This window comes from Acipenser ruthenus, chromosome 13 (genome assembly GCF_902713425.1).
Source record: "Acipenser ruthenus chromosome 13, fAciRut3.2 maternal haplotype, whole genome shotgun sequence".
In the NCBI taxonomy this organism is placed as follows: domain Eukaryota; kingdom Metazoa; phylum Chordata; class Actinopteri; order Acipenseriformes; family Acipenseridae; genus Acipenser; species Acipenser ruthenus.
This window is the reverse complement of record NC_081201.1, coordinates 2,156,166-2,289,155: the sequence shown is the minus strand read 5'-3', so window position 1 is coordinate 2,289,155 and position 132,990 is coordinate 2,156,166. Positions and strand designations below refer to the sequence as shown.

The window sequence follows — 132,990 nt, the reverse complement described above, 5'->3', positions numbered from 1 at the left end:
AAACACACACTGTATTTAATTTAAATATCTCACAAGGAATTCTAAAGTTTAACATTTCAAATAATGTTACAATAATTCAGATTTCAATGAACAGTTTGTTTTAATTTTTAATGTATCCCTGGTATAAATGTAATACATGGTTTCATTGTAATTTGAAGAATCTGTTGATACGATAGACTATATTTTAAAATACAATACAATCTGTGATGCACTTTCTTCAAAATGCAATTGAATAACTGTTTAAGTAAATTTAGTATTTAATACCGCGTAATTAAAATAATTAGAGGGGTAAACACAATCTAGCAATCTACATTTTAACAGAATGTATACAATATTTAAATAAATGCATATCTTCCATTAAACTTGTAACCCTTTGAATGTATTTTTACTGGCATTTGGAAATCTAGAAAATACTGTAACAATATGCATATTTAAATAAATATTTTCTGTAAAACCAAATGTTTAAGAATTAAACATTAAGATTATGCAACAGATTTCTGACAATATATCTTACAAAAAATAAACACTACAATGTATGTTATATAAATACTTTTTTTTTTTTTGCGTATACGATTTATGTTTCATTCCTAAATAACGGAGTTCAGTTTACAGCCGCCTTATATAAGTAAAAAAAAAAATACTACAATAAGGCAACGCCGCTCTTTTTCTAATATATTTTTTTTCGCGTGTATCCTATATCATGAAATAAAATGTAAGTCCAGTCTTATCTACATTACAATCTTTGAACTCAAGTCTCTGCTGCCGGCAAACCCAGCGGAACGGCCGTGTTTCACAGTGAAGAGAAGGTACAGTTGACCATGGAATTGCAGCTCTTAGAAACGAGTTACATTTAAACAGAACGTCTTGCAAAACAATTCTGCACAAACCTGCCCCGCCACCAGCGTGTACAGTAGCCTATAGGTGAAGCTACTGAATTTTATTGAAAGAGAAAAGCAGGGGACATTGACCGCAAGTGGCATAGTGCCAGTTCAAGCCAACCAAGCAGACAGAACACGAGATACACCCACTGAGCCGAGTGCATGAAAAGAATATTAAGCACATTCCACAGGGGTTCATTAAAAAAAAAAGTAAACCATGCAACGCTGCATGTATTGTTTACATTTAGATGAATGTAAAAACATCCCCTCACTTTACAAATTTACAAAACTAATAATAAAGCAAACTTTTAAACGTTATTAATAAAAACATATACAGTGATGCCATTTTCTTGTTAGATTTAAAGCACTTCTAGCGAAATAAAAAAAAAGACTAAATCAAAACACGATGTACTAAAACGAAATGACAATGCACCTGGAAAAGTATAACATTTCGTCCACGCGCCATTTACCTTTCCATTTAAAACGCTGGGTTCATTTTACCAATGTTAAAACCAAATGTAAGTTCACTAATAAACAGAAAACAAATACCTAAAATGTATAATGTGCACTATGCTAAAGAAATAAAAACCGCGCTGTGTTATACCAATCCCCTTAAAAAGGAATGTTTAAGAGACAGATAATGAAAGTCAAACCGTGAGAGGAACATCCATTATAATTATAACACTGCATACATGTCGTCGAAACAACATGGTCTTTGAATACTGTGCCATTCAATACGGAGAGTTCCAAGAGGGGTTGCAGCAAACTCCGTGCGTTCCCTTCCCACTCTAGAGCTCATCATCTCGGCTGCTGTACCGCGCATCAGGGGCAGGTCGTGAGTGAAGTGCTAGTCTTCCTTAAACTGCAAAACGTTTTCTTTAAGCTATACAATGAATTAATAACACTACTATCACTACTATTAACAGCAAAATCACAACAACAACAATAATAATAATAATAATAATAATAATAATAATAATAATAATAATAATAATAATAATAATAATAATAAAACTGCTATTAAACAATAGGTTACATTTTTTTTAAAAAAATCCAATAATAACAGCAAACAAAGGTATTTCCTTAGGATTGCTTTTATTGCTGAAAATGCGGGTGGGGGTAACATCTGTACAAAACAAGGTACCCCTTTTGTAAATACATTGTAACATCTTAATTGCACATTTGCAAAAATATCGATGGGAAAATAAAATTACAAACACATTCACCGTGTATTGCATTTTCATTTTATTTTATTGCATGCAATCCCGACGATGAACATTTCCTTCGCTGTGCAAGTCTATTTATGTCCACGAATTGTGCACCACAGCGGGGGCTCGCGCGAAATAGCTTTACGAGTCAATAAATTATGAGAGGCAGTGAATCACATTCCAGAACAAAATAACCATTCTATACATCAATCGTAATGTATTTAATTTGTTACTATTCGAAAAAATACACCGCCTAGTGGGAACAACCTAAATAATAATAATAATAATAATAATAATAATAATAATAATAATAATAATAATAATAATACAATCAGGATAACCCATATTGAAAGGACAACAAACGCAAGATAAAACACTAAGACATTTCTGAAATATAAAACGCAACTAAAAATGACAAATCGCTATTCAGCAGCAAATACAGTTAAATTGTTAAAGTTAAATAAATACTGAAATACAATAGTGAAAGCCAGCCTTTGATATCGTGTAATTGTACACACAGTAGGCCAACAATACATTAAACATACACAGGTTTTTACATTGGCATGTAATAAACGTCTAGTATTTCGACTGCGCTATCAAAGAGTTTTCCGATATATTACATTCTGCACACACAAACGTTGGTATTTATTTCAAGCAACATAGGTTGTAAATTCAAAACAGCCTGCATGGTCTCCGCGATGACCTTGATGAATTAAATGCTTACCAAGTTCCCTACAGAAACCATTAGCGCACTCTGGAAAATAAATCAGTACCAGCAAATAAAAGGGATCAACACACACACACACACACACACACACACACACACACACACACACACACACACACACACCAATGAACAACAAACTGCAAGAATATAATGCCGTTTTCTGTCTTTGTTACAGCGATTCAAACGATTCTTCTTGCACCAAAAAGAATTCTAATAATAATAATAATAATAATAATAATAATAATAATAATAATAATAATAATAATAATAATAAAAAACAACATCTGTTTTCTCCAGGTCAAACACATTTCTGCTTGAAAAGCCAACGCGGCGAGCGGGGCTGGTTGAAATGCAATGCCTTTTTCCGGCTGTTCCAGCGGGGAGGATAAACTCCCTCTCAGTTTCCGCTGCTGTTCTGTAAACAGAGCTGCCCTCCCGCCTCTCATTCCATGCCTTGCAGGCCAGGGCAGATGGGAGGTACTCCTAAAAGGGAACGGACATGTTATTGTCAGGCGGCGACACAGAATTCTCCATTCTTCCAGTCGGAACTATAGGGTCTCCAAGACGCCTGTTTCCCCCAGCTAACACTGCTATAGGGAATTCTGCCAATGGACATGTGTGAAACACACAATAAAGAATTGCATTTTAGTAAAATAAATAAATAAATAAATGAATAAATAAATAATACAGTAACGAAAATGATTGTGGTAAACGTAAAGACCATTTCCATTTCAAACCTCAAGCACACTATCATTTATCATTTAAAATGTTGGCAATTTAAAGCATAAGAAAGTGCCCTAATTATGCAGCTTCATTTTGCTTTATTGCATATTTCAAGGAATAAGTCAAACCATTCATGTTTCTAGCAGTGTGGAGCAGTGGTTAGGGCTCTGGACTCTTGACTGGAGGGTCGTGGGTTCAATCCCAGGTGGGGTCCACTGCAGCTGTACCCTTGAGCAAGGTACTTTACCTAGATTGCTCCAGTAAAAAAAACCCAACTGTATAAATGGGTAATTGTATGTAAAAATAATGTGTAAAAAATAATGTAATTGTATGTAAAAAATAATGTGATATCTTGTAACAATTGTAAGTCACCCTGGATAAGGGTGTCTGCTAAGAAATGCATAATAATAATAATACTGAGCAATATTTAATTAATACAACTCACTAAATTACAAAAGAAACACTGCAGTGGATCCCAGGACAAATAATATTAGGATGGAAAGACATAAAGGTGTTTAATGGTCTTGTTTAGGGTATGCCTATTGCTAGCCATTTTCACTTAACCATCAGTGTTCACATCATGTTCTGTGACATTGAAAGCATCCTCCTGAAAAGTGTCTTGCCCATGACCACTTCCATCCACAAAACAATGCTTTTCTTTTTCTAAATAGCTGTCAGTTATTCTTCAAATGTAGCTTCGCTGCCTTACCACAGAGATTCTCAAACGTATTAAAAAAGTGTTTCTAGATCAGAAGGTCTGAGCTATCTGTTCTGTTCATTATGGCTACAGGGCAATGACTTTCCAGACTCAAGGAGACATGGAAATGGTAGGCTGGCAACATTTTTATGTGCACAGTTTACTATACAATAATCAGTGTGATGAAGTGCCTATCTTCATCTTAAATGAGCATGATTGTGTTGTAAGGTCACAGTCAGTCAATGATATTCACTTTTATCTAAACACAGAAGGATGTAATTACCACCTCCCTCCCACCAAGGACCAATGACAAGTATGCTTTCCGGAAGAGACCTGACTTTTGAAAGAATCAATGAAGTCGTTATAGAAACTCCTTCTGTTTGGAGATGGAGGGTTGAGTGAGAGAGGGGTAGAGAGGGTCAAACTTAAGAAAAAAAACTTTTTTTCATTAGTCTGGAATGGATTTTTAATGCCAGGGACAAACCAACAAGCCTTGATCTTTAAAGGGTTAAACACACTGATGTTTTTCCTAGTGTGTGTGTGTGCCATATGTAATTAGTTCTCTCTATTTTATTTTTAATGCATTATTATTATTATTATTATTATTATTATTATTATTATTATTATTATTATTATTATTATTATTATTACTGGGATGAACTTTATTCAGGTTTTGGAAATCGCAGCTGAAGGAGTCATTTGTGTTAACGGTTTGCAGCTAAGCAAATACAGTAAGTGACATTTGAAAAATGATGATAAAACAACAAGGGCCTTGTGAAAACATTTATATTGCATCCATCCCGGTAGTAGTTTATGATGCAGTTTATCTGATGAAAGCAAGACACACCAATAACCACCCCTTGCTTCAGACAGAACTGAGTTATATTCCAGTCTTCCTCTTCAAGGAAGATAAACCCTGAGCCCCAAAACCTATTCCTCCAGTCTCCAGTAGATGTGGGTACCATACAGGGAGAGTCATTCAAGTGTTATGTGACCATGACACTCGTCCAAATGCCTGTAACTGTTTTTTGGTTTCCCAATGTGTTCTATATTGCAACGCACCAAATTTCAGTACCCTGAGTCAACTTCTCTTTTGAATCTTTATTTAAAAAATGAAGACGATTATAGTAAAACCAAATGAACTATTAGTCCAGATTAACCCAGTGTTTCCCTTATATAAGGGCATTCATTTTCTGCTGCAGCCAAAACTATGGTCCATTTTCTTTACCCTTTTGAATTTCAGTGTAAAAACACATCATACAATAATTAAAGGAATTGTTTGTTGAAATGTATGCCCTTTCTGTCAGCTGTTTTGCCTCTAAAGATTTCATAAACATGGCTAATGACGGTTTTCATAACCTCTTGAGTGTTTTTGCAGTTACATTAATACCTGTTCTAATGTGACCATTTTTTTTTTCTGGCTATTGATTTAGAGGGGTGAAGTGTCAGTTTTGCTGACTACTGAAGACAAAAAACATTTCGTTAGTAAACATAGCATTTTTACTGGATGACATTTATGCTCGAAACTTGATTTCAGTAACGAAGATCTTATTTCTGTCTTGCTTTTCACTTTGATTAATAGTAGGAAAAACTCTTATTACACATATTACATTTTTTTTCTGTTACATTCTGCCTCGCACAGGGAAGCTCTGTTCAGATTTTGAGATTACTTCATGCACTGGAAATTAAATAATATTTATTGTCATATTTTCCTTTTTTTTTGTTCCACTCTGATCATATTCGTTATGATAGCAGTGATGCAATAGATTAATTTACATGACTGAGAATATTGTACTTGCTGGCCTTTTTGATCAACATTGAATTAGACGACTGGAATTCCATAACCCCTTTTCCATTTTGACTAAAAATAACTTACAATACAGATAAGGGCATCTGCTAAGAAATATATAAAAAATGATCCATTATTCCCATCTCAACACCTGCCTTATATAGCTGTATAGATCATTTAAATGACATTAGGTGGAGTGACTGATGTTTCTGTCTTTGTTTTGCCAAGTTTCGTTCCTCGGATTTCGTGTGAGCTATGAAGGATACTGAATAGCTATCTGCTTTTAAAATAATAGGCTATTGATGAATGGAGAAGGCCAGTCTCACTGCCTGAGAGATACAACATTGACCAATGAACAGGTTTTTTTTTTTTTTTTTTTTTTTAATTTCGTCGTTGCCAATCAGTTTTTTATTATTTTCTCCCCAATTTGAAATGCCCAATTATTTTTAGGTTCAGCTCACTGCTACCACCCCTGCGCTGACTCGGGAGGGGCGAAGATGAACACACGCTGTCCTCCGAAGTGTGTGCCGTCAGCCGCCCGCTTCTTTACACTCTGCAGACTCACCGTGCAGCCGCCTCAGAGCTACAGCGTCGGAGGACAACGCAGCTCTGGGCAGCTTACAGGCCAGACTACAGGGGTCGCTGGTGCGCGGTGAGCCGAGGACACCCTGGCCAACCTAGCCCTCCCTCCCCCCGGACGACGCTCAGCCAATTGAGCGCCGCCCCCTGGGAGCTCCCGTCCACGGTCGGCTGTAGAATAGCCTGGACTCGAACTGGCGACGTCCAGGCTATAGAGCGCATCCTGCACTCTAGCGAGTGCTTTTACTGGATGCGCCACTCGGGAGCCCCCCAATGACCAGGTTTATTGGTAAATAGTGACACAACAGCAAGACCCGGTCATAAATCCAAGCAGCAGTCAATCCGCCATCCTACAGATTTTCATAAGAAAGATACATTGGTAAACTGTAGGTTATTAATCCTTTATTTAATAGACTACAAAGACAAGACGAATTGGCCCTGATTGAAGCCCGACCCAATCAGAGGCTGCAACGATGCCTAATGAAACAAAATCCGTCAACCCCAACCTTTTTCTCAGATCAAACCTTGGGTATTTTGTATTGTTGGAGTAATGAAAAATATAGTACTTATATCGGTTCAATATGTTTGCTGGCAGGGCACAGGGCCTGTGAGTTATGTTGAGCTCAAATATAAGTGATCGAAAGGATGGTTTGCTCTGAGTTTATTTATTCTGGAGCTGAATTTGGAAATCACTCCTTAGCTAGGTGAACATGTGCTTTGGGATTTTAAACATTGTGGGATACTGGGAAACGATTCAGCACCATTTGACTTAATCATAATGGAACTGTATATACTAGTTCAATGATATAAACAGACCTTAATAATATAAAAGTTTACCATAGTAAATTGACACTAATTTTGTAGTTTTCCCATAGTTATTATAATATGCATTTACCATAGTATTCTCAAACCTCTGTGCTCCGAAGCGTGTGCTGTCAGCCGACCGCTTCTTTTCACTCTGCAGGTCTGCTATGCAGCCAACCCAGAGCTACAGCGTCGGAGGACAACGCAGCTTTGGGCAGCTTACAGGCAAGCCCGCAGGCGCCCAGCCAGACTACAGGGGTCACTGGTGCACGGTGAGCCGAGGACACCTGGCCAACCTAAGCCCTCCCCTCCCTGGGCGGCGCTCAGCCAGTTGTGCGCTGCCCCCGGGAGCTCCCATCCACGGTCGGCAGTAGAATAGCCTGGACTCGAACTGGCGACCTCAAGGCTATAGGGTGCATCCTGCACTCCACTCAGAGTGCCTTTACAGGATGCGCCACTCGGGAGCCCCCTCTAAGGTGAACTTTTATAAGTTCTGAAATGTCTGTAGATCTGAAATTTTAACATTTAGTGATTTATTGTGAACTTAATAAAAGGTTACACGTGAGGAACATCAAAGAAAAAGCCAGGAGAGCTGTGTTTAACTTGTAAAGTTCTCAGTGTCTGATCCTTGTCTTTTACAGTTGTGGCAGTGTGTCCATTTCCTAAGTGTGTGGGTCATAACTTTGAGGGTCTCCTGTACCTGGAAGTACAGCCGGACAGGATAACTCTGAGGAAGAAGGTAGAACGGGATTACTAGATCCAGGTCATCTAGAAAGCCAAACCTCTCAGGACCCTGACAGCACATGGTAACCTTTATCTTCAATTGATAAGATTCCATATGAAGTTATCTCTTAAGAAAATAAAATAATAAAATCCTATCTGGAATGCTTCCTGCCCACAAAGCTGCGGTTTAAAGATACAGGATGGAAAACGCAGCAGGTCACCTGACCTTTCCTGTTCACTTCCTGAACTCATCCGTTCTTTCAGAAGAGCTGTTTATGTTTTGTAACCATGACAGCTGCAAGGATTGTAAATGTGTACCAGACAGAATTTTTTTTATGACTCAAGAGGATCTCTGGCTGAAGATAAAATTAGAAGTAAATGCATTTTAAGAACCCAAACAAAAACCTTCAGGTAAATTAAAACAACAACAACAACAACAACAACAACAACAACAACAACAACAACAACAGCAAAAGAAAAGTTTTTATCGGTGAATTTCCAAAACTATGCCCTAATAACCTTTTTTGTATATACCACAGAATTATATGTCGGCATACATTTTATTCAATGACTTACAGAGTAAGATGCACACAGAAAGGGTCTACATCTGTAACACCGAATCTGGTCAAAATAGTTCAACTGCAATGTGGAATTGGTAAGTCCAAATATGAATAGGTTACCAAACTGGTTCTCACAGTGGTTACTCGCAAAGGGAATTGTTCAGGCCTGGAATGCAAAGCAGGTGTCAACATCAACCTTTCGGACAACATCAATCATTTGGCTAAAGACTTATCAACAGGAAACAGAATTACATAAATGAGTAATCGTAGCTCCAGATGGCTATTTGTTCAACAATACTTCTATGGTATTAAGGAGGAAATACAAGATATCACCAAGGATATGGAGTAATGCAAACCGTGCGTCACCCAAACAGACCACTGCAAGAACAAAAACAGAAATGACCTTATTACACTCAAGTGGATTTGTTTTAAACAAGGTCTGTTGCAGCCAGTATTTACAGGTTTCCAAGGGAACGCAGCCTTCCTGCTAATGAGTAAAAGGACTAGTAACAACAGGGTGACAAGGGTAACATCAGGAGCCTCAATCCCAATTCAGGGAACTTGAAGTTGTATAGGGTTAGGGTTTGAGGGTGGCTAGATCAGAAAAGCCTAAAGGATCAAACTAAGGGAAAAAGTTGTAGCTAACCAATTGCATGGACCAGAAAATCCTGTTATGAAAGGAGATGCAAAGATAAAGCCAGTCCGTTATATTTTGTCGCCAGATTAGGAGTATTACGCTGGAGATTACCATGTTTTAAAGCCATATTCTATCTTACGAATACAGTGCATGTTCAATTTATTTTTAACATGGCTATTATATACAGCAGGGTAAAGCAAGCATGGAAAAGTGTGGTAAAACATAGTAAACTGCAGTAAAAGTCCAAACAATAGTAAACTCTGAAATTACCATTTGTAAACATTTAGATGGGCTTTTAGCATGATAAAAGTTTTAATACAAATGTGGTTTCTAACCATTAGGCGTCCTAATTGGAAACCATTCCAGCCTGTTAGCAGGTCCAGAAGACGTGTGATTTGAGACATATCCTGAGGTCATGGATGGGGTGTTGGGATGGGTCTTGACACCAGAAATGGAAGGATATGTGGTTCTGATTACACACTGTAAAGCTTAGAAAAGCATCTGCCTGGTCTCTCGCTGTCACTGTTAGATCTTCCCCAGGCTGAACTGTGACCTTGTGGTCCTCCTTTGAAAGTGTCTGTGTTAAAGGACATCCTTTTCTAAAAGCAAAGGCTGGGGCTCAAGGCTTCAGACGAGGCAAAATCGAATCAGGAAAAGTCTTGCATACCCAAATCAAATTGTACTGGCTTGTATCAGTGAGAAATGTCTGGTCCAGTCTTTTGGCTTGTCTAACAACAAAATAGGTGGACAAATGCAAATAGTTGGAAAGTTTAATGGAAGTAAAATGATTGTGTTTTCCTGTACCAAACGCTCACACGGAGCTGAGAAGGTTCGTCCAGCTTCTCTGATACAGCTGCACTTCGTTTGCTGTGATAGTGCGTTGCTAATATGTCTCATTAGGTGAAAAGTGTGATTGCGTGATTCAATTATTTCCAGGGAAGGATCTCAGAAGCAGACTTCCAAAATAAGATGCTAATAATTAACCCAATGAAGTGTGTTCATAGGGCTATTTACTGATATTAAAACAGAGTTCTGTATCCTACAATTACTTTGTATGTGTACATATGTTTTCCTGGTCTCCTTATCTCTCCCATACTCAAAGAATCTGCCAAGCAGGGCTCATATTGGACTCCTCGAGCTACATATTATGTTTCAAGTCTATTTGACCCCTGCAGGGGTTTCCACTTAGCATGAATGTTACAGGTTAGAGTTTTCCTAACTTGGGGGTCATGAACACAGAAAATTATTCTCATTTTTGATATTTTCTTTGGACTGATTATGTACGCAAACAATATGTTTCTAGTGACAGATTAACAACATTATAATATATACAGTATATTAGGGGTGTGCTGATGCTCATACTTGTAATTGCCTTTAAGAAGCATTTATCGGCAGGTATTAAATAAATCCATTCGTTAATGTGAAACCTCAATTCCCTGACAGCGTCGTTTATTTTGTCAGTGTATGTGCATGTTGTTTGTCTTCTCTGCCATGTAAGCAGATTAAACCCTTTTTATCTGACACTGTGACGGAGGGCTGGGTGCAGAGGTTACACCACCCCAAGCACACATACATACCGCAGCTCATTTTGCATTTTTAAAATCTAATTTTCACATTCGCTGTTGCAGTTTATTTTTTTGCTGGGTAGACAGTAAAACAATAACAGCAAAGTCCCTTCTCAGCAGAAATTGGTTCAAAGTGCTGGTGTAATGCATATATCTCCAATACTAATAATCCTTTATTTGAATTGATCTCTCACAGGCCCTGTTCTGCCACACATTTATATACAATGAGTTTGCAGATATTCAGTAGGTTAAAGTAAGCGCTCAAGCTGTTATTCCACTTCCAAAGGCAATGCCCCTCCTAGAGCTCCTGTTGTGAAAGCGGGCAATATCTCAGATGCCATTCAGACATTCTTTCAGGAGCCTATATATATATATTAAAGGGGGTCTATTTCTTTATGCTTATAACCACTTTCATCTCCAGCATTACAAGCACAAAAAACAGTTTCATATTCTGCGATCGTGAGATCATGCATGACTCAAAAATGATGTCCCTTTAAATTGAATGGAAACATTTTGATTTAAAAGCCTTTCTCTTTCTCTCTCTCCCTTTCCTGTTATTTCAATTACAGAAATGGTTTAAAGTGATCCCCGGGGGCCTGGTGTAATCAGCTTTACAACACGGGCTGCGGTTTATAGAGATACAATGTCGGTTTTGTCGAAAACTTTAGCACAGCTGGAGCAGAATTACATTTTTTATAAGCTCTTTTGAAACAGGGGGCCAATTTTACCCTTTCAGAATTCAAAGTCATTCTTGCTTCTGAATGCCATATACCTTTTATGTGAGGAGGCACTAAAGTGAAGTAGCAGGTGATTTAAGATTTGTACTGAACTTTTTTATTTGCCCTCCACAAAAGGTCCATGCTTGAAATCCCAACAGAGATGGACACCCTACCCTCCTTGCCTTCAGTCTTATCAAGTTTGACAATCCTCTCCTGGCTACAGACTGAAACGCACTGTCATCTGCTTGAGCATCTCTACCGGGGAGGTGAGGGTTTAATTACACCGTCGTTTCTTTAATTCTCTGTAGACGTGATTCATCAAGAATAGCGAATCGAGAGGCTTCACCAGAGTGCTGCAGATGATCTCAATTCACATCTGAGGCAAATTACACAGAATATCTTGCTGGTGGGTCAAGCCTGTTTTCCTCTCCAGATACAAATTAAGCTAGTCTGTGAACATGACATCATGATGCAGTGCCTGGGTTATGTCATGCAAAAAGAATGCACAGCAGTGTTTTGTGACAAGGAAGTTACACATCGGTGTTGCAGAAAGAGTAAAATTCTAATCATTGTTTGCTTATTTTTGTAATTTTGTGTGTTTTTCATTGTTATTCTTTTCCTGTTTTCTTCAATTGTTTTTGTATTATTATTATTATTATTATTATTATTATTATTATTATTATTATTATTATTATTATTATTATGTATTGTTACTTTGTCATTTTTACTACTTCTTGATAGTGTACACTTCTTTCTGTTTTGACTGACATGCAAAGCTCTTTGAGATACTGTGGTATGAAAGGTGCTATATAAATAAAATAAATTGAAATTGAATATTAAAATAAACGTCTGAGCTTGCAGTGTTTTTAAAAATGTCCTCCGAAGCGTGTGCTATCAGCCGACTGCTTCTTTTAACTCTGCAGGCCCGCCATGCAACCACCTTGGAGCTACAGCGTCGGAGGACCACGCAACTCTGGATAGTTTACAGGCAGGCCCGCAGGTGCCCGGCCAGTCTACAGGGGTCGCTGGTGCGCGGTGAGCCGAGGACACCCTGGCTGACCTAGACCCTCCCCACCCAGGCGCTGCTAGGTCAATTGTGCGCCACCCCTGGGAACTTCCGTCCACGGTCGGCAGTGGAATAGCCTGGACCCGAACTAGTGACCTCCAGGTTATAGGGCGCATCCTGCACTCCATGTAGAGTGCCTTTACCGGATGCGCCACTCGGGAGCCCCCTCACAGTGGACTTTTTTTTCATTAAAATGAGGCTGCGGTCAGGCCTACTATGGGCTACTTCATCACTTGGTAACACTTTACATTAAGTGTCTCTAATTACTATGTATTTACACACTATTTACTTAGTTACAATGTACTAAATATATAAATCTTTTTGCATGTTATACGTAAGAACACAATTGTATCAGAAAATGGTTAAGGTTAGGATTAGGGAAAGGGTTATATCATGCAAAAAGATTTACATATTGAGTACTGTAATGCATAACAACATTGTAATTATGTGTAAGTACACATGTATTTACTAAGTAACTACTATTTAAATACACAGTAATTAGAGACACTTAATATAAAGTGTTATCCTTCACTTTTGATGTACGCCTACAGAATAGCGTGCTGCAGCTTTAAGAACCCAGCTGGAACTGCACACTGAGAAGTCACAATGCTTTGTATGGCGAGGGAGTCGGCTTTCAGGAAATTAAACTTGTTTCTGTGAATAATGAAACTGCGCTGAGAAGGATATTGCAGGAGCTGGTGAAAAGGTTAGGAAGACATTTCTTCTTTTTAATTAAGCGAGGAATGTCAAATGAGTTGCTACAGCAGGGTGAAGCCGAGTCAAACAGTCAGAAAATTCTGGTTTACATACAAGCTGTATAAATGAATTGTTTTTAACTCCTTCTTAATCTCCCTTTTGGAGCTACATTTGTAACTTAATATCTATTAATGTAATATTCACAGACAGTAAAACGGTTTGAAGAACCATCTGAAATGCCAAGTTTTGCTGAATCGTATGCTGGATTTGTCATGTGAGCTGCAGATTAATTGAGCACAACCAAAACTTTTAGATCTGCAAACTCTTTCATAAATGATGTTTCATAAATGATGTTTCCGAGCAGATACTGTGTCAGCTTTCCAATCATAGCAGCTTTTTTGCTCTGTGTGAGGAAAAGGTTTGATTGAAGTTTAATTCTGCAGTAAGACGTGCTGGTCTGACACAGCAGTCCACTGGGCTAATTCACATCAGATGAAAATTGCATTTAGATAGAGTTGAAATTAAACTAGCTAGAGGTGAACACAATCCTAGCTATGCAAGGCTGCAAATTAGGATTTTACACAGAAAGCAAAAATGCCATCAATTTTTAGTTATTTTTAAAGCTACACAAAAACATTATCTTATAAAACTCACCTTTCGTATACTGTGGTAAAAGTATAGGATATTGTTTAAAGCAGAGTAGAAAACCATGTTAAAAAAAACACGCTTAACCATGCATAGTATTAGCATTGGAAAACTGCGAAATTGCTGTGCAAAGGTCACCCTAATAAACGTTTATAATTACTATTGTAATACACAATTTAACATCGTGCTGTCAACTTGATAACTGAAGAGGTAATTAGTGAGCACATTTTTTAATTAAAAACATTGGTTATACTTCATTATATGCATCAGTGTGCAGTAGATGACTTTACTGTATGAAGTCCTAGACACCCCCCACCCCCCCCATGACTTTCCCACTTAGTTTCACATTCCACACCTCAAACCCATATAGGGAATTCCACCCTGTCTGAGCTAAGGCCAGTAGATAGTACAGAGAAGTTCAAAATAGTTCCCTCGTGTGTGTATGTGGGTAATTTTCTTTTGTTAAAAGATTCCAGGCACTAGGGTAACATTTTATTTCTAACCTGTCTATGTTTATATTACAGTAATTCCTGTTTAAGAAAATCTATATTTTAGTGGCTTTCTGGTACCTACAGATTTATGACTACACCACTGCCACATTTGTACCCCACCATGCAGTATTTGCTCCAAATTCCCTGTGTTCCTGGTAATGCTGTGGTCTGCTGATGGTTCTGCTGTTTAAGGTTTCTTCAGGGTAGGGAAGACACACAGTGATGAGCAGAACCTCCCTGGGGTGGTCTATTTCCAAGCATGGAGCTCTGGGGTTATTTCACAGACAGACGAGAAAGAACAAAAGTGAAAGTCAAGGAGTCGGCATGGTCTGGGTTTCCTTACACATCGCATTCTTGTGATTTGCAATGAAGACATCCCAATGACGTGAGTCTTCCGGCGAGGGGCGAGGGCAGCAGACCTCTTCTGTCAAGGTGTACTGTTGATGAAAACAGAGGAGAACAGAATGGAACCTTGCGGCCTACCTTGAAAACTTAAACCGGGAGCATTGTAACGATGGGCAGGCTGGAAATGAATCCAGACTGGAAGGCAATATAGAGAGTCCAGCCACAGATTGCAGACAGTATGGCAGTGAAATACTTCCAATCATACATAGCCTGTTTCGAAATGAATCCAGACTGGAAGGCATCATGGTTAATTACTAAATAAAAATGTTGGCCAGATTGCTAGAGTTTTGTTAATTACAGTGTATTTGAACATGTGGTTTTGTATTTACAATGTAATTACTGTACCCACATGTGCAATTACAGTGTGATTAGAGACACTTTTTTACCCTTCATAAGTTACTCAAACAAGGTTTTTTTTCTGTGAGAACTTAACCACTTTTATTCTACGAATAAGGAATAACAGGATAACTTAGCAAGAACATAAAAATGATAGTGCAGTAGACTATTATTACTATAGATCGCTAGATATGGTTACAGTGTCACCTCCTGTAGTGCAAACACACCTCATGATGAAAAATCCATATAATGAATATAGCATTTCTTTTCTTTTTAGTTTGGCTCCATGGTGAAAGTCATGTACTGTAGGAATAGATACTGCCAAAAATAGTCAGAAAACCCCTTCATCAGCCTTTCCAATGCAAACTACATCTTCACAACGAGTCCATTGTTCTGAGCCCGGATAATTATAGGGTGACAGTCATGTGAAGTAGGGGGTGATGATATCATCACTATATTTTAGGGGTGGGGGGTTCCTAGCCCTATGCTTCATGGACTTTGCATGCATGAAGCATCAAAGACGTTGTGGAGTTGGAACCCATTCCAGGGTCAAATTACAACCAACATTTATTTTTATATATATATATATATATATATATATATATATATATATATATATATATATATATATATAACTAAGCAGCTTCTTATCTATTGTTGGAAGCAGGTTTCGAAGCCTTTTGTAATATTATACTGTTCAGAAGTTTCTGGCTAGTCTACATAGAACATGTCTGGGCAGGCTGCAGGGTAAGTGCTTCTAAAAAGTAGCTTTTTAGGTAGAAACTTTTTAGAAGCACTAGTAGCAGAAACTTTTTAGAAGTAGGAAACTTGCACGGGAGCCTTTTTGATCCTCGATTCAACCAGATTTTGGGACTACAATGTTCATTTTCTTATAGGAAGGCACTATCCTTATAGGAACTATATATATATATATATATATATATATATATATATATATATATATATATATATATATATATTCACATTTAAAAAGTTTGTACATGTACATGTTTGAGGTGAATAGAGAGAAAGCGAGCGACACTGACAGTCTCAAACCTAGAGCGGACCGGATCTCCAGCCCCTCCAGGCAGTGGGATGTCTTCAGTGGTAATCTGGTATATATGAAAGCAGCCTGTGGTACATGAACATTGCCTTACATGTGGGTTTAGAATCCCTTTGTTGTGCTTGCCAAAACTCTTGGCACTGTGAGGTCACAGAAGCTGCTGTTCTTGCTAAGCGTATTTCCAGCTACATTTTGTTATCACACTGGTTGACAGCTTGCCGAGAAGGGTAATCAAGGGAAGATACAAAATGACCACTATGCACCGGTACCTTCAGTTAACACATGATACTAGAAAAGGAATGATACACCCTAATACCCGATCCATTCTACCAAAATCATTTTTCCAAACCGTGAATGAAGTTAATGGAAATCATGTCGTTTCATGCATTATTTAGGTAGCGTGGCTAGGGTATCAGAGACATGTTATGATCATCAGTGCCTAGCCTAGGGCTGGGCACAGTTTCCAGGTTCTAGAGCAGGGCTGGCTAAATCTGGCCCTTCCACTCCTGGTCTTTGTTCCAACCCTGTTCTAAATTGTTTGATTCAACCAACACCTCCATCCAGCTCTGAATTGTTGACGTAAGTACCAGGTAGAAGGAGCTCATGTGTGTGGGAGGCACTCCTTATTGAACTCCTGAAGCACTCCTGTTAAAGGTATTGCTGGTCCCTGCAGTTGATATGAGATAATGGCATGGCTGGCTTGGTTTCATCAACTCTAAAGCCTATGGCGCAATGATCCTCTGACTGTCAAGGCTTTTGCTCAGGAGGTCGTATTGAAAGCCATACAAGGGAATCCACTTAGTGCGATGGCATTTGCTCTTCCAGGCTTTAATAGCAGTAACAAGCTGTGGGTAGAAAGACACAGCTTGAGACTTTATTACTGATTGTTATCATGACTACCAGTTTACATCTGTAACCAGATCACTGTTCTGTGTTTATAGAGAGTGTGATTGTCTTCAGCTCATACACTGATAACTCAGCAGGCTTTCTATACCTTGTACAGTATTTGCAGATGTTCAGATAGCACTAATTTGAAACAACCAAATGAAAAAAAAAAATATTTCCACTTTTCCATGCATGTTATTGCCAGAGCCACTGGATGTAAACGTGGCCAGTCAATTCTAAAGTTTATTGGCCGAGTTTGCAAATCTACAGCCAACACTTTATCACTCTGGTCCAGGAAAAGAAGTCACACCTAAAACCGTCAATTTATCTTCGGAGTTTAGACCTAATTAAAATGTTTCATACAGCAGTCAATTTTCCAGAGGCCTTGAGGAGATTGAATTTGAATTCATCAAGGTATTTTAAAGCTTAGTATGTGATCATTTTAAAAACCAGGCAAAAAGCTGATGGCTTGAGAACATGAGCCATTTGGTCTAGTCAGTGTTCAGTTTGAGCCTACACATCAGTAACCAGTGCGAAATATTTTTCAAATCTGAACATCGCTGATTTTGAAACAGTTGAGGTAGTTGTTAGAAGACTGGAGTCATCAGCATTTCTATACCAAAGTCATTGTATTTATCTTGCTCTTATTGTATTATTACTTGTACTGTAACACTTGAAATGTATTTGCCTACGATTGTAAGTCAACCTGGATAAGGGTGTCTACTAAGAAATAAATAAATAAATAATAATAATAATAATATATACTGTACATGTTGGCTTTCTTTCAATGAGCAGAACAGATACTTATTTATAACCAGTGGGTAAATGAAGTGTTTAGTCAAGGCAACAGCAGACAGCGTTTCTAAAAGATGGGTATTTAGCAATTCTGAGGGGTACACTCAATACAACAGTCTTTGATTTTGCTGTTATACATCAGACGCTCAAGAGGGCAGGTAATGTAGACATGGTTCCAGTCAAGGGCTTATTGAATGTTAACTCAGTTTTTATTTTCTTTTAATTTCACTAATGCAAGGGTATGTTAGGAACAAGGCTGATGCTCACAAAACTGGTCAAGCCACAAACAGTCTAAAACAGTTTATTGGGAATCAAACTATATTTAATTATTTAAAATAAAGAGTGGGTGCAAAAGGTTTTGAGAACAGGCCCCTCTGGTCTCTGCAATCACATGACTTAATGGATCTTGGGGCCTTCCAATCTTAGCCGTCCTGTGCTCTGTCCCAGCTGACACACTGCAGAGCTGCATTTGCATAGCATCACCCTGGGGCCTTATTCTGCTCGTTTGGTCTCCTGCAGGAACTGTTTTCTTTCGACTTAATCAGCCAAAGAGCAGTCGGTTACATACACTGCAAAAAGAAAAGCTCAGACTGACTCCTTCGGTTTGCGGATGAAAACCATTCCAGGTATTTATTTTAAAAACACATCATTAGCAACTCCAGCCCCTGCGGGGGGAGGGGGGGGGGGGGCGGGGGGTGTCTGGTCTTTCGGTCTCAGAACACTTATGGTTTTATCTGTTTTGACTTCCCTATCTGAGCGATGGAATGTTTTCAGACAAATCGGAAGAATTTCAATCGGAAGAGCAACCTTGTCTCGTTCGATACCAGCAACTCTTGAAGAAAAGAAAAAACTTCTTTACCTAGCAAAATCGAGGAGCATTTCATTAATATCCAACTTTCTATTTCATAAAAATCAACTTTGAAAAAACATCATGCAATTCAAGATTGAAGACCTTGTGGATAGAGCCCTTAAACTAAGCATATCGATTTGGTTTTGAGCAGCATTGGAACATTTTAGCCTTCCTGAGTCATCTATGCAACTTGTTATTTTATTTTATGTGAAATTAGATTTAATCAAAAGGAGTTTAATATATTAATATATTATCCTGGTAATTGCTTTATAATTGTATCATCACCAGTGAAACCACTGTATTTAATTTTGATGTACATGTCTTTCATTGACGTGAACTTTCTTAATGTGGTGCCTTCAAAGAAACAAATTGCCTAACTACTTGAAAACAATGAGGCAGTTGCTGTCTTCCTCCTGGAATTACGCTTGTGGCATGACTCATGTTAAATGACTGTTATTAATCTACTGAATTATTGCTGCTTAAAAATGTAAATAGGTATAAGTGGAAACTTCAACATAGCAACGTGAGGAAACATATTTAATGAGTTAACCACAAGTAGCACTATAGTTCGCCCACAACTTTAAACACTCAATCATAATACACACAGTAACACACACACAAAGACTGCTCATTAAAAAGATTGTCTGCTAAGTTTCGGGTTAAATGCATAGACTAGTCTCTGAACGGCAGTTACAGAGTAGTGCAGTTAAATTGCTTGGGTACAATCATGAATTTGGGGAAAGTTCTTTTGAGAGCCACCCCTTCCTCCCCCCATATTGACCACTGAGCTGTTGGGAAAATGGTACACAGGCACAAACTGAGACAGCTGCTTTCAATTCCTCAAGCCCTCAGGTATTCACAAGGGATTCAACACAAAAGAGACTGAATGAATATTAGCGACCACCGCAGACCTTTTTATAATACTACCATCACATTCATTTCACTCGGGGATACAAGTGCGATGCAAGGACTTGTGGGGGCCAGCCCCTAACAATGATAACCAGTTATCTAGCTGTGCCTGTTTCTCCTCTCTCAATGCGTGTGGAAATAAAAACACAGGTAATGGTTATGCACAGCAGGCCTGCAAACTGCAGTATTGTGATAATAGGAGCCAGCATGCCAGTGTAGAAAGTACAGCCTTGCAATCGTAATCAGTGGTCCAGATAATCTGCATACCTGCCATTTTTATGCATTAAAAAATCCAAAATATGCATTCAATTTAAATTGAATGTGTAAAAATACTCATAGCGATTTTGCTGCACAGCCTGTCTGCCTCCCTTAAAACTTCAGCTTCCATTCACTAAGAACTACTCGTCTCAGAATACAATCACTTCAGTTACTAGGAAATTGCACACAAGAAAAAACAACCCAACAAACATTATCCAGTCTCTGGCTAGCCCTGTTGTCTTTGCAGCCAGTCACAGTAAGAATAAGAAAAAATTGAAGCTACACAGGTTGAATTGAAAACACCCCAGCAGTGTTGCCATGTTGGGCAGATTCACACCCAATTGGGCTTTTATTTTTTTATTGTGCGTGAAAAAATGGCTTTCGGTGAGTGCCTACATTTTGGGCATTTATGCAGGTATTATAAGTGGATATATTTTGAATGCTGTAGTTTTAAAGTATTACCAATATTTTTAAGCAAAATACTAATCTATATGATACACAACCTTTAGGGTTTACATCACTGTTGCTAAACATTGTAACAATAACACTCATCAATATCTATGGATAGGACAGACATTCCATTCTAGGTAGCATATTAATTTGAGCTACAAATGTAGCACTTTCTAAAAGGCACTGTCTGGTAACAGGTATTATTATTATTATTATTATTTATTTCTTAGCAGAAATGATTGATTGATTTGTATTTCAGATGAATGTTTAATTAAGCACATAAAACACAAAAAAAGTTAGAATTGCAAATAGTGTAGTTGCTATTTGTTACAATGGGGAACATCAGAGATCATTGTGATGTCTTATGCTCCTGATTGGGTGGGTTTTCAGGAAGAAGAGGGTGGATTTTTGTAAAAAATAGTTGGCCTCTGCACCCCAGTCCAGCTACAAATCCAACTGGAATCATTGTCAGATGCAACTGCTAAAAATAGGTGCCTATAATATTAAATAAACTGTTTTATAATTTATACTTATAGGTAGAGCCAGTCCAAATCTGTGGGAAAATATTCCAAAAATGTAGATATCTGCAGAGAATCCTACATGTTTAGTATTTGTAAATCAAGTAAACATAATCATATCAAACAATTTATGGGTGAAGTACTTCCGCTTTAATATATCAAGCATTTTTCTCAACAAAATCTTTTGAAAGATTTCTTATTGGGCCACATTTTCAAAGCCTTAACCCAAGTCTTTATAACTCCTGCTTTTTGAAGGAGGCAAAACATCTGTTAATTAAAAAAAAACTAGAAGCAAACACCCTTGTCTTGTTCAGGTCACTTTAGCAGTCTGTTTATGACAATTATAATGATGATGTAGCTTCAGAATATGGCAAACCTGTGGAAGGATGCAAATTCTGTGGGAGCCTGTGAATTCTGTGGTTTATGAGGAATTCCATTATCCACAGGTTTGGACTGTCTCTACTTATAGGTGAGGCAATGGGCTTGGATGGTAAATAGCCAGTTAAATAACAAAGAAATGCAAGTTTAATTAAGAGGTACAATCCAAAAGTGTGGTTTGTCATTAATGTTATCACAACCCATTTCTTCTTTTTTGACTCTCGCCTTTTCGAATGTCCTTTACATTTCTCTTGCTGGAGCAAAGAGAAGAAATCTTCCCTCTGAAATCTAAATTCAGCTCAGGTTCCTACCTTGACAGCTCGGAATGTTTTTGGTTCATTAAAACTCAAATGTTCCTTTCTGCACCACTAACTCTGACAAGAGCATAAAAAAACGAAGACAAAAAATAGAAAATACCAAAAGGGCAGAGTTTATTTAATCAATAAAGCAGTGGTGTGCAAAATTAATTTCATTTTTCTTTTTTTTTTTTTATTCCTAAAAAAAAAAACAATTATCGTTGAAATTAAACCATTTTTTCCAGATGTCAGATGCTTGTAAGAGGTACCCTTTGAAAACACTGCAGGACATACAGACATCAATATAAAACGCCTTTCACTTTTCAGGGCATGCCTTAGACATGCTGTCTGAAATAGGATCTCTTTCAAGAGGGATCTCTCAACCCCTACACAGCAGCACCAGCACAGTGACTCGAACTTAAGCATACTTAATCATAGGCACCATGTTAAATAAACTGAACTTTACTCCCAGTCAGAAGGCTGTGCCACTGGGCTGTTTCAATGAGTAACTGTAGCTGTTAGAGGAAACTTTGAAAAGCAGCTTGGGAACATTTTATACTGAATTTAATGAGCAGCCTTGGTAGAAAACTGCATAGCTTCTCAGCATCGCACCTCCTATCATACAACTAACGCATAGTCTAATTGCGCCTCTCGGTCTCGCAGGGTTTTGCTGTGCTGTACAGCACGCCACTGAATCACACAAACTGATCCCTGAAGTCCTGAATGGGTCAGCGTAAAGGAATGCTTGCTGTAGTCCTGCGTCTTCATTAAGCTGATGGAACGCTAAATCACTTTTTCAGGAACAGTGGTATATAACCTGCTTCCAGGAGACTGGGAAACACAGTTTGAGGCAACTTTGCTGTATCAAACCCCAAGCCTCCCCTGGTGTGCCATGCAGTGGCCTGACACCTAGTCTCCTGAAACCAAGTTCCCCTCAGTACTATAAACCCCCATCTTCCCTGGTGTGCAGCCCGACCCGAGAGGGAGCAGCGCACCCCTGCGACTCGTAAAACTCTTTCACTGAAGGGTAACCGACTGGAAGCGACGTCAGCAGTAGGGTTACGCTTTCAATAAAACAACGACAACAAGCCTGCCTTTTCACAGCCGCTGGTGCTAAAGCTAGCAGACAGGCTGGCTGTAAAAAATGTTTCTTAGGAAAATAATTGTGAGAAACCTGGGGAGAGGCAGAGGAGAGCGATGGTGAATTCACAGGCGGTCCGTCTCCGTAATATAGAAACCCCGTCCTATGAAAGAGCGATTAAATACGGTTACAATCCTGTGGTTACCGAGTTGGCACCATTCTGTGTACATCCATTAAAACTTTAAACTTTGTTTTTGATCATTTAGATTGCGAAAGGGAAAAAAATCAAAGGGAGCCATTTATAAGAGTCATAAAAGAGCTTTTAAATTGTATGCTTTTTTAACGAGAGGAAACCCTGTTACCCTTAACCTAGTTAGTTAGTTTTCTCCACGCAAAATACTTTTGGTAAAACAACATTTTTTTTTTTTTTTTTTTAAAGAATATAGCAATTTGTTTTAATGCAATATTTTGCCACCTGATGGGCCCAACCTCAGTGGTAATATTAATTTCGTTGATGGATTTAGCTGTTTGACAAATGCTGTGTTTACACTGTCACCTCGGACCTAAGCCGACTCAGGTCCAACTGACCGCGGAGATTCTCATCATTTTTCAGCGTTTACGCTGCAGTTGTGCCCTGAGTCGGCTTAGGTCCGAATGAACGCGCATGCCATCTAAATTACAATACGTGCTCGGTGACGTCAAAACGACCACTGACGGGACGACGAGTTTTCCCCTCACCAAACCACAAAGGCAGAAGAGGCGGTGGTATTACAAACAAACTATACAGTGACAATACAGTGTCGTGTTCATATTGCGGGGACTCATCTTAAAAACATATATACATATCTTGCAGTCTACGAGAAAAATGGTTATTCGTTTAGACAGTGTTTGACACAACATAGAGGTTCCTGACCCATTTGTTATGTGAAGGATTTCACCTTGAGTAAGATAAGTAAATTTGCTGTTTATTAGTGTAATAATAAAGACCCTTTTGTTTTCAAAAGAACTCTATTTTCTTCATCACCAATATTATCTCACATCTCACCTTGTGTGTGTGTGTGTGTGTGTGTGTGTGTGTGTGTGTGTGTGTGTGTGTGTGTGTGTATTTGTGTTTATATAATTGTATGCTGCACAAGTCCTTTATTTTTAGTTAAAATAGCCTAAGCAAACTGTACAATTGCAAATTGTATTTTTTTTTCAAATTAGCCTTGTTACAAATACTATTACTGCAAATGAATAATAATAATAATAATAATAATAATAATAATAATAATAATAATAATAATAATAATAATAATAATAATAATGTGTTATATAAGTACACTATCTAAATTGTTTGTAATTATTCAAAACATTTCTTTCCTTTTTTTAAAAAAATGAAATGACAGGGACCGCAAATTATTAAAACAATCTTTATTTAAAATTTAGAACATAAGATGTGAAACGCAATTGTCTAACAGATCAACTATAATCAAAAAGTGCAGAGAGGGGGTTGCACAGATCTTTCGCCAGACCTGCCGCTATTTCTGTGTGTATTTATTTTGTGTTTCCGCTTAGAGTGGACTCTAGATTTGAGTTTCGCCCCACAACGTATTTACAGATACTCCCAATATAAACAGTTAATAAATTCAAATATTCAGGACGCTTGTGGACAAAAAGTAATTTACCAATTAAAATATCTATTTGTAATGCTCTGTTTCTTTAAGAAATGGGTGTGTAGTATACCAACTGCACACTAACGATGTAGGTATTCGAATGTAATTGGGTATAAATCAAAAATAATCTTTGCAGAATCACTGGGTGGCAATCTCAGATTAAACATTTGCAGATTGCAGTTTCCATTTAATTCCCATATTCTGATCTAGATTCAACAACATCAAGCAAAAGACTCATCTGATGTATAATTAAGCCCTAACTGGAATAAATGTGCTTTGCTCTATACTGTGGTTTACAGGTCTGCGGCTCCACCTGGTGTCTGATTAGTTTAACTCCATATACAGTAAAGCAGCTGCCCATGCGCAAAGCTCTATTGACCCTTGACACAGACAGATAATAAGTACTGTCACTGAGGTGACAAGTAGGTCCTGTACCATTTGCACTCAGAATGACGCAGACTGTATGCAGACAGCATGTTTCTAAACCCCACAGTTTAAAAACGATTTAATAGTGGAAATGATGCAGGGGGCCGGTAGGGGGGTGAGCTGCTAAAAGCATTCACAAGTTCAAACCAGTTATAAACTGTGCGTGTTATCGCTGTCTTTAGCTGTTAAAACCGACATCATCCCAGTCTTGCTGGGAATATAAGGGGATTTACAGCATCGGCCAACCTTTGAACTACAGTAAAAATGATATTCTTAATAACCGACAGTTACATTCAGTTCTTGGTGACTGAATTTATTCAGCTGTTTCAGGGCCCAACGGGAGGAGGCGGCGGTACTGACTCCGACAGTCAGGCACTGGGCAGCTGTGCAAACTTTATAAAGGACTCTTATAGTTTTAAATCACTTGGGAAGCATTTTTCTGAGGTACTGTAAGGACGAGTATGTCTGCCTAGCAGCTGACGTTTTCAAAACACACATTATACTTTCACACTTAAAACAAATTAGAAGACAAAATTCAAAAAGCTGTTCCATCCAAAGAGATTATTTTAGAGCTACGAGTGGCAAGTTTGTCTAAGCTTTGAGCTTCACGTTTCAGGGTGACATTTACGTTTGATTTGCCTTTGTTGTTCAGAGACTTGCCATTCTGAATGTACAATAAGATGGGAACTTCGATGGTTAGGATAATAAAATAATTTGCATAATTGTTCAGTGTTTTACAGATAAATACAGGTGCAGAATGTCAGCTCTGACTCAGCACTGAGATATATGCTTTGTTAATATGCCCTGTGTTTACCATATCAAGCTGCCCATAAATATTGTAATTCTAATAATTCCCATTGCAAAGCATTTACACTGAGATCAGCGTGTCAGGATGGAACTAATTAATGACCTTCAGATACCTTCTGATTAGCAGTTGTTTATGGTTAGTTAACCAAACCATGCTGACAAAATGTACATCGCGGCTCCTGTATTAGCTTAGTGCCTGCAGAGTGACAAGGAAGCTTATTCCTTAACGCACCTGCCAGGGTACACCTTGAGCAAATGATGTGCGCTAACTCATGAATAAAAACACTTCTCTCTGCCAGCACACTTTTTCACCTTATTTTATATTGAGAATTGTGCCGTTTTCATCAGCGCGCCCTAGCTGCTAGCAAGCTCATATCCGGGTTGCATCTGGTTTTAAAGGGTTGTACCAACGTAAGCAAGAGCTCTTTAGTGTCAATAAATTAAATAAATAATTCACAGGGGACAAGAATTAAGTTTAAAACGCATTACTTCCGAAATTCTCCAGTGGCACTCCCTGTCCGCAACAGTAAACACGAATTATTAAAAAAAAAAAAAGCATGACAATACATAACACTTGACTATACATAGAACACCACACCACGCCCATATTGTTTTTTTTGCAGGAAAAGTTATTTATCCTGTGTGGTTCTGTTATTTTATTATTGAAGGTTTTAGTTCTCTGGTGGGCGTTTTTTATTGGTCATCTTTACAAAAACATTTCTCTAAAATAAAAAGGGACATGCACAGGTGGAGCCGTCAACTATGCAAATAAGCATAACTCGCCTCAAGCAATGGAAGTAAGCCAAAGAATGATTCAAATGAATAGGTAAGTGCAACAACAGTGTAGTATTACTGTCCATCGTTGTGTGAAACTGCAAAGCCGGTCTGATCACTGCAGTGCGTCAGTTTGTATTGAGGGGTTAGCATGGCACTGACAGGGCTCCGGAAGACCGTGAACTTCATGAACAGCATTGTTGGAGTCTCTGTGCTCACTCTTCCTTACTGCTTCAAACAGGTACGTCCAATGAAACCTTACAAAATGTGACATTTCCAAATCTAACATGAAATACTGTACTACTATTATGGTTTCCGGTAGACTTTTGCAGTATAATTTTGTAGTTTCGTTGATTACGTGATGTTAAATAATTCTAGGTGATGCAACATTTTTGGCCATAGCTGAATTATGTGTGTGTGTGTGTGTGTGTGTGTCTATATATATATATATATATATATATATATATATATATATATATATATATATATATATATATATATACTGAGCATCAAAATAAACTTATCACTTATATTTGGATAAAATTCACTAGATGTGATCAAAAAATGACAAACTCTGTTTTAGAGCAGGTGCAGTGACTTTTTATTGTGCTGATTAACAACTGACATCACAAAGATGCTGCAAAATGATCTGTCGATGTTGGGCAGGTGTTGTGACTCTTGGTCTCCCAGTTCGTGGCCTGTCATTGACAGAGTGTGACTGGTTATACCGTCTCACCAGGTTTGAAATTGCTGGCTGTGATCACCCAAGACAGTGAGCCACAGTACACTGCCCAGTTCCAGCCTCCAACATGCCGATTTCACAAAGGCGCTGCTCTCTTGACAGACGTGGCATATTGTTTTGGTTTTTTTTCTGTGATTTTCTTTATTGCTTTTATTCAGGCTTGCAATTCAACAGCTGAAATCACTCAAAATCCAGTGTCCAATCAACTGTCTCACTAATTAGTTGATTAAGTGCATATGCTTCAGTCATAATCACTCAAGCATGTCATGGTCAAGGATGAATGATGGAGCGATTAAAAAGAAACCAAAAACATTTTGCCAATGTCCATCATTTACATACCTTATATTTTTTCATGAAAATAAATGTGTTCTAATATTGACACGTTTCCTTTGATGCTGGGTATATTATTTTTGTTTCAGTGTGGTCTAGTTCTGGGGACCCTGCTGTTAATCTTTTGGTCATGGCTCACATATGAATCGAGTATGATGGTAGTGAACACTGCACTGAAAACCAGTAAGAAAACATACTGCGGACTGGGTAAGATTCTTATAGTCAAGTGATGCTACTGTGTCATAATGGGTTATCAAACAGGAGCCAGATTTAGCATACATACTGTGAATTTGAGCAATTATCATGTTAATATTGATTGAAACGCCAGTCCTCAGCACGGAAACAGATGAACAAATTCTGAAATAGCAGACTAGCTGATCAAGTCAAAGCACCCATGAGGGGTAAATCATAAAATTAACGATATTAGCGACAAAGTATTAGTCATGCTATCTAAAGTTAATCCCTGGTCTTAAAGGTATAGTATGTATAAGCCCCATGTTGAAAATATCAGTTCCATAGGTTCCTGTAAAATGGGCACAGAGGAATCTATGGAGGAAGGCAGTATCACTGAATACAATTTGCATGTAAAATGTAACATTGGTATGTAAAATCAGCAACACTGTCAGAATGAACTTAATGTGAGCTGGCTAGTCCGGTTAGTAGTTTGGTGTTTATTACTACAATTCAGCAGTGTGTATTTCCCTTACACCTGGGACCAGAATCACAACCACTCCATGGAAAAGTCCATTTTAATTTGCATGCACCACAACTAAAATATTTATAGCATCACACTTTCACTTGCACCATTCAATATTCATGGTTAACTTCGTGCCCCTGTATTGCACTATGTAATAAATTACATTAGTGATGTTTTTACAGCAATAGCTTCTTAAAGCGCCAGCGTCTCACAATTCTGTTCAATTCTACAAAATATTAGTCCTTTATTATTGTACTCCAGAAAAACACTACAATAATATTTAACTGACATTGAATTTGAGTTTGTCATATTTCAGGTAAAGAGTTCATAGAAATGTCTGTCTACTTCCCTGAGTTTAATACACAGAAGTAGGAAAGATGTTAAAGGGGTTCTGAAAAATATAGCGTTACCCGTCCCTACGTGTTGCTACAACTGTTTAAATAACGTACCTGTCATTTCTCTTTTCATTGTTAACATCCTGACAACTTTGTACACTCATAACTTTAAAGTCTGTTTCAAAGCTCTTTTCAAAATGTCCGCTCTAGTGCACTGATAGGATTATTGCCCACATTGTCAAACAGATGACACAGCAATAACGATCCATCATGTGGTACAGAACATGGTAATATTCTCAAAGAAGGAGGTTATCCTCCAATGTATTCTAGCAGACAAATCCATAGATTCCAGGAATGAAGATGGTCTGTATTGGCAGAACTGTATTGGACTTTCTAGAATATCAGATTGCTTGCAGTAAGAAATTACATTATTGATTTATGTCTTTTAGCTCAGCTGTCCTTTGGCAAAATTGGGAAATTAACATCTGAAATATGGTAAGAAAATCTCATGTGATTTATTATTCTAAATGAGGAATTCATACTAATTTCACTGGGGTCCTTGGCAGAGAGCATTCCAGCTTGATTTTCTTTTGTATAAAAAATCTATTTTTCAAACTGAGAAGCTTTTATTAGAGCTCATCTCTGTAAAATAATGAATCAGATTGAGACCATCGGCTTTTGAATAGATGTATACATGCGATTTAAGTTAAATGTTTTTTAAAGAATTGGTTGAAACAGAAGGCCTTATCATGAGACCACATGTGCCAGTAATAGCAATGTCTTTGCATGCAGAAGCAGCATGCTTATTCTCTGTAATGTCATGCATAAGGGTTACAAAGAGCACAGCTTAGAGAATGCAACAGTGTTGTCTTGTATGGTGTGCAGAATATTAGAAATGCGTTGTGCCATGTTTCTGGACACTTGGGAGCCTCTTCACTTAAAGTAATGACTAATAACAGCTTTGTTGGCAGGAAATGGGCCTGCACCAGTGAGAATAGACTGGGCTGAGACAACTAACTAACAGCTAAAGGCTCTGGGCCACTAAACAGCCGACCCTGTGACAATTCACGTGTCTCAGCTCCCTTACATTGCGAATGAATGAAGGGAATGGCAAACACGTGGTTTCAAAGCCAGCTGATTTTTCTGCTTAAAACTTACCAATGTGTAAAACACTAAGGTTTAGGTCATGTTGATGAGGTATCAGATTCCATTCCTGTTAGGACCTTGTTTTCCAACCTCCTAATTGAACACTTAAGTTCAATTAACCACTTTAAGATCTGGCTGGAACTAAGCCCTGGACTGATCAGTTTGATCATTGAGAACATTGGCACAAGGTCCTGAGCTGGAATGTCTCAAAAGAGACATTTTTTGTCTGCTGTACAATCTGTGTTTGTAGTATCCTTGGATTCATGATGGGGGTCTGCACTGCTTTCCATGTGGTGATGGGAGATCTGGCAGTTCACCTTTTACAAGGGTTAATCGGTGAGGAGGTAAGTCATGGCAAGGTTTAAATCCACATCATGATAATTGTGGGTCTACATGACTGTGAACAGGCGAATGTGAATGATTTCATCAGTTATCAGTAGTTGGAGCAAGTTTAGACTGTCTCTCATGGTCACTTTCAGAGTTCAGATTGGAACGGCACAGCATTCTGCATGCTAACAGGACACACAGACCCTTGTGCTAATAGGAGCCTGGGGAAATCAGCAGGCCAGCTTAATTAATGCCTGGAATATATTGCCTTGTAACAAACTGTATAAGGAATTATAAAATATAGATATCAGCAGTGTATATCATTTATGAGCCTGGGTAAAGCATGGCAAACTGCACAATGGCTGTGCAAATGTACCTACACTATTGTGGACACTGTCGAAATGCCACAGTAAAGACCTTTAGATAATATAGCATAGAAAACTGCTAAATATAAAACACTATTATGTGGAGGCTGTGTGGTCAGTGGTTAAAGAAAGAGGCTTGTAACCACGAGGTCCCTGGTTCAAATCCCACCTCAGCCACTGACTCATTGTGTGACCCTGAGCAAGTCACTTAACCTCCTTGTGCTCTGTCTTTCGGGTGAGACGTAATTGTAAGTGACTCTGCAGCTGATGCATAGTTCACACACCCTTGTCTCTGTAAGTCGCCTTGGATAAAGGCGTCTGCTAAATAAACAAATAATAATGTGCATTTCCTGTGGGTATTTTAATATGAAGCAGTACAATATTGATATACCCTGACGAATATGGAAAGCAGAATACTGTAAAATACAGAATGCATGTACTAAGCAAAATGAGTCACGGTAGTGAAGCACCAATTATACATTTGTATCTTTTGCTTTGTGTTATTTGAAAGGTCACCCAGAACCAGCGTGTGCTTCTTATTTTTGCCATCGGCTGGCTTGTTGTTCTTCCTCTCAGCCTGACACTAACCAGCGACTCAATCCTCTTGTCAACCACAGCAGTAGTCGGCTTTACTTGCTTCATGGTTGTGGTAAGTGATTCACCTCCCCTTGGATACCAATTGGGGAAAGAATTGTGGTCACGTCCTTAAAAGCGGCAGTGATTGTGCTAAAAGGTTTAGATTGATCCACCTGTCAACCGTTGTGCAGCAGCTACATTAGCATGATCTGAATTGAAGCACATCCATACAAGGAACTATGCAAAACGGTGGAACAAATGTACACTGAACTTTGATGGTTTGCTGCCACCTGTTGGAGAAAAGAGGTACTGCTGATGCAGTGAAGTTAGGTTCAGGAGCTCTTTCTCATGTATATCACTACATGCTACTTAAGTGGTGGGCTAACCCAAGCTTCATCATAAATAACTACTGGAGTGACCAGTTCACACAGAGATCCATGTTTCCCCTCCAGACTTTATTTCACTGCTGTCACAGACTGCTCTCCAGTGGTCAGGAGGTGCAGGTGAGATTCTGGATTTCGGATGGTTTGCTGGAGTGTCTGCCTATCTATGGAACTGCCTTCAGCTGCCACCCGTAAGTAATATTATTGCAGGTCGCTGGTTTGCCCTTCTGCAAAGGCAATGGATACAGCAATATCTGAATATATAGGGGTCTTTTAATACTCTGTCTGGAGCATTTGTAACGATAGCATTTCAAATATACCAACATGTATTGTGTGTCAGGCTTCAAACCCTGCCCTGATTTGGAGTGACTGCTCCAGTAGTAGCTGAATAGTTTACTTCTCACCCCTGCCTCTTGTATCACCTTCCTTCCAGACAGCTGTTGCCAGTGGTTTGTGTGAAAGGCCTTGACGTTTCAGAGCAGCACACAACGCATGCCATTAAGCATGCATTTGCTGCAACCTTAGTGTTTTACACATTGGTAAGTTTTCAGCAGAAAATAAATCTGTAATTTTAAAATACTGGGACAGAAAAAAAAAAAAAAAGATTTTTTAAAATACTAGGGGTGTGCTGATAATAAAATTGTCCCCAGACGAGAAAATTAGCTTCCAGACAGCTTTTAAAACAATGCAGAAGTTAATTGCCATTGATTGGTACTCAGTTGTAAAGGTGAGGGAAGGACAGCTTTTCTTGTTTTGAAATCAACACATTCATGAATGGATTTATTTAATACCTGCCGATAAATACTTCTTCAAGGCAATTAAGAGTATGAGTATCAGCACCCCCCTGTAAAACCTTTTTCTCTTTTCACTGCTCCCCTTGTGCATTACTGTGTATGTTTTTGTGTATTGAAGCGCGTGTTGTTATTTGCGCAGGTTGGATCATGTGGCTACGTGTGCTTTATGGATGCTGTGAAAGGTAACATTCTCTCTAACCTGCCCTCCAGTGCCATGATGGAGGGGGTGCATGTGGTGCTCTTGATCTCCGTGGTGATGAGCATTCCTTCGATAATCCAGCCCTGTCGTCAGGCCATCGGCACACTGCTCTTCGAGCAGCAGGTTAGTGGCATGCAAAGTGTTCAGGGCAGGCAGGCCCTAGAGACAAAACTGTAACCTGTCAGGTATGCAAAGTCCGCTTTGGTCAATTAAATATATTTTGGTATTAATGAGACTTCTCTGGACTGCTGTTAAAATATTTTTAACCAAATTCCTCTGGGCTTCAACAACATCAACAAAAAGTGTGCTAAAACAATACTAGAAGCTTAACATTCTGTCTCTTAATTGTTCTGTTTTGTTTGTTTTCTTAAATCATACAACGTAAAGTTCATAAATCTTTCAGAATTGCAGAATCTACAGCGTTTAATTAATGGAAACAGACTTTAAAAACGGTCTTTGAATAACTTAATTGTTGTGACTGGAGCACATTATTTCGTTATGAGAGTATTTTTTTGTATCGTAATGTTTTACATTATTTACAGACAGAGAGGCTCTCATGCATGGATATTTGTTAATGCCACAGCAAGCTTGTCGTAACAGTTAATAAGCAAACAAAAGCACCTTGTAAACGAAAGCGTCACCTTGTGCTTTTACTTCTCTGTCCAGGTAAACGGCACTTTCTCAGTTAAAGGAGACATGTCTCTCTGCCAGCACATTGCAACCACATCCATTCTGCTTTTCCTCACAATGACTGCGGGGATCCTGGTACAGGATGGTAGGTCCAGTTTCACTGATAAACCGCTACACTACACTATATGCCTTTCTGTTTGCTTAGTTAAAAATATGTTAACCCGTTTATATCATTTATTTTTCCTTGGAGGCTGCCAACCCCCTGCCAAGCACTCATGTTTATTGAAAGTACTGCCGTTTGCTTATTCTAGCCTCCCTTCATCTTCTTTGATCTATTTTTTAGTACAGGGGCTAAGATGCTTGCTTGGGTTCACGGCCAGTTACTGTTACTGTAGAACTCCGGTGAATATACTGCAGTGCTATGTAACTGCCAGCACACTACTTCTTTATCATTTCAACCCTCTGTATCTCAGCCAGATAGAGAGGTGTAAGAATGCATTGTTTTTGTATCTTCTGTAGTGGAGACCGTGCTAGGAGTTGTGGGCACCACCACTGGAGCGATTATCTGCTACATATTCCCATCTCTAATGCAGTCCAAACTGAGAAAAGGAACTGTCAGTGGAAAGGTAGATCATGCTGCAAGAATATATTTCTAATGTACATATTGCACTACCCATTGGTCATCCACTTTAATGATGATGACTCCTTGCTGGTGTCATTTTTTCCACGCTGTTACACTTTCCCCCTGTGCTTTGTATGTGAAAGCTACAAGCACAAACGGCAATTGATATTTCTTTTTTTCTTTTTCACGTTTAGATTGTCCTAACAGTTGGAATTAGTTTACTTATTACTCCAGTCTATGCCAACATTGCTCGAGTTAGCAAGGAAGGAATCAAACTTGAGCCTATGCGAAAAGTTCTATCACTGTTTGAGCTAAAAGGTATGAAAAAGCCTCTGCATTAACTGATAACTGAAAAAACCTTCAGCAGAACATCGAGACCTGCAGTTGCATTAGTATGATGGACAGGCCATTTGCATTTTGTTTTTACTGTTTGCCATGGAGATACTGTTTCTTAGTAATGGGATGATGAAATCTACCAAAAACAAGATGAATTCCTTTCTTATCAACAAGGCTGGCTAGCTGTGGTAATTGAGGTACAAGCCTACATACCCAGAGCATACAATAGTTAAATAAAATTGGATTTAATTCCAAGTGTGTTAGATCAGTATGATAATGTGTTCGTTCTACCAAATTTTAACTTTATTAATGTCAGGCATTTTTATTTTTAAAAAACAAATGTAGGTCTGAGATGTATTTATTTATTTCGGTCTACAGAGTATTTTTCATAATATTCATATTACACCTGCAAAAAGATTTGCACATTAAGTACATAGTAACTATGCATAATAACGTATGTGGAAGTACACATGTATTTACTTAGTAACTACTATGTAAATACACAGTAATTAGAGACACTTAATGTAAAATGTAAACAGTATAAATTTCATTCAAACAAAATGGTAGGTCGTTAATTAGCACCACCTAAGCTTTTCTGTTTGTTAAACATTTTATATACACTTCAGAATACAGATACTATTATAGGTACCTGTGGTCTTGCTTTAAAGCAGTTTCTGTACTCTGTCTCCTGCATAGACTTTCTGTAATCTGATTTGCTTGGTCCATTCTATTTCTGTTACTGTTGTGCTCCACTCACAGCAACAACCCAGCCAACCCTGTGGACTGAAAACACAGTGAGAATCCTAATGAACGAACAAACCCCCAATACTGCACTGAACGAAGAGAAAGGAACGGAGTACAGCACTTCAGACGCTGGTCTCCATGACGACACCCATCAGAAACGAACTCCGCAAAGGAACCAGAGCGAAATAAATGCAAGTTCTGAAAATACCTTAGGACCTTACCCAACCCCTCTGCGTTTTTTATTAAAAACTCCCAGAAACATGTCCAGCTTTACTTGAGAACGTTTTAATAATGACACAATGAAAGACCAAGTCAAGGCTGTACTGTGCTGTGTTTAATATAGATATCTCCAGCGATTTTGCAAGGTTTAAAGAGAACACCTTTGATGAACAAGAATGCTCTTTCTTCTGAAACGTTGACACTAATAAATAAAACATGTAAAATACAGTATGATTAACAGAAGCCGGCACTACATGATACACAAGGGCGGCTGTTCCCCCAGCCTGCAGCTGCACCAGTAATTCTGCACTAGGCTACAGTACCTCCCACGTTTCCATGGAAACAGTGCCTTCTCAGACCAAGCCTGCCTCTTGACTTATCAACTTATGTTGGTTTTATAACAGCAAAATTTGGGCTTTGGATAGTTTATAATAATAGCATTGCTTTGTAGAGAGAAAAAAGTACTACACTTTTTTTGTAGTAAAATAACCTACAATGCTATGGAAAGACAGACCTGCAGAGGTGTGTCTGTTGATTGAGTGATTACTCCTCATGTAGTTTCAGTTACCTTGAAACCAATAGCAGTCAACTCTTTCTTTCTAGTTTATATGTATTACGCATTGTTCCTCACTATCTTGTAAAGCACTTTGTGATGGTGGTCCACTATGAAAGGCGCTATATAAAATAAAGATTGATTATTATTATTATTATTATTACTATTAATGTACTGTGTTATTTTCTCAAAACTAAATGAACATGAGCATGGAACTGAATCTTACTATAGGACAATGTTATGTGGTCTACTGTACACAAAATTAAATACAATGATACAATAACTGCATTCAGAAATACAGCTAGGGTTGCAGGGTTTCTCTTCATATGGTAATACTGGAATTAAATTAAACCTTAAGGCTTGAGTTTCAAAGAATCGTACAGCATATGGAGAGGCTGTGTGGTCCAGTTTAAAGAAAAGGGCTTGTAACTAGGAGGTCCCCATTTCAAATCCCACCTCAGCCACTGACTCATTGTGTGACCCTGAGCAAGTCACTTAACCTCCTTGTGCTCCGTCTTTCGGGTGAGACCTATTTGTAAGTGACTCTGCAGCTGATGCAGAGTTCACACACCCTTGTCTCTGTAAGTCGCCTTGGATAAAGCTAAATAAACTAATAATAATAATATGAATAATGCACATTCTTCAGAAGAATACGTGTGTGTGTGTATTACTCTTAAATAGAGAGATTTAACAGAACAACACTCCAAAGACACAAGACATCGTTACAGATATTGCCTGTACAAGCAATGCAAAACCATTTAATTTTATTTAGCACAAAAAAAAGGCAGTACACACAGGATAATCTGCTGTTCAGCTGGAAACTGGCCTGTGAACACAAATCAAAACGAGCAGCCTCTTCTAAATAATGGTTCATTCTTTAACCAGGAATACATTCTAAAGTAAATATACTTTAGAATGTAACCTACAGGAAGGTATTTAGCAAACGCTGATGCTGCAGGTCTGTGTTTGCCCTGGAGCTCAAAGCCAGTACTAACCTAATCGACTGCCCGTCGCTCATTTGCCACTGCTGTTTTGCTACACAAGCCATTCAGCAAAACTCCACCTCAGTAAGTTAGTGTGTTTTATTTTTCCATGATATTGATTGAAAGTATAGTTTGGCACCACATGATACAGAAGGAAAATATTCAGGGTTGTATTTACATTTACAGTTCATCTGTCATGTGCAAGCCACAGGACAAAAAGAAAAGATTAAAAACTATAAAATATGTGGATTATATGAATTATTTAATAAATAACAAATGAAGCAGTTCCCAGCGTAACCGTTACTGCTTTACTGTAGAACTTCACCTATCTATAGGCTTATGTCATTCCCTAAGTAGTGTCCATGACTAGAATGCATGAATACAACTTGTTTTTACCGATAAAAGTGTACAGTATGTAGCACAAGAACGAGTTGTAAAGTATAGCAAAAGCATGTGCAATCACAGTGAGGTAGTGGGCATTGTTAAACCGCACAATAAAACAGAGTTTAATGCACAGTATAGGCAACGGATGCAAGCATGGTAAAGTGCAAATCTGTATTGGGGTGCAAGCAGAGAGGAAGGCATGAATCATCTTCAGGGCATGCTAAATTCTGGCCTGGGGGACCCTGAATGAATCCAGCTCTTTGATTAGTGTAATGGGTTACAGGAATGCCTTTGTCATGCACAGATTTATAAATCTCAGTCCAATCTCTCTGGAAAGAGCTCTAATGAGAGCAACACCCTATTTAACTCAAGGCTAGTCCCAGCTGTGCTCAATGTAATTGCACTAATTCTTTTAGAACGCAACATTTTATATAAATTGGTAAACCCTCTCCGTCACACTTCAATTTACTGTAATGAGCCTTGCAGAATGAATCTTTTTAACCTAGTACTGATGTTATTAAGGTTTGGAGAGTATTCAAAGCAGCTGAGTGGTATTAAAAAGACCTACAGCATCATGTCTCCTGATGTGGTACCACCAGATCTTTACTTTCCAGGGACGTTGAATTGCTGCTGGTTTCAAAATTTCTCATCCACTGCTGGCCGGCCTTGAAAGGCATGTGGCACAGCACTGTACAGTATCCAGTCTGAATAGTGCAGTAACTGGTAAAGGGCTGTCAGGAGAGTAATTCTACTTCGAAAAGTCAAAGCTATTGTACTGTTCACTGGCTAATACACCCGAGGCCACTTTCTGACTGATTGACTTAACAATGATTCACGGGTACCAGGAAACATGGGTGCTAGTCTGTTGTAAGTACCCAAACCCGACCTGGTCATTCATTTTTATCATCTTTAGTTTCAAATACGTTTCTTTCATAGTTTCAACAGTTTCTGATGCTAAAGAAAGCAAGGAAATGTATAACAAATGTGTGTCTGGTATTGTTTGTGTCTTTTGAATGCCCTTCATTTAGCTCTGTGTTTCATAACATGTCGCCAGTCCCAATTTTCCTTTTTATTATCCATATCTTCCCCTTGTAAACTGCCCGCAAAGAGAGTGTAAGCATTTTCATTATGTCTCAAATCGGGAAAACCACAATATTCAATTCACATTGGCGTAGGGATTTTTGAGGATTTACTTTTGCCCATTTGTTTTAATTCAGGAGGTTTGCTGCAGATTTGGAGTCTCCAGAAACAAAATGGTTGCTGGTGGTGCAAACAATTCATTTTCTATTTGTATGTGACTGTTAAACTTCTGTTGCTTATTCCTAGAGTACACAGCTAGCTTTCACGGTTCTTGAATTATCCACAAAAAATCTAAATAGCAAGGCAGCATGACGGAACATTGTAGTGGTAATGTCACTACGCACACACACTACACAAAGAGTGACTTCCTGGTTTCCAGGCAACATGAAATGGAGAATGACATCACCATGTACCACAGCGCACAACAACAAGGCCAGGCAATGGCAGCACAACAAAGCACGAGCAGAACTCAATTTTTTTTTTTTTTTTTTAAGTTTCCTTTGGTTTCAAACCAACCAAATGCCAGCTGGTCAGATTAGTTCTGAACCAACCTTCTGTGGGACTGAGTTGTGTTTAATATTATCTACACTAGCCTTTGTACTTCTCAGTCCTAGTAACACACTGCGGCCACCCTCAATGTTAATGTAATGGCTGATGTTATCAGGGGAGGGATGTTCTGCACACTCAGTATCCCGAGGTGAAAGAGCCATTGATGGTTTCAGTGTGGAAGCAGCTGCCATTCGCGGTGCTGGTGAGGCTGTAGGCAACATAGGCAACGGCAGATCCCAGCATCAGGCCAGTCATGTAGGAAACCGCCATGGTGTTGCCTGCAGAGCGAAAGAGATCAAAGGCGATAATAACAAGCGGACAGCTGCAGCTCCATTATGTGCCAATTTAATTGTATTTTGCATTCAATAAGCCGAGCGAACACAGTGCAGTGTTCACTGGAGAGAAAGACAATCCAGTAAAAATAAAAACAACCGTGCTTCACTTTGGCTGTTTATTGAATCAATTCATAAAGTCTTTTATTTTATTTTTTTTAAAAACTAAAAAGTCAATTTAATTGGGCCATGGGTGCACTAGATCTAGATCTTGATGTTATCTCCATTTGCTTTAGGTGTTTAATAAAAAGGATTTGCCCCTGGAGGTAAACACCAGCAGAAGTTAAAGGGAGCAGTATTTAGACCATCCATTGTTTAGATTATTAAAATAGAGCCCCTGTGTAGTGATCTTTGTGTACACTGTTTTTCCCCCGACTCTTTTTCTGTAGGTTAACTTAATTATTAATAGTACTATAAAAGAAACTTCTCATTGATTTTCCTGTCATGAGATTTTGTAACTCACTTGAACCTTTCTGTACACCTAAATGACATTGTATTTGATCTTATTGACTGATGAGTAATATCCATGATTAAATAACTAACTTTGAAATAGACTGAAAGTATAGTTTGGCACCACATGATACAGAAGGAAATATTCAGGGTTGTATTTACATTTACAGTTCATCTGTCATGTGCAAGCCACAGGACAAAAAGAAAAGATTAGGTCAGCTTGCATACATACAGCAACAGCCTCAACTCTAAGAACCCTGAATTCTGAACTCGGAACAGCAAGTCAATAAAAATAGTTATCTTTTAATGTGAAAGGTTTTACCAGAACTAGTCAACTGCTCCCACCAGTGGTGGAGGAATAATTATACACAAAGTAATGTTTAGTGACACTGCATTAAATCACTTATAACAGAAATGAAAAAAAGAAATTCAATGAATCGAGATTTCCTACCAAGGTACTGTAAGACCTACCTGCCAGCTCTCGCTGCTCTGGGCTGACCTTCCCAGCAGCCAGTATCATAGGCACACTCCCAAAATATCCGTTGCTGATGCCCATGAGGAGGGAGAAGATGCAGGGCCAGGCCGGGTGGCTGAGGGCTGGCTTCCCGTTGGGGTACACACACATGATGAAGAGGGGGATGAAGACCAATCGCACACAGGAGCACAGGAACAGGCGGGTCCCGTTCCAGTCGTAGGGCAAAGCTGCCAGGATCTGCAACCAGAGAAAAGGGGAGGTCAACGAGGAGAGCCGGAACAAGACCGCAAGGAGATTAGGGTTGAATTAATAGCGAAGGAACCAAACCCTGACGGCGTTCACTTGATTAAAATACACATCCTCCTTTAACTCTCACATACTTCTACAGAAACCAAATACGCTAAAGAAACTCAAGTGCCTGGTTAGAGATATGGGTTTCACAATTATTTAGATCATTATTCAGATGGAAATGGGGTTTTGCGCCCCATTGTTGGGACTGCATTGACTCCCAAACAGAGCTGACCTTGCCGACGAAGTCCGACATGTTGAAAATAGCCATGATCAGGATGGGCAGCCACTCCCCCAGAGAGTAGTTCCGGATCTCTGATTCAAGGCCAGGAAACAGGCAGAGTGTGATGAAGTAGGTCACACCTATGGAGAGCATGTAGGCCCAAATAACACGCGCCACAATGTAACGGTGCAGGACCATGTCTGAAAGAAAGAGGTCCAAGTTAATGGTAAGCATCAACGTCAAGTTTAAAGGTGGACAAGCTTCAGTTTTGTTTACTACTAATAAACAATGCATTTTAATTTACAGTTAGTAGCTAGTGTACATATTTACAAACATGTGTATATATAATATGCAACAGAAGTGCTGACGTCAGACAAGAATTGTGTATAATAGCCTGGAATCATCTACCTTATACAGCACATATGGCAATATCCATGTATCTCCCCTTAGACGTTGCTCTAGTTAACTGGAATTATCTTGCTAATGTTTCTATATATCTCTGCCATTATCTCAGAAACTGTTGCTGACACTAAAAATAATGGAACTACCCAACTGTGGTCTACTGTGGGCCCCCTAAGGCTTCAGATGTAGTTTCACTCACCCCTGAAACTAGGCCAGCTCCTCTTTATTTTCGGCTTGGGAACATCGAATCTCACGTACGAGCCGCTGCCGGACAGATCCGCCTCCTTTCCGACATCGGTGGAAGAGATTCCTACCGGACCGTTCTCCTTGGGAAAATGACAAAGTGGCTAAAGCTCTCGAATTCAGGCAAAAGATCCTGTTGGCTTTGCTTGCTTTCGTAGAATTGAAAGCGCAGTCGTATTGCTTTTATCTTTTTGTAAGATTCACACCATGCATGGGACAGCTCAAAGACAGATCTCTGAGATAGCTGGATTCTGGGGCCACCTTGCCAGAGCATGCTGGGCAAGTTCATATCACAGGACCTCAACTATATTGAGATCAGTCAATAGCGTAGTGGAGGTGTGTAAACCTAAGCAACAATAACAAATCTATGGTATCTAACACACACACACACACACACACACACACACACACACACACACACACACACACACACGGTCTACACATTAGAAATGCATTTATGAAGATTGCAAATATTGTGACATGTTTAAAACGGAATAATTGTGCTTTTAACTGAAGTTCAAATACAGATGGCACCTGTAGTGGTCACCAGGGAGCAATCTGACCTGAATCTCTCCACTGCAGCTGCTGGATTGTGCTTTTAATATTTCTTTTGGTTGGACCTCATTTCATGAAAGTTGCAGGCTTTTCTATCAACTTGAAAAAAAAAATCGAGAAGGACATCTGCAGAGCCAGCTAAGTGCCAAAGCTGCCTGGTGCACTGCTGCGATTGGGGATGCAGGACAGAAGAGAATAGATGCGCTCTGCACGAGTGATGGGAGATAAGGGAGAAAGGCGAGAAAAGCCTGCAGATAACCTCAGAGCCAAAGACACTATCGGAACTCCAGAACTCCTGGTCCATTAAGTAATCATTTTAGGGGAGCAGAATCTAACATCTAACAGTCTCCCTGCAGGGATACCTTCCTGAGTGATAAACGGTTACTTCTATGGGTTTTCATTTATTTTTTTCCAATGCATTGTCCCAGGATGGTTCATTGAGGTGCTGCATCACGTTTCCAATGTGCCCTTGTAAAGCACAAGGCACGTAAAATACATTTTAATACTAGCCAGTCAAAGCAAATATTTCAGACATAAATACACATGTTAAGGTTAATACTGATAAAATACAGTATATCCAGAATAAGTCCATCTCAAATCTGAGAAGCTGCATGCCCTTTCATATTTCGTAGTCAGCCTATAAGAATTTTACACCACAGAAAGAAAAAAACTTACAAATCTTACTTCCTCTGTAATGACGTCATGGTGGACTCGGTAGCCTGTCCCTGGGTCTGTGTGACCCCTGACCTCTGCGATCCCTTGTTTAGAACGACTGGTGTAGTAGTCCACAAAATGGGTCCTCCTCACCAGCAGGTGGAGTATGAAGCACAAGAGCTCCATAGCGATTGAGATGCAGAAGAAGGTCATGGTGTTTATCTTCTCATCGGAGATCAGCAGCTTAGTGAAGATGCGGCTTAGGGATATAATCACTCCTGCAGTGCCTGGGTCCAACAGTGAAGACAAAATCAGATTGGAGGTCAATGCATTGGGCTTTGTACTACAGACTGTGGCAGAAATATGCTATGAATCAACACACCTCAGATCACAAGAAAACATATAGGCATGATCATCTGATCCTTGCTTGATAATTGTTGGTTGAAAATATTGCATTATAATAAAAAACTATTTAATTGATGAATAAATGAAACAATTTGAATAGGACTGACATAGAAATGGATATGAGTCTAATAAATAGTAGAGATAGATAACTTTTACTAGGCCATTATGTTCTTCAAATCTCTTGCTTCTATATTTGTGGTATACCCATAACGTTTATAGCAACTATTTGAAATTTAAATATTATATCACCCTGAATATGATTCTGTACACATCTGCAGGAAGGCATCAGTACATGTCGTCACAAGCTATCAAACCTTGCAAGCATGTGTCTTGAACAGTAGGCTCCATTAGCAGCTTTTATAACACCTCATGAGTGTGAGCACCTGTTCTCTCCTATTACTATCACAGCCTGACGGAAACTTCAAACACGTTTTACCTTGGTTTCCAAAAAGCTCTTGCATTGAGACTAGGGCTTCGAGACTCTTTCACGTTATATTAACATGCATGTTTTCATTCTGTCTACATCAACTCCACTTTTTACACCTGCTTCTCCAAACCCCCTATTTCAAGGATGCTCCAGTCATGATATGCATGCTTTTCAGTTTTCTTGAACATGCACATCTAAGTAACTCTCTTGTTCTGTATGATTATCTGCACACTTGTTTCCATCTGAACCCATGTTTATAAAACAAGTATTGTACTCACTCTCACCAGTCATCACCCCTTGAGTGTAGCGCTTGGGCAGCATCCCTGTGTAGCCATAGAAACTGGACTGCTGAACTGCGAGGGTGGAATTCAGAGAAGACAGCATTGTAAACCTTTTGAAGGCACCTTTAGGACACAGAAATGTCCTGTTCAATTGAAAAGTAAATAAAATCTGAAACCTGGTTCTGTATATATATATTCAGAGCAGACACACTGAGATCTAACTTCTTGTTTCGTTCAGGAATGCCCTCTCCAGATATACTGGGAATGGAGAGGTGGAGAATTTCAACTTTGGTTTTGCTCAGACCAAGTCAAAGGAGGGGACACCAAACTGAGGCTCCCAATCCAACCTGCTTAGATACAGCTTCTATGCATTGTCTTGTGTCCATACCTGGGGCTACAGCATGTCTCCTTGGCTGTTTAAGCACCTTGCTAAGCACCTTGCAGTTCCTGCTTAAAATTGGTCAGAGGTTCTCAAACTTTGTATCAAAGTTAAACTGATAACAGTCTGCTGTCTTCAGGTATTTCTACAGCCATGTTTTACCTGTGCATCCAAAGGCCACCACCCCCACCGCCACCAAGTTAACTGCGTAGGCCTGCTTCAGCGTGAACTTCTCCAACCAAACGTCAAAGAAACTCACGAACAGGAGGGGTCCGAGGGCAAAGAGATAACCTGAAAGAAGGAGAGAGAACAGAAAGAACAAAAAATCGCGCCGTAAAGCAAGATGGTTGTTATATTTTGTTACCTGCCTTTTCTTCCTTTTTTCTTGGCACATACTTCTGATTTAATGCATAGCTCCTTCCCAGTAAGGTGATTCAGAATGCTGCTGTAACTGCAGCTTTTACCCAGACAGTGTAGGCTGCTTCACAGCTGTCAGTGATGTTCTGCCAAACTAGGCTTAATTACAATAAGCACTCATTTCACATTGAACAGCTTTCGCGAACTGGCTTTGGGGAAAAGAGCAGCTTTAACATTTCAGCTGTACAAAAGGGCACGTTTGATAAACTACTGCGCCGAGGATGAAAAAGGAAAGGGATCCAAGATAAAAGATTTCAGTGTCTCCCTCTGCCTCTCACGAAGCAGGCAAAGTAGGGGACTAATAAATATTCACTTGATGAAAGAGAATCACAAATCGTGCCACTAAAAGTCACTTGCATTCTTATTAAGCTTTCATTCTTAATTTCCCCGTCAGAGGGAGGCATCCTGTTTTTGCCGACGCACAATAATTCTTTAAGGAGTCGCTCGAACACCACATGCTTTTGTGTGAGAGGTTGTTGCTACCTCCTGCTCCAAGGTTAGTACATGCTTCATACAGTTAGGCAATTTTACAGATATGTCAGCACAGAAGAGAATTCAACATGAATGTTGCAACCTTTCAATACATCTTTGACAAGCCTTTTACTTCAACATGAAAACGTGGTTAGGCATTTCTAAATGATTTCATTGTGATTGAATGCGTCTGTCCTGTACCTGTCCCATGTTACACTGGTTACTCACCTACAGTTATTCTGGTGTGCAGGCTTAGCATCTCCACCAAGGCATTGTTCAGTATCACAGCCACCAGGGCCACCAGGATATAAGTGAGACTCATATCAAATACGATAGAAGTTCCTGCAAAAAGCAGTAATAATGTGTTTAATCTATACTGAAACTAGCCATACCAACTAGCATGCCTTCTCTGTTTCAATACTCCACCATATGTACTGTACTGTACATCAGGTGACAAAATAGTTTATGGTATGGTAGTATATATATATATATATAATTACAGTTCTTGATTTTGATAAGGCACCTTTCATGACAGTCATCCCAAAACACTCTAATAGATGAATAACAGCAAGAGAAAACAGGTGTACAATGCATGTATAAATAATGAATCAGCATGCAAGAGAATGAGACAAAGCTGCCTTTTATTCTAAACTCTGGGGCTGTTTACGATCAAAACAGGACAGGAGGAAACATTAGTCTGTGGGGTCTATTGCAGTACCTTCGAATTTATGATGCAAGTAGTCTACGTCAGTAATAAAGCTATTATATGGCAGCAGGAACCCCACTCCGGCGAGAAGCATTGCAAAGTAGATCCCATGGTACCGGTCTTCTGGCTCTGGGCCTTCAAAAGCTACAGAAAAATATATTGATTCAATAGTGTTTCAGCAAGAGCATGCTTCAGCAGTCATTTACAACGATGCACTAGTACACTTTAAAACATGGAGCAATGTAGGTAAAGTACCTTGCTCAAGGGTACAGCAGCAGTGTCCCCCACCTGGGATTGAACCCACGACCCTCCGGTCAAGATTCCAGAGCCCTAACCACTACTCCACACTGTGGAGAACTTTCGGGGGCTTTTGCTCTTTTTAAAGTGATGGTTTACTCCATTAGCAACACGCATTGGACGGGCCAGACAGATTCCTCTTGCAATGCATGGCTTAAAAAATAATAATAATAAAAATACAAGCTCAATATGGGAGAATCAAAGGGAAATCGCAAAACTGTGGTCACATAGCAACAACAACAACATTTGATTTTTGGTCTGAGAGACAGTCGCCCTGTGCTGGGCAGGTAAAACAAGGCCCTAGCTGTGTTACCGGGTTCAGTGAAGGTGAGGACCCCCTTGTCAGGGATGTCTTTGGCAATGCTGTCCTCCTCCTCCAGCTGGTAGCTCTCGAAGCTGAAACTCATCACCACGTTCTCATCTGGAGTCAAGGCAGGCGTGCCTCCCTTCCGTCTCTCAGCTCCCACAGAGCCCATCCTCGCACCCCACTGTCTCTCTACGACCGCTGTGCTCTGCAAACAGACAGCAGAGTGAGGGAGTGCTCGTCTGCATGAATGTTACTGCTACTCCATGCATGTTGCAAAGCCAGTGAAAGTGAGTTCTGACTGGCAGTATCTAAAATGCACTTTTCTGCACAAATCAATGTTGTGGCCTTGGAATGCAAATCCCTACTGTGATACCACTAGCATGGACGTCCATTGTCATGTTAAGCAGTGTGTTTGAATGGTACTGTGCAGATACTTGCAATACTGTGCAATGATAGGGTACACGACGCATGCTAAATTCAGAGTTGTCATTTCTGCGAGATGACCCTTTTAAACCCAGACCTTTCCGTGCATTCTTATTTCATAGTGCACAGGGACGGCATGCAATACAAACTGGGCAAGCTGCTTTAAACAGGGGAGGTAATAACATATTTTATTTCTGAGTGAAAAATATGGCAAGATTGTTGGCATGCAGCCACCTGCTGAAGGAGATGATGTATAACCACTGTTCTGAAATAATGTAGGACCTTCTATTAATAAAAAAGACAGATGTACAGCACAGTATTTGTAGCCTAATGCAGTTCCTGGACCCCTGACACCCCTTCATAGTAAGTAATGCTGGCTGTCCATCACACTTCAATCTCTGGAATAATTACTTGAGATTACAATACTGGACAAAATAATAGAACCGCTGAAATGAAACTGCTAATAGGGTGTACTGTAGGGCCACCATGGGTAACATGGACGTAATAAAAGTAGTATTCATATATTAATCATGTTTTCTACGTTTCTCTTGGGCTACTGCAATAAATTAAAAAAAAAGTGTATCGTGACTAACTCAGACAAGGCTTTTAGTTAATGAATAAAATGGAATTAATGTCTCATCAGTCATTTACCCTTTCATTTGAAGGTCATATTTTGGCAACACAGTTGGTACACTTCATTCCATTGCATTATACTGTAAATGTTTGTTTTTTTTACTTCCTAAATGCATTGGAAATTTATATAACAACATGTCAACACGTTCCAGAACAGAAATTCAGATTGCTAACGCCTGTTCATGGTCTCACGAAATAACGCCTTTTAAGCAGTTCCAAAAATCTGTTGCTGTTGACATTTTTCAAAAACCACCTTAGAACGACATACCTTTAAGACACTATACTAGATTTTGTGTGTGTGTGTGTGTGCGCGTCCGTGCGTGTGTGTGTGTGTGTTACTGCTAAAAATCGACATTCCTGTCAGTATTAAGTAATTAACTAACTCAACCAGCGGTGGTTGGATCTGTTTTAATTCTACATTCTGTTTGCTTTCTCGTTGTGAACACTAGGTGGCGTAAATCTGCTTACGGTAAGTTAAGAACAGTGTTTCTGCACTGCGAACACAACTATGCAATTTCGAGCTAATTACAATACAATAATGTTGAAAACAAAACTAATGGTAGAAACTGATAATCCACACTATACATTACACTATACACATGCAAGTTTGAGGGATAACGAGATGAATATACAACGAATCTTCTGATTTATTCCTATAATTAACTTGTTTTGCACCTACAGTTCTGTGCCCAATTATTATTCATTTTATAGCCCAAACATTTAAAATAAAACCTTGAAAGAAAAAAAAGGAGCTGTTAAAATACAAATAAACAAACAACCATAAAATATAAATTAATGCTCGGCGTGCAATGTTTGGCATTGCATTATTGAAAACGGAAACAAATACTGAAATCTATAGAAATCGCATTTACAAAACCCTAAACAGAAAACGGCATTGACCGCTTTCGTGTTTGCATAGCTGCATAGCGATTGTTCTTTTCCTGTGCACTTTTTTTAAAGCTCTGCTACAGTACACAGTACAGAACGGCTTTGGGTTCTGGAAGCTTTGTTGTGTCTGAAAACGCACAACAGGTTATCTCAGCTTACCTCCCTTTGTAGACCGCGTTATATCCCTGGGTTTGTTAAGATTTCATTCCCCTTAAAAGAAAATCGGTGTGTGTGTCAGATTTGCCATCTTTAAGGATGAGATCCATGCGGCAGAAAGGTCCTCGTTTGCTACGTTCCTTTCACTCGAGCTGCTGTTCATCAAGGTGGGAAAATCACACGAGAAGAGCTGTTCCGAGCTGCCTCTCTCTATCCCTCCCACTAGATAGAGCTTCCAGCTCGCTGTCTCTCTCAGACTGTCAAAGTCCCAGCCAGCACCCTGCCAGCGGCGGCTAATGGTACCCATACAGAAAGAAAGACAGTAAAACTGCATTTAGGATCATTTGACGTGGCCTACCCCAGTGTGCTTTCCACCATCATATTTATATAGATTTACATATATAATAGTTAGGTGGGGTGCTTGTGGCCCAACATTACTGCAAAACGAATAGAATCCATGACACATATTCTGTAATACGTTTGCAAGTCACTTTGAATCACAGTAAAACCAGGCCTGTCACTATAGCTGGTTGACAGTGGTGTGGCGGGTGTTTTTTCAGATGCTGTGTCTGATCAGGGGCTGTGTGCAATATCCAGCCATATCCAGCCTCCCCTGTGCTCTTCAACAGGTATTAGGATGCATTCAAAATTGTGGTGCAGTCTGTCTGTCTGCAGTGGATATAGGGACCATGGGTCCTGTGTTAAGTCCAGAGATATCGGTGCAGATATTGACTTACTTTGTATCAAATAAAAAGCTTGTATTTGAGCAATCATGTATGGATTTGTTTAATAAATAGCTTTGAAGAAGCCTTTGGAAGCCTTGCTTTCGCTCTGTTACACGTGCCCTATGTAGGTCAATTCACCAGGAGAGTGAAATCCTCTCTAGCCCTTTGGGCTTTTTCTGTCAAGCAACCAGCAGTTTCCCTGCAATGACATGCAGTGACCCTAAAGACACTGCTGAGGTGGAATAAATGTTTGCTCTAACATGTGCTTCTTTCAAAACTACACCTGTTAGAACTGTTTGACAGGTGGGATTTAGAACAGGCCCTTGCTAATGTATTTCTGTATAGTGTGTGTGTGTGTGCATGCGTGCGTGCGTTTGTGTGTGTGTGTGGGGGGGGGGGGGTTGGGAGTGTGTGTGTGTGTGTGTGTGGGGGGGGGGGGGGGTGCTTATATGTGTGTGTGTGTGTGTGTGTAGAGAGAGAGAGGGAGGGAGAATTTATTATTGTGCCTGTGCAGCTTTAAACAAACCTGCTTTCTATCCGTCAAACCGTATATACTTTGGGGTTTATTTTGACAGCAGCTGAGACACTAACACACTGGCCCCCAGAACACAGTAACAGGCAGTTTTTCAAATGTCATATCCAATCTGCGGCTTATCCCAAGGGTTATTACAAAGGCAAGCTAAGAAGCAAATTTCATTTTCTATTTTCATTCTTCCCAGAAAGAGAACAGGGAATTCCAGGAGCAGCTTTAAGGATGTATTGCATTGTGAACACGCCCATGCAAGATGAAAGAAGAATGAAAGGGTTCCTTCTTGTAATGCAGAGTATATTACACAATGAGAATCACAGCTGTCAAGGTGATTTGTCTCATCGCTAATGGTTGTTTTTTCTATCTCCAGATGTTTTGGCTCCCCCATTTCACCCTTGAAAAACTGATACATTATCTCTGTTGAGGGAATGCAAATATAAATGCTTGGTGGGTCAAATGTTTGAGAACCAGAATAATTATTGTTTTGTCAGAACTATGAAATACAAATTGTTCTTCTCTTTGCCATACATAACAGTATGAGCATACAGCTGCAGGTACTGCAAAAAACACACTAAATCTCCATGGGCTCATTAATATTCATTAATACCCAGGGTGTCTTGAGTATGAATTCTGATATTTTTAAACAGTCGGTCCATGCAGTAATCATGCACACGGCTGGATTAAGAAACACTGGTGTAATGGTAAAAAGGTAAAAGGTAAGGTCTGTAACAAGGTAAAATGAATGCATTTCAAGTCCCCGAATGCTGATTTTTATTTCTGAACACATTTAATTGGGGTTGCACTGCTAACATTGAGTGTTTTAGCTCATCAGCGAAGGTAAATTATGAATGTTGCACTTAGGAAAGCACTGATTTCTTCATGCAATACCTGATTACGAATTACAACCTGTTTTGTTTTTTTGTTTTTTTATCAGCACACATATTTTCTTATTAATTAAACTCCATGCCCCAAAGGATAACTGATTAGTTTTTATACCATATGAATATAAAACAAAGAATAACAAAGTAATCTCAGTTCATTGGCCATGCCTTACCAATACAGACAATCTCTTATACGGTATAGCACCACCTGTCCATTATTCATTGTGCTGATTTTAGTATTATGGCATAGTCCATGTTATTATCTTCATATTTATACTATATTGTATGTTAACTCTATATTGCTATGAATTGTAATGATCTGAAAATGTTCCTCTTTCCCAAGAGCTGAATTTGTTACTTACAATATTGTCGTAAAAAATGCCTGTTTAAAATGATTTATGTTATCCAGGCTGTGCAGACCTGTATGGTGACACAAAGAGCAAAGCACCACATTTTCATCTCATTTATCTGTCTTCATGTTTGCGGGCGTTCAGTCGTAATGTTTTGCATGAGCAATCACAGCAGTTACTGTGCCTGGCTAATTATCTCGTCAATGAAGAATATAGCAGAGTTTCTTCTTCCCAGTTCCTGAACTGGGATATTTTTTTTACATCCCTTCCTTCTACAGTCACTTAACAAAACTGCCTCCGTGACCAGAATCCCAGCATACAGACCCTTGCTTTTCTAAAGCAGTTTTCAATTAAAATCCCCTCTATAGTTTAGTTTTCCTATAAGCTAATTGATTTGACAAAACAGCCAATATGTCACCATGATAAATTGATCCAATTAGGGAAACAATGCATTTATGAGCCAGTGAGCTCTAGGGCAGCATCAACTGTGAAGTGCAGACACAAACATTAATAACATCGAGGTGAATTTAAATTTTACTGCACAGTGTGGGGAGAGGGGGCGGCAGACATAGATTTGATGTATGTTTCAAGACATACATTAATATTCATCTTCACAAGCTGTGCTTTTTTAAAGTGTGTGTTCTGCTCGGGGAGGGATTGTTGGTTGGTTTTACAGATTTTACTTCTGTTCTTTCTTTTTTTTATGTGTTGAAGGATGCTTTGTGTTCTCAATGGAAGGTGAGTCTTGAAACCATTTAAATCAATACTGTTGTGGCAAGCAGAAACACAAGCCTGAAAAGAAACCGCAATACCCTAGCTGAGTTCAAACACTTATTTTCACTAATACGAAATAAAACGGAGAGAAATGTCCAGCTTTCACAGAATGGAAACATCTAATGCAATATGTATTACTGGGGCACAATAAAGAAATACAAAGCCCAGCGGACGCTTCAGTAAAAACTCCTCTCTCGCTAAGTGTTAATTACATTTCCTTGGCAGTATCTTTATCAATTCTCCTTGCAAGCTGGGTTTCGCTTTATTTCCTTCGTCAACAACCTTGGTTCTCTATATTTATTTAGTTGTTTTTACCTTGAACAGTATAGCGAACTAATGATTGTGTTCCAGTTCGGTAGTGTTAGCCTTGAATACTAGGTCTTGCAGTAACGAAGGCTATGATTCAATTATGACAATGACACAGAGGACCACAATCCCCTGGGGCTCAACCCCACACAGTGAGCCTGCTACACCTCTTCTTTCCCAGGCTGATGAGATTGCATGGAGAATGAATTGAACAGCCCTGAGGTTATTCTCAGAGAGCAGACCTCATTGTGCAGCACTGCTGGATAATAACTTGATAGGATTCGTGTGTTTTCAAGGAGCACGAGTAGCATGGATATTTATTTATCATTCTTTGCAACAAAAATCCAGCATTTTCAATACAGTTTTCCATCTCGAGATATGTCGAAAATTATACCTTTTCTTTCTTTAACAATAGCTTTCTCAATCGTAAATGTCCTTAAGTAAATGGGGTCTATTCAATTGATCCAAGCCACAGCGGTGGTTTCAGTAGGGCTGCTAGTTAAATCAATAGATTGGAGGCCTTTGTGTGCAGAGATTGTGAAGTGAATATTTGTGAAACACATGGTCTTAGTTGAATAACTGAAATAATTATTTATATATGTCTCTCTGCAGATCCATTCAATACACAATGTAAAACTCGACAACTTAAAGGTGTCCTATTTATGATTGCTAAACAGCACATCTATATAAAACAGCACAATATTGCAGGTGCAGAATTGTAAATGTAGCTGCTTAAGCACAGCAGAAAATCATGAAATGCTTACCTGTGAAATAAAAACCTGGGAAAAGGTGGAAAAGGTTTTGGTTTGAAGAATGCATTTTGCTCTTCACAAGTACCTTCAAGCATGTAAACAGTTATTTGCAGTAATATTGTTTATGCCAGTATTGACGATTACCTCCTCCCCACTCTGCCCCCAAAAAACCACTCCTTACAAAAAAAGCAAAGAACAAAATGGAATGCAGCAGTAGACCAGTTTATAATGGTTTGTGTAAACGAGCCTGGCTCTGGTGTATGGCGGCTAGGACACAGGGATGGGAAGTGCATTGTTTCTGTGTTGGGCTGTCCCTCTCTCTCTCTCTGCTCCCCCATTCTGCAGTTAAACACTGTTACCCTCACTGCATTATAATATTGTTTCACTGTCATATACTGTTTCACCAGACTCATCCAAAGCCTCTACATCTTCTCACAGCTCAATAGCCATGACAAAAGAAAATTGATTATTTGAAAAGGTTTTAATGGATTCAAAGTGGACTGCGTCTTATGTGCAGAAAATTAAGCAAACCTACGTTTGAAGATTTTTTCTTTTTTTATGGTTCACTCACAGCAATGAGTTCTCTGGAGAAGTGAAAGTATTTTCAGTCATTTTGCATAAGATAAACCACTCTGGGCTGCTTAATAAATCATATTCCTGTTCCGGCATGGCACCGCCAGCTGAGGAGAAACAGAAGTGCTGCGTTGGGTAAAGCGCTGTTTAGGTTAATAAAACTATCAGCTGTCAAGATATGTAATCAGTTTTCACTGAAACGCCAAGCCCAGTTTGAAAGATGCAGCTGGAACTTCTTGAAGCTTGCCATAGTCTGCACCATGCACTGCGGCTGCTGTCTTGTTTCACTGCCCACTATGCTCCATTTAACAGACTGCATAGTCATAGCTGCTACTTGTCCATTTAGACCTTTTGTGGGTCATGATCAGTCCCTTTAAGTCCTTAACTTTACTTTCATCATTCTTTTTAACTCTTCCTCTTTCATCACCAGTGGCTTGTGTTCATGAGCTGCTGAGACCTTCAGCCGATTGTGCACCCACCCTCCTTGATCTAGGACGTTTACTATACGGTACATAACAACAGATGTGACTATATCAGAAGTGGCATATCACTTTTTGTATGCTTGATTAAACAATGCACATAATATTATGGCTTTTTCCATAATTTCTTCCAGTACTGCATGGTTAAATCTTGTTCAGGTAAAAATTGTCAATAGCGACCCAAAAATACCAACTCTCACCTTTGGAACAAAGTCAGGCTCATGGTTTTAAATTGTAACTGATAACCTCTATCTCTCCCTCTTTCACTCACATTTTTTGTTATTCCTGTTGGCATAACAACCTGTGTCGCTAAGCAACACTTACTCAATAGAAATGTGAGAGGGATCTATTTGTGAAATAAACAGGGCGCTTTTATTCAAGGTCTGTTTCTATGGGAGAGTATGGTACTTAATTCATGAGTGGCATTTCAGATAGCACTGTTTATATACTGCTGTTCATTCTGCATACAGAATTATCCTTTCAGGGTTGTCTGTTTACTCTGTTCTGTTGAGTTAACTTAGCTGCAAATATAAACCCATTTCAAACAACAGCCTCAACTCTCATCACCTCAATATTACACAACAACGCAGAAAAGCAAAGATTGAACTTGCCATTGCAATATCACAGTAGACAGACATAGCCATATACGTACACAGGCACAAGACATTCTGTACATTTTACAAACTAGTTTGATAAAAACTTACGGGTCTGATATAAATTACTATAAAATTTCTTGTAGAATTCCAACAATCTGATGGGATAGAATCATTCCGTAATTGTATAATTATGTGCAGTAGGGTGTGGTCGCTGCTGTTGCTTGTTATTTAGCAATATTTTTAGAAACATGTTATTAATGCTGTTATAAGCAATACCTTAGTAATAGCGTGTAATAGAATATAGCTTTTGTTTTGAAACATGTCACTTTTATAAGAAACCGTAATTAAGCTTGTATAAGCAGTGTTAGTAAAGCCATTATTAACAGGTAATTGCCTGCTAAGATTAAGCTTTGGTCCAGCTACACCAAAGGGAACAGTAGACAATTCTTACTTATTCATTCTCCACTGTTCACATTACCAAATCCCTTGACATTTCGGTGGCCCAGTTGGCACAGGAAAAAACAAAAAGTCAACATCGCCGTTATTAAACACTGGAGCCAGGATTGAACTCCTTACAACAGAGCCGGGATGACAGGGGGCTAATCAAGGTGAACAGTCCCACTGTCAACACTACAGTACTGAAAGACAAACAGAAGAGCCGGAACTGAATTGCTGGGGAAGAAAAAAAAAAAAACACGTTGATCTGTTTCTTTTTTAAGTTCTCTCGGTTTAACAAAACTTATGGCAGTATCCCTTGGAAATCAATATGTGCTTGTGGAAATGTCAATAGGATAATAATATCACATACAAACCCACCCAGTGTAAGCGTTGCTTTGACTGTGTGCTTCGTTTCATTAAGAAACAGCTAGGGTGCAGTTTAGTCTAATGTTCATGTATATATTTAGGACTAAGGGTCCCAACATCTGAACTTGCTTTAGGGGACAATCCACCCACAGAAAACAAAGCATGTTGGTAAAATGCATATCCCCTGCTAAGTATATAAGCCTGTCAGCATCTATTCACCCATGCCACTGCAGTAAAATATGTAGCGCAGTCAGTTCTCTTTTCCGTCTATATACAATACACAGATGGAAAGCTGCCAAGGTAGCTGTAAATGTTAATTGTGCTCTAAACCCTAAATCCCTGATGGTTAATAGAAAATGGCTGTGGCTTATCCAAGCAGATGCCTCTTATCTCTCTGCTGCACAGGCCATGAGAAAGCACTCTCCAGGGATACCTAAAGTGCTTAGTTGTGATGATAAAACTGAAATAGCTAAAATGACTAAGCTGTTAAAAATATATACAGTATATATATATATATATATATATATATATATATATATATATATATATATATGTGTGTGTGTGTGTGTGTGTGTGTGTGTGTGTGTGTGTGTGTGTGTAAGCTATGCTCAATACAGTCATGGCAATGCAGCACACAACAGCACAACTTTGTCTTTTCTTTTGTACACCAGCTGATGCTTCTTATCAGTGAAGAAATGTTCACTTTACTGAGGGGATTCAGTGCACAAACAGCAGATGGTGTGTTTGAAGGTTATATCTAGAAGCTAGTACTGGAACTAGCAGGCGATGTGGTCCAGTGGTTAAAGAAAAGGGGCTTGTAACCAGGAGGTCCCCAGTTCAAAGCCCGGCTCAGCCACTGACTCATTATGTGACCCTGAGCAAGTCACTTAACTTCCTTATGCTCCATCTTTTGGGTGAGACGTTGCTGTAAGTGACTCTGCAGCTGAAGCATAGCTCACACACCCTAGTCTCTGTAAGTTGCCTTGGATAAAGATGTCTGCTAAATAAACACATAATAATAATAATAATAATAATAATAATAATAATAATAATAATAATAATAATAAATGCACACAGTGTTTTTTTGTGACAGGGGTGCAAAGGAACTGCTCCCCATCATCCTCATCTCCCTCTCTCTAGCCTGGCTTTTATCTACTGTGTCGCTATGGCAACCCATCAGGGCATCAGGGTCCTGAGGATGTGGCCTCTGCTCTATTTGAAAACCAAGCTCAAATCTGAACACGTTTACCATTAAAAAAAAATAATTCTGAAACTTGGACGAGGGTTAGGGGTTACCCGCAAATCATAACGCAGTTTCTGAGCACCCTACGCAAAATGATTGTCAAAAAAAAACAAACAAAAAGCAGTCAGTGCTTCTCACTGTTAAACAAACTGGAGTTATTATTCATGAGGAAAATCAGAGAGCCACTGTTTGTGAGCACCGGTTTACAGCGGTGCCCAAAGCAAGGTGTTTTGCAGTGCCTGCTTTCAGGTGTAATAACTGTGAACTATTGCCTGAGTGCCTGTGATTTATTGCTCTTCGGAACTGACTACTCATGAGAAGCAGGTATAATGTTCTCTATGAGGGGAATGTCATTCACAAAGTAGTTTTGGCAGTTTTATCTGCTTTAACCAACAAGCAGGTAAAGATCTAAGTTTGCATTTGCTGTATGTCTGCTCTGTATGATTTTTTTTTGTTGGTTACTTCTATAGAATACTGTAACTAGCTATATAATTTTTAAAGATTATTTCAAAATCAGTTGGAAGCATTACAAATTACAATCAGATGCTACCATCTGATTGCTCTTTGCAATTCAAATACACAGCTTCTCCAGCCCTGAAGACACCGTTGTAGGTATTCTGTGCTCTTTATAACCTAACTTGAGGATAATTACATATTCCAGCACAGCGTTTATTATGTTCTAATTAGGCTTTGCAGATTGATTCTGCAAATTAATATGTAAAGTGGTTGGAAATATTTATTTCACTTCATGGTTCCTACTTCCCCATCGTATCAGGAAGAATTACAGGGCTGGAGTTATCTGTCCTCCAGCACGTAGCATCCCTGAAGAGATAGTTTCAAGTGCAGAGAACGCCTCTGTTGAGGAGCAAGGATCAGTCTTCTATCCCCCAGAGATTCATTACCTGCGCCTTCACTCCAGAAACATCTCTAAATAGGAGACTGGCTGCTGACAGGCAGGAGATAAAAGTCTGCAGGGTCTTTACCTCTCTGACAGGAGACTACCAATTGACACTGTATTTTAGAATAAACAAATACGTTGATAACATACATCTTCAGCGAGGTTGTGTATCACAAAAAAAAGTACATCGCAATCCGCCATATGTGCTTGTTAAAATATATACTGTAGCACTGTGATTTCCTGGTGGTCAATACCAAAGTGCTTTATAAAAAAATAAAAATAATCTTATATTTAATAATTGGCCTCTTTACTCTCAGCCGCAGTCTCAGCAATTGCTCTCAAATCTCTTGACCTCCTGTCTCTTGCATTTAGTTCATAAATCTGGGCAGTTGTTGACTCTCATACATTCGCTCACACAAAGCAATTTGGAGGCAGATGGGCTCCCCCTATATACCAGAATTGCTGGATCAATGTGTACAGTTAGTCAAGGATAGTTATTTTGTCGTTTACTTAACACATATATCATTTATCTATGTTTGTATCCCAAGAAAGCCATCCAAAGAAAATGGTTTTTTTTGTTGATGTTGTTGTCTTGTTTTAGGGTTCTGCTCCAAACCTGCCAGCGATTTTCACTCTACATAATGAAGATAATTTTCTAAAGTACGGTGTTCAGACTGTATTGATAGCCCTCGCCCCTGAAAGCAGAACAGTGTGCTTCCCTGTAGAAATTAATTTCCATTATGATTGGAACGGCTGCCAGGCCCTGATTAATGCACATGAGTAGCTTGCCTCAAATCAAACTGAGAATTGCAATGCAAAGATGTGACAGGTTAGCATCACGGCCAAGCGGGCAGAAAGACAGACTCAGAGACAAGCTAGCTGCAGTTTAAGCGCTGTCATGCATGTTTATTACACAGGTACACACTAAACTATACACAGTAACAAAACAAAAGGTACAGGGTCTACACAAAACCACAGCACTGCTTCGCCTTCACCAAAATTAATTCTAGTATTAACTAGAATCTCTGTGCTGTCATATATAAATGACAGCTCAGTAATATCCTCAGACTGTTTACACCCTAATACCTTGGGCCCTATACCAGATGCCCTCTAGCAAGCAATAAAATTGCACGCCCGTTTTGTATTCCACAACCCCACCACTGCGAGCAACAGACTGGAGCCACCAGGAATGTCTTAATATGTGCTAATAAAATCTCTTATGAGTTAATAAATCCAATTTGTATAGAGGGAAAAAATGCATTACCCCTATAATGCACAACCTGATTGTTAGCTGCAAAAGGTCAGAGGGATAAGAATTTCAAGTCCATTTCTTTTTCCTCTGAAGGTTCCATTAACAAGTCAGCTTTCATCTTACTTTGACATACTGACCCTTTGCAATATCCAGCCAATTCACAGTCGGGGGAATTGTCATTTCCAAGATTTAAGGAGGATTCCTGTAGACAGGTGTCTGAGAATGGACTATTAGTCTCTGGGAGGAGAGAGTCTGATCTATCCCCCTGGGTCCCCTGCAAATCCATTCGGCTCAGAGCTGCATGGGCAGAGAGGGGGTTCTCTTGAAAATGAGATTAAGCAAGGAATATAAAACGGGGGGAAAGGCTCAATCTAAAAAGAGAAAGCAAGGACCAAATTGCTTTTTCTGCTTTTTCTGTATTTCTTTCTAGCGGTATTCATTGTACAACAGGGTTTTATCTGGACTACTTAATAGTGAGATTACCAGCAACAGAATTACACTGACAAAGAGATTGCACATATGCACGCAGACTCTACATACAAACACGTCTTATTAGGTGACTCCGAATTACACTTAATTACAAGGCAATTACACAGATTCATGCGTAGTTAGAATGCAAGTATACATACAGAATGAAAACTTCAGGCAGTCGCTTGGAATTACATTATATTAACACCTGAGGTGTATTTACAATGTAATTAGCATGCAACCACATGTGCCATTACAGTGTGATTTACATCGCCATTAGAGACACCAGCATCACCCATATAAACCCCACCTGATTTCAAATCTGCAGGCAGATATGTGGCAGAGTGAGGCGCATACTGTAGTGTAATAGACCCATAGTGGCATTAGCAATCCTGTCCAGCAGGGCTCCAAAGGCTCCCACAAGGCTTGTGTTCTCATCATCAGGAAGCTTTTCGACAGATGGGGCACATGTGTCAAGCAAGCCTAGGGGAGAGTGCATTGAAATGACTGACAGAGAGATCACAGGTTTAATGCATACAAGTCGGCTTGTTTTTACTGGGCCCCTCACATGGCCTAAATTATTGATGCCTGTCGGGTTATCTTAAAATAAATAATGCATCCAAGTGTATACACAGCAGTGAGGGTGTGCAGTAACAATTCGAAACAATATGCATTGTAAGGATGCATGAAACATCACGAACTGTTGACTCCAGTCACACCCATGTTGCTCTTAAAATGAAGCTTCCACATCACATTGTAAGCCATCGCTGTCTTTTGTTCAGCATCACATTGAAAATTCCACACATTAAATCAGGATTTGGTTTCTCATAAATGAATTTGCCATTTTCAAATGTATGCCATCACGTCACATTTGATCACGTTTTTGTTTCACCGCATAAAGGGTGTGTACCGTTCTCTGTAACTATGATGTCATAGGTAAGACAGAATATACAATATCCATTTAGCTTTAGCAAATGAAATCTTCCCTGTTTCTGTTAATTGCGTTTCTGGAATAAAACTCGGCTCCCCTGAGGGGAGGTTATTAAGTAGCTCCAGAACAATTACATTTCTCATGGCAACAGAGAGATAAGAAACAATTAGGGAGCTCGTCAAGAATCAAATCATAATGGACTTGGAGATGCTGAGCTTTCAAGCTGAAAGACTGTATTTCCGTGGTCTTAAAAAATAAGAGTCAAAATACAGCATGCTTTTTACTATTCCATTTTTTACTTACTTTTCTATTATAAAATCATCATATGCCTCCACTGTTTGAAAGCATCAATACCAATAAATATAAAAACACATAACACTGCTAGCAACTGTACAGAGGTCAAAGTACACTACTGAGCCTATTTATTATTATTTGTTTATTTAGCAGACACTTTTATCCAAGGTAACTTACAGAGATTAGGGTGTGTGAACTATGCATCAACTGCAGAGTCACTTACAACTCCGTCCCACCTGAAAGACAGAGCACAAGGAGGTTAAGTGACTTGCTCAGGGTCACACAATGAGTCAGTGGCTGAGGTGGGATTTGAACCGGGGACCTCCTGGTTACAAGCCCTTTTCTTTAACCACTGGACCACACAACCACACAGCCTCCTCCTATGGCACCAAACAAACAACACAGACATACAAATGATGCAATCGCCTGAACAAAATGGAAAAATACCAGCAGGACTCATTTCCAAAAAAAAGGGGCTGATTTCCAAAAGGTGGATTTAAGGTGTTCCAATGCATAGCACCATACCAGCACGGCGTGGAACTTTTGCCAGATTCACTTGACAACCAATTCACTTTGGGAATGGTGGGGGAGGGTATGGCACCATTTTATCAACGCAATAACACAGAAAAAAAAACCCTAGGCATGGACATTGGACCATATTTGAACACCATAGCATGTGGTATTGCTTTCATGTGAAGTATGTTATAGGGAGTATAACATTGTAGCCAAGACGTGTGTAATGGTTGTTATGTGCTGCACAGTATCTAGCTTCTAGTTAGAGCTGGGTGCTAAATTACTGCAGATTCATCTTGCCAGAACAATCAATATTGAGTTAATACACTGCTGTGAAAAATCAGGATTGGATATATGATAGCCAGACACATCATGTAAGCATAATATTGCATAACATTGTCAAATGGAATACTAGTTTTAAGTTTTGTGTTCAATCTCTTTTTGAGAATTTGAAGTTGATTTATGACTTTAATTTCTTACTGCTGCACCCCACTGAGACAGACGGGCAACGATACACCCCCAGCAGCATCTATTATTCTTTCACGTTTCTGAAGTCAGTTTTCTCTCATGGCTCACAGTCACAAAACAGTTTTCAAATCCTGGCTGTAACCATGAGACCAGAAATGTTCCCTTTGGGCAGGGGAAGGAGAGAAGATTGAGAATGTGGGGGTTAGGTTTAGGGGTCAAGTTTGAGAATTTCAGGGGTCGCTTTGGGGCGAATGTGAGTTGGCAGGTTTGTGGTTAGAAGAACTGTAACTGTACTAGAAAAATAAAGGTCAGGGTCTTATTTTGAAGCCCGTGCTAACGCAAATGTTCTGAAAAGAATAAAGCATTTTTAACGGTATAAATGAAGGAGCAAACTAGTTGCTTGTAGGGTATTTTGTTTTGTTGCTATGGAGTTTCTGTAGTCGTGCTCTTTTGTTATACTTGCCAGTTCTCACGAAGAAACAACATGCAACTAAACGCACAGGACCCCAGAGCACATCCCACTAGCACAGTATTGCTTTATGGAAGAGGCCTGCGGTATTGTGTTACTTGCAGGTTTTAACGCCTGTCTGAACCTGATATCTCCCTCTAGTGGTTACACCTGGAAGTTTCTCTTGAAGAAATAGCAGGTACACGGCATGCAGTCCGTTCTTCTCAGGACTATTGAAGGCAGGTGTATAATATGGTTTTACCTGTTCAGTGAAGCTTGAAACACGAGTTACTTCACAAAGTAAGCGTTCATTAAAAACGAAGCATAGACTCATCCACTGAACCTCGTCACATTTCTGTCATCCATATACAACACATATGACATGCGAGACTATCGGTGTCTTCTAAGACATCAGAGTTCTATGGATATTGTAAGGTATACTGATGGAGGGGATTGAGAATATAAAGCAGGCCTTGCAGACAGATGTTCTGTGGTGTCCTGAAAACAGGAGAAACTGTAAGTGGAAATCTTTGCACTGGCAATCAGTGGCGACAGGAGAGTAATTTGTGTCCAGACAAAACAGCAGTAAACTGGAATGCTTTGCCAGTTATTTATTAAACTACAAGCAGCCTACAGCAGTGTTGCTTGCACCCGAAAACAGAAGGCTTTAAGAGGTTATACTCGCTCCGTGTATGATATAAATAGCATTTACTGCACTTTGCTTTGCTTTTAGCCATAGTAATCGTTTTCAGTACACTTTTTTTAAATTCTGGTAGCTATTGGTTTGTGATACTTATTGAATGTTTTTGCAACATTTGTCACGCTGTATTTAAGAAATGTATGAAAACGGAGCCTTTAAATTTTAATGATGTCAAAATGTCAAATGTCTATTGAAAAACTATCGTAATGGTAGCAGCCTCAGATACAAGTTGCCCTTATTTCAATGGTGTATTTTTATGGTCCTATCAATTTGACCTCGTTCCCAGAATCCTTTCTGAAATTCCCTTAACCTTACTCCCAGGATGCTGTTCGGCGTCAATGACACACTGCAAGCAAGATGGCTGATAAACCGGGTAAGGGTTTCGCTGCTGAAAATATGTGTTTATCTTAGTAGAAAAGCAAGTGTGCTCGTTTTTGTTGCGGTACAGGTTAACTGCGTGGGTTTTGTTTTAAGAAGTAGATATGAGCAGAGGTCTTTATTTTTAAAACTGGAATCGGAATTAACCTCGAAATGGAGGCCGATTGGGAGTCAAAGTCAAGGTCTTTTCAGGCATTTGAGATTATAAAAATAAAGACCCAGGAAACGATTGCTATCAAAGTAAAGATTTAACATTCGCAGTTGTAGATGCATATTCTTTTTTCTAGGTGGCAGCACCCCTTCCTAATGTTTCCGTGTGTAGCTGCTGTATCAGAGTAGGTATTCTCCAGAAGACCCGTGTGTACTGTATTTATATTATATGCAGGCCTTGAAATTCGCATAGACTCTTCAAATAGAGAATTTCACAGAGAGTTATATGACAGCGTTGAAGAAACAGAGATGTAGTGCAGAAATAGTAAGTCTTCAGCGAAGCTCCAGTTCAGTATCTCAGATCTCATATTAGTAAATGCTTAAAGGGACAATACACGAGTAGTTCGTTTGTAGCAGGACTAAGCTTTGTTACTTACATGAATTTACCGTAAACATTTGTTTCATGTGTATTTTTAATATCTAGATATATTTGTAATACATGTTTTTGATGGTAAACAAATTGGAGCTAAGAAAGAACACGTTTACTGTATTTGATCTTCAAACTGAATACGAATGTACCACGGATCTGTTAATTGTTTTAAGTACTGTGGAGATTCTTCATGCCCTTCCGCCCTCGAACCAACCCTATTTTTCCTTGCAGTGCCCATTGCACAGAGGAGGCTCATGGATGTGAAGCTGGGAGAGCTCCCAAACTGGGCTGCTACTCGGGACTTCACTCCCAATGGAATCCTGTCTGCTGTACGCAGAGGTAAAGCATTGGGTGCACTTGAGTTAGGAGGTTCTTGCAGACTTATTTATCTATTTATTTTTTAAAATATATACCTGGCAAAGACATGCATTCCTTGTTAGAAGTTGTGGCTTTTATTTTGTCATTTTCTATTTTCGGTAAAACAGTTGAAATTTGCTGGTTGCCTAATTTTACCCATAATTATTTCTGCAACTACAGGACATGACAGATTCTACAACAAGTACATCAATGTGAAGAGGGGGGGCATCGGTGGTGTTGCCATGCTGCTCACAGGTTACGTTGTCTTGAGCTACATCTGGGAGTATGACCATATCAGTAAGCTCTTCTCCTTTTTTTATTAATTTAGTTGTACGTAATGTGACCGTTCATATTTTAAAATGTTTCTTTCTATCTGCACTAAATTAAAACATGTTTTACAGTAAATATAGCAGATACAAACCTCATAGCAACTATATATTCTCAGATCAAGAATGCGTATTTTGATACCTTCTGACTGTCCTATTTATCATATCTACTACCAAAAAAAGCTGTGGATGATATTTAATTTAAAGCAGTTGATTAATATTGTTTTTTTCCATTTCTTAAAGAACATGACCGCTGGAGGAAGTACCACTAAAGCACTGGATTTCAAGTAATTCCACTGGTTCTGAAGCTGGTTCACCTTGGCTACAGCAGTATAAACACCTTGGCTTGTTAGTGTTCTGTGTTGTCATGGTCTACGAGGAAAAATGTGTGACCAAGAAACAAAATAAAGTATATAATTTAATACGCTGTGTATGTGTTTACAAAACTGAAATGCATTAATAAGCAATATGATGTCTCTTGTATGTGCTTTAGAAACATAATCCAGTGAATGATTCAGAGTTTATAAAATGGAAAAGAGGCACCACCATGTGCTTTGAAGTTGCCTATTTTCTGATTAGAATACATCCAAATGGTAGTTACATAACTAAGACACCAAGGTCCCAATGCATCTCTAAAAACTGAACTAATGGATCGGAAGTGTGGATCTATATTATTCAGATTAGGAAAACCCTGGCACAATCTAGCACTGCTGGATTTAATAACACTTAGTAAGACAGAAGCCTTTGAGAACAGTTATGGTACTCAAATTAAAAAAAAAAAATTACTTCAGTGTTATAAAAATAAATTTTAGGTTACTGCTTCAACACACAAATAACGGTTTTGCTAATAAGTGACATCACAATAATTTAAAATTAATTGCCATTACAGTAAAATGGATTTGTGAATTACGTTTTTTTTTTTTTTTTTAATTCACAAGGCATGAAGAATGCCCTGTTTGGCAGGTTATTTTAACAATGAAAAGGAATACGTAACTCATTTTGGAATAATATTCTTTAATTAAAAAACATGAAAAGAACAAGCACTTCATCAATCCATAAAAACATTTGGCTTTGCCAGTACTTCTTTACCTTACATAAAAAATCCTTTACCTGCAAGTCTGAATGTCCCTCTTCTCGGCTCTGCAAAGCAGTCTGACACTCTTTGGTGTTGGTCACCATATAAAGTTCTCAGGTATGCCATTTACAGAGCTTGTGGAATTTATTACTCTTATTACGTAACACATATGACTCTTGGCTCATTACGGGGGATATGAGCAATACTTCTTATTCATTCATTTTGAGATAACTTACACTGCGGATAACATGGTCAAACAGGTTGTTGAAGGCTTGGACTCCGAGCTACTGTATTGGCTCACAGCAAATACCAGTCTGCAGATAGCCTTGCCATCAAATGAGCAAGTGCTTTAAAACGGGAGGTCTTATCAAAGTCTTACATTACAAGACCCATTCCTTAAGATTGGTCATACTAAGCCTAGGCTAATTTGATCAAACAAGCAATTGGAAACACAGGCTATTGTACTGAACTGAATAAAAATGAAGAGATCATGCTCTGGCATTGCAGAAAATGCAGCAAAAACAAAAGCAACAATCTGATGCCAATTAAAAAAAAAAAAAAAAAGCAAATGGTTAATAAAGAAAACTAGGGTAACATTTATTATATTACATTATTTCTGCTTTCCTGCACCTTTTGTTACCTTTTTCAATAGTACTGTCAACCATCAATGAGAATATAAGAAAAGTAGCTGTCTTGTGAATTGCAGCTTGAGATTGTTACTAAAATGCACCTGCGTTCACACTCCTTGTTTATGACCCCAATACAAACCAGCCTTTTCCACAAGTTCAGACAATGACCAATGGCTGAGCAGTAAGGGAGGTCAGAAAAGTGTCACTTTAGGATCCTGGCTGTAAATGCTTTTGCAGGCTAGGCGACACTGCCAAGTTAAAATCCCAGTCAAAAACTAGTTACAGCAGTTCGCCACTGGTGCCCTGGGTGCTATACCGAAATACATAAGAAAACTAATAAAAACAGACACACATGCAAATAAAACAATATTAAAATGGAGCAGATGGCAGCGATCAATTCTGTTTTTCTGCTTGTGCTTACTGGGCTGTGGTTTTGCTTGCCTGCCTTGTGGCTAGTGGGTTAGCTTTATTTTAACACGCTGTAAATTACCAGAACAGAAAAGAAGCACAGGTCTTGAAAAATAATTAAAGTAAAAAGGCACCAAAGTGTTTTTTCTTTTTTTTTTTTTGGCTGACAGTGCATGTGATTCTAGGTTGGATGCCCCAGGGGTTGCAACAATCTAAGCACATAATAAAATACCAAGCAAAGCTTTAAAACAAATCCCAGTAAATGTAAGATACTGCCTGCTATCCTTACTGTCACCCAAAGTCCTGAAAGAATGCTTCCACTCTACTCCATGCATGCAGCTGTGCTAAGTGCATGGCAATGGAACTGAATCAGGCTGGCATACTCACGCCTGTATTCTCTTAACAACCATTAATAAACTTCTGACTAACTCTGCATCAACCACCACTATTACAAACTAAAAAGCAAGAGTCCTGACAGTCCGCTACTGTTCTCTACCTGCAGGCAGCTGGTATTTTTCAAAAGGGGCAACTTGTAAGTGACAAAACTGTTTGACTGTGAACTACTCACAGGGACAGACACAAGAAACTAAAAAGGGTTCACTGCCTCTTTAAAATAAAAAGGGGTCCCCTGAAAACGGGACCGATGTAGAAACTGTTTTTGGGCAGCGTGTTGCGCTCCAGTGACTGTTTCCAGAGTTCAGGTTCCACAGGCCAGCGAGGACTAATTACTGCCCACTCAGGAATGCCAGGTGTCCTTTGGTACATCGGTTTGCGTAGTGCCCCTTCTCACCGCACTGTACAGATGAAAAAACAGTGTTAGGACGAATCCAGGGGAAAAGGAACACAAAATGTATTATGGCTGTGTAGACAAATAGTTTTTTATAGTACAGTACTTTGACACGCTGCACTAAGCCAGTCCACCACAAGGGGCACACATAAGACTGTGCTTACCTTGTAACAGGTGACCTGCTCCAGGGGTCTGGGCCCTCTGCTTCCTGTGCTGTTGCCATGGTATTGCATGGCTCCAAACCCCTGCGGCATCCTCTGCTGGTTGGAGGTGATGTTGGTGCTTGTGAGCTGAATCAGGGAGGACGATGACCTCTGAATCATTGGAGTAACGTTTTGCTGCTGAAACTAAAAGAAAAAAAGTTGAAAGTATCCAAGTGAATTGCATTGCATAAGGCATCCCTGTACGACTGCTACTGACCAGTTCATTACTCAACTTCAGTCCTGCTTCACTCGCTGCCCCTTCCCTTGACGTGAACACCACACCAGGTAATTCCTTGAGAAAGTTCTACTTACATTCTGAAGGTTCCGTGCTTTCTGCTGCATCGCCGGTTGCTGAGGTAACGGCGGTTGTTCTGTTGTTCCCATTGGCAACTCAAAGCGAGGACTAGACAGATGATAAGGGATAGATTTACTCACTGTTATAATTTTTCTAACTATAAATCTGCTAAGCTTTAGCTAGTTAACTGGAATTTCTATTCAGTTTTGCTGTACATGTTATAAAACGTTGTACTTACTGCACATGTTTACAGGAGGGCCCTTCAGGACAGAACCCGACCAGGTAATTGACGCAGATATATCTTCGAGAGTGCCTGTGTCTGCACAGGGGACCTGGGGGGATTCCAATCACAGCAACACCACAATCAGAGCAGAGCCTTCTATAGGCAGAAGCGCAATTACTGCTGAGCAACTTAACTGCTCGTCAAGGCAGTACATCCACACTGGATAGTAATTAGTCTCGTACCATGTTTACAGAATCCTCGGTCGTACCACGGGCAGTCTTTGATTTTTGACTCGGGGTCAATGTGCAAGAACGGACACTCCTTATTACTGCACTCTCCTGTGAAAACCAGAACAACACAATGATAACTCCTAGTAAAACTAGGACTGGATCAAACTGCTATGCAATGAGAATTCCATCCCTGCACATACAGAAACCGTTAATAATCACCTTATCAAACTCAATTGTGGTTGCAAGTACCAATCTACAGTACTTCTTCCTCTGTACCTAAGCTATGCAGGTGACTAAGCTTTACTGCTGGCTAAGAGTGCTGAACCCTAGGAGGCAGACTTACCAAACTTGGAGTAGAAGTAACACTCTGGCATCTTGGTCATATCATACTCATGTAGAAACTCACACTGGTCTCCTTTCTTACACAGCCCCCTCAGCCAGTGCTTACACACCACCGTCTTCTCTCCACTGATGTGTCGGAACGGACACATGCCTCCTTCAAACAACCGGGACAAGAGGGGATAGGGTTAGCAGAAAAACAAAACCACAGAAACACAGCAAACCCTCGTTTATACAGAGTATAACCTACAACCTCTATTTACAACCCCCCCCCCCCAAAAAAAACAGCAACTGGTCTAATTATCTGACACACGTTTCAACCACAAGACACAGAAGTAGAATTGCTTGACAAAAGAATGTTACTCATGTCGGCCAGTATTGATACAGACGATATGATTGGGAGTTTAAAATCGAATTTCATGAAAATAGCAAATGCATGTCTACAGTATAGAGAATGGTACAGCTAACAATATCTTTGCTCAACGTAAACAAATCGTTCTTGACTGGTAACAGGTGGTCTATATTGTACTGGTGAACCACACAGCATATTGATAGAGAAAAACACATTACTATTAACTGTAACTTTCCCTGTATTTTAAATGCTTTTTCGGGGCATTTTAGTGTGTACGCGTGTGTAGATTTACACATATAGGTACTGATTTACCTTTTATACATGCCGCTTTGAGGAAGAATTCACACACAGCGGCACCAGATTCTGAAGAAACAAATGATAAATTAGACTTGCAGGAGGGGATAACACATACTGTACAATATAACATACTGGAAAGCATTTCAGTACCGTTCATTTTTTTTAATCAAAGTATTAAATCAACAACAATAAATAGATTTGATGCGTGTTTAATATACATATCGTAAACCCGTCAGCACTAAGTTTGTAATTTTTTTTTTTCAAGCAGTAATGTTAACCAATGTGTTCCTATTCCTACTGTATGTGTGGTACCAAAACTGGACCTCGAGTTACCACAGTCTAGCGTTTGTTTGTTTAAACGGAACACCCACTCCTCATTTTAAACAATTAATGAAACGGAGACTAGTCCATCCATAGTTTTATTAGAATTTACACAGGTGCATCACCGCCAACTACACAAGCTATAATTGAAATATGTTTTATTGTTCAGTTGTGTTTGAGCGCGTACTGTACTCGCTTGAATACGATCGTTGCAGTATTCGTGTACATCTGTCGTATGTGCAGATTGTTGAGCCGTGTGGTGTTGTTTTATTTATTTAAATTTTAACTCACTGTCCATGCCAGGAAACGGCAGGGGCTGTGCTCCCAGCTGCTGCTCCACAGCAACCTCCAGATCGAATTTAATATGATCAACAGTAGCAAGCAGGTCCTGCATCTTCGCTCTATGCCACAGGGCGCGCAACTTAAAAAGGAATCAAAACAATACAACATATACGCAATTAAAAAATAGAGAGCAAAACAAATCTCCCTCCTTTCTACTCCGGTACAGATCTCGCTGAAGGACCGCAGTGAGATGGGAGGCTGAACTCTGCACTTTCACCCCCAAGGGAAGACTAATCAATCCCCTCATCATGCGCACGTAAAGGCACAGGTTACAGTATCGAACTAATCTTACAGCAGTGCACACAGTGTGTCTGTTTATAACATTCATCTTTTAAAAAGTACTGTCTAACTAACATGATGAGCCGTGTGTTGTATCGGTGTTAAAATAACAATCCTACAAAGTGACACCATTTCCATCGATCACTGCGCTTTCTATTACTAAACCTGATGGACCAGCGTTGCGCAGAACAAGCATGTGGAATTGGTGCGTGATGCACCGATCCCAGTTACCGTACACACCAGATACAGGAACGGTGAAATAGATTAGACAGGTTTCGAGATGCTTTGGTAATGGCTTTGGCTGCAATGTATCAGGCGTTATAAAAGTTAAGTGGAACTGTCGCTTATTTTTTTTATTATGATACAAATAACGGCCGTGATCAAATGCCATGTGAAGACGTGTGATTAAAAAGATAAGTAATAGATACATGGGATTGTGATTCTGTTGAAAGTCTCAAAATCAGACTACTGGTACTTCCTGTAGTGCAAGACGCTGATCAAAGGGGACCCAGTAAAGTGAATCAGCTGCCGCTATAGAAACTCTGTACCGCACAAACTGCCTGGAATAGACATCACAAGAAAAGCTTCATTCGAAGGTGTTTTTTCTAACCCTTTAAGGCCATTATCATTGCCACCAGATGGCATTGTATTTTAATGTATAGTTTTGAGAAACCACAGTTACAATGTTTGGCCAGGTGGTGGCACTGTGGGCTGTGTAACAATGCCATCAAAAGGATAGGCAAATAAAACAAAGCTAGGGGAAACAATCTATTTATCATCTATTTCTTTCTTCACCCCAGCTTGCAGAGGTCCATTGAAACCTGAGGAAGGTGAGGGTGGGGAGGAGGAATCGACAATAGTCTCCAGCGGCTTCCATTGAATGTACGAAGCAAGAAGTGTATTATTTTATGTAAATATATTTGCCTCTGTATGTTTAAATAAATGATAAAGGAGACGTGTCACCATCTTACTGTAGAATATAGCAGCTGGATGTGGTATTATAAGAATCACATGAGACAAGTTCATGGAAATTGATATGTACTGAGATAGTGAAAGTTTGCTATACTGTACATGCGAATTGTTCATGGTGTGTATTGAATTAAGTGCCTAGTTTGGCATGTAATATCAACATTTTTTACACAGTAAAATGACACCATCTTCAATAACAAAAAGTCCTGGGAATGGATACGTACTGAGATGTTATTGGAATGAGACTGTATTCAGATCTCGGAACCTAAGCTGCAACCAAATACACTTTTATCGTTTTGGTCCCACTCCGGAATATTTGATAGTTGCACCAAGTTCCGGTGACTAATGTCAGCTTGCTTGCGGGTGCATGGGGGCTGCAAATGTGCAGATAAAAATTGTTTCAATTAAACGTTTGATTTAAATAATAATACTAATAAAAAACAAACAAAGTAGTGTGCACTTAGCATGCAAACGTGTGCATTCGGTTGTTCCTATAAAGATTAATATACTTCTTCAGCTGCGACGACACTAAAATTACAATTGCATTTATTACTTAATCTCTGAATTCATAAGAGTGCGACATGGGGATCCTTGAGAAGATATCTGAAATCGAGAAAGAAATCTCCCGGACACAGAAAAATAAAGGTAACAAGATACAGTTTATATAAGAAATCACAAGTGACGGAATGTTTTACGCTTATAGTAACATCTACAGCAAGTTAGTAAAACTAAAAAGTCCATATTACTAGCAACACTGTATAAATCAATTCCTTCGAAGGGTTGATACTTTGGAGGCATAATAACTGTTGTGATTGTTCAACTGCTTTCATTTGAAGCCAATTAATCGATAACAAACAGTGACTAAAATTGTAATTTGTTGACGCCGTGAGAAGCTCATTTTAACAGAAAACTGCTCATTGCAATTTTGATCAGTGATGTGTTGGAATGGATTAAAAGGGAAACGGAACTGACCCTAACCCTGATGGCTGGTTTATGCAAATATGTGACTGTAAAACATTTCTATTTTGCAGCCACTGAATACCATCTGGGCTTGCTGAAGGCAAAGCTAGCCAAGTACAGAGCGCAGCTGTTGGAGCCTTCAAGATCAGCTGGGGCTAAAGGGGAGGGCTTCGATGTGATGAAATCTGGAGATGCCAGAGTGGCACTTATTGGTTTCCCCTCTGTGGGAAAGGTAAGGGATTCTGCAGTTACTTTGCACAGGAGTCATTTACTGCTGAGATTTACAACCGACATTCTAAAGACTTGTTAGTTATTTATTAAGCAAGAGAAAATATATGGGCCCTTTACAGATGATCTTCAATACTTTTAACATTATCACATTTTGAAATTCTATTACAGCAAACCGCTGACAATGTTATAAATTCTCAGGACTCTTTGTGTTTTTCTTTCACAGTCCACATTCTTGAGTTTAATGACATCCACTGCCAGTGAAGCGGCTTCGTATGAATTCACCACATTGACCTGTATCCCTGGTGTAATCGAGGTATGATATGTGTGTAAGCTGCAGTGCGCATGCACCCTGTCACGTGTCTTTCAGTTGCTGTAGTTGTAAAACCGCACATAACGTTTGTCTTTTTCTTGCCATCAGTACAAAGGTGCCAACATTCAACTGTTGGATTTGCCTGGTATCATAGAAGGAGCTTCCCAAGGTATGCTGCCCTACAGAATGAATCTGCTTTTTGTGTGGCGTTAGGGTTGGTAGTGGGTATCTTGGTGTTGATGCTCAGTTGGTGTTGTGTGTTTTAATAACCAGGTGAGCCATGATGCTGATTGTTGTTTGTTTGTCTCTCCTGTAGGAAAGGGTCGAGGTAGACAGGTCATCGCTGTGGCCAGAACTGCAGATGTAGTCATTATGATGTTGGATGCCACGAAGGGAGATGTCCAGAGGTAGGTATTAAAATAGGTTGGATCGCCATAACGTTAAAAGCTCTTTGTGATGGTGGTCCACTGTGAAAGGCGCTATATAAAATAAAGATTGATTGATTGATAAAACACAACAGGAAACGGAAGATACTATTTCCTTACTTGTCTTCCCAGATTTATACGCCTGATTCAGGTTACAGCAGCAGATTGTTTTAAAGCTGTCCTAACAGTGATTTGAGGCAGCTGGTTCATTTTATATATGTTTTCAATCTCTTTCTTTTAATGCAGGGTTCTGTTGGAGAAAGAGTTGGAATCTGTTGGGATTAGACTCAACGTGTCCAAGCCCAACATTTACTTCAAGGTAAAGCTTCTTTTTAGCAAAGGTTTTGATAAACTTCCTTCATTTCATGCGTTTCTGTAAATATATCTCACATCTGATCAGCTGTAACCCCCTATCCTGTTTTTAAAAAATAAATAAATAAATAAACATGCATACCAATATTTTGCCTTTTTTTCTTCTCTGTTTTTAGCCTAAGAAGGGTGGAGGACTGTCCTATAACTCAACTGTTCCCCTCACGCAGTGCTCTGAGAAGTTGGTTCAGCTCATTCTGCACGAGTACAGTATCCTTTATTAAAGCAGCAACGTGACCTTGTATTATATCCACGGGTATCTGTGGTAATGTACTGTACTGGAAGCCAGTAGCAGTCCTTTCCATCACAGCAGTGTACAGGGTCTTCCTTAAGTCTTCATTGCAGAAATCTTCAATGCCGAGGTTTTGTTCAGGGAAGACAGCACTCCAGATGAGTTCATTGATGTGATCGTTGGAAACAGAGTTTACATGAACTGCGTTTACGTAAGTACAGTACCCCGAAGTACAACCTGGGTTTTTCATGCGAATTATATATTCAACCTTTTGTACTTTTGAAAACTGTTTGTTAATTCTTTATGGCATCTACAGAGTGTGATGATTGTCATAATCTGTTCTGTAAATGAAAATGGGCTGGGAATGAAATGTTTGACCTTTTTCTAGGTTTATAATAAAATAGATCAGATCTCCATGGAGGAAGTTGATCGTCTGGCCAGGAGACCACACAGCGTAGTCATCAGGTATTTTTTTATTGAACCCCTTAGAGTGAGGCTTTAACATTTTTAAAGCGCCACCAGGATATGATGATTGAAACAGAAAATGGTATACAAAGTAAATCTGGACGACAGCAAAAATATGTTAGTTCAAAATCCTTCGATATTTCATACCCAGTAAAAAGTATACAGCAAATGTTTACGCCAGTGGAGGTTAAAGGTGTTAATAACCTATATGGAGTAATTAAAATCCTGTAGGATGTCTGTTTGACCTGTGACTTCATCCTTAACCTCTGATGTGACTTTTTCAAGCCCGGCATTCTTTGTTCTTTTTGTAGTTGTGGGATGAAATTGAACCTGGACTACTTGCTTGAGAGACTCTGGGAATACCTGGCTCTCATCTGTATCTACACAAAGAAGAGGGGAGGTACAGATGCATTGTTTGTCATCGTCTATTCTTGTGGCTGTTTACGTGAAAGCAAGCCAGCTCTAGGTGTGACAGAAGTCTGAAAGCCAAGGTCACACAGCCATTCTGATTTAGAGCCTTTGCTGCTGTGCAAAGCAGACCTGGGATCAATTCCAGTTGTAATTGTGCAGTTCATAATTCATTGCAATTACAATGGAATTGTAGTTTAACCTTTGCACACCTGCACAATTGGACTTGTAATTACACCATATCGTTGATCGATTACAGTTCAGTTATGCACTTCTTTGTCATTCCATCTTTCTTGAATCTTTTAGTGACCCCATTTGTTTAAAAAACTAAGTTGTGTAGGCTGTTTCTGTATTTGTACCTGTGATTATTGCTTGGTTATTTAGAATAGAGTAAGCATGTTAAGGTGTGTAGTTGTTTGTTACTTTTTAGTGTAATTATAATTGTAAATGATTACTGCCGCATTGTAATTGTAATCCCATTAATCTTCCTTTTACAGAGAGGCCAGACTTTGCTGATGGTATAATCATGAGACGAGGAGCTTCTGTTGAACATGTGGTACGTTGCTCTGTTGATTCTCTAAGCTTATTATTGTTTAGTTAGGGTATTTATAAGTGCTTTGCTTTATTAATTGAAAGTGCATTATGGGTGTGTACTACAGAAAGTAGTATATGTCCTAGTTAGTTGATGAATAGTATGTGTAAGGAAACCAAATGATTTATGTAATTGTGTGTGAGGAAGCATTTAAGCAGAATTGAACAAGTTTCCAATAATCAAAAGTTAAGTGCTTCTATTCTTTCCATGAACTCTTTCCTTACATAAATATGGTCCATGTTGTAACTATGACATTGCTAGTCCAGTTGAGGGTTGTCTGATCCTTTCCTTTTTTTAAATATTGTTTTTCTTTTTCTTTACTTTAGTGCCATTCAGTTCACAGAACTTTAGCGAGCCAGTTTAAGTATGCTCTTGTGTGGGTAAGTGAAATACTTGCAATACAATGCAACCAATAAAATAAAAATAAAGAAACCAAAGAAAATAAAGAAATGAAATTCCTAATTATTATTATTATTTTTTTTTAAAGGGAACAAGTACCAAGTACAGTCCTCAGAGAGTGGGTTTGACACACATTATGGAGCACGAAGATGTCATCCAGATTGTGAAGAAATAACCATTTAAATCATCTTTGGCCATCACCAAGCAGCCTGATCCAGTCCTAGTGGGGGTAGAAAAGAGACCACTGTTAAGACCTGTGCCCAGAAAGATTCAGTAACACAAAAGAGTTCTACCAAAACAGAAACACACTTTATCATAAACCTTAGTTAGCAGTTCCATATTTTGTGTACCAAACGAAGAAAAGAGCTATACAAAGACAATGGGTTTTTCGGAGATGCCGCGCCCTGTTCTATCATTGCACTCATACCTGTGCATCAGCTGCATTCTCACCAGTTTACCCCAACCCTGCCACAGTCCGGACTTGTTGCCAACTTTGTTCATTTGAACTAGATTTATTTTTTATTTGTAAACCAGTCAGATATACGCATACACAGGCTGACTCTGTATCTTGTTTGATTTTGATCAAAGCTAATAAAATGTGTTTGTAATTTGCATTCCCCGAAACAGATCATAGCTCAATCATGTAAAAAAAAAAAGCTCATGGTTGCATGATGAAAGTTGAATTCATTTTAAACAAATCTGCTTAAAGGCATGATAATTAAAAATGAAGTCTACAAGGTGTTGAATGGGTGTCCTTCGCTTGTTTTTCCCTAACACCAGATCTTAATCCAATTATCAGCCTCTTTTAAAGCCTGGGCAAAGTGGCCCCTAGTAAAAGATATTTAAAGTGCCCAGTTAAGGCAAAACAGACCCATCAATCAGATGCAAATAGAGCATCGTGCAAACATGAATGTTACGCTTGAAATAAAACATTTACACTATACGGTGTATGTTGTTGATCTGGGAAAATACGGAATTCAATTGTAGTAACTTGGATAAAGAAATTAAAATGTCAACTTACTATGGAACCCCATTTTTGTTTGAAAGGTGACTGTTAATGTTATTAACCCTTTTTCTGTGTTGTCATTAATAGCGGACACAACGTTGTCTTTCTAGAAATCTAGCAGAAATCCTAAACCGGTACATTTTGCACATTTTTAAAAACTGCAGTATTTAACACCAGGAGTGCCTACTGCGTGGAAAAAGTGCTGTGTCACATGACTCGTTTGAGATCTTTTTCTGCTCTGGTATCTCCGCTACACATTGTACTAGACTGTGCTAGGGTACTAGTCACGGCACACTGCATATTCAACAGCTCCTAACTTCCTCTCCAGCACGGTAATTTCTGGTGTTCGGTGCTCCTTTACAATAATTTAATAATAATTTATTTCTTAGCAGACGCCCTTATCCAGGGCGACTTACAAGATATCACATTATTTTTACATACAATTACCCATTTATACAGTTGGGTTTTTACTGGAGCAATCTAGGTAAAGTACCTTGCTCAAGGGTACAGCAGCAGTGTCCCCACCGGGGATTGAACCCATGACCCTCCGGTCAAGAGTCCAGAGCCCTAACCACTACTCCACACTGCTGCCCGCCAGAAAGATTAGAACCTCTGCCTCCATTCAGGAATGAAAAGACGTATAATAGCCGTCATGAAATATGCATTGGTAGGCACCGGGGCGTTACAACACCAAGCAAGGATGGTTTCTCAGGCACCAGCATTGAGAAAATGCTCAGCTGTCAGACACTAACCTTGTTGTACTGAGCCCAGGAACAGGTTAGAGGAGGGAATGGAGAGGACTGGTTTGGAATAATGCAGGGATGTAGACAGTCATGCTGGAGCGCAAGCGAGTCACAGTGGAAGAGGGTAAGGTGCTTTGTTTTTGGCAGCTGCAGTGTTCGTACTATCAGTTGGAATGATACCTGATGCTTGCTCCATATGGCTTTGCAAGAGGGGAGCTGGGCCTTCACTGGAGAAGCAGATTCGTTGTGCTGCATTTGACGAGTTGAGAAATAAAGTGCATTTCATACAAGAAGCCCTTTGCTTGTTTAAAGTAATTATTAAGCGGTTGATAGTGAATGCATGCCATGAATGTACTGTGGGCATGTGGCTACTGTAACCGTGTTTTAAAGACAGACGCTTAAAACATGACTCAGAATTGGCTTCAGCAATACAAGCTTTATAATGATTAGTAATGTAAAATAAAATGCCCTCTATATTATATTACCTATGTTCCATGAGTCCAGTGAAGTGGTCGTGCTGCTATGTGTTAAATAGGAAACGTGTAAATAAAGGAAGATTATCCTGTACTATATAAACCAGTACAGTAAATTGAGGTCTGTAAAACAAATACAAACTACTCAGTCCTGTAGGGGTCTCTATCCCTTTCAGGTGTTATTGTTTACCTTTGATTATAAAGGTCTTGTCTGTTGTGCTGTAATTATAGTAACAAGCTAAAATGACCCCATGGATCTGCTTATTAACATCAATACATACAGTGAAATGAAGGGGGCAGTGTTTAGACTGTCTGCCACTGTTCTGATCATTGACATAGACCCCCACCTGACTGCGTTGACAATTTTGGTGCAAATTAGTGCTGATCAGGGTTTGTGAAACCAGCCACCGCAGTCCAGAGCCTATTTTATCAATGAATTATCCCTTGAAGTCCCTGTGTTATCCTGATATGTCTCTTAGAATACAAGAGGCTTCCTAATACACTTTACACAGTAGGAAAGAATGGGCTGGAGGGGCATTATGAAGTGATTTCCATCGGGTAGCGGTGCGGAACATGAACCTGGCTTCTGTTATGTACATTTACTGACAGGTGGCATTGAGTAGGAGTTGGTGCAGTTGTGAGCCGGCAAAACAGAATGATGACAACGGGAAAGCGAAAGAGGTCTTTCATGTGTTCGTTTGCTTTTACAGAAAATAATAAATAAGAAAGGGCAGACAGCGTTAACTCTGCAAACAATGACTTCATTTGTCTCTAGGGAATGGGGATGTTTCCCTAGCAACCATTAATGAGTTAAATAAATGAGGTCTGGGTGGCCGTGATGTCACAGACACTGCAGCAGCATGTAGAGTGGAAGGATTACTCAGTCCGTCATGTGAGAAGCAACAGTTGTTAGGAACCCAGACACAACACTCTTGAGCTGCATTTACTGTGGAGCACAATCAGAGGGTTTCAGTGTGGAGCAGGGAGGGCTGGCTGTTGGAGCAGTCTACTGATGCAGCTCAGGGCTTGCTGATCTGTGAGGTTGCTCATACACAGGTTATTACGTGCTGCATGATGCCTGTGGAATTAGAAGCATCGCTGAAGGTAAGCAAGGAAAATCATTTAAAAAAATGTCTTCTGCACAACAGCATATTTATGTATATACTAGTACCTTACCTTACCTGAGGATCTAAGCATTCACCTGCTGTATTTATTTATTTATTCATCTGAACTTCAAATCAATGCAGCACTGACTGCCTGGCCTTGTGTGATGGGCTCTGATTTCTGTCAGCTCAGCAGAGACGAATGAGGATGCTTTACAAATTATTAGCTGGGGGGAAAACATATTTTGGTTGGTTAAGGTTACAGTCTTTGTACCATGAAACTGCAACTGCATCTACAGCTAGGGATGAAGTTTTAGGAACACAAAGACACAAACATAATCGAATCCTTGATCCATTGGGGCCTAGTCACCAAACTAAGGACTGTTTTAAGGAATATTTTTTTAAGAACTGTTTTTTTTTCTCCTTTTGTTAAATTAAATCGACGTTGTGAAAACGTTCTCGGTTCTTTTAAGGGATTATAAGTTATTTTTTTCACTGTTTCACCTATAATAATGTTTATGAAAACGTTCTTATAAGTTTGCTTTCAATAATGCAAGATTTACTGGACAGTGAAGCCGTGGCAGTGGGACTGTGTGTCTGGGTGTGGACACAGAAGCCCTGTGTGAATTAGACACACACACACACACACAGGTATGGCTAATAAGATATTTAAACTAGGTATTGAGTGAATTCTCTTTGCTATGCAGGTAAACTCAGTTGCAAAGTTATAGTTTTAGCGTGGTTGAGTTAGGGATGGGACAGCGTGACGATTTGCTTGGGGTGTTGATTGAGTTTCTATCTGGTTAGAGCTTCAAATTGTATTTATAAACCAACAGCAGATTATCAACAGCATCTTTGGCAGCCAGTCCAGGGAAAGTATTTTTTAGGAATACTTCCAGTATTTAAGGACTGTATATAAACGTTTAACTCTCTATTCAACAAAATAGATTATTTTTTATTATTTTTTTTTTAAAGTTGACTGCAAACCTGATTTAGTTAATCAAAATCGGTTTTGAAAAACAGTCCTCTGCAAAACATTCCTTAAAACATCACTTCCAGTATTGTGAACAAACAGCAAGACCTATCCCTGCCTGTGCTGTTTAGACCGCATGTTGCTTTTCTAGACTTGTTCTGTTGTTGAATGGCTCTCTAGTCCATATTGTGTAGTAATAATGTATGCCAGATGTGCACTTGCTACTTCTCCTCACTAGGTGTCCTCAGTGAGCTTTGTCTGAGGGATCTCGAGACACCTGCAGTCACTCTAAGATAATTCCACACAGGGTTATTCACAGTACGTCGAACTACGCAATTTATAAAGGAGATGCTGTATTCTGTGAACCTAATGCATGCATTTCAAAGAAGCACGGTGACAAATGATTTCCCAGCAGTCTGAGAGAATGTCAGGCAACAGAATTTCAAATGATTTCCCAGCAGTCTGAGAGAATGTCAGGCAACAGCATTTCACAGACACTGTGATATTCGGGGACACACATTTCTTTAGCTTCTTTTAGTCATTCTGTTCTGCAGCAAATTTCACATAAATGAAATTCTTATACAGTAGTGCACAGTTTTATTATGTTGTGTTCATAGTGACATTATATTTATTTAAAGTTGCTTGAAAAATCATACTGTATATTAATTTTATTGTGTGTCTGTACAAAGCTACGAACACACTTTGAACATTTCACAGCACCTTCTGTGTTTGCGATAACAGACACCATGCACATACTACATTTGTATATAAATAAGAGAATCTTACTATATGTAACAGTTACAGATGCCAAGTAATTCTATTTTAGTGTCGATAGGCATCCTACAGAATCTGTGATGAGAGATCACCGGAGCTAATTGGGAACAAGCACAGATTAGAAACCAACCCAAGTGAAATACTACTTTTTACTGTTGTTGAAATCCCATTGAAAACATAGACACTGGCCAAGCCTATCAAGTTCTTAATGGAGCCATAGTTATTCTACAGTAGATGCCCTCTGTCAGCTTTAGACACTTGAAACTTGGTGTGACGGAATCAAGCACATTTCCTCTGAAGCTGTGTTTGTGTGGATGCTATAATGAGGTGCAGCTTGTGCTGCAGTGCTTCAGGAAGGGTCTGTGTGTATGAGGTACTGCACACAGATAAGGGTTGTACTCCAATCTAATGTTACAGCAGATGCGGTGTCAAACAGATCAGAGGCTGTGTATGCCTTGTGGCTGTCTGAGTCAGAGAGGTCACAAATAACACACACACATACACACATACACACACAAAGTAAAGACTGTTTTGAACTTTGAAAAGAAGATCCATTTATAAAACATGTATAACGGTGTCGCTATATATATATATATATCTCCTAAATCTAAGGTGTTACCGTTTGTTTTGGTGGAAATCATGTATATAGGGGTACAGAAAGGTGTGAAAAATACAATTTTATGCTTCATCCTTCGGATCCAATAGTGGCTGTGTCACTTTTGAGGGAGGACAAAGTTATTAATTGCCAGGTACCATGACAGAGGAAGGGCCCGGACCACAGCCTGCAGCTGAGAGCAATCCGGGTGGACAGGTACAGTACCTAGGATTCTTATTTCACACCCATGCGTTGCTCTGTTCACACAGCAGCAGGTGATGCATTTCATGGCCCTACTGGTAATATTTGAATCTAGCAGCTTAAATTATTTTTTAAATCAATGGCTACTTTGTATAAGAGGGTTGGTATTTACAATAGAAACAAGAATTTCTTTTAGCTGTAAGATGCCAGGGTTAGGGTTAGGTGTAGTGTCAGGATGTGGTGGATGTTATACAGTATACAGTCATTGCCTTCTATTCTAAAGTGGACATTCCCAGTTGGAATCCATCATGCTAAGAGCAAGGTTAGAACCATGAGAAAGGATCAGGTTTGCTCTAGAAGTTGTGAAAGCAACACAACGCCTGCAGAATAGCGCTGCAGATGTTTCCATGTCAGTGTCTTTCTTAAGTGACAGTTAAAACGCAATACACATGCAAGATGGATTTTTTGTTGTTGTTGTTGCTATGGTTTCCTCTGTGATGAATCAGGGCTACAAACATGAGCTCTTCCTCGTTCATTTCCATAATGTATGCCATGGAGTCTTTACCAACTATATAGGACCTGTATTGTTGAAACCAGCTGCATTCTAAATAGACACGTGCGTGGGAGTGTATTTACTCTTGTTTTGATTAAAGCTTGCAAGGTTTTCAGGCAGTAAATCTATAGTACAAGGGCCTGGTACATTGATTGGTTAATCTACAAGCCTATTACCAGCTGTTCCAATTAACCTATAAGGTATACAAACCTATTTTGCAAACTCGGTCTTGCCATGCTTTCGAATTACCACCTCCTCCCAAACCACCACCACCTCACTCCCAGCCTCGCCCCGGAGGGGGGGGGGGAGTATGCGCTGCTCCTCTGCCTAATGTTTTTTGTTCACCGGGATGAACACATCGCGTAGATTTATTATTTTATTGTTTGTTTTTCAGCAGGTGGCACCGGGATGCTCCGAAGGATAAGGCTTTGCTCAAACTATTTTACTCTGCTTATTTTTCTTCACCCATTGTTGGGTTCAATGTTTTTTGAAATCTGTGAGATTTTAATTATAACAAAGGTGGTTATTTAAAGCAAGATTGTCCTGACTGAAATAAATAAGTAATATAAAGGTCACTTTTATGCTGCGTTGAGGCATCTGATACGGAGCGGCTTTCATTAAAATATGTAGATTTATTTTTTTCAAAGTGAGGTCTAGTTCCACTTTAATTTTTAATCCTGACTGTGCTGTCACAGGCAGTCAATCATAGCGAGGTAATGAAAGGTGCTTGGTGGAGTTTGGTGAGACAGCATGTTATCAGTGAAGTGCTGGGTAGGTTTCCCAATGATCAGGCATAGACATTACCCGAGGGATGTAGCACAGGCTTGATATCTCCTCTTTGACTCGTGTCCATGCATCATAATGACCAGATAGGTTTACACATCAGCCTGGTGAGCTGAGACTAGTAACCAGATACCCCTCAGAAGATACATCTGTCATTGAAAGATTCCATCGAAGATCCAGATATTTAAAGATGCTGCATGGATCATAATAGAGCTTATCGCTTTACAAGCCATTGTTTTGGATTTCTATTAAAAGCAGGGATTTTCACAAGAAGCCTGTCAAGCTGGTTTTGTTTAATATCAGGATCCCATAATGAGGGCATCTACATTGAATCAAGAACTTTTCTTTTTTCTTTTTTGACCGCCGTTTTACAAGCATAAAGTTTAACACAGTACGGACACGTGAATCGTCTGTTGTTGGATTTTTTTTAACCCTCCCTTGAAATCCGTCTGGTTTTAAGTGAAAGTACTGTCAGTAGCCATCTTGATTTCCAAACCTCATTAAGTGCTGCTCAGCAAACAATTAACATCTGAAAACAAGAAATAGAAACAGGCTGAATGATAAACAAACCTTTTTTATCAGCATAGTCCTCATCCTCCAATGTGGGCCACATGGTACAGTGTATAGTCTGGCTACTGCATAGACACAATCAATTATGAAACTGGGTTGATAAATTTTGACCATTTCTATTGAATTATTGAGTTCCCAATCAAATACACATGAAAGTAAAAATACCTCCCTGGTGTCACAAACTCTGGGTTTGTTCTAATTAAAAAACAAATCAACAGTAAAAACAATTGCTTGCCAAGAAACCAATCAAATACTATTTAATCAGGGGCTGCATTGGAGTTCAAACATTGCTGGAGAGTGATAAAGTCGGGGGCAATAAAGTGACAGAGAATGTTAGAATGAAAAGTTTTGTGTTCACATTCTATAGTGATGGGGTGGGGTTTGCATCGAGAAGGGCGATCATATTTCTCTTCTAGGAGCAGGTTGTGATTTTGTCTGCTTCAAGCAAGCAGCTTGTAAGCGAACCACTTGTGTAGCAATTTAGGAAAAAACTGTCAAGTAGACAAACCTTTTTGCGAGTACCTGACACTGAATAATTGCTGAATCAGTCAGGCAACTTAAACAGCATTCCCCTGGACAGCTGCTGTGATTCTACCCATTTATTCCAGCCTCAGAAAATGAAAGTTTAAGCACCTCCAGTAAACTGAAAGGATGCATCAGCTCTTGTAAGTGCCCTTAAAGATAAGTCGTTATGTTAAATAAAGATTATTAAAAGAGAATATAATTAATTCATTATATAGTACTGCCTACACTATATTGACTGATTCTGAAACCCCAGATTAAACCATCTAGCCCTGTATGCTTGCCTTTTCACAGCAAATTTTGTTGAAAACCTCTTTAAAGTCCCAATTAACTCAAACTGCTAAAAAGCTGAAGATTGTTGCTGAAGATTCTGTAGAGTCTTGCTGTAGATTCTTGCTGAAGATTCTGTAGAGTCTTGCTGTAGATTCTTGCTGAAGATTCTTGCTGTAGATTCTTGCTGTAGATTCTTGCTGAAGATTCTGAAGATTCTTGCTGTAGATTCTTGCTGAAGATTCTGTAGAGTCTTGCTGTAGATTCTTGCTGAAGATTCTGTAGATTCTTGCTGTAGATTCTTGCTGAAGATTCTGAAGATTCTTGCTGTAGATTCTTGCTGAAGATTCTGTTAAAGCCAAACAACAGTTCAGCCTGCAGTAAAATTAGTACCTGTCTTTCCATCCTGTTAAATCTAGATGCTTCAAGCTTGTCCTTCCAAGTGGAAATCTAGACGAGATGGCTATCTCCTGCAGGAACTTGCTTTGTTTCAGTCTTCATTAATTCGATAGTTGACATTTCAAGGGTTTTATCTTTTCAAATCTCTTTAATTAACAAAAGTCATTTGAAACCGTGCTCTGAATTGTTTCTTTCGGGGTTTTTTGTGGTGCTTGTAAAATGCTTTGTGTTTCTAGCTTTGCAATTTTTTACTGCAGTATTTCATTTCTTGGATTAATAAACCCTTTTCTAGTTGCAGAACATATTGCATATATTACACATCAGATATTCTTTATCTGTTTAAACCTTCTATTCTTAATTGAAATCACTACAACAGGCACACATTGTATTTGGCCAGATACATAATCAGATTTTTTCTTTTTATTTTATTTTATTATTTATTTATTTTTTGTCTAGTAAAACTTACCTCATCTTTGGGGTATCTTAGGGCATCCTCTACTCGCATTCTGCTCAGACTCAGAGTAGTAACAACTCAGCTGACCTGCATTATTTATACAGGAATATAGTCCAGGAGATAATGTTACGCTAAGGCAATATAGCTGATACAATAAGGTTTCTTCTGCACACTTACAAATAGAAAGCAGAAACACCATTTTAAACGCATGCTTGAAAGCAGAGAATACGCCGCTATCGGAGTGGAGTCATACGAGGAAGAGGACTGTAACTTATGCCAGTGGGTTCAAAAGAAGAAGCAGGCACTCGCTGTGGATAACTCTCCTAGTGGTGCTGAACAGAAAGAGTCTTCATTTAACACACTGAAAAATGGAAAATGTTCAACTAAACAAGCTTACAGAAAAGCCCATGGGGATGGATGTTTGTATTTTCTAAGTTGGAAATGAAGTTCTAGGATACGAATATGGGAATACACCCTGTACTGAGGTAAAGAAAAAAAAATCTGTATTTTCATGTCAAGATTCTGGAACACAAAGTGCTTTAAATAGAGAAAGAAAAAAACTAAAATGTGTTTGTGTTTTATGTGGCAGATTTGCATTTTGTAAAAGCTGTTTCTTTGTTGTTTTTTTAATTTTTTGTTACTTGTGTCAGTATAAATCCTTATCAGGGATTTAACAAGTTGCATTCTATTTTTAATTCAAAGAAAACTCTACCTCAAGACATGGAGTTGTCTCAAAGTAGAATATCTAATGCTGACTGAACTTTAACAGCACAGATCTCCAATTAGCATGATTCTTGTAAAGAGACAATATGCCTGCCAAGAAAGGTGATTCAAAAGCTGCAACGAAGAAAGGGGGCAAGGGGGAGCCAGAAAAGAGCAAGAAGGAAAAACCAACAGACAAAGAAGACCCCAAGAAAGGAAAGGAGAAGGATGACAAGAAAGGAGGAAAGAAGGGAAAAGAAGAACCCTCAAAGGGAAAAGGCAAGGATGCTGGAAAGAGAAAGAAAGCTGTGATAAGTGACTCAGAAGAAATAGATGAGAGCGAGGAGCTGAGTGAGAAGGGCGAAGAAGAGGAGGAGGAGGAGGAAGATGAGGAACCAGAGGACAGCAAGGAGGACAGTGAAGAAGACAGAGGGAAAAGAGGCAAAAGGATGGCTGCTATGAAAGGCGCTTCTAAAGCGATGGCTGGCAAGAAGGCCAAAGGCAAATCAAAGCACATTCAGTCAGAAGAGGAGGAAGAGGACGAAGATGAAGAAGAAGAGGAAGATAAAAGACCAGCTCACAAGCGCGGCAACTTAAAAGCTGCCTCTAAAGCTGTGTCTGGTTTCAAACCTGACAAGAAGGAAAAGAAAACAGAGAAGAAAGATGTACACCTGAAAGGTGCATCTAAAGCTGTGATGGGACTGGCAAATAATGGACAAACGAGAAAACAGAAGAAAAAAGAGGATGCCAAGGCTCACTTGAAAGGGGCTTCAAAAGCCGTTGCTGGTCTTGCTGGTAAAAAGTCCCTGTTTCCGGTCCCACATGAACAAAATAAGGGGTTAAAGAGTACCTCTAAGCTTTTCATGGGCTTCGGAGACCTTAGAAATAAAAGTTCCAAAAAGGCCAGCAATTTCAAAAGCACTTCAAAATTGTTGTTTGGGTTTGGTAAGTGCAAAAGCCCATCTTTGCTGGCCAAGAAACCGAAGGCAGTCAGGCTCAAGAGCACTTCCAGGTTCATGATGCATTTTCAAAATATCACAAAGAAGAAGGAGCCTGAAAAACCCTCGCCAAGAAAGGCATCGTTTTTATTAATCAGACTGGGGGATAAGGCCAGGGAATCAGAAGAAGGAAATAAGGCAGCAGACACAAAAAAATCTGGATTTGGTAAGTTTCTTGGGAAAACAAAGGTGGGGGGCTTGTTTGGCAAGAGAAAATCAGCCAGCAAGGGCTTTAAATCCAAGGGATTGCTTTTAGGGAAATTATCAGGGGCAACAAACTGGCTGACCAAGAGGTTTCTTTCCACCAGAGGTAAGCAGAGCTCCAGAGGAAGACTGAGGAATGAAGAGTGGTTTTCCAAAATTGGAGCCAAAAAGTTACCATTCCCTTCTGAGGATGAAGTTCTGCGACATAAAGCAAACATGAGGAAATATAGCGGGGCTTATAATTTTGGATATGGGCAGGACGAAGATGGATACGGTTATGAAGAAGATGCATATGCAGGAGACAGATATCGAAGAGTCTCCTCCCGACAGCAGTCTTTGCATAAGCCAAGCCGATTTGAGGAGGATTATGTTCCCATGCCAGGACCTTCAAGAAAACCTGTGGAACAATATGATTATTATGAAGATGAAGCAGAGTATTATGATCACCCATCTCCGGACCATTATGGCTATCATGCAGAGGAGGAAGAGGCCCACTATGATCCACGTATGGGCTACCAGGATGAGTATGAATATTATGATGAAGATGTGGATTATTATGACCAGGACCAAGAACATAGTCAATATGGCGACTATGAAGATGCAATGGATTACGATGAATATGGCTATCCTCTAGAAGAAGATCAGTATGAATACTATGAGGACGGTATGGAGTACTATGAGGGTGCAGGTTATCCAGTGGAAGAGGAGTATGACTACTATGGAAATGAGATGGAATACTACCAGAATCCCCATGCATCAGAACAGTATGGTTGTTATGAGGATGAGCAAGAGTATTATGAAGAACCTTATGGACACATTATGGAGTATGATCCTTACATGGGAGAGTTAGGCTATGATGATCAGTATTATCAAGAATATCAACTGAACTACAGTGAACACAGAGGGTCGCCATACCTGGAATCCTCATATAACCAGTATCCAACCTCCCCATATGCCATGGAAGATATAATGGAGCAAGAGGAAGCAGAGGAGTTAGACGACTTCGCCACATCACCAGCAAGTTTTTCAAACTTCAGTGGGCAGGAGCAAGGTGGGACGCTTCCATCTTCCCTACTCATATCGCTGACTGATTTTGATGAGATGTCAGAGGAAGAGGAATCTCCCAGCGCACCATTAAGACAATTTGGTGGCCAGAGTCAACAGACTGCATTTCCCCAGCCATCATCTCCTTTTTCCTCATCAAGGAGGTTTCCTCAATCAGCGAGCCACCAGCCCCAAGCAACTGGATTTGGAATGCCTCAGAATATTGCATTTCAAAGACCCCTGTCTCCCATTCCTGTTGCTAGGATGATTAGGCATGACTACAGACAGGGAATGCCTTCCCCAACACCAAGTGCAAGAAGATTTGGTAGCCCTCAGAGACCATCTTCTCCAAAGACACAGGTACGATCATTTGCCGGTCAAATGCCAGCCTCCCCATCCCCTAGTAGGCATTCAGTTGGACCTATGGGAGCTGAACCATATTCAAGACCAACTTCCCCTCAGCCACCCTTAAGAAAATTTGGTGTACAAAGGGCCGAAAGCCCACTGCCTTCTCGGCCGACAGCTTCAAGTCCTTTATTAAAAAGATTTGGCCAACCTGCTAATAGAGGACCTCAACAGCCAACCTCCCCACAGCCTTCAAGGAGAAGACCAAGCCCACCAGCATCTCTGCAGCCTTCTGTAAGACGAAGCTTTCGCAGCCCTTCACCACAACCATCTGTGAGGCGCTTTGGGGGCCCCCAAGAAGAAGCAGAACTGCCACCATCCCCAAAGTTACCCCTAAGAATGTTTGGTAGTAAATCACCAACTGCAGGAGCTCAAAATCCATCATCTCCCAACATGTTCTTTAAACGCTTAGGTCAGCCTTCCAGTAACAGTAATGCTCAAAGACCACCACCCCCCCTGCTAATGAACAGAAAAATGATCCCTCCTCACTCTCCACAACCCTCTGTAAAGAGACCTCCCTCTCCTCAGCCATCAGTAAGACAGAGGTCGATTTCCCCTAAACCCAAAATGAAGATGTTTGGCTTTGGTAAACCTGCACCTAAACCTGCCAATTCCAATCCATTTTTAAAACGGTTAGGCAGATCTGCTGCCATGGAACCTGCCAGACCACCCTCTCCCCAGCCTTCACTTAGGAGAAGAAGTCCTCCTCCCTCTCCCCAACCTGTAAGGAGAGCTGGAAGTCAAAGGGGGGGAGAAGGACCTCCCTCTCCTCAGCCATCAGTAAGGCAGAGGTCTCCTTCCCCCAAGCCCAAAATGAAGATGTTTGGCTTTGGTAAATCTGCACCTAAACCTGCATCTTCCAATCCATTTTTAAAACGGTTAGGCAGACCAGCTGCCATGCAACCTACCAGACCACCCTCTCCCCAGCCTTCACTTAGGAGAAGAAGTCCTGACCCGTCTCCACAGCCATCAATCAGAAGTCAAGTTCCCCCTCCTCCACCTAAGTCTCCATTCAGACTCTTTGGGCGCAAAGCTGCTGAACCACAAAAGCCAACACCTCATGCTCTGCTAAAAAAGTTTGGCCGCCCTGCTAATACTTCCTCACCTGTGAGACCTCCTTCTCCTCAGCCGTCTTTAAGAAGAATGAACCCACCTCCCTCCCCTCAGCCATCATTAAGACCCGCTGGAAGCATTAGACATACAGACTTCAGGCCCCCATCTCCACAGCCCTCACAGAGGGCACCGTCTCCTGTTCCTAAACCAAAATTTAAAATGTTTAGGAAAGCAGCAGCCCCAAAGCCTGCATCTGGAAACCCTTTCTTAAAAACGGTTGGCTGTCCAAAAGGAGGTGAAGTACAAAGGCCTCCATCTCCCACACCTTCACACCATTTAAGTCATTCTGCGAGACCTGAAACCCAACGGCTGCCTTCTCCTCATTTACCAGGAAGCCAAAGACCCCCTTCTCCTCAGCCATCAAGAGGGCTTAGCCGCCCTATAAATGAGGTACAAGATGTTCCTGCAGCAGCTCCTGTATCAAAATTCAAACTCTTTGGCCACAATAAGCCACCTACCGGAGCTGTAAAACCTTCCTCTGCTAATCCTTTCATGAAGCGCATGGGGCGTCCACAAAACCCACCCTCGCCAAGGCCCTCTATAAGAAGCATGCAGCCACCGATAGATCCAAGAAACCCAGGAAGGGCACCCCAGTCTCCTCGAATGTCAGCTAGGCAAGGCAGTCGTCCGGTCGGTGCCCGAGAATCTCAGAAGCTTCCCCCTTCACAGGAACCAAGACCTGCACAAGGAAACCCATTTCGTAAGCTGTTTGGTATGCCAACAGGTGGAGCATCACCACAGCACACAATGGGAGAGCCCATGAGACATGATGAGCCTCTTCAAGAAGAAATGCCAATGCAAAGGCCACGTTCTAGAAGGATTTCGGTAAGACCAGGGGTTGAACCTTCAAGCACGAGAGGGTCCCAGAAAATGCCACCTTCACAAGCTTCTGCAGCAGAGAGGGAGAATCCTTTCTTAAAGCGCATTGGTCGTCCAGTTGCTGGTGTTCCTCGAAACCCTCCTCCCCCAAGACAGTCAGTAAGAAGAGAAGGTCTGCCAATGGGTAATAATGAAAGACCACCTTCTCCCCAACCTTCTACAAAACAAATGGGCGCCCCCATGACCAAACATTCCTCCCCTCAAACATCCCTACGGCAAGGTGCTCCAGGCATGAACCCTGCTAGTTCCCCACAGCCTAAGCCTAAAATGTTTGGCCATGGTAAGCCACTAGCAGTGGCCTCAAAACAAGGACCAGGAAATCCTTTCCTAAAACGGATGGGGCACCCAGGTGCAGATGAGCCCCAAAGACCACCCTCACCACAACCATCAATAAGGCATCCATCAACGAAGAGTGTAAGACCACCATCACAAGCACCCCTCAAGAATCAGCCTTCTTTTCGAAAACCAACCTCCCCAAAGCTAGTGCATGAAGAAAGTCACACTGAAGATCCGGGTGGTAGATATGCAGTGGTGATGCCCGTAGTTCAGAGAATGGGACCACATTCCAGGACTTCACAACGCCTGAAACAGCACTGGGCCCAGAACCATACCAGGAAAGTGCATGAGGTTCAGGATGTATGGTTCTCAGAAAGAATGCTTCCTCACCCAACTGTCCAGAACCTCACTAAATGGTCAGTCTACAGAGACGAAAATGTATCTGACTATCTGGCAAACGTCTCCACAGTGCAACAGGCACAAATTGAGACTGAGGCTGAATGGGAACCAGAAATGGAAAGTGACAATCAAGGAGAATGGAATAAAAAGGTAACATACAAATATAATAAGAGTCCTGCATCTCTCTCTATATCTATCTATCTCTAAGCCCATCTCCCCTTCTCCTTTCTCACTCTTTCTCTCTCTATGCACATGGCATGCATATTCTCTGTTACGAAGAATTGCATATTCTTTCACAGTTTGGATGTAAGCAAGCTGATCAGATTGGCACTCTTTAAGAATAACAGAACAGTTTTAATTAGAAAGCAGTAGGTCTTGGCAGCGGACTACAAGGACAGGGGGTTACTTGAGACATCCCCAGTGCAGGAGGAAGTCATGTAGGGCAAGTGTTCTCTTACCCAGGCAGGCCACTTTTCTGTTACCTGGGACTGAAATGCTATGCTCATGAAATCTGGAGCAAGGCCAGTGTAGGAGCTTGTTTTTCATTTGTGACAAGCCTCAGACAAGCCTCAGAATTAATTACGATATTGTTGCGTTTGTTTATGAGTAGTTACGAGGTCACTCATGATTGAATGCTCAACTGCTCCCACACACGTTTTCAGATTTCTCTTCCTTCTCAAAAGCAGGGAGCCAGCTGATCTGAAGTCCTAAGGAGACTAAGGTGGCTTGTTTATTAAGTTTTACAATGAATCAAAGAGGTTCAAGCTTGAACCATTCAAACACAGGACAACACAGGCAATATTTAGTTTAGTTTATTCACTTTGTGCCCACAGGGCCAGCACAGGTACATCTCAATAGTGCAAGCACTAATACAAAGAGAGACCTAAGTAGACCATACTCAATAGAATAACAATAGAACAATAGCATTATTCTTTCCAGTGCAATTACATGATACAATTACAGTCTTATCTACAGTATAGTGCACTGTTTAGTTGTCTTATCAATAGCTCTGTTTACACTCACCTTTCTACACCGTTGGAAGTGCTGTGCAGAAGAAGCTGAGTTCCAGTAAATGTAGTACTGAATTGTCTGATAAAAGCCGATTACATGTTTGTTTCTGATGCAAATGCTATGCATCCTGAATGTCTTAACACTTTACCACGTCACTTTGGCTGCAGACGTACTCCATTCGCAACCTGTCGTCAATGAGGTACCGAGAGCAGTCTGAGGAAGATGGGGTGGAGGACATGACCCAGCTGGAGTAAGACACTTTTATTGCAGTGATTCAAATCTTCTCATCACAGTCCTGTTCACACGCTTTATTTAAAGACTGTTTTTTGTAAATCGGGGTGTTCATCAGATCTTTCTTGGGTGATTCTAAAAAGGTCTTTATTCTTCTCATGATTCAAAACTCATAAGAACATAAGAAAAGCTTGAGAACGAGAAAAGGCCATTCAGCCCATCAATGGTTGTCCCTTGTTAGCACACCATTTGCCCCTTGTTTGGAGAGCCTAATTTAAAAGCACAGAATCAAGTCTTTTTTGAAAGGTTCCCAGTGCTTCAGACCCTACTACATCATCATGCATGTCTAACTAACTCTGTGTATAAAAGTGCTTCCTACTTTCCGTTCTAAGCATACTTTCACTCAGCTTCCATTTATGCCCTCTTGTTCTAGTCTGTGCTAAACTTGAGGTGAAACACTCTCCCTTTGCCTCGAATTTTAACTATCCGTTACAAACACAGTCTTTAAATAAAGCAAGCGCTTAAAGTTACAAGACACTACATAGACACCTCTCTAATAAATTACTTTTTTTTCAGGGATCTCCATGAAGCCTCTGTACTCTACAACCTTAAACAAAGGTTTGGTAGAGAATTAATTTATGTAAGTACCAGTATCTGTTTGGTAACAAGGTATTAACGCATTACCATGAGAAACAATACATGACACGAAGCGATTAATAAATTACTAATTTATACTAAATGAAAGGGTATTTTGAAACCGTCAAGCTAATGAAGTGTTTTTTTTTTTTTTTAATTCAGTAGCCTAACACGTCCTACTAATGCATCATGTATCAGTCATTTTATCACATCATCACTAAATTAATTCATCAAGCAAATTTATTTGTCAAAACTACGGATAAAAATGATGTGCTTTCTGTCATTTAGACATACATTGGCAGCATCCTGGTGTCTATAAACCCCTATAAGATGAACAATATCTACGGGACAGACGCAGTGCTGCAGTACGAGGGGAGAGCGCTGGGAGAGAACCCTCCGTGAGTCACAAGTCTCTTGTCTGCCCCCTCCTGGTATCATGTCAGCTTCAAGCTGCAACATCATTGCATGCGTAATGGAAAGGGTCAATATTGTTAGCAATATAACAAAAAAGGGGTATATTTAGGAGTCTCTACAGGTCGCTGGGAGCTTGTCCAGATGTGATATCTAATTGACCTAATGGCTATAATGATTTAGATCCTGTCAAGCAACTAAATTAGGGAGGGTTGATTTCTCCTGGTGGTTAAACATTTTGCAGACTGGGGCTGTACAAGAATCACGGGTGCTAAGAACACCCCCCTTTTATACCAAACCCTTTATCTGAAGTGTTTTTTTTCCCTGTGTTTTTGATTGCAGCCACCTTTTTGCTATTGCAAATGTTTCTTACACAAAAATGATGGATGCCAAACGGAACCAATGCATTATAATCAGGTAATTTTTTTTTTTTTTCAATTGCTTGCTTCTTAAGTAGTATTTAACCACATGACAGCCTTGACGGTTGTGTAAGGAACCTAATTTGATGTAAGTTTCCATTTATTCCAATATTAAAAAGTCACACCCATATAGCTTAAACATTTATCATACAATGTTGTTCCAGACACAGAAAATACATCTCTTCTACACAAGCTCAAATGTACCCTACTTTACCACTTCTTCGTTCCTCTGTGTCCTGAGTTTGTTGAGCTGAAAAGCATCCTCCCACCTTGCAGCTAAGCTTGAGCACAGCGTTCTCAAGTGTGCTCACAATATCTGTTTAACCTTCCTTGACCCCTACAATTGACCCCTAATTGTTTAGCTGCCACGCCCATGTTTGTTTTGCAATGACCACACAAGGGCCAGATATAAAGTCAAGTGAATTAAATGTTGAAGTAAATTTATTAAACACAATGTCATGTTCATTTCCACAATGAGATGACATTGGGCACAGCACCTGTACAATGTTCATGCATAATATAGTTGAATTTCACACCTCAATGTTTGTGCAAAAAGGAAGCTCGGAAGCGACTAATCACAGTGTAACCGAAGTAGTGTCTTACAAAAGTGTACAGGGAGCTGAAACACCTACCTGCTGGGCTAAGAGGTTCATCAGTGTCCTTCATGTTTTGTTTGTGCTCCAGTGGTGAAAGTGGCTCTGGCAAGACAGAAGCCACGAAGCTAATCCTCCGGTACCTGGCAGCGATTCATCACAAACGCAACATCACACAACAGGTACTGCAGGACACCCTTCACACACAGTGGCCTGTTCAATGTTTTAATAAGCAAGCAATGCAGTTTCTGGGAAAGTGTAAACTAAAACGCTAAATCCATTCAGTACCGGGCTATCCATTTGCTTTCTTCTCAATGAAACTGTGTTTTCTGTTTTACCTGCTAAACGGGGAGCACTGTTAGCAATGAAGGGTTGCAATTTCTGAATGGCAGATTTGGTTGCCTTGCCTAGTGTTCTTCCATGTTGTTCGATATTGACATGCTGTTTGTATTAACTTATTTTCATTTTCCTTGCTTTACATGTGTTACCATACAGATTGAGGTAAGTCATTTTGAGTTTGATGCCGTGCACACACGTGTGCTTGTTTGCTTTGATATATTTAATGTTATATATTTAATCTCATCAGGTTTGGGCTTTTCTTGCATGTGGCATGTGATTGCTGTGCTGGTCTCTTGCAAGTCTATTAAAAGTTATCCGTAATGCATTTTAAACTCTGTCTGTTTGTTTGTTTGTTTGTACTAGATTCTTGAATCAACACCCTTATTGGAATCATTTGGAAATGCCAAAACTGTTAGGAACGATAACTCAAGCAGGTTTGGGAAATATGTGGAGATCTTTCTGGAGGAGTACGTTTATGTCTTTTTTTATCTTTTCGTGATAATCCACTGCTGTCTTTTATTACAGCGTTTTACAGAACTAAGGAATCTCCCTCGATTGCATCCGCCACCTTAACATGGTCATCCCAGGAGTATAGATTGACCAAATCAACCATTTGCACCCTGCAGTTTTACACAGCAGCTCTTAATTCTATTGAAATTTCATCTCGTGGAAAAGTATTGTGTATTGTGTTTCCTTCCTTTCCTTTTTAAGCTCCCTGTTACACGCCTTCACTAATCCATACACTCTATACATTGTTTGTATTTGACGTTGCCTTGCATTTTAAGCAATAATAATAATAATCTTGTACCTATGTCTGCATTGTTTCACACAGGGGAGTGATCAGCGGTGCCATAACCTCACAGTATCTTCTGGAGAAGTCTAGGATTGTATTTCAGGTAAGCATCATCACGTAAGATTCTCCATCGCAGCTCCTGTGATGAGCATGGACGGCCAAGAGTTCCACCAAGACAATGAGCAGGCTTAGCAGAGGAGAAGCACTGCTAACAGGCATCGTCCCAAACTCACGCGTATCGTATCCATTTCACAAAGACTTGTTTTATTGATGTACACAACTACACGTGAGACAACGGGCAGAAACACTAAACACCAAAGTCCAAAAGATAAGAAAAGAAATCACTTTCACAATTAAACAAGAATGAATTAAATCATTAGCAAGAAGATAACTATAAGGGATTCTTCCAAGGGATGCATTTAAAATTATTACTAAATGTTCACTGTTAGTGCCAGAGACTGTAGATACGTTTTTTTTTTAATTGCTTGTTAATGTTTTTCAGGCCAAAAATGAAAGAAACTACCACATTTTCTATGAGATGCTTGCAGGCCTTTCTGCTCAACAAAAACAGAAGTTGTGCATCCAGGAGGCAGAGACGTACTATTACCTCAACCAGGTGAGCCTCCTTGCACAGCCTCAGAAACCAACACGTTCCACTTGCATACCACATCTACAGCTACAGTGCTATGGTCAATTTGCTAGGAATTTCCGCAGGTTGCTTTTGTCATGATTATATACAAAGCACTTTACAACTTACCAAATTTACCTTGCTTGGAATTTTGTTTTTGTTTTTACTTTTAGGTTTACTTTTGGGCTCTGTGCATCATTTCTAAACTTCCGCCTCCTCTTTGTTTTGTTGTCTTTTCAATCAGGGAGGCAACTGTGAAATTGCTGGGAAGAGCGACGCTGAGGACTTCCGCAGGCTCCTGAGCGCGATGGAGATCCTGGGATTCGGTGCCGAGGACCAGAACAGTATCTTCAGGGTCCTGTCCTCCATCCTCCACCTCGGGAACATTTACTTTGAGAAATCTGAGGTAGATTTACATTGGTGTAGAGTATGAAACACGTCTCTGAGCCGTGGTGATGGTACCCAAGGCCCAGTTTAATTACATTATCTGAGAAATTTAAATGTAAATAGAAGTGAATGCATTGAATGTACTTGATGCACACATTTGAATGCCTTTTGATGTCTTATTTAAATCTTTAGAAAAAATTAAAAAAAAAAAAAAATTGCATTCTCTCTGTTTAATGCATTAATCAGTATTTCCCTGTAATGTTTCTCCCCCATATACAGTAAAAGTAAAGTGAACTTTGTACTGTGTTTGAGCATCAATTTCAAGCTTTAACTGTAGTGCATTTAAAAGGAGATATACAAGGGGTTTGCAGGACGACACTGTTGTGTTTGTGATGTCACAGGGTGACAATGCTGTGTTTGTGATGTCACAGGGTTGACTATTATGTTTGTGATGTCATAGAGCTGACACTGTTGTGTTTGTGATGTCACATGGTTGACTATATTGTGTTTGTGATGTCATAGAGCTGACACTGTTGTGTTTGTGATGTCGCAGGGTTAACTATATTGTGTTTGTGATGTCACAGATAGACTCCCAGGAGGTGGCGTCGGTGGTCAGTGCCCAGGAGATCCGCGCGGTGGCTGAACTTCTGCAGATCTCCCCAGACGGGCTGCAGAAGTCCATCACCTTCAAAGTAACTGTAAGTCTTTCTTTCAATAACAAATGCTTTATTTAAAACACGCAGGTTTCCTGCTATGCCCCAAGGAATGGCCTCCATACCAATTCATAGGCCAAAGTGATACATCTTCCAGTCTTCAATTGACCACTGCTGGCCTGCCTGTCTTGCACTGATTAGTAATTTTAATGAACCCCCTTTCTGAAATTCTAAGTGAGAGCTGTATCCATGCTGTCAGCTATAACATTGTTTTACACGACCCACGACTCTGATAAAGTACAGCTGGTAAACTGTGTTGCCCCTGACCCAGACACTGCCACCATAGACAGCACTGGTCTCTATCATTTTCTGAGCTGTCTGAAACTTGAAACAAATTGAACAGCTGATACATTTCAATTTGTCCATAGAACAACAGCAACAAAGGGCCCAAACAAAACAACAAATGATGCATATAAACTATGCATACCAATACCCAGGCTTGAATAACAAGCACAGTTAATTATAGCAGTTTACAGTGCTATGGAAATGGCTGTAATCTAATCAGGGGTTACCCTGAGCCTGCAGTACATCAACACTGAGTCAGAGCCAACAAGGTTTATCATTGCATCACATTAACACAGCACTCTAACTCACACTGCACAGTGAAGCTCTTTAATAGAAAAATAACATCATAATCCTATAAGGAACTGTTTTCAGCTTGTGTCCCTCCCCTCTTTGTGTGTACTTTCCTGGTTGTTGGAATTCTAGTTCATATTATATTGCCAATCTGATGGACCTTTTTTGTTTTCCTGTAGGAGACAATGAGGGAGAAAATCTTCACTCCCCTGACAGTGGAAAGTGCAGTTGATGCCAGGTAACCTGCGTTCTTCCCCACTTCCAATGGGACACATTTCAACTACTGTGTTGATATTGCCATAGAGTACATACCTCTCTCTCTCTCTCTCCCTCTCTCTCTCTCTCTCTCTCTCTCTCTCTCTCTCTCTCTCTCTCTCTCTCTCTCTCTCTCTCTCTCTGTCCTGTCCCCCCTCAGAGATGCCATTGCCAAGATCCTGTACTCACTTCTCTTCAACTGGCTCACAGATAAAATAAATCAAGTGGTGTACCCAAAGAACGAGGCTGTGTCTATCGCCATCCTCGACATCTACGGATTTGAGGTAAGAAGCATGACCTCCAGCAGGACTAATGGGTCCAGTTATTGATCTGCACAGTGGCACATATCAACACCCTCTCTGTGCTTGATGCAGAAATGCTTCATCTTTGTGTGAGACTTTGAAAGTCGGATTACTTCAGAAAGTTACCAACATGCTGTTGAATTATTAAAACACTTTTTTCCATCTATTCAGAGCTACGTTATGGAGAATTTTCCATGTGAGTTCAGATGAGCTGTCCTGCCCCCTCCTTGCTACCAATGGCCTTTTATCCATTGACCTTTTGACGCCTAACAAAAGTTTGCTGAAGTCAAAGATCCTCTCCTTCCAGAGCTGGTGATCAGCGCACACCTCCCCATGAATGTTTTATGACCAGCAAGGAATTGTTTCCTGCATACCTAAATCTGTCTGTGGCCATAAGCCTGCTTGGATCGTAGTCCACTGTGTGTTGTTGGAACATTTTGAATGAGCCCCTACATTTTCTTTTTGTTTTTAGGATCTCAGCTTGAACAGCTTTGAGCAGCTGTGCATCAACTATGCAAACGAGTACCTGCAGTTCTTTTTTAACAAGATTATCTTCAAGGAGGAACAGGTAAGCAGGTTGAGGTCCAGGGTAATACGAGACTCTTAGGAGAACTCAGAGACTGAAAGGGAGTCCCAGTCCTACTGAGGGGTGGCGAGGGGGGTGTGAAACCAAATAACTAAGTCATGTGAAAGGAGGTCAAAGAAATGGACAGATGCAAAAACATTCCTCTTATTGTTACATTTTCTGTCATTATCAGGATGAGTATACTAGAGAGCAGATCGACTGGAAGGAAATCTCCTTTAGTGACAACCAGCCCTGCATTGACCTTGTTGCCCAAAAGCCTTACGGGATCCTCAGGATTCTTGATGACCAGAGCTGTTTCCCCCAGGTCAGCTCCCCTCATGTTCATTCCTCAACGAATCAGCAGCAGTCATGGGATCCTTTCACTCTTGCAGCAGTCTAATTTCTATATGTTTCTCTAAACCAGGCGACGGACAACACCTTCCTTCAGAAGTGTCACTACCACCACGGCAGCAACCCCTTGTACTCCAAGCCAAAGATGCCTCTGCCTGAATTCACCATCAAGCATTTTGCTGGCAAAGTCACTTACCAAGTAATTCACAAGATTACTACTGTCCAGGTTTCCTGTGTGAGGTCGTGATCATTGTATGAGTACCTTTTACAAATTAAAGAAGGCCCATTACCAAGGCTATGCTAAGGAGCCATGGAGTAACTTAGTTAAGTGGCTGTAGAAGACAGTGGACATTTTAATTGAAAAACCACCCACCTATAACGGGTCAGCACCCTACAGAAATACAGCACATGCTAGGTATTGTCACTGCATTGGGATTCTCAGTAGTCATACTTCTTAAATATTCTACCTGATTTTAGTGCCAGGGGATGTAATCCGGATTTGTTGCTTAAACTGTACACTGAAGGACTAGGCCTGGATAGATGAGTATATTAGAATAGTCGGACAATCAAGCAAAACCGTCTTTCACAACTTGAGGTTCCTGTGCAATGTTGCTTCTTACCTTAATGAGATCTGCAGCTACGTGTAATGTCAAGGTGTTTGTTTTCACTCATTTCTGTGTTTTAGGCTCACAAGTTCCTGGATAAGAACCACGATCAGGTCCGTCAGGATGTTCTGGAGCTCTTTGTCAGCAGTAAGAACAAGGTGGGATCACATGCAAAGCAGCAATCACTTTCTAAAGGCTGCGCTTATTGAGGCCTGGATCTAGTTTTGAGCATGTCTAAATGCGGTTCAGCTCAACTGCTGCTTTGTGTATGTGGGTGAACTTCTTCAAGCTGTAGGTCATCTGTAGCAGTATTCTAGCATGAAATATGTTCTTCATAAGCCAGTGCTTCAGCTTCCGAGATGGGAAAGTTGGAAATGTTTTTTGTTCCACCAGGATTGGGGTCAATTCCTTTTTTTTCAATTCCAATTCCTTTTGTAAAATCAATTCTCAATTCCAATTCCCTTTTAATCAATTTCAATTCCAGTTCCTTCAAACGAATTCAATTGGAGGACTTGGAATTGGAATTGGAATTGGAATTGGAATTGGAATTGGAATTGGAAGTGGAAATGGAATTGGAATTGGAATTGGAATTGGAATTGGAATTGGAAATGGAAGTGGAATTAGAATTGGAAAAAAAAGAATTGTGACCCCCAACCTTGGTCTCCACTGCCCTTAGATGGTGGCAAACCTGTTCTCGAACCACAGGCACACCCTGAGCCAGCAGAAGAACATCATGAGCAAGAGCAGCACCATCACCCGCCGTTACCAGGCCCCCACCGTGGCAGCCAAATTCCAGCAATCGCTCCTGGAGCTTGTGGAGAAAATGGAGAGGTGGGGACTGGCAATCACTCCTGCACTAGCCTTGGCTGTACTTGCTGTCAAGATTATATGCATTGTAAGTCTTTTTAATTTAAAAAAAATATACCACCGAGTCCAGCTAGAAGGGAACTGGTACTAAAATTCTGTATAAGGGAAAGGAGATTTCATCAGCTTCTGCCCTCCTTTTCCCCTGTAACAATCCCAGAAACATTTATACGTAAACCATAATGGTTTGTGCTAGTCTCACCATAGTAGTGACTTAGGATAGGGTTAAAGTTTAGTTTTGTGTTCTTTTATAACAAATTCATTTTGTACTTCCAGGTGCAGTTCTTTCTTTGTGCGCTGTATCAAGCCAAACAATAAAAAGGTACCTTTCCATCTTCGATTAATTCATTTTTTTTATGGTATGTCTATGTTCAGTGCACAATATCATTGCCCACCTTGCCAGTATAACTATTCACCATTCTCTACCAGGAGCCAAGCCTGTTTGAAACAGAAGTTGTTAGCACCCAGCTGCGCTACTCTGGCATCATGGAGACCATCCGGATCAGGAAGGAAGGCTATCCTGTCCGGGTCCCATTCCAGACCTTCATAAACCGGTCAGTGCACTGAAGAGAGTGAGGGAACGAGATCCCTGCTGGCATCTGGAGCTCTCATTTAGCTGCTGTAATGTGCTCCTACCTTTTTGTCTTGGTAAATTTACTAAGTGAGGATTATACTGTAGCTGCTAATTATCTTTAATCACCTTGCCTGCAGAGTCAATTGTATTCTGAGTTTTATCTCTTTTTAGTTTTTTGCTGTAATAACTCTCTAAGGGGTGTCAAAGTTCTACCTTGGTTCCTTCAGGGCTTTGACATGAACTTCGGACTGGATTGCGTTTTTGGTAAAGAAATGTACAGTATTATGCCGAACATGCCTGCCAGGTTATCAGATTCTCACACGCTTTCAACGAACAGGGGGTCAGTGGAACAAAGCCTGACCTTCCCTGTTCTCTCCCGGCAGGTACAAGTCTCTTCTGGGGTCGAAGCAGGAGATCCTGCCAGACGGAGAGAGCTGTGCAGCGATGCTCAAGATGCTGTGTCCGGTCAAAAAAGGGATGTACCAAGTTGGGGTCAGCCAGGTGGGTAAATACCCCAAAATAAAACGCTGCTGATGCAATTACTTTGTGGCTTTTATATACAACGAGCCAGATTCTCTTTCTGAAAACAATGTTGCAAACTCCAGTGTGGACCTAGTTTTCTATTTAACTGCTTGCCATGGTAACTTGTGGATGTGGGTACTGTCCGCTAGTTCAAGGAAATGAAGGGGAATCAGAACTGATGAAGATTTCTGTATAATGAGGAGAACATGCAAATACACAATGTTAGGAGATAGCTCAGTTATTTTTATTCTGCAGCTGATATACTTAAATACTTCCAGACTTCTGTTTGAATTATGAATGGCTTCAATAACCTCAGATAAAGGATACAGGGCTGGAGTAGTCACTGGCTTACCCACGGCGATTTCAATCCTCAGCCAATGCTACTGAGCCAGCGGTAGACAGGGCTATTACCCAGGCAATACAAGAATTAAAGCACGGTTAGCATGGCAGTAAACAGAACTGGTACCCAGCTGGGGTGCGGTTAGGAATAGGATAACAGAATAAAATATTGTATTGCGTAAACCAGTCTTTTGCATGTATAGACATGCTGCTGCGAGGCTTGGCTGCCCAGTGGCTCTGTGCTCAGTGTGTAAGGTGTCCTGTTCGCCTGTCTGTTGTCAGTTCTTCATGAAAGAGGAATTGCACCAGCTCTTGGAGAGCAAGCGTGACCGTGTCCTCCACGTGGCGGCGCTCACGCTGCAGCGCTACACACGCATGTTCCTGGTGAGGAGGCAGTACCAGTCCTTGCGCAGGAAGATCATCAGACTGCAGGCTCACTCCCGGGGGTGCATGACCAGGTACGAGACAGAGCAGAGAGGAGTCAGGGTACTGCAAAGCAAAGTGCTACATATAGATGTATATATAATGCATAAGCCCAGCATGTTATTCATCCACATTTTCACATTTTACATACACACATTTTTATTTGATTTTTAGAATTTTTTGTAACAGTTTATGTGAACTCTCTTGGGTAGGTAAAGTTTCCCTGATAAAACATATAGCATGGCCTATATGATAACCTTATGCATGATAATATAGTATAGCATAGATTGGACACTTACTGTAACATGGTACAGTTATAGATGCAGTGATGAAGGGGATATTTAAAACAAATGCTATTGATTGATTGATTATATTTTTGATGCTTAGACCTGGTAGATAAAGACTTTAAAACTGTGTTATTTGTGTGCGTGTTTGTGTTTGTTCAGAAAACGTTTTGTGAAAATGAAAGCGAACCTGATCAAGTTCCGCTCCCTAATCCACATGTACGTAAACCGCAAGAGATACATCAAGGTAGGCTGTGTTACTGATATCTTCGTAAAGCTTTCTGGGGAGTGACTGGCATGTGGTGTGTAGAGGGGTGGGGTTAAGGTTAGAGGTGAAGTTAGGGTTAAGGTTCATTTTAAAATAAGGTTAAGATAAAAGTTAAGATGCTATTTCACCAGCTTCCAGTCTGACGCTCGCATTCCCCTGCTGCAGGGTACAGAAAAGTGAACACCCTGCATACAAAATGTATGTCTGTGAATCTGTTATTGATCTAGTATTTGCATTCTCTAGATGAAGGAAGAAGCTCGCAGATGCGCAGAAGAAGAGCAGAAGCAAATTGAAATGGTAACGACACTGTGCACTGTGCACAACCTTGGGGCCGATCAGTAAACTATTGTGAATGGAGCAAAAAGGACTTATCCATTGTGATTCATGAAAGTATTTTTTTACTGTTGTGATTGCAATGGATTAATACCTTCAACCTGTTTATAAAACAGTCTTATAGCTTACAAAGCTTGCAGTACATTTCCATTTGCAAAAGGCACACGGCAACCAACAAATTAGACTAACAAGGCTATTCAACAGTGCAATTGGATTTACACAGTGGCCTTAATGGAACACCTCGCCCAGGTGCAGCACGTGATTACCAGGAAGTAGAAAATGATCAATAAGCCTGTTACATGTGTCTCAGTTTTATATTTGCGATTCGAGATTCTGGTATCATAAGCCTCCTGTGCACTCACACACGAGAACACATCAGCAGCGGCATGGTTCTAACAGCTGCTCTTTTTTCCCTTTTGGCTCAGGAGCTGACAAAGAGAGAAGTTGTCAACGTGACACACTTGGTCATTCCAGCAGAGCTAGGAGGTTTACTGCAGGCCGTGGCAGGTAAACAGCCTTGTGTCTCGACATCGTTTAACAAGAAGGACTGGGTCTCTCTTCAATGCCAGTAGAGTGGCGCTACACCGGCAGGGCAATGGTTCTGTACTATGCAGTAACAGCAGCACAATGGTGTGAAACATTGGTAGAGTGGCACTGGTTGCACAGCGTGGTTCATTGTTTTCTCATTGTTGGTCCGGCACGAATGGGTAATAGTCAAGTAGCAAAGGATTTAGATTTTTCTAACTTATCTGATGTCATCTTCTTTCTGTCCTCCAGGTGAGAAAGAAGTCCATTCGGATTGTCTGGCCCTGGTGCAGGCTCCCAACGTGCAGGAGGAGTCCCAGCTTACACTGCCCCTGGATATCAACAACTACCCCATCTCCAAATACGTGCAGGTGCACTTTAAGGTGAGGTGAATAAAGCTGGCATTCTTCTACTGTGCCTGTAGGCATTTGCAGGTTTCCTAACTCATTGGCTGTAGACCATTACTGTTGACAAGCAAAACTGGGGTAAACAGCTATGAATAGGGGGTACATAACTGGAGCATGATCAGAGATTTGTGTAACGCTTTAAAATAATGGCCCCAAATTCATAATAAATTCTGACTGAATACCACAGGAATAAAACCTGAATATCCTATGTGCTTCCTCTGAGTTCAGAAGTAATTCATTTTGAATTCAGCCCCTGTTAATTCATGTGGATTTAATTTCATAATCCTTAGCAACAAATTATGTTGATCACATGTATAAAGCATGCATTCATGCATGAATGAACACTTCTCACACCTTGGTGGGTGAGTAAGAGGGTATGAATTCATCGTGATTTTAAGCCTTGTACACGTGATGTGTATTATGGACTTATTCAATCAAACTTGCATTAGCAGAAGAGTTAAAAACATCTATATGCTCTTTATTCAAAACACATCTGAGAGGTTTGATTGAATGCTGCTGTAGAACAGGGGTTATCGAATCCCCCCTCAGTCGGTTTGGGTACAACACCATGTCATGTATAACCTCAGCTGTTTTGGTGTTTCGTCTTCATGGTTTGCCTTACAGGAGCCTTACTTTGGTATGCTGACAGCCCCCCTCGAATCCCCTTTGTCCCATGTGGAGGATGATCTCAAGCAGGAAGCCGTGGATGTCTTTATCATGGTTGGTGTTCAATACTTTCACCTTTCACAGGGACCAGGTCGAGTCTTACCCACTGCAAACTGTTGCCTTCTTCATGGGTCTAGAAGCAGTTAGCGTAGCTGCCCCTTATTGGATTTTTAGAGCCTTTAACATGACTGTGATGTTTATCATTGGAAATGTTATATTTGTTGACTATCTAAAATACACAAATAGATTCTTGTTGTATGCATCATTTGGAGCACACATTAAACTGAAACAATGTATTTGTTTTGTATGTCTTGGAACTGGTTTGCATGAATTGCAAACAATGCCAAAACCATATTCTTTGTCCTTTTATATTATCTTATTCTAGATACCCTTATAAAATGTTCACTGCAGTATATTATGATAAATGCATGGTAAGTGTATAGTGAAAGAGCAGAGATGTTAAATCACAGATAAGCATAGGAAAGCATGATAAACTGCAGACTTACTATGCAAATGTACTGTGGTGATCCCTTGTACAGACAGTCACAGATATGTGATAAACTCCAGTGATTGCTGCCTCTTGTTGAAGGTCCTGCGGTTTATGGGGGACCCTCACCTCAATGGTGCTCAGGAGAACCTGTTTGGGAACTACATCATTCAAAAGGGGCTGTCCACTCCGGGGTTACGGGACGAGATCCTCTCTCAAATAGCCAATCAGGTCTGGAAGAACACCAACAACGTCAATGCCGAGCGAGGCTGGCTCCTATTGACTGGCTGCCTGAGTGCCTTTGCACCATCTCCTAAACTGGAAAAATGCCTTCTCAAGTGAGATCTTTGTCTTTCCTCTGAGTCACTTTGTTGTTTTAGCCACAATGCCGAACGCTTTTCCTGCCTGCTCCCCAATGGAACTGGGTCCCAACATGCTTTCTTGGTTCTCTTCATCCTTCAGGTATGTCTCAGATCACGCCTATGATGGATACAAGTCTGTTTGCCAGCACAGGCTGATGCAGGCTATGCAGAAGTCCCAGTATAGCCCGGGGGCAGCAAGGACCTATCCCCTTACTCTGCTGGAGTGGACAGCCAATAGGAAGAGGGCTAGCATGGTCCTGCAGGTGTACTGCTTTGATGGTGAGTGCAGCAGAGTTCCATCATTGTGACCTCATTCTACTGCATCACACTGATCAAACCATCAGAGATCAGCCTCACTCTCAACTATTCAGGCTAGACCGATATACAACACCAGCAGTCAAGCATGTATCCTTTCAGATAAACCAGTTTGCAATTTCAATGATCAAAATACTGCATTTGTGGGGCTCCTGAGTGGTGCATCTGGTAAAGGCAGATAGCCAGTAAATAGCTTAAGAAAAGGATTGTGTTACCAAAAGTCTTGTCTTCCTGTTGTGTAGTAAAACGTAGTTATTTTTTTTCATTTGTGTTTTCATCAGTTCTCTCCAAATGGGTAGTTGATAAATGTCTCTGTGCCCCTGTGTGTTTCTGCTCTTCCTCCAGGTGAGAACTTCTTGGGTCCAGTTCACTCCTGGACCACAGGAGAGGAGCTGGCAGGAGATATACTCCGGCACAGGTACGACTTCAACGAGGTTCTGCCGCGTGTTATTCCCTGGCAATGTCTTCTGAGGAGGTGTCTGCTGTTAAAGATAGCCCTGCACCTTGCATATAGGCTTGTTGTGTTTGAGTCACCCTTATCAGATCTGTATGGCTCGGGTTACCATATGACTTTGTGTACACTAGGACAGTGCAGGTGCGTGGCTAAATATGTGAACTTGCCTCGCGCACTGAATGCATGCCTGCCACAGGACTGCCCTGGGTCCTAAACCCTGCTATGTACAAACGGGGATTGCAGTAATCGCATACCAGCCATGAATTGGGTCATCCAGAACCTACCTGGACTTCTTTTAATGGCATTCAGTGGTGGTCTTGGTGCAGGGTTAACTATGCTCAGCTGGGTGGTTTTGCAGTTTTTCCCCATGCTTTTCCTGTGCTCAGTAGTAGCAGATGGATTGCTCTGAATTGCAGGGCAGTCTCGGAGGGCTGGAGAGGCTGGTCAGTCTGCATGAAGGAACAGAGTCAGTGGGCAGAGCTGGCCGGGCACGACTACGTCATGGATCTGATTTCAGATCTGGAGTTAATGACCGACTTCCCCAAACAGAAATCCTACTTCCTCATCTCCGCGGAGGGCCAAGCCAGAGCCAGATCCAACGGCAAAGTGTAAGTGTTTGTGTTAACGTTCGGTACGGCTAAAAACGCAATGACACATATGAGCGTTCGAATCTAAACATATATATATACTGGCATCATTGTTTGTTTGTTTTCAATCTCAGCCTGTATCTAAGACATAGTTTATATTTTAAGTTATTGTATTATGCATGGGTTTTACAGTCCATGAACAGTATGGAAACATGCCACAGAAAGGGCAGGGATGACCATGGGTATTGACGACGGAACTGTGGAAAACACTGAGGTGTAATTGCTGTCTTTAAATCCTAGCATTGTGTTTGGAAATGGCTTTGAATCTGATGAGGACACCCTCATGCCCCAGGCTGTGAGAGCCAGCGCCATGCCGTCTTCCAGCCTGCCAGATGGATACTACAGCCGTGGTGAGTATGAGTGTGCCAGCCTAGAGCACTGCTTCAGATGTGCCCTGGAATACAGAGAGGTAAAGACTGGGCAGCGCTTTGGATCAAGGGTTACAGGTAAGGGCAAATGTGGAAAAAAAATACTTTTTGTCGCTCTTGTTGCCAGTAGACTTGGACACATTCAGCGAGCCTCCTTCTCAGAAGGGAATGGACCGCTACCTCGACAGCCTGTTTGATCCAGTCTTGTCGTCTGGAAACGGGGTAAGAGAAATCACCCACTTCCTCCACATCAAAGTGTCCTTATTTATAGTTATGGTGGATGAAGTGAAACAGCCCTTCATACTTCATAACCGCTGGCACTGGCGATGTGTAAATGTGCATATTAAACAATGAAAGCTGCCTGGCCTCCCCGTGTATCACTTGCTGGTCACTTGATCCTGTTTGTATCAGAATTTGCATGTATCAGATGTGTTCTATCAGCAATAGGCCCTGATAGTGAAACAGGGGGATTGGGTTTCTGAATAACATTATTTATCACCACGTGGGTGTTAATGCCCAGGTAAATGCAGCTACTAGGAATGCAAATTGAAGGTGAATATATGACATGTTGATATACAACCTTTCTGATGCATGACAGAAGGGCTTGATTCCTTTCATCATTTTTCTTCTTAGTATTTTACAATTTTAATAGTTTTATTCCATTTAGAAAAAATATCTTTGACTTTGCATTTTTTTCAGTGCCTTAATTGATCTCTCTTATACATACACATCACAACCCCTGTGAAGTTACAATATTTTTGAGACACCTGTATAAGAGTGCATGCTGCTGTTAGAAGGTAGAAGGTATTTACAGGAAGATGATCACATTCCCTGGAGCTGACTTCCCTTCTCCAGCCTCAGGCTCCCACTCCATGCTGTATTTCTTTCCCCACAGGACCTGGAAAAGCCGTCCACTATGTCTACCAGGATGAAGGGGGGAGGCAAGGTTGGTGGCAGGACCAGGGACTGGGAGCAGCCCAATACCACTGGCCCTGCTCCCTCTGGGCAGCCCACAGGTCAGTGTGCTTCCATTCGCACGCCACTTCTCCTCTGCTTCCCTGTGCGCTGAGCTAAATAATAAATGGCAGGCAAACCAGTATAAAGTAACACAGGTAGAGCTTTCACTGCCTGCTGCTCATTATATAGCGGTTGTTTACATGAAGCACTTTTACTGCTTTAGTCTGTGATATTAGGGATCATTTTGTTGCTTTGGCTTGGGCAGGATTTTTTCATAGTTACCAGATGGCAAATAAGTAATACTGTAAGGCATTTATTCTCTGCATTTTTAAAACTGTGTGTAACCACCTACTTTATTTAAATAGACTTTGGTAGAACTTTAGATAAGAGTTTATGAATAGCTCTGTAATTGCATGGTAATACAGTGTAATACAGTACTAGAATTGGCACTGCTCCATCAGTAGTTACCATGTAAGAACTGGAAATGTTGCTAGTTACCTTTTTATTTAAGTGTTTGGAATTGTTTATTAAGAACAGTAGTTTATACAATGTCCTAACATTAAAAGAAACCACATGATTGCAGAATTTTATTTCAATTAAGTAAAGAATGAATGCTGTTAGGGGTCTTTTAGGTACTGTAGCTTTTGGATAAATTCTCTTCCTTTTTAAAGATGTTTTGGGTTCCTTCGATTCCTATTTGAGTTTTGATCAGTGCATCAGTTCTCCTTTCTTCCTAGTAGTGCCAGTGATGTCAGTGATGGGAGGGATGATGCCCGGGATGCAGGCAATGCCCATCATGCCAACATTCCCTAACACACCAGGTAACAGTGGAACATTCCCTAACATGCCAGGTAACAGTGGAACATTCCCTAACATGCCAGGTAACAGTGGAACATTCCCTAACATGCCAGGTAACAGTGGAACATTCCCTAACATGCCAGGTAACAGTGGAATTACTGGAAACCTGCCAAACAGGGCATTTTAACATGGCTTCCCAAGTTCAAATAGGTGTGAGTGTGCAGTAAAATATTCTATACAGAGGGTGGTTGTTATGTTTGAACTTACTTTTAAATAGTTAACTATTTCTTCTTTTCTTCTTCAGGCTTGGATCAGTCCCTACTGGGACAGCAACAAGCCTTCATCAACCAGCAAGCTTTGATGCTGGTGAGTGTCTTATTACTTCAGCCTATCCCTTGGTTGTCTGAATAGTTCTCACACATGCACAGAGATCTCATCGTGATATTACCATCCCCAAGTAGCTTGAATGCGCAAATAAAACCCTGCTGCGTACCGAATCATTAGGCGACGTCACATTGACTTTTTACTGTAGATTTTGAAAAATGGCAGGTGAAAAATATCAAACGCATGTTTCATAAACCAAAAACATACACACTCAGCCTTCAACAGACTTGCTTTATAAACCAGTAAATAAATGGTATTGATGTACGCAGTAAGATTCAGCATTGGCTCAGAGTTTAACTTGTCTTGTTTTCCCAGGCCCAGCAGATGACTATGCAAGTCATGGCTCTCCAGCAGCAGATGACCAGTCCGCTGTCCAGTCCTGTCAGCAGCTACCCCACCAGCCCACTCTTCCAGTTCCCCTACAGCACCTCCGCAGTGCCCCCCCTCCCCAGGGCTGCAGTGCCAGCTCCGGTGGGTCAATCCGTCCCATTGGAGAGTGGATTAAAGTACATGCTGTTCTCCTGCAGGGATTCATTTGAATTACAGAACTGCCTTTATGAATTCAGCTTCCTCACAGTGTTCCAAGTGATAAGCCTTTTGTGGGGTACTTATGATTTGTAAACACAATTAACTGTTAGGATTTGGGGAAAAAAAGTTATAATTTCAATTAATTAACACATTCTCAGTGCACATACCTAGTCAATAGACATGGAGCTGGAGTAATGTTCACATGTACCTATTGTTTTTTTAATATTCATCCAAAGCAAGTCATAGGAACTTAATGTGTTTGTTTTATTGTTTGTTACAGAATAAACCACCAAGATCTACCCATGCCAAACCAGTAGCCTTCCCAGCCCCCAGTAAGGAGAAGCCAGCCGTCAAGTCCAGTAAGCAGCTAATAATAATAATAATAATAATCATAATAATAATCCCATATGGAAAGAGTGTGTACAGTATTTTCAATATATTTATAATGTATGATTTCATAACTGTGTTTAACTAGGTGGATCAGATGTTAAGAATCCATGTTATTTTTTTTGTTAATAAGCTCCTGCCTCCTCCGGTCCCCCCCGCGTCGCCCCAGCACAGGAGCCTGTGAGTCACATGGTCGTTAACTCTGAACCCTTCCCGGAGCCGAGTCACAACATCAAGGACATCATCAAGCAGTACCAGCCACCCGCTCCGCACAGCAACAAGCTAGTCAGGTCAGACCGCTGGTCCAGACATGGAGCCATTCACTTATCAAGCAGCCATTGAAGCGTGCAGCCACGTGTGTGTCTTCCTTTTAAACCAATAGATTTCCAATGCTGGTGTGATCAAACAAAAGTGCCACAATGGGTCACAATTGTCTTTCAGCAGTACTTCAAACTCATTCCCCTATTTGCAATGGACTCAGTTTCGGGATGTTTGCTCCTGATGCCATTGTGTTACGTCATTAAATAGGACAGTAGGTCTGAGCACAGTGATATTCCCTGTGTTTAAACTTCTGCGGCTATGAGATAGCTGGGTTTCCCATTGTTCGTCATGCCGTGCCCACCGTTTAAACACAGATGTAGTGGATATAGGAAGCTGTTTCAGCTCCACTGCGTTCTCTCGTTCTTGCAGAAAGGAGCCTGGGAAGGTGTTTGTGAAGAAGCTTGATCCCCACGATGAAGCCATGTTGATCTTGAAGCAGCAGATGCCTCCTCAGACACAACAGGTACTTGTGAACCTGGACTTCGAATATAATTCTTAAAACAAAATCTACATTTGTCTAGCAAATATTTTTCATAGAAATATCTTTGCAGCTTATTTTAAAAACAGATCACCCCATTGAAAAAAAGGTGCTATACAACAACTGAAATGATATAGATTATTGCAATAAGGCACTTATAATGCCTTTATGATATAGAATGGTTATCTACAGTATATTGAGCATTGCTTGGAAATGGGACTTGACATGGCCTCAGTCTGTGTGACCCTATACTATGATTTGGACTTGCTAAATGCATTGATGACAGCAGGGTACTGTATATGTTGCTAAATGCATTGCTGAATATTTGCTAAAGGGAGGGCTAATAAGTTTGATGAGGATATTATTAAGAGTCTTTGTGATCATTTGGACTGGCCATACTGTATTTATGCTCATCATCATTGTATCAGTGGGTGTATTAAGTAAGTGAGCCGCTCAGAGCAGCTCAGTGAACGAACGCACTCAATGGCATGCTCAGTCCCGCTCCCCCTGAGGAGCTCAGAGCTACAGAGCGGATTTCATCAGTGAGCGGAAAAATTCTCAGTTACTTAACGCACCCAGTATGTAATGAAAAGGGTTGAACCCCTGCACCTCTTACCAGCTCTCCCTCATTAATTACCAGAAGAAGGCCCCTGATGCTACTCCTGCTGCCCCCCCTGTCGCCAGCCCTGCCTCTCGCCCTGTCGCCCGCCCTGCTGCCAGCCCTGCTCCTCGCCCTGCCACTCGCCCTGCTGCCAGCCCTGCCGCCCGCCCCTCTGTTGCCACAGACAAGGGATCCCAGGAAATGGTTGCCAAGTTGAAACCTGTCACCAGTACCAAGCTAAAGAAAGCCACGCCCCCAGTGCCAGCAGGGTCTGCACAGAGCTCCTCCACCACGGCAGGTAAGTGATGTGAGCAAAACAACCACAGGATCACTGCAGTGACAGCAATAATAGTCACATACAACACTGAGGGCTTGCTATCTCCTTGTCTTCAGAGCCCCAGAAGAATTACTGTGTGGTTCACAGTATCCCTGCAGTCTGCGTTCTAAAAAGTGGTTTGTGTGTCCGTCCCTGACAGCGGTCTCCAGGCAGCTTCCAGTGGAAGATGAGAAGATCCAAACCCAGTTACACAGGAAGAGCAGCGAGGAGTACTACACCTACAACAACGTGCCCTGGAAGATCTACATCAGGAAGGAGGTAAAGTACCACGAGACTGCATCACTTCCTGGGCAATCTGCAGCTCAGCGCTGGTTCAGGACAGACAGCTGTGATTTAACATACAATGCAAGGAAAGTTTACTGATCCTTAGTGTAGCGACTGCAGATCAACTGAAAAGTGTCACGTTCCCTTCCAGGGTAATTCTAACACCAATTGCAATCTGTGTGTAGGTCAAAGTGCTGGTTCTCATGCTCTTACCCTTAGATTGCTCCCCATTCATTAATTGCATTACAATGCTTGTCATGTAGCATCATTTACAGTTCTGGTAAAGTGCCAAGCGTCTTTTATATGATGCAAAACATTATGAAGTACAAGTAATAATCACAACCATGTTTTTTCAGGTTTTCTATCCTAAAGACAGCTTTAACAATCCTTTAGTGCTGGATCTCATCTTCAAACAGGTAAGTTCACCAACAGTTTGCTGTCTAATTCAAATACTGTATATGGCACCTATATAAAGCGGTCCTGATCTGACTGACAGCGTTGTAAAGAAAACCCTGACCATCCTACTGCTGCTTATGGTCTTTCCAGATTGTGAACGATGCATTCTCAGAAGGCTGCATCAGGATCACAAAAGAGGAACGGTTGAAAATGAGGGCGTTGTTAGGTAAGTCCTCTGCTCCATAAAATACTCCTTTACATTTTACACACTGTGTACTGTGCATGTATTAAAATTAGGTGCGGCATGTAATTCCACATTGAAATCCGTTTCAGTAATCTTTCCGATCAAAGGATTGGATGCTGGAAACTGTAACTATAGTCTAGGCAGAGCAGCGCTGTTTCATGTGCCTGTCCTTTCAATCAAATCCAGGTCTTGATTCAGACTCCCACTGTACTTCTCGTTGTGGAGGGTGCGTGGCACACGAAGACACAGCGCCAGGGTTAATGTGTCTCCTATTGTTTCTACAGCTGAAAACAAGGTGGATCTGAGCTCTGTGATCAGAGAGGAGAGCATCAAGAAGAGAGTGGTCACTGCGGCCAGAGACACCTGGGATGTCTACTTCTCACACCTCTTCCCTGCCACTGTGAGATTACCAGCTTTATTAGGATGATTTCTGATGAAGGCATCTGCTGAACCATTTGTTTGCCTCCTTTATTATTCACCCTATATTAAGTGTTTGAAGTTACAGAGTCATTTTTCTCTCTACTTTATTTGTGTTCTCCGCTGTGGGGTAGTAGATTGTTGTCTTTGTTCTGCATAGGGATTTTAACTCCAGCCTCCAGTGATGAGGTATCAGGCAGTCGTTTTTTTTCTGCATTTCAGTGAAGTGCCTTCTGTTTATCCGATGTTTGCTAAGATCTCATTATTCATCCCTCATTATTCATTCTTCCCGTCTCGTCCCGGTGTCTCCAGGGCAGTGTTGGCACAGGGGTGCAGATCCTGGCTGTGTCCCACCAGGGCATCAAGCTGCTGAAGGTGATCAAGAGCAATGGGACCATCGCAGAGCATTTCAGGGTCCTCCGAGCCTACAGGTAGGGCTGTGGGGCAGGCTGGCTGGATGTCTGGCAGGCTGGCTGGCTGCTCTGTCAATGCACTGCTGCATGTCATCTCCTCACACAGGAAAGGAAGCAACATTCTTTCAGATCTGCCCCAACATTCCAACACAGTAAATCAGATGTAGGCAAAAAGTCCCCTTCCCATGCCTCTGCTTTCAAACCAATAGCTGACCGCAGCCCATGGCAATGCACTGCTCTGTTTTCAGCCACACGCCGCAGTGTGCATGTTTTTTTTACGTTGTTGTCTTTGTTTCCCCAGCTACACCGACATCATGTTTGTGACCATCCCCTCAAAGAACATGCTGGAGTTCAACCTGACCAACGAGAAGCTCATTCTGTTTTCATCCAGAGCCCCGCACGTCAAGAACATGATCGACCACTTCATCACCGAGCTCAAGAAGGTAGGACTTGTTCATCTAGATCAGGGGTGGCCAAAGTTGGCCCTTCCAGTCCTGGTCATTTTTCCAGCTCTGTTCTGAATTGTTTAATTGAACCAATTAAACCTCTGTCCAGACCCTGAAGTAGTTAATTATCTCATTGGACCTGTTAAACAAACTGGAGTGGAATGGCCCTCCAGGACTGGGACTGGAGATCTAGATCAATGGTTCCCAACCCCGGTCCTGGTTTTCATTCCAACTGAGCTTTCAGTTACATAACTAGACCCTTAATTGAACTGATAATTTGCTTAATTTTAACTTTTTAAACAGTTGCAGAGTTCCAGTTACTTATACAATCTCATAGCTAACTTGAAATATGCAACTGTTAAGAGCTGAAAACAATTAAAAAGGTCTAATTTAGCAAAGTTCAATGAAGGGTCTAGTTAAGTAACCGAGAGCTCAGTTGGAATGAAAACCAGCGGGCACAGTGGGTCCTCGGGACCGGTTTGGGAACCACGGAACTAGATCATGACGGATTCACTAGATATGGCTGAAATGCATCAAACTTAATATTATAGATTTCTTCTGCAATTCTTTTTTTTTTTTTTTTTTCTTCCTAGGACTCGGACTATGTGGTCGCCGTCAGAAATTATGTCACAGACGACAGGGCTCTGCTCAGCTTCCATAAGGGTGACATCATCCATTTACAGCCAATGGATGGCCTTGAGACAGGTGAGAGCACCAGCTATGTTAATCAATTCTTAGAATGGATGGATTCTTGCACAAAACATATGATGCCACCTGGTGGTTGAGCGCTGAAATAGTAGTTACTGTGAACACCCATGTGTTTAAACACAATACCGCATTGAAAAGAAACAATACACACAATAAACAAATACTTCTTGGAACAGCTATTCAGAAGGTGACTTTTTATTTTGGTTATGTAAAGATCGGGAGACAAACAGAAAGTGGAAGGGGAAGGAGCTGTGCATAAAAAAGCACATTTTGCATTGTCTGGTTGTGTGCATTATACAAGTGTCTACCTGATGCATCGCGGTGTGGCTGTTTGACAGGCCACTACTATGGCTGCATTGTCAGGAAGAAGGTGATGTATCTGGAGGAACTGAAGAGGGGCACGTCTGACTTTGGTGGGTCTGTGTGCCCTGGCAGCATCGGGTTTGCTTTCAGCTGTTTGCAGTGCTTGAAGTGTCTAGTGTGTCTATTCTAACTGCACCATCTCTATTCAGTAACCCATGCTGCTATTGAACGCTTCTTACCAAAGTGGTGTTCGACTACACTTATGGTTCTGACACTTTCTCCTAGAAATCTATTCTCGCAATGGGGTTCCTCGAATTGTTGCATGAAGGTGTGTTTTTATACAAACCACGCAGTCATTCTTTCTCGAGTTATCAAAAAAAAAATCTAAAATGTATTTTCTGCCTCGAAGGCTGGAAGTTTGGGGCGATCCACGGCCGGGCGGGGATATTCCTGATGGAGTACGTTCAGCCCGTGGCAGCACCGGACTTCATCAAACTGCCTGTGGACAGGAAGGAGGAGCTCAAGAACAAGCAGGGCAAGGTGGCAGCGTCGGCCGCAGTGGCGGTGGCTGTGGTGTCCGCGGCTGCAGTTCACGAACTAGACCGAACCACTGAGGTATGGGCTCCTCCTACACCAATCACACTGGACCTGAGCTGGGACACACAACAAGAAACGTGTGCCCTTGCACCTAAAACACTTTGAGGGCATGCAAACAAACCGGACACTGAGCACACCTAACAGAGTGACCAAACCGTGGAAGAATATACTGACACTCCTTTATAAAATTTTATCATAGTAAAAGCATAGCAAAGTGTAGTAAAGCACAGGGGAAGCATGCTAAAAATGTACTGTATTTATGCACTGTAAAGAACAGCAAGGGATGGTAAAGTATATTAATAAACATGGCAAACCAGAGTAAACTGTGGGAAATGCATGGGAAAAGTGCAAAAATACTGTGCAAAAATACTGTGGTAAACTTTTATAAGGGAATGATATGATATCTAAACTTTTTCATAGTAGTGTACCTGAGAAGCAATGCCTGCTTTTCAGTATGGCTCTGGCAAAGCGTGCAGAACTCTAAAACTTTGCAAGGATGTTCTAATTAGGGGTTGTTTTTTTTTTTTTAGCACAAAGGGGTTTTGTACTAAAAAAGTGAACACGATGGTGGGGTACTTCAGATTTTTATTAGTGGCGGTTACCTTTAAAAAAAGTGTTGGATGGTAACCACTTACAAGGATCACATTTTTCGCTAACTTCTACAACGCTGCCCTTACCCCTCACTAGCTTTACCTCTGCAGTGCTGCTGTTTGCGGTGCCTGGTGCTGATGCGCTGCTCTGATGTCTCTCCCCAGGAGTCTCCGGCAGTCAGCCAGTACACAGAGGCTCTGTGGGACTACCCTGGCGTGGAGCTGGACGAAGCAATCCTGCAGGACAGCCAGTACGCCATGGTGGAGTTTGCCAAGAAATACTTCAGGGAAGCCCAGAGGAAAAAGAGGTCGGCAGCAGAACAAACGAGTGGATTCTGTGGGATCTGCTCTTTCCATTCCTGTACAGTATGAATGCATAACACATCTTCCTTATTCATTGCAGTGAATCATTTAAGCAGAAATCGAAGAAAGGGAAAGGCTTACGAGACCCTGCTGATATGGTGAAGTATACCAAGGTAGCAACTTCTATTTATGTATGTATGGCTGTATGTATGTATGTATTTATGCATATGTATGTATTCGTATGAATGAATGTTTATAGATGTTGAGATTCTGACTGGTTTCAATGTTATATAAAATATGTTTATCAATGTGTTACATTGTTGCTCAAATAGATGTTGGATACTGTGATGAAATGAAGTATCTTTCTCTCTAAACAGTCTCCAATCCAGGAGTCCCTGATTGATTTCAGTGATGACAACATGAACAAAGTTGCAGCAGAAGTTTTCCTCGGTATGTACATCTCACACTGTACTGTAGTTGAGGGAGGGTCGCACGATTTACTATGTTTCCATTGATGACCATTCTCTTTGTAAAGTTTCCTTCATCTTTGTGCTGCAGCAATCATGAAGTTCATGGGAGATTACCCTCTGAAGGGGCACACTGAGCAGGATGTCATCGGCATCATTTTAAAGGTATTCATCTCCGGTTTGACATTCTGCACATACAGTACTGCATGAGAAAAACTAAATGCACGTCTCACACTTGGGAACGTTCAGCTTCAAGTATGGACCTCCAAGCTGTTGACACTAGACAGATTTATTCAGTAACGCTTTACGGCAGGTGTGGCAAAAGTTGGCTTTTCCACTCCTGGTCTTTGTTCCAACCCTGTTCTAAATTGTTTAATTGAACCAATTAAACCTCCATCTAGACCCTGAAGTAGTTCATTATATAATGTTACCTGTTAAACCTGGAGCGGCATTGGTGCTCCAGGACCGGGACTGGACTCCCCTGCTTTATGTGGATAAGAACGAAAAAGTACTTAATTAACAAAGTAAAGACAGACATAATAATGCACAATCCTATTTTAAACGTTGTTTTGTTTGATCGCTTTAAAATGCATTCCTTTGCACCCGTCCTCCATTCAACATTATTGATCCAGTACCTCTGTACCCATCCTGGTGTCTCAGTGCACCTGTGTGAGCTCTTTGACTTTCTGTTTGTGCAGCACTGTGGAGAGCATGCAGTCATGAAGGATGAAACATACTGCCAGATCATCAAACAGGTCACCTGCAACACCAGCTCCAAACCGTAAGGGATCCTGCCATTCACAGAGAAATCAGGGGCATTTCTATCTCAAATGTCCCTAGTACCTTTCATTTAGTGTTATTTTCACTCAAGTGCAACCAACCACAGACCACTCCCTTTTACAAGGTTACATGGTTACTTATTTACCATATTTCATTATTTCTCATACATTCTGCACATGCTTTATCACTTCAATTATTTTAACCTAAGTTGCTTTAGCAACTCTACTTGCCAAAGTCACTTCCAGCAAACTGGTTTCACATTACCAGCACATTTTCTTTCCTATGATTACCAGCACATTTTACTCCACACCCCCAGGGACAGCTGCCAGAGAGGGTGGAGGATCCTGTACATAGTGACAGCGTACTACAGGTGCTCTGAGGTCCTTAAACCCTTCCTCTTACGATTCCTACAGGACATCTGCAGGAGTCCAGGGCTCCAATTCCAAGGTACAGTCCAAATTTACAATGGAGACTCCCAGCTTCTTCATTCAGGCTGGAAATCACTGTATAATCACTGTACTGGATGTAGCTTATGACAACTGGCATGAAGACAGACAACGAACACTAGGTTTCTCTTTCCACCCCTAGGGATCGCTAAGGCTTGCGAACAGAACCTGAGAAAGACTTTCCGGTTCGGGGGCCGCATTGACTTACCCAGCGGGATGGAACTCAAGGCCATGGTGGTCAGTGCAAGAGGATTAATAATATCCATGTGTTTTAACATTGGGTCCCGGGTGTTTACTGTGCCTGTGTTCCATGCCTGTGTGATTTTATTATTCCTGTCTCCCCCAGGCTGGTAGGAGCTCAAAGCGGCAGCTGTTTCTACTACCAGGAGGAATCGAGAGACACCTTAAAATCAAAACTTGCTCTGTAAGTGAAAGAACACAGCTAACATGCTGCACTCAGGGAACAGTTCATTTGGACTGCTATGCACTGAATAATGCACAGCAATACCTGTCCTGTGCATCTTTTTAGTGTTTCTCCTTTGATAACTCATGCTTGAACGGGCAGCTTTCCTGCAGTAAGGATAAGGCTAGAATAGTCTTCTTAACCCCCTGATCTTTCAGATTATTCTGACTGCTGTCTGTTTGGAGCAACACCAATAAAATATCACCGGTCTGCAAAGGATACATATCAATGGAGGCAGGCATCAGTGGTTTTAAAGGCAATCCCAAGGCAGAGGACAGGCTGGTAGTGTTTAAAATCCGCCCTGAATGTAATCAAGCCTCTTAACAAGTGTGCTTGTTGCGCCAGGTTGCCCTTGATGTCATAGAGGAGCTGTGCTATGAAATGGCCCTGCACAGACCTGAGGCCCTGGATGAGTATGCCATCTTCGTGGTTACAAACAGAGGTGTGTACCGTTCAACAGCTGCTTTTCAATGGGAGGCTAAGGACTGGTCCAGGTGCTCAGACAGAATTCCTGAACCCTTGTACAGGCAAGCGAATCTGTTCTCACAGCAGAGTACATGAGGTCTGTCCTGTAATGCTCTACTTTGCCAAACTACACTGTCCTCGGCATCACGTTATTGCTCAGGTTTTTAAGTTTGTGTCTAGGGCTGTCCTGATGGTTTGACTGGGTGAATTAAAAAAAAAAAAAAAGTGTGCTGACTTCAGTTTAAGTAAATGTTCTTTCTTTAAAACTGTCATGTAATGAGGTGTGAATAGCAGCCAGGGAGAGAACAGAACCTGGTCATTTTCACCAGGAGATCTAGAGTGTTTGTTGGTTGGTTGGTTGGTTGGTGCACTACATTGAAGGAGAAGCTGATACCAGTAACTGACAGGCTTCCTTGTACTGTGGTTTGAGTGAAATAAAGATAATTAAATTCCGAGTTACAGAACTGCCTCCAATTGTTTTTGAAACGTAGAGGTTTTTTTTTTGTTTTGTTTTTTAAGATGTTGTAATATTACTAGCTGTCAGTAGAGGTTGCTCTTGAGCTCTACAGTGTTATTTGTATCATAAGTACAATAGCAATTAATTAACATTGTACCGAAAAGGGAATGTATAGATAAAGAAATAAAGAGGGAAAAACACACATTTTGAAATTGTGTGTATTTTTTTTTTTTTTTAAATCAATTTCAAATTTATAAAAAATAGTTCACCCCAGATGGGACTCGAACCCACAATCCCTGGCTTAGGAGGCCAGTGCCTTATCCATTAGGCCACTGGGGCTGGCTGATGTTTTTGGTTAATGCTGAGGGTCTTCAAAGATCTAACTGTTTGTTGCAGCATGTTTAATACCTAATGCAAATTGTATTTTTTAATTCAACAGTCTGTTGTCTTACTAACTCGGAGTCAGGCGTGTGTTTTTACTGACACTGTGTTCTTTCTGCAGGCCAGAATGTCCGTCCCTTGAACAAGAAGGAATACATCCTGGACAAAGCCACAGAGGCGGAGCAGATAGACAGCAACTACAGTTTGTGGTTCAGGAGAGTGATCTGGTCCCAGCCCCTGAAGTTTGACAATGAGCTTTATGTCACCATGCACTACAATCAGGTACGAGTGATGTACTGCAGCGGAATTGTAAATGGAATTGTAATTGAACAGAATAGCATTGGAATTGGAATTGGAATTGCAATGCTGCTGTAATTGTAATTCTCTTTGAACCCGGATCTGGCAGGTGGCGCAGTTTATCTCACCCCTGTGCGCATTGTCTTGGGCAGGTCCTCCCAGATTACCTGAAGGCTCTTCTCACCGTGCTCTCCCAGGGGAAGGTGAGCGAGCCGCAGCTGCAGCAGGTGTCCAAGCTGGCAGCTCTGCAACACCGCGCCAAGGACAGCATCTACCTCCCCACCGTGTAGGTGCAGAGGGCAGCCTCCCCGATACAGCCTTGAGACAGGCGTCGAAATCACAGACCACTTCAAATCCTGATTTAACACGAGCTTCTGCAACTATTACAAATCAGGGCTGTAATGACTTTCAGAGGATGCATCTTAGCTGCACCTATGTCTAAAATGAAATATACATATTTACACAGCTACATATTTCAGCAGTGGAAGCGAGGTAGAATATCATATTTTTTTTCCTGTTCACGCAGCCGGGAGGTGCAGGAGTATATCCCGCCCCAGTTTTTTGGGCAGCAGCGGCCGCAGCCCTGGCTGAACATGGTGACCCAGCACATGCAGCAGGTCCAGGCTCTGAGTCCTCACCAGGCCCGGGCACAGTTCCTAGGTACAGTAAGAGAAGGGAGGAAACAGGAGCACTTAACAGGAGCACTTTTTCTTTTAGTGTTTCTAAGTATGCTGCACACATGTGTTTAATTGAATTAATTTTAGTATGTACTCAGTTTCTTTTAGTGCTACTATAAGTTGTGTGTGCCTGTGTGAATACGTGTGTATGCATGTGTGTGTGTGACTGTGCCTGTGTGAATGTGTATGATTGTGTGTGTGCGTGTGTGTTACTGTGCCTGTGTGACTGTGTCTGTGTGAATGTGTGTATGACTGTGCCTGTGTGAATGTGTGTGTGTGTGTGCGTGTGTGTTACTGTGCCTGTGAATTTGTGTGTCGATCTGAATGTGAGATTGTGTGTGTGTGACTGTGCCTGTGTGTGATACTGTGCGTGTGTGTGCATGTGTGTTACTGCGCCTGGTACTGATGTGTTCTTATTAATCGCAGGCCTGGTGAGTGCATTCCCAATGTTTGGGTCCTCCTTCTTCTACATCCAGAGCAGCAGTAATAGCTCCATCGTCTCTCCCTGTGTCCTGGCCATAAACCAGAACGGACTCAACTTCCTCAACAAGGAGACCCATGTAAGTGGCACAAGAAAACCCTCTGTTGCACCTCGTAACTTTGTACTTTTAACTACAAAGCAGGATTGTGTTGCATGCACCTGTGTCGCATGCGCCTGTGTTGCATGTTCTGCCCTGCTGTTGACACCGTGGCACAATTCATGTTCCAGGAGCTGACGGTGAAGTTTCCTCTGAAAGAAGTGCAGTCCACCCGAACCCAGAGGCCAACAGCAGGCTCCAGCGTCCCCTACGTGGAGATCATGCTGGGGGACCTGATGTCACAGCGCATCACACAGCTGCAACTCGAACAGGTAAAGCGGAGTGCGGAACAGGAGTAACGATACATCCATTTGAAGCCCGTACAGTACAAAGCCAAGGTCATCATTTCACGTACTAGCACGAAAAAACTTAGTTGCAGTAATAAGCAGTTCACTTAATGTTCTGACAGAGTTTCTTGGAAGGTTGAATTCCTCTTTTCTTTCTGCAAAACAAATGTCCTCTGTTCTGCTTCAAAATAGTTTCTGAATTGATGGTTCTTTTGTACTATTATGTCTATCAGGGATGAAAATAAGACTCCTATTGCATAGCAGTTTCACCCATTTCAGGTTTTACTACGAGCTTGATTAGCCATCATGTATGGGCAACAAGCTCTTATGAAACACATGGTAAAGCCAGGAATGGATCAAACTGCTATGCAATGGGAGTCTTATTTCCATCCCTGGCTACGCAGGTTGTAAGAAAGATTTCAACAATAAAATAAAAACGCCTTGCTGTGTGTAAAGGCTGGCCGATACTCCAGGGCAGGGATGCCTGGTACTGTGCTGGGTCTGGGTGACACACAGCCAGCAGACAGATTACACTGTGGATTCATTAGAGAGCTGCTAATCTCGTCTTGTACTGACACTTCATTGTGTTAGCCACACCACCTTCAGTTATCAGCACTGAATAATAATAAAAATAACTGACGCATCTCAATGCAGCCACTGTTTAAATCATTGATATAGCCTTGGATTATACAGAACGTTTACAGACAAAAATACACTGAGACTACCTTGTTGGAGGGTTTTGTTTTTCATATATTAAAAGTAGGAGCGTTGAGGTCCATGATGCTTTTTAGATCAATTGTAATTGGAGTAAAAGAAATAGCTGGAGTTTATTAAAATGTTATTGGATCAGAGTTCACATAACGGATGAGTGCCGTGAAGCCAAATATATTTTAAATTGTAATAACAATTTACAACAGCAATAAACATAAAATTATAATTGTCTGTTTGACATATTTATATGGTCATGCTCCCAGCTTTATAAACAAGAGTTTCATTTTCACAACATTATCAGAGAGAGTCAATCTATTTCTAATTGATCTCTGTCTCAAGTCAGGGTTACATTTCATATATAACTGCTGATCATAATAGGCCCCAGTGTAATTTTTGTACAGTGTTTCTTCTATGAGACACTGAAACTATGTCTTTTGATAGTTGTAGCAGGGTTGTGTTGTTACAAGGATCTGACTGACGGGGGTGCTAATTCCTTCTTGTTTGTGTTCCAGGGGTTGGAGCTGTGTCGTGTCATTGCCATGCACATGGATAACCTCCTGTCTGCCTGTGAGAAGAGACTGACTCTCCCACCTAGTGAAATCACTCTGCTCTAACCAGCCGCTCTCCCCCGACACAACTGGGGGGCCACTCCACAACTGATTTAACCCAGAACATGTGTGCTAACCATTGGTATTAATTTAGCTATCACTCCCAACCCTCAATCATGCATGCCATTTCATAGAAAGCTGACCAGTATTTTACTTTGTTTTGTACATTGTTTTTTAAATCATCCTTCCCTTTACGTTTACCTTTAAACCTTTAAATAATATATATTCAAAAACAAAGGTGCAATATAAAGTAGATCCATGTTATAATTTTTTTTCTTTCTTTGTCTTGAGTTTCACACTTCTTTTACAACATTTGCACTTCATATTTTTATACACGTTGAGTTTTTTTTTGTCTGATGGATCAGGTAAAGAGAAAAATAGTAATATTTTTGTAAAAATTATTTAAAATGTATTTTACAGTAATCTGTAAAGACTTTTTTTTTTACTTATTGTTTGTATTTGTTTCATGATCATTAAAATGCATCCCTAAAATCAGCAGTCTATTTGTTTTCCTCTAAATAATCTGTACATCAGTGCTCCCCTTCTTCTATATAGAAGAATCACATGTCCATTTCCCACTAGTAACTAACTTTTAATATTGGTCCAAGGGAAGGCATGCATTCAAGCAAATACAACCCAGTACACCCTCAAAGCATTAATTAAGAGATTAGCCTCCCTGACCTCAGTCAAATGCATAATGACATTGTCATTAATGTGTCATTTGTTTTGCACGATATATATGGAAGTACACAATTGTATCAGAAAAGGGTTGGGTTTGGAGTTAGGGTTAGGGTTAGGGTTATAGCGTGCAAAAAGGCTTACCCATTAGTACATTGTAACTAGGCATAATACAATTGTAATTATGTGTTAATACACATGTATTTAATAAGTAACTACTATGTAAATACACAGTAATTAGAGACACTTCATGGAAAGTGTAACCCTTCAGTATTCAGTTCAGGGTATCATACCCAGCCATCAGGGAGTGGTTACAGCAGTTCATTACAGAGGAGACGGTTTCTGGTGCCAAAGGACATGACTCGGCTAAATCTATATCTGAATGCAGTGTGGGGGACGCAAATAAACAAGCAGCTGAGCTGGCTCACTAAATCAACTCCAAAGACCGGTCCCTCCCCATCCCATCCCCCCATCTCCTGTAGGGCCCAGTGAGGTTCAGAATAAATCCTCCTGGATGTTAAGGTTGGCCTCACAGGGCCAGCAAGTATAGGTCAATAGTGTGATGGTTTATTATTTTTCTAAACTGAAAAATACAAATAAATACATGAAATACACAGTAGTGTGCACATGTATTAGAAGACCCCATTTCTGCTGTAGTTTTGATTTGTTGTGCATATCAAATCAAACCAGTGTTGCTGAAAATCTTTTGTCAAAATATACAAATTATTGTCTAATTTAATTGATGACTTTATTAGGCCACACATGCAATTCATTTAAAAACAGTAAGAGAAAAGGAACATCAAAGCCACAAATGGTAACATGCAGGAGACTTTTTAGAAGTTGTTTAAGATGCCTGATTAAAGCACAAAGTGGTCTAACATTTTCACACAGGAGTGCCTATTGTTTCTATATCACGGATTACTGACTGAAAATTGTAATTATCACACCCAGAGGTTTGTATGCAGGTAGGTATAGGATATAAATGATCACTCTTGAAGGGTTAATAAATGTGCACACCACTGTATATTGTTTTATAGTTAATGTATGTGTCTCTGAAGACAGTCAGTTGTAAATTGTAATAATCTGACCGTTTGCTTTGCAATGCATTGAAATAGATACAGCTTCACGTGCAGCCCATGCATGATTTCCGTGACATTTCGGCTCTGACAGGCAGACGTGAATGTCAGGGAATATTAAGCAGTCTGCTGATGTGAAATAATTAAAACTGACAAAGAAAGTGAGATTAAAGAAAATAGATTTTTCATACTGTGTTCACGGGATTTAAAAAAAACAACAACTGTAGAATTAAGGACAGTGGACGCTGCATGACCTACATACCCAACCCCTAAGAAATATAAGGTACTTGTATATACATTGAGAGTAACAAAATTAGAGTATTTTATCTTACATAACGTATTTGTTTTAACTACTCTAACGAAAATCACTAGTTTTAACTTGAGGTGAGCATACGTTTGTAAACCCCTACTTTAATGTCAAGTAATGTTAATATACATTTAGAAATATTATTATTTAGAACCTTGGACAGGATCCTAGAATTAAAGTTCAGGTGTTAAATGTTTATAAAAAAAAATGCATGAATAAAGAGCCAAGACGACACAACAACAGAGAATTAAGCAGAACACACATGTGTAGTATATTAAACAGGTAAGATTATATAATGTATGCAGACGTATGATTATGTACTGGCTTATTGTTATTTTTGATTGCTCCTTCATCGGGCACTAGCCAAATAACTAAAACAATAGGCTAAATAAACAGAAAGGCTTGATTTAGAGAGACAACTTGGTCTCTTAACAAACACATAATGATGTACACGTTGTTCAAACTATTACGTCACCTTGCATAGTTTTAATATGCCCTGCGTCGTTCAATTTCATGCAAGTAACACTGCGTGTAACCCCTGTCTAACGCTTAGTCCTTACACAACAACTGTATGTACCCGAATTAATGTTACGGGTGGGTTTCTAGTAGCTTCAGCAAACTCTGCGTTCCCTAGGAAAGCTATTTCAGTCACGTACTTTCCCAGCAAAAAAAATAACAGAGGTGGCCTATGAATATGTGGTTTTGCCGGTCACATTTGTATTTGAGCTGCAGTTTTATCATTTAAAACCTAAAGGGATAGCATCGCTGAATCTGCAAACAATGTATTTATTATATTACTAATATCTTCATGTGTGTACGAAAACATTAAAATACAGAACCATTTAAAATACGTAGGCACTGATTTGGACAGCTTCACTTTTAAGAAGCCCCCATAACTTCGGCTCTCAACCACGCAAGAAACAAATATTTGCCTACAGTTGAGGGACATGTACTTTAGCCAGTCAGTTTGCTTGAGCGGTCATTCCGCTATAACACGGGCGCGTTTAGACCAATCATTTTAAGGCAAGTGGGCGGAACCTCGACAGCGTCTTCTCGAGGATGCTGTGGAGGCTGGACTCTGTGGAAACTCGGGAGATCGTGGTGGGTCTCTGGGGAACGGCGGCGGCAGCTTAAAACAACCAGAAAAGAGATATAACGTACAGCCGGTCAATAAAATTAACCTTGCTGACATCGATTGTGTCACTTTAACATATTTATCTGTACTAACCAGATAGCTCTAGCGGTTGCTATGGAAGGACAAAAAACATAAAGCGGGCACGCGCGGAATGGAGAGCGTGCGCGTTTGGCGGGTTGGGTTACACGAGCGGCTGGTGTTTTTGTAAGCGCGTATGATTATGAAAAACAGTACGTAGGGCAGATATGGGGGGTATAGTGAAATGAAAACGGTCTTAAACAGCATTTTCAGTGTTGCTGGTGGGTTGTAGAATTTCTGTGTGTGCAGTTGTTATTGCCGTGGAGATCGGCTTGTTCCTCAGATTTAAGAATACGGCGTAGCAATCTGTATTAGTCCTGCTGTTCTCATTTCAGCTAGTAAGTTTTTGATGAAGCGTGTAATTCCGGCTAGTGGAGTAATTCGTTTTTTTTCTAGTAAGTTATTAGAGACTGCAGCGAAGAGAGAGGCTGCACAGCAATAACATTTGTTAGATAGTAAAGCACAGTATATGAAAGATTGTTTGGTGGCTGTACAGCAAGACGCCACTGTAAAGTTGGCACATCCCAGAAACTTAACTTATTAGACAGTGTTTCCTGTCACAAACAGAGACGTGTCACGCGAAATACCGGTAAGCTGTATACAAGTCTGAAATATGGGAACATGTAATGTGTTAAGCACTCCCGGTAGTATAACATTATAAAAATGGCAGCGAGTGGCTACACCGATCTCAGAGAGAAACTGAAATCTATGACACCCCACAGAGACGATTACAAACCCAAGGTGTCGGACTACAGCAATGGACGCAAGCGTAAATACCACGACTCCGAGGAAGACTACAGCGACTACGAAGAGCAGAGAGAAGTGGAGGCCCAGAAAGTGCAGGATGGCATCAGGCAAGTGAACATTTTCAGTTCGGTGGACTGCGCCCATATCGAAGCTAAGATCGACGATGTTGTATCTAAAGCTGAGAAGGGTCTGTACCGGGAGCACACGGTGGACCGGGCACCCCTGCGTAACAAGTATTTCTTTGGGGAAGGCTACACTTACGGCGCGCAGTTAGAAAAGAGAGGCCCCGGGCAGGAGCGATTATACTCTAAGGGAGAAGTCGATGACATCCCAGACTGGGTTCATGAACTGGTTATAAAGAAGTTGGTGGAAAGCCGGGTCATCCCTGAAGGTTTTGTCAACAGCGCTGTTATAAACGATTACCAGCCAGGAGGCTGCATCGTTTCACACGTGGACCCCATCCACATCTTTGAGAGGCCCATCGTGTCGGTGTCATTCTTCAGCGACTCTGCGCTGTGCTTCGGATGCAAGTTTCAGTTCAAGCCCATCCGAGTGTCCGAGCCGGTGCTTTTCCTTCCAGTGAGGCGAGGGAGCGTCACTGTGCTAAGGTGAGTGAGACTGTGCCCTGTAGAAATGTTATTTATAGTGTAAACAGGTTTGTCTTTCATGTGTGCACGGTTACTTCTTTGCCATGCTGGTCCAAACTAGCATCACCCTGTCTCTCACTTTAATATGATATTGCAGGTGGCATTATCAAATCATAAACTATTGTACAAAAACAAAGACTCCTCTCCAAACGTATTTTAGTTACTTCACAGTGACAAGCATCGCTTCTGGTAGAAAGAACACAATGTTGTGATCTGGCTTCTCTAACTGTTGTCAATATGCCATTTTTAGAAGCCATCTAAGAGTGTTAAAACAAACCCAAACCTGTCGTTTTGTAGTGGCACCTGTATCTTGGCAGTTATGCATACACTGTGAGTGTATTTCTAACACTCCGTAAATCTGCATTCTGATAAGCATGATTGATGGCATTCAACAAAACAGTACAGCACTGTACCAAAAATTCAAGTAACTGAGTGAGTCATCTCTTTAATCAAAACTTTTGCAGCGATTGACTCCGTTTTTCCAACACCCCCTGTTTCATAGTCAGATGCTGAGCACATTTCATTTGAATTTTGCACTCAGTAGAACAAAAAAGTCGCAGTGTTTTTAGAGCTAGTGTTTATGAATATTTACGGATTCGAATATTTACTAACTTCATTTTATTTTTTTGTTGAACAAACAGAGGTGATGGCTCAAACTCATTGGTATATAAACCTAATGTTCATTCTTGTATTACCTATTTATAAAGTAGGACATGCACCAAATGTCAATGTTCATATGAAGTATAATGCAATAAGATGATCCTTTTGAAAACAGAATTTGAATCACAAGATGATATTGATGCGATTAGATTCAAACACTTTGTTTCTAGTTGGCCTATTATAGGTTCTTGGATGACATTCATTTAAACCAATGTGTGAGGAAATACTTTTATTTTTTATATAGCAGTATAGTTTTGTACCCAAACTCACTGTTAAAAAAAATAATTCAAAGGGTTACTGTTTTAATCCTTCATTGAAACAATGATGCTCAGTACGTGATCTGGGATTGAGTTAATTCCAGTTTTAACTGATGCTCTGCTACTTAAGAGGCTACATGCAGCATCCTCAAAAGGCACCAATTGTAGGCTTGAGTCAAATCCCTTCTGTAAATCAGACCAAAGTAATGATGCAGCTATATGTATTAAAGATCAGTAGAACTGTAATTATATTACAATTAACACAGAGATGCATTGTAAAATACTTACTGATCTTAAATTGTATAGTACTATACCAAGTAACAGATAAAGCGTCAGTTCAAGCCACTCTAGGCTTTACAAGGAGCGTAACCTCTTAACCTGAGCCCGTGGCAATCAGGATACGTGTGTAAGATTTCAGCTCATAGTAAAACCTGTAAGAGCTTGAACTACGCTTCTATGTCATGATCCTTCACATAAGAAACACCAGTTAAGAAAAAAAAAAACATTTCATTAAAATGATTCACGTTGATGTGAGTTACAAAAACAGAAAAAAAAAAATATTAAACATTTAATATTTCTTAAAGTGCTAAACTAACACCTGAAAGTTATTTTTATTGTCATCCTGCTGTGTGTTTGTGTGTGTAGGTGTGCTTACTTGGTCAGTTTGTGTGGTGCTGTATTTCACTGATGTAGAGATTCCTTTCATTAGTGTTATTCCCAAGGCTCCCAGTTTTAAAGCTAGTGTTTTTTTTTTAAATTTTTTATGCAGCGGTTACGCAGCAGATGAAATTACCCACTGTATTCGACCACAGGATATAAAGGAAAGAAGAGCTGTCATCATACTAAGAAAGTAAGTATTAGCCACTCTGTGCTAGAAGCTAAATGTGTGCCCCTAGTTTTTGCTATTTTCTTGTTCTTTTAAAAACTGATGTATTTATTTAGCTATATAATAGTGTAGTCCTAACAGCCCTGCTGGGGCACCCATAGAGGCAAAATGCTTGTACAGGGTGTTGCATCATCTTTTTTTTTCCCACCCTGAATCATTTAATTCAGTTTACAGATTGGCTTTAAGTAAGTGGAAAACTCAGTTACATAACTTATGTAGCAGTAATGTACAAGAAAGTGCATGCAAAATGGCAAGGGGAGTACAACGTGGAGGTTGTAGAAATGTATTCTACTGCAGAGTTAATGCTGTAGGTGTCTATTATATTTCACATGCAATTAAATTAAACAAATGGTACACTACTGCTGCAAACCTTACATGTCTCCTTTGTATAACCTGACACTTGACCTTTTTAATGGTATATTCATTGTAAAAATGAGCTTACTTTTATGGTTTGACTCACTTGTAGCGTTTTAGGTTATATCAAAACATCACCACTCTGTGTGGTTTACTTTGGACCTGGGCTGAACATGATGGCGTTATTCAGATTAAGTAGTGATGATGCATGTCTAGCGGGTTCATTTTGTTTCTTATTCCATTTTAGAACAAGGTCTGATGCCCCACGATTGGAAACCAAGGCATTAAGTGCTACAGATCCACCTGCTGCCACCCCAGAAAGACCTCGGATATTGAAACCAAAGCGATCGCATCGTAAGGCAGACCCTGACGCTGCTCATAGGTAGGATAGGCCTAAAGGAATACCCTTTGCTGTGCCAGGCTATAACTGTTTGCTTCTGCCAAGACGACCTGGAAGAATTATGTAGCACAGGAGCCCCAATTAAGTTCTTTGTTGTTTTGCAGGCCTCGAGTATTGGAAATGGACAAAGAAGAAAACAGACGCGCTGTCATTTTACCAGAACACAGGAGAAAGAGAGGTTCCAGTTCAGAGAATTACTGGAGAAGGTCCCACGAGGCTTCAGACAGTTACGATGACACAGACGACAATGCAAACTCAGCAAGGAAAGTGAAAATGAGACGGCACTGAGGGAGGGAAGTCTGCAGAGTGCTCTCCAAGTCTAGCCAACATGTTGGGGGAATTATTGAAATCTCTTGTTTGCATGCAGGCTTAGAAGTAGTTTTTTTTTGGTTTTTTTTTGTTGTTTTTTTTGACATCAGCTACCAAGCAGCACACTAACATTTACTCTGCTGGTTGTGATCAAATTTTTTTATTTTATTTTATCTTACATTTTGATTTAATGGGATGGGATGGGATGGGATGGTGGGGGGTGGAGACCCCTTTCTTGACGCTGCAGTGGACAGTAACTGAGAAGGATTATTACAAGCAGCTGCAAGTTCAATTGACCACTCCTCCGTATCTGTGCATCTCATAAAATCTCAATGTATGTACTATACTTGGATATGGTACTTACTGTTATTTAGAGAGGCTTCTATAGTCAAGTCTGTGCAGGAGTACCTGCATGTCCACTCAGATTAAATTCTCATGCTGCCAGTACAGATTGTTCAGATCATCAGTTTGAAGAATGTAATTAAAGAAAGTGTGTTCTGTTGTAAAGTTTGTGGAAGGAACTTGCTTGCCTTTTTTGTGGGCAGATTTAATTCTTTTTTTATTTCCGATATGCAAAGACCTGCTCAACAACTTTTTTTTTTTCAAACCAAAATATAACTCTTTGTAACGAGTGTGTGCATCTGACCGTGTGTAGGAGTGTTTGTGGGAAAATTCTTATAAAATAAAGTTGCCATGATTTATTTCACAGGCTTCTCTGTTCAGTGCTTGCATTGTTATCTTTTTATTTTAATTATTTTGGAGTTGTTAAAGGTGCAGTATCTGCTTTTCAGATCAAACTCAAAGAAGCGTCTGCTAAGAAGAAGTGTTAAATATTAAAACCAAATTATAAAACTTAGAATATATTTTATACTTTCACGATTTGGCCATCTCATTTTAAATGGTGGCAAATCTAAATGTTGCAAATTAAAAATGTAAAGGTCCCTTTTTAAATTATTGAAACAGATGCTCTTGTGTTTATATTAATTAAATATACAGTACTTCAATATCTGATCTGTCAACAGCAACATAGAAACACCCTGTCTCCTGCCACAGTTTTAATATTTGGGCACTTTTTATGCTTTCAGAGATGAAATATTGTTGCGTTTAATTGAAAAGCGAATGCTTGCATTTTTTTTGTTGCCTATAGGATGTCTTGTTTTCAAAGGAGAAAACATATTTGCTTGTAACAAAGATGTACAGTTATGTAAAGGTTAAGAAATTGTACTCAAGAAGGAATTATATAAATGAAAAATATTTTATGTAAAAAAAAAATTTAAAAAAATTTAAAAAATGTATTCTGGTTATTGTTTTAAAGCTTTAATGGAGCTGTGAAAGAAAAACCTAAAGTATCTTCTTTGTTCCTGGATTTTGCTTAAATTAATTGAGTAAGTAAAAGTCAACAGTTCTTACTGGTCGGTCTAATTTGTGGTGACTTCACTGAGCAGTTAGTCCCGCAGAGATGTGTGCTCTTTAGCAAGAGATTTAATGTCCATTTTTATGTCTACATGCCCAACCTAAATTGCAAGATGTTCTGTAGTTAACAAATATGAAAGCTGCACTCCTGGCTTGCATTTATGCAGACAGCCTTGGCAACTTGAGTCTCTGCAGCATGGATTCAATAAAAGATGGCTTCACATTCTAAGGGATCTGTAACACCCGAATTAGGCAGTAAGAACTTTACTGTTTGAAGTTAATTTTACTAGGCTGTGCCATGGAAACAGAAGTCAAATGATTACCCTGGCAGAGGTTTGGAACAGCAGGGATTGATGAATATCTGTTATTCTTTTGAACAGCTCCACTGGTAGGTTCTTTGACCTTCATGTATTATCTGACTTGTATAAATTGTTACATTTGATTGAATAAAAGCAGAAAGCAATTCACTGTTTTGTGTTGTGTATTTATTTATTTATTTATTTATTTATTCATTCATTCATTCATTCAATTATGTAAGTATTTTTTACAAAACTTAATATCTTACACTAAGAATACAAATAGGCCAGGAAATGCTTTAGTAAATGTCCATAGACAAATGTTGTCATGTACTCCCCTTGCCATTTTGCATGCACTTTACACTGATGTGTAAGTGTTGCAGGAGTTACTGACCCCGTATCTTCCAAACCGCACTCTGAGATCACAGGATGCAGGGCTGCTGGTTATTCCTAGGGTCAACAAAAGCAACACAGGAGGTAGGGCTTTTTTTGTAGAGCTCCTAAATTATGGAATGCTCTGCCTTTGTTTGTCAGGGAAGCTGGGACTGTTCCAGTTTTCAAGTCAAGACTAAAAAAGCACTTTTATAAAATGGCTTTATTATCTTAGTGGGTTTTAATGTAACTTTAAAATTGCTGCTTTTGTATTGTGTATACTGTTATTTAAATCTGTTATTTAAGTGGTTTGATTGTGGCAGTTGTATGTGTGACCTGCTATGCAAATGTATTGTGGTTTGTTCTTTTTTTCTGTTATGTACTGTACAGTGCTTTGCAATACTTTTGTATAAAAAGCGCAATGTAAATTCAAGAAATAAATTAACTGTCCGATTCTGGCTGCATGACCTTGTTTAGGTGATAACTGAGCCATTACCACTAGAGGGCACCAGAATCATAAAAAAAGATTTGCTGAAACTTCATGGAGCATAGAGAGGTTCTGTATGTACTAGATTAATGTGCCAGGAACAACAGTGCTATAATGTCAGTATTAATTACGTTAATCAATTG

At 40.4% G+C, this 132,990-nt stretch overlaps 7 protein-coding genes and 1 non-coding gene across 12 annotated transcripts; 5 read left to right on the top strand and 3 right to left on the bottom strand.

The window, feature by feature from the left end:
- Positions 1 to 26,113: 26,113 nt before the first annotated feature.
- On the top strand, positions 26,114 to 36,020 carry LOC117418058 (putative sodium-coupled neutral amino acid transporter 10). 2 transcript variants are annotated; one of them, XM_034030616.3, is made up of 12 exons: positions 26,124 to 26,634; positions 27,555 to 27,672; positions 28,947 to 28,992; positions 29,894 to 29,987; positions 30,847 to 30,984; positions 31,364 to 31,485; positions 31,728 to 31,833; positions 32,228 to 32,410; positions 32,954 to 33,062; positions 33,437 to 33,543; positions 33,734 to 33,857; positions 34,635 to 36,020. In XM_034030616.3, exons 1-12 carry the CDS (start codon positions 26,545 to 26,547, stop codon positions 34,895 to 34,897), a joined length of 1,500 nt encoding a protein of 499 aa, XP_033886507.2. In that variant the 5' UTR covers positions 26,124 to 26,544; the 3' UTR covers positions 34,898 to 36,020. The 2 variants fall into 2 exon arrangements, with proteins under 2 accessions (XP_058891424.1, XP_033886507.2); XM_059035441.1 differs by lacking the exon at positions 33,734 to 33,857 and having other exon boundaries at positions 26,114 to 26,634; positions 34,635 to 34,814.
- Positions 36,021 to 36,113: 93 nt separating this feature from the next.
- On the bottom strand, positions 36,114 to 48,076 carry LOC117417824 (equilibrative nucleoside transporter 4-like). Of its 4 annotated transcripts, none has more exons than XM_034030180.3 (11): positions 47,803 to 48,076; positions 45,706 to 45,904; positions 45,108 to 45,239; positions 44,618 to 44,731; positions 43,664 to 43,792; positions 43,120 to 43,194; positions 42,031 to 42,296; positions 40,757 to 40,883; positions 40,168 to 40,355; positions 39,641 to 39,881; positions 36,114 to 38,665 (listed from the first exon to the last, which is right to left on the bottom strand). In XM_034030180.3, the coding sequence occupies exons 2-11, from the start codon at positions 45,866 to 45,868 to the stop codon at positions 38,523 to 38,525; spliced, it is 1,578 nt and encodes a 525-aa protein (XP_033886071.1). In that variant the 5' UTR covers positions 45,869 to 45,904; positions 47,803 to 48,076; the 3' UTR covers positions 36,114 to 38,522. The 4 variants fall into 4 exon arrangements, with proteins under 4 accessions (XP_033886071.1, XP_033886072.1, XP_033886073.1 ...); XM_034030181.3 differs by having other exon boundaries at positions 40,757 to 40,880; XM_034030182.3 differs by having other exon boundaries at positions 42,040 to 42,296.
- A 13,963-nt stretch (positions 48,077 to 62,039) lies between these two features.
- LOC117418579 (ATP synthase subunit f, mitochondrial-like) lies at positions 62,040 to 63,846 on the top strand. Its single transcript, XM_034031758.3, has 4 exons — positions 62,040 to 62,156; positions 62,973 to 63,080; positions 63,279 to 63,395; positions 63,668 to 63,846. The coding sequence occupies exons 1-4, from the start codon at positions 62,141 to 62,143 to the stop codon at positions 63,694 to 63,696; spliced, it is 270 nt and encodes an 89-aa protein (XP_033887649.1). The 5' UTR covers positions 62,040 to 62,140; the 3' UTR covers positions 63,697 to 63,846.
- Positions 63,847 to 64,421: 575 nt separating this feature from the next.
- LOC117418012 (cleavage and polyadenylation specificity factor subunit 4) lies at positions 64,422 to 69,150 on the bottom strand. The gene is made up of 8 exons (XM_034030510.3): positions 68,875 to 69,150; positions 68,278 to 68,328; positions 67,618 to 67,770; positions 67,287 to 67,382; positions 67,060 to 67,153; positions 66,839 to 66,929; positions 66,488 to 66,670; positions 64,422 to 66,330 (listed from the first exon to the last, which is right to left on the bottom strand). Exons 1-8 carry the CDS (start codon positions 68,975 to 68,977, stop codon positions 66,262 to 66,264), a joined length of 840 nt encoding a protein of 279 aa, XP_033886401.3. The 5' UTR covers positions 68,978 to 69,150; the 3' UTR covers positions 64,422 to 66,261.
- A 1,324-nt stretch (positions 69,151 to 70,474) lies between these two features.
- LOC117417981 (developmentally-regulated GTP-binding protein 2-like) lies at positions 70,475 to 75,597 on the top strand. Its single transcript, XM_034030446.3, has 13 exons — positions 70,475 to 70,818; positions 71,205 to 71,365; positions 71,588 to 71,677; positions 71,783 to 71,843; positions 71,991 to 72,081; positions 72,346 to 72,418; positions 72,588 to 72,678; positions 72,814 to 72,911; positions 73,089 to 73,165; positions 73,477 to 73,565; positions 74,071 to 74,129; positions 74,492 to 74,545; positions 74,653 to 75,597. Exons 1-13 carry the CDS (start codon positions 70,755 to 70,757, stop codon positions 74,737 to 74,739), a joined length of 1,095 nt encoding a protein of 364 aa, XP_033886337.2. The 5' UTR covers positions 70,475 to 70,754; the 3' UTR covers positions 74,740 to 75,597.
- Positions 75,598 to 77,745: 2,148 nt separating this feature from the next.
- Positions 77,746 to 123,202, top strand: LOC117418325 (unconventional myosin-XV-like). The gene is made up of 65 exons (XM_059035294.1): positions 77,746 to 77,890; positions 91,182 to 91,264; positions 91,822 to 91,885; positions 92,170 to 92,279; positions 92,635 to 92,709; positions 93,396 to 93,486; positions 93,800 to 93,805; positions 94,007 to 94,110; positions 94,476 to 94,539; positions 94,939 to 95,052; positions 95,309 to 95,470; positions 96,036 to 96,149; positions 96,920 to 96,978; positions 97,156 to 97,279; positions 97,770 to 97,865; positions 98,056 to 98,187; positions 98,287 to 98,412; positions 98,899 to 98,976; positions 99,495 to 99,649; positions 99,959 to 100,004; positions 100,112 to 100,236; positions 100,640 to 100,757; positions 101,400 to 101,575; positions 101,987 to 102,071; positions 102,336 to 102,389; positions 102,851 to 102,932; positions 103,203 to 103,333; positions 103,982 to 104,077; positions 104,613 to 104,848; positions 104,973 to 105,151; positions 105,533 to 105,605; positions 106,058 to 106,249; positions 106,529 to 106,638; positions 106,787 to 106,878; positions 107,552 to 107,672; positions 108,351 to 108,593; positions 108,716 to 108,777; positions 109,111 to 109,266; positions 109,604 to 109,682; positions 109,844 to 110,000; positions 110,401 to 110,494; positions 111,150 to 111,408; positions 111,587 to 111,705; positions 112,068 to 112,127; positions 112,258 to 112,333; positions 112,636 to 112,751; positions 113,081 to 113,199; positions 113,483 to 113,624; positions 114,221 to 114,332; positions 115,048 to 115,253; positions 115,991 to 116,133; positions 116,229 to 116,301; positions 116,506 to 116,578; positions 116,687 to 116,760; positions 117,294 to 117,376; positions 117,692 to 117,822; positions 117,964 to 118,058; positions 118,168 to 118,245; positions 118,630 to 118,726; positions 119,709 to 119,869; positions 120,037 to 120,170; positions 120,411 to 120,544; positions 120,988 to 121,121; positions 121,271 to 121,411; positions 122,650 to 123,202. Exons 1-65 carry the CDS (start codon positions 77,858 to 77,860, stop codon positions 122,749 to 122,751), a joined length of 7,359 nt encoding a protein of 2,452 aa, XP_058891277.1. The 5' UTR covers positions 77,746 to 77,857; the 3' UTR covers positions 122,752 to 123,202.
- Positions 119,473 to 119,545, bottom strand: trnar-ccu (transfer RNA arginine (anticodon CCU)). Its single transcript has one exon. It is a non-coding gene; the product is annotated as a tRNA-Arg (tRNA).
- Positions 123,203 to 125,841: 2,639 nt separating the features above from the next.
- LOC117417647 (RNA demethylase ALKBH5-like) lies at positions 125,842 to 132,159 on the top strand. Its single transcript, XM_034029803.3, has 4 exons — positions 125,842 to 127,374; positions 129,100 to 129,180; positions 129,818 to 129,952; positions 130,075 to 132,159. The coding sequence occupies exons 1-4, from the start codon at positions 126,683 to 126,685 to the stop codon at positions 130,256 to 130,258; spliced, it is 1,092 nt and encodes a 363-aa protein (XP_033885694.3). The 5' UTR covers positions 125,842 to 126,682; the 3' UTR covers positions 130,259 to 132,159.
- The last annotated feature ends 831 nt before the right edge of the window (positions 132,160 to 132,990 follow it).

What these genes read in the sequence shown, in the direction of transcription:
- LOC117418058 (XM_034030616.3), top strand. Translation starts at nt 26,545, where the DNA reads ATGGCACTGACAGGGCTCCGGAAGACCGTGAACTTCATGAACAGCATT. An exon ending in GAAAACATACTGCGGACTGG is followed by an intron (nt 27,673 to 28,946) that starts GTAAGATTCTTA and finishes TATGTCTTTTAG; the next exon opens with CTCAGCTGTCCTTTGGCAAA. An exon ending in TTACTTGCTTCATGGTTGTG is followed by an intron (nt 30,985 to 31,363) that starts GTAAGTGATTCA and finishes TTTCCCCTCCAG; the next exon opens with ACTTTATTTCACTGCTGTCA.
- LOC117417824 (XM_034030180.3), bottom strand. Translation starts at nt 45,868, where the DNA reads ATGGGCTCTGTGGGAGCTGAGAGACGGAAGGGAGGCACGCCTGCCTTG. An exon ending in GCACACCAGAATAACTGTAG is followed by an intron (nt 43,793 to 44,617) that starts GTGAGTAACCAG and finishes TCCTTCTTTCAG; the next exon opens with GTTATCTCTTTGCCCTCGGA. An exon ending in GGTGGCCTTTGGATGCACAG is followed by an intron (nt 43,195 to 43,663) that starts GTAAAACATGGC and finishes CCACCCTCGCAG; the next exon opens with TTCAGCAGTCCAGTTTCTAT.
- LOC117418579 (XM_034031758.3), top strand. An exon ending in CCTGTCTGCTGTACGCAGAG is followed by an intron (nt 63,081 to 63,278) that starts GTAAAGCATTGG and finishes CTGCAACTACAG; the next exon opens with GACATGACAGATTCTACAAC. An exon ending in CTGGGAGTATGACCATATCA is followed by an intron (nt 63,396 to 63,667) that starts GTAAGCTCTTCT and finishes CATTTCTTAAAG; the next exon opens with AACATGACCGCTGGAGGAAG.
- LOC117418012 (XM_034030510.3), bottom strand. Translation starts at nt 68,977, where the DNA reads ATGCAGGACCTGCTTGCTACTGTTGATCATATTAAATTCGATCTGGAG. An exon ending in CCCTCCTGTAAACATGTGCA is followed by an intron (nt 66,930 to 67,059) that starts GTAAGTACAACG and finishes TCATCTGTCTAG; the next exon opens with TCCTCGCTTTGAGTTGCCAA. An exon ending in AAGCACGGAACCTTCAGAAT is followed by an intron (nt 66,671 to 66,838) that starts GTAAGTAGAACT and finishes TTTTTCTTTTAG; the next exon opens with TTTCAGCAGCAAAACGTTAC.
- LOC117417981 (XM_034030446.3), top strand. Translation starts at nt 70,755, where the DNA reads ATGGGGATCCTTGAGAAGATATCTGAAATCGAGAAAGAAATCTCCCGG. An exon ending in CCACACAGCGTAGTCATCAG is followed by an intron (nt 73,166 to 73,476) that starts GTATTTTTTTAT and finishes TTCTTTTTGTAG; the next exon opens with TTGTGGGATGAAATTGAACC. An exon ending in CTACACAAAGAAGAGGGGAG is followed by an intron (nt 73,566 to 74,070) that starts GTACAGATGCAT and finishes TTCCTTTTACAG; the next exon opens with AGAGGCCAGACTTTGCTGAT.
- LOC117418325 (XM_059035294.1), top strand. Translation starts at nt 77,858, where the DNA reads ATGATGCCTGTGGAATTAGAAGCATCGCTGAAG. An exon ending in CTGGAAAAATGCCTTCTCAA is followed by an intron (nt 104,849 to 104,972) that starts GTGAGATCTTTG and finishes TTCATCCTTCAG; the next exon opens with GTATGTCTCAGATCACGCCT. An exon ending in GAGCTCCTCCACCACGGCAG is followed by an intron (nt 111,409 to 111,586) that starts GTAAGTGATGTG and finishes CGTCCCTGACAG; the next exon opens with CGGTCTCCAGGCAGCTTCCA.
- LOC117417647 (XM_034029803.3), top strand. Translation starts at nt 126,683, where the DNA reads ATGGCAGCGAGTGGCTACACCGATCTCAGAGAGAAACTGAAATCTATG. An exon ending in GCTGTCATCATACTAAGAAA is followed by an intron (nt 129,181 to 129,817) that starts GTAAGTATTAGC and finishes ATTCCATTTTAG; the next exon opens with AACAAGGTCTGATGCCCCAC. An exon ending in GACCCTGACGCTGCTCATAG is followed by an intron (nt 129,953 to 130,074) that starts GTAGGATAGGCC and finishes GTTGTTTTGCAG; the next exon opens with GCCTCGAGTATTGGAAATGG.